At 38.3% G+C, this 144,179-nt stretch overlaps 5 protein-coding genes and 3 pseudogenes across 5 annotated transcripts; 3 read left to right on the top strand and 5 right to left on the bottom strand.

The window, feature by feature from the left end:
* Nucleotides 1-12,236: 12,236 nt before the first annotated feature.
* Nucleotides 12,237-13,184, bottom strand: LOC140514022 (olfactory receptor 10G2-like). Its single transcript, XM_072623964.1, has one exon. It carries the CDS (start codon nt 13,182-13,184, stop codon nt 12,237-12,239), a length of 948 nt encoding a protein of 315 aa, XP_072480065.1.
* Nucleotides 13,185-28,575: 15,391 nt separating this feature from the next.
* On the bottom strand, nt 28,576-29,532 carry LOC140513515 (olfactory receptor 10G2). Its single transcript, XM_072623260.1, has one exon. It carries the CDS (start codon nt 29,530-29,532, stop codon nt 28,576-28,578), a length of 957 nt encoding a protein of 318 aa, XP_072479361.1.
* A 21,113-nt stretch (nt 29,533-50,645) lies between these two features.
* LOC140513930 (large ribosomal subunit protein uL3 pseudogene) lies at nt 50,646-51,850 on the bottom strand (annotated as a pseudogene).
* Nucleotides 51,851-70,728: 18,878 nt separating this feature from the next.
* Nucleotides 70,729-71,670, top strand: OR4E2 (olfactory receptor family 4 subfamily E member 2). The gene has a single exon (XM_072624542.1). It carries the CDS (start codon nt 70,729-70,731, stop codon nt 71,668-71,670), a length of 942 nt encoding a protein of 313 aa, XP_072480643.1.
* Nucleotides 71,671-83,278: 11,608 nt separating this feature from the next.
* OR4E1 (olfactory receptor family 4 subfamily E member 1) lies at nt 83,279-84,223 on the bottom strand. Its single transcript, XM_072623945.1, has one exon. The coding sequence runs from the start codon at nt 84,221-84,223 to the stop codon at nt 83,279-83,281; it is 945 nt and encodes a 314-aa protein (XP_072480046.1).
* Nucleotides 84,224-95,909: 11,686 nt separating this feature from the next.
* Nucleotides 95,910-96,947, top strand: LOC140514134 (glyceraldehyde-3-phosphate dehydrogenase-like; annotated as a pseudogene).
* Nucleotides 96,948-120,054: 23,107 nt separating this feature from the next.
* On the bottom strand, nt 120,055-120,999 carry LOC140514129 (olfactory receptor 4E1-like). The gene has a single exon (XM_072624204.1). The coding sequence runs from the start codon at nt 120,997-120,999 to the stop codon at nt 120,055-120,057; it is 945 nt and encodes a 314-aa protein (XP_072480305.1).
* An 11,756-nt stretch (nt 121,000-132,755) lies between these two features.
* Nucleotides 132,756-133,767, top strand: LOC140514021 (glyceraldehyde-3-phosphate dehydrogenase-like; annotated as a pseudogene).
* Nucleotides 133,768-144,179: the final 10,412 nt, after the last annotated feature.

Here is a 144,179-nt window from a genome sequence, read left to right as displayed (position 1 = left end):
TTCAGCTTGAGGGAAGGACATTAAGAAGGGCTGTGCATAGAATGTGGCACTTGAATTGAATTTTGAATGCACATTGAATTTGGAGTGAGAGGATGTGGATTGAACCCTATTTGCTAGCACTGTAACAAAATACCCTCCATCTCTCTGGGCCTTGATTTCCTCATTTTAAAAATAAAGTGTTTGGACTATCTGATCTCTAAAGTTCTATATATTGCTTAGGATTTGTACCAATCACGTGGGATTCCACTCTGTTTAAGTGTCTCTTTATTTCCCTTATTTAATTTCATCCTCCCCAATTAGTTATAAAGATTGATACATGAACTTTTATGCACCTAAAGAGCTAGTTTTTGTGATAAAGGCAGTTTATAAGCAGGATTAAGGGGACCTCACCAGGGTATTGTTGAGGATTCCTAGAGGGAATCAGGCAAAGCGGTGGGGATGCTAAATGTGAATGGTGACAAGTTTAACTGGTGAACTCTGTTTTCTAGCTTCATCTCCATTGCTGGCTCAACAGCCTGGTCAGGGATCCTATTTTTCTGTATGATGAAGGCTTTATAGAAATGGCAGCCTTAAAAAATCTGTTGGGAATCCTTCTTCATGGCAAATGTTTATAATATCAGCTAGATAAGTCTCAGCTCCTTGCCTCCCTGAATGGAAAGAACAAATCATTTGTTTATTGTTCTTCACTTGTTTTCACCTCTTTGTGACCTCATTTGGGATTTTCTTGGTAAAGATACTGGAGTGGTTTACCATTTCCTTCTCATTTTGTAGGTGAGGAAACTGAGGCATACAGGGTTAAGTGACTTATTCAGAGTCACACAGCTGGTGAGTATCTGAGACTAGATTTGAACTCATGAAGATGAGTCTTCCTGACTTCAGTCCCAGCACTCTATCCACTGTGCCACCTAGCTGCCCAGTAATTTGTTTACCACCCTGAAACACTTAAAAATAAAACACATACTAATATCTAGGTCTTTCCCTAGGAAGTTAGGAGCCCTAGACAACTCTTATAGGAATGGAAGAAATAAGGAAAAGGCACATTACACTGAATGATCTGTGTCTTCCTCATTTTTGTATAGGTGGAATCACAAACATTAAAACTGGCTTAGAGAATATTTGTAGACAAGATTAGGAGGTATGGGTCAAACTAATGTGCAACATCTTAATTTAAGAGATGGGGAAACTGAGGTCGAGAGAAGGGAAGTATTTGTCCAAGGTCAGGAAGGTGGTTTGTGAAACAACCAAGAGCTGACTCACAGTTTAGTAATCTTTCCACTAAGACTAGGGATTCAGGTTAAAATATCTATCTGGAGCCTTGAAGGAAGAAAAGAAATTATAAAAGGGCAATATATAGCCTGAGGAGCGTGTGTATGTGTGTAAGGGAGTTAAGAATCTTGACTCTGCCTTGGTGATGGGGGTGGCTGGTGAGCTGATCAGATTGTGGTAAGCCTCAGGTCCTTACTAGCACTGTTTGGCTTTTAGCTCTGAGAACTGATCATGGCTCATTTAGACTGTTTGAGTGCCCTGCCTCTCTGATGCATCTGCCCCCTTTAGTCACTGCCTGGTGCTAATAGCATGGAGCCCCTCAAAGCACAGTGCCCTAGGTAATTGCCTCATTTTGTATTACCTATGAATGGTGCAGCTTACACCATAGTGAATAAAATTCACAAAAGAAAAGCACCAGTATTGATGATTAGCGTTTAATATAAAATATGTGGTATTTAAAGTTTTCAAAGAAACTTATAAGTATCATCTCATTTTATCTTTACAACCACTCTGGCAGGTGGATGCTATTAATAGTCTTATTTTATAGATGAAGAAACTGAGCCTGATGGGTTAATTGACTTATCTAGGGTCACACAGCATCTGAGGCTGGCTTTATGTGGAAAATGTAATACTAGACAACACTTCAAGTCATTGGTTTTCAAAGGGTGACCTCTGGGGGTCTTCGAGATCCTTTCAGGAGAACCATGAGGTTAAAGCTATTTCCATAACACCATGAAAGCATTTTGATTTTTAATATGGTAAATATTGATAGATATAACCAAATTCTTTGAAATACTAAATAATTTTTTAAGCATATGAAGGAATGTTGGGACTAAAACATTTGAGAATCACTGTTTTAAGCTATCATTAAACCATTAGAACCTTTGTTGCTCATTGGTAAGCTGATCTGATTCCAAAAAATAGCCCAGTGGAACAGAGGCAGTGTAGGACCCAGAAGCAATGGATTTGAAATGAGAAGACAAGTGTTCGTGTACCTGTTTGGCATTTACTAGTCATCTGACCAGAGGCAATTCCATCAACAGAAACTAGCTTTTTTCCAGCTAACTATGGAGCATAAATGTTGGAAGGGTAGTCTATCACCACTGGAAACCATAGGCTTGGGCAATTCACTTAATCACTCTAGGTCTGTAAATGGATATAATAACACTTACGTGTTGTGGGATAGAATAGGTATAGTACCTGTAAAATATAAAGTGCTGTTTATATGTTAGCAATGATGAAGAGGAGGATTAGAAAAAACTTTCATTAAGTTTCTCACATTAGGTATTAAAATAGCTCCCAATTGGAAGAAAGGATCAGGAAGTAGTTACCTAGGACAAAATGTTGAATGATCATTTATTCAATTTTCACATATATGAAACATTTATCATGTTAGAATATAAGCTCTTTGTGTGTAAGAGTTATTTTTCTTTCTTGGTATTTGAATCCTTAGTGCCTAGAACAGTGTCCGGTAGGTAGTAGGTGTTTAATAAATGTTGATTGATGCTTGTCAATTGACATACGTAGGATACTTTGCTAGGGGTTTGGAAGGCAAGAAAATAAGTCCTTGTCCTGAATTTGAATGACCACAGAATTTCTACTTGCTGGGTTTCTAATCGGTGGTTCATGATAGATCCTTGCTGGATACCGAGCCTGAAGACACTGTCACCAAGAAAAGATGGAACCAATGAAGAACATGGGGAAATATGACTTGTCTAAGTCTAAGCAGATTTTGGTAGCTTACAGGAATGAGCTATGCAGAATGGTTGAAAGACACTTTGCTATGGGACTGAGAGAGTGTTATACAGAAATGCGGAAAACATAGGGATATTGAGATATTGAGCTATGGAAATGTAGACAGTTATGAGGATGTGGACAACATCTGCCTTTCTCCTGGAAACTTACTGTGTGGTTATCAGTGGCTGTAGTTGAATTCAAGGTTTTCCTTTCTTCTCAGTCCCTCTGATTCATAAAGCACCAAGTCTCCATTCAAAGTTCAGTTCTGGTCAATGGGACAGGATGATGGCAGATACTTCAAGATTCTAAAGATGCTAATACCATGCATTTACAGAAGGATCCTTTATATGTTGTGTTCCTGGAGGGATTTAAAAATTGTTTTTGGATCCCATGGGTCCAGTGAAGACCCAATTAATTAGTTCTAGGGGAATCACAGTGCAGGAAGTAAGAGATCAGATCTGTGAAGTTGGGGCCATTATTTACCAGTTCATTTAACATCTGTGCTCCACAGTAAACTGGGGAACAGCTATGGCTTCTGCTGATGGGATTGCTGAAGGTCTTTCCCTTGTTCTGTCATTTGCTCCGTTATCTAGAAGGCCAATTAGGAAGCTTCAGACCACCAGCTTGGGGATTTGGGTGATTGTCCCACTTGATTGGTTAGAAAGTTGGAAGAAACTAAGGGAGTTTTCTAGAAAGTAGGCTGTGGGGAATATTCCCAGGGTGCTAGGTGTCAGGGTTTTAACAAAGCTTATTTATCTTTCATTTTGGTTGTTCTTTTTCTTAAACATGATTGATTTGAAAAAGGAAGAGGGGAAAAAAATCTAATTTACCTGTTGTTACTCAGTAGGTATTTTTCACAACAAAATTTTCCCAGGAGATTGAAATGACTTAATAATGTAAAGTCATGGAGACTGATTTTTCTCCTTTGGTTAGGGAGTATTTGAAGCTGACCTGAAGCTTGAAGGGATCCCTAAGGGTGTGATTCAGGCAGTGGTGGGGTGGTCTAAGTATGGTCCAAGTCTGTCTCTGACTGCTGTGATGGTTTTAGAGGTTACCCAAAACCACTATGATGAAGAGGTAAGTAGAGTAGGCCACCTTGTGAACACAATGTGGTTGCCAAGTGCCCCTCCCCTGCTTCTGTTTTACATAGGCACATAGCTAACTGGACTAGAAATAGGAGAGTCTTCCTCTGCTCCTTTCTGAAGGTGACATGTACCCTTAGACTAAGTTCACTGAGAGCAGGGACAATTTTTATCATTCTTGTGTTCCCAGCACTTAGCATAGTGCCAGGCACATAGTAGGCACTTAACGAATATTTGCTGACTTGACTTGATGTTATGCTAACCCTTGAAGAGAAGAAGAAGAAATCTGAACTTCACTTACAGCTGACTATAACTACGGTAATTATATTTTCTGAGGTCCAAATCCGGATATACGGTCAAAGGATATTTCTTTCACATAGCCTTATTAAAGGTGTATTTTTCTTGAACTTGAGATGGTCCTAGAGTATTTGGGAACATCAATTAATCAACAAGAAACTTTTTTCAAAAAATATTTATTTTTAGTTTTCAGCATTTACTTTTATAAGATTTTTTGATAAAATTTCCCCCCCCTTCCCTTCTCCCCAAGGCAGCATGCAATCTAATATAGGCTATACATGTGTAATCATATTAAGCATATTTCCACATTAGTCATGTTGTGAAAGAAGAATCAAAACAAAAGGGAAAAACCACGAGACTGAGAAAACAAAAAAAGAGAGAAAATAGTCTGCTTCAATAACATTCAGACTCCATAGTTTTTTCTCTGAATATGGATAGCATTTCCCATCATGAATTTTTTGGAATTGTCTTAGATCACTGTATTTCTGAGAAGAGCAAAGTATCAAAATCTATTGCACAATGTTGCTTTTACTGTGTACAATGTTCTCCTGCTTCTGCTCAATTCACTCAGTATCAGTTAAGTATCATGTAAGTTTCTCCAGGTTTTCCTGAAATCTGCCTGCTCATTATTTTTTACAGAACAATAGTTTTCCATTACATACAGCTCAACAAGAATTTGTTAAGTACTTGCTATGTGCTTGTGTTGGGCCCTGGTAAAACAATAACAAAAACAAAGGAGCCCCTGCCTTTAAGAAGTTTATGCTCTACAATGGGAGAGGTTTTTGTGGTACCTATTTTTTCGGCACTGATTTTTTCTGTGCAGTACCATTGAATGGGTTAGGAAAGGAAAGTGAGAAGGGAGCAAAGAAAGGGAGGTGCCAGATCTGTGCCTGGCACACAGAGTGTATGTCTAGTCATATAGAATTTTATGATACCAGTGAATATACTATAATCTTGATATTCTGTACATCACTTAGGTGGTCCTTATGTCAGAGGCTCTTATGTGACATAAAGGGCCAGGATAACCTTTTTAAGGGGGAGTGTTTCTCATATTTCTTACTAATTGCCCTCAACTTAAAAATGTGGAAATTTCACCATATAATACCTTTTATTCTTTTCACCAACTTCACAGTTCATGGAACTCAAAGAAAAAAAACAACCCAGTTCAGAGAAAACAAAGAGTGCTGTTAATAGAGCTCATGAAAAACATCAATTCTGTCAGTGAATAATCCTTCCATAAGACTTATATAGATACAGAGAAGTCAGGATTCCCAATAGATATTGCTTCTCCTGGTTCATTAGTATGTGGAATTTGCTTCAGTTCTCAACCCTCAGGAGGGGGTCTCTATTATTTTTCCACCTGCATCTCTCTACAACCTTCAGCAGATGGTGTCAACCATTATTTCTCCATCCAAATAGATGTCCTGTTGGTACCTATTTTCCTCCTGTTGTGAGGTTCCACATTCAGTACTCTGCAGTTCTGCAAGGCCACCCAGTACACAGCATCACTGACCTTTCTTTTCTCTGTTTGTAGGGGAAAAGCCTTCCTGCTCTATTGCTCTCCAACCATACACTGCAGATTTCATTGTCATAATATACAGAGATATTCTCTCTATATGGTTCAAATGCAGCTTTTGAACAGGTTATTTCTGCTCTGAAACTTCTCCCTTATCCTATGGTTCTGGTAAAATTTTGATCTTCAAAAGATTTGATTAGGAACCAGGAACGCAAAACCTACTTCTTTCTTCTTCAAAGAATTCCGTATCGTAGATCCCAGGTTGCATCAGGATGTGAATGTCCTGTTCTCTCCTTTTTTCTGGATGTAATGTTCCCCACTTAAATGAATCCCTCTATGTATCTAGAAGTTTGGTAAGATGACTTAATTCCCCCCCCTCAAATCTTTCAAGTCCTGAGCATTCTTCTAGGGCCATGTGACAAGGTTGTCACATCAAATGGGATTCCTTCCCTGACCTCTCTGGTAGATTGGTATAACTAAATCCTTACTGAACTGAGACGTTGAATGGAGGAAAGTTTAAAGTCCCCAGTATATTTGATTCAGTACTTCAAGTCTTCATTATTTCTTTGCTATGGGTAAAACCCTTCATTGACACAGATGGCAATAATAGCGAAACTTATATAGCACTTTAAGGTTTACAAAATACTTTATTGTATCATTATATGCAATAATAACAATAAGCTGGTTATTAAATTAATGAGTTAATATTAATGAAATATAATATTATATGTTAACTCCTTTAATCCTTACTAAAATCTTTTGATAGAAGTACTATGTGAAAGATAGATGGTATAGCAGACAGAGGGTGGGGTTGGAAAGTGGGAAGACCTGTGTTTAAACCCTGGATTTGACAAATATTGGCAATATTGTTATGGACTTGTCATTTAACCTCTCAGTGACCAGGCAACTTTCTAAGGATACAAGTTGCTGAGAAAATACCAACCTGCATTGATAGAAGGAGTTTCTTCATCTTGGAGTTCCTTATATGAATGAAATTTTAGGTCAATGTATTTTATAGGTATTACAAGTATTATTCCTACTCTACAGATGAGGAAACAGATCCAGGTTAAAAGATATAACTATGGTCAAACAGTTAGAAAATGGCAGAATTAGTATTTGCACACATGTCCTTAATGAATTCCAAGTCTAGCACTTTTTTCATTGTAATATCCTGTTTCCTAACACAATCCATGGATGTCTTTAGTAAATGGTATGTATTAATTGCTTTAGCCAAAAGAGAAAAAAAAACCCAAACTCATCATCACTTGGTGACTAGCCTTCTAGTGGTGAGTTCAACCTACCTTGACTGGTTTTCAGACAATAGACATAGAGCCCATTAATGGATCATATTTAAAGTCTTTTCAACTTGTTAGGAATTGCTAGAGCTTGTGCTTCACTGCTGTGACCTTTAAGAATCCTGAGGCATCTTTGAGGCATCAAAATAGGACTAGTGGAGGTTCTATATAACTTCTTTGCTTATTTAAAGGAAGAAAAATGAGATGATATCCCACCAGGAGAATCAGGGTGGGGTTTCCATTTCTTTTAGGTGTTGGTAAAAACTGGTGGCAGGAACAATGAGTAAAAGAAACCCTTGATTAATAAATAACAATAAAAGCTCAAATTTCTGTAGTTCTTCATGGTTCACAAGTGCTTTACTTACAACAGTCCTATGAGGTAGGGGATAAAAGTATTATTATGTCCATTTGAAATATGAAAAAACTGAGACTCAGAGAACGGAAGTAACTGTCCAAGGTCAAAACTGGTAAATTTTGAAGTTAGGATAGGAATCTAAGGATAATTTTTTCTCCTTTCACATTTAAGTGTATGACTTTAATCTTTTATTGAAATGGCAATTATATGACTGTCAAATAATAGAGGTGGGGAGCATCCTTATTTTACCCCTGTTTGTAATGGGAAAACTTTCTAGTATTTCTTCGTTGCAAATATAGTAGTTGTTTTAGAATGTTCCACTATCTTGCACTCACATTTTAAGTGTGATTAGCTTTCTCTGCTGGTCGCAGAGGGGATAGGGCACTATGTCTATTCCCTCTCTCTAAGGTAATCCTCTGCTCTGGACCCATGCATAAATACAAACTGAGTTCACTTCTGAGGAAGCATGGTCTCCAATGAGAAGATCATTCTGAGCCTAGGCTACATTTTCTTAAATGTTTAAGTTAGTTAAATCCCCAACCTGGTGCCTTGGGAACCAATTATCTCAAGCTTAGGCTTGAGATTCCTGTTTAGGTCTTCCAAAATTAGCAGAGTAGAAAAATACTCAATGTATAATTTGCATTAGGTTTGGCAAAGGTATTTATTTATTTCCTCCATACAAAAGAAATGCTGATGAACACAAAAGACCCATAGCACGGATTCATGGACAATTTAAGATGGGATTCAGTAACAACTTATAATTATAGTATTATTATACTCTTATGGGAGGTTAATACTTAAACCTCATTAGAATATAAAACAGTTTGTATTCTTGCTTCTTCAATATTCAAACAATTCCATGTTGGTTCATGTTTGATGAAGAAACTTCTATATCAATGAGTCAGTTCCACCCTATGGACCTCTGGAACTCACAAAGTTGCCTCCAAGACAGATGTATCCATCTGGAGAATAATATCTCATTTTCTACTCAAAATAGGAAAAATAGAAGCAGAAAAAGCAGCCAGGGGTCTAGGTACAAGCTTTCCTAGCTGACTCCATGATCTATGTTGGAGAAGTGGTGAAGTAAGGGCGATAGTATAGCCTAATCACCACTCCTCCTCATTTCTCTTTCTTCCTCCCAATCTCCTGTTGGGTATTCTAGAGAAAGCATGCTCTACTTGCCACAAGGGAGAGTTGAAGCAATAGACTGATTTGCAACCTGTCTTGTTTTTAAAGGTCCATGGAGTCAGTGGCTTCTCTCACTTAGTGGTTAATGAAAGAATCTTCATTATTTCAAAGGCTCACATTTTTCAGCACTGAGACACCATCACATGGCTGGAACAGTTAGGGAATTTATCACCTCCATCTCACTTAAGGGCTGAGACAGCACAGGATATCAGTAAGGGCAAACTCAGCACAAGCTCCATGGAGTGGCCTCTGTTACACAAATATTGTTATAATCATCATCATCATTACGTTTAATGATTTATTTTGAACCTATTGATTACTTGTTTCTCTTTTCCTCTAGCCTGAACCCTCACTAATTATTATTGCCATACTGGGTTACATTTATTCAATTATCCTGTCTTTCAAAGGACTGTCATTTTTTGTCTTTGATCCTTTCCCCTAGCACCTAGCACAGTGACTGACATACAGTAGGTCTTTAGTAAATGTTTATTGATTGATTCAACAATTATTAAGCACCTACTATGTGCAGAGTGATGTGCTGTGAGTTGGGGAAGATATAAAGATTAAAATTATATATATTTCTGTCTTCATAGGATATACAGTCCATGAGGGTGATATACCCCACATAAAAATAGCTATCACCTGCTCCCTCTCTCCCTAACACATCAAACATGCACAAGAGTAATGAAATGAAGTGTTATGAGGTCAGAGGTGAAAAAATCATGGAAATCAAGGAAAGCTCCATGGAAGGGGTGGAATTTGAATTGGGCTTTTAAGTGTGAGTGGTATTCCAACATAGGGAAGGAGAGTGTGAGCAAAGACAGAGGTAGGAAAATGCAGCATGTCAGTAAACATTTATTAAGCACCTACTATATGCAAGGCACTATGATAAGCCCTGGAGATAAAAAAAAGAGGCAAAAGAAAATTCCTCTCTTCAAAGAGCTTACAACCTAATGGGGAGATAATGAGCAAACAAATGTGTGCAAGTATGCTATATACAGAATATATAGGAAATAATTAAAAGAAGGAAAACACTAGAATTAAGAGGGACTGGAAGAGGTTTCCTATAGGAGATGCAGAACAATGAAGGGGACCCTGAATAGTCCAGTGTAACTTCAGCAAAGAGTTGATTTTGAGTATATTTTTGTGTTAATATTTATCTGCTTTGCAGTTGTCAGATGATCTTATCATTTGAGACTTGAATCTTGTCAGACTTTTGGCCCTAATGACATATTAAAACTTTACACGTATTGAACACACATGCAAGATTTTACAGGTAGATCAATCTCAGTTATAAAAGAAGTATTCTATCCTATTGTCTCTGAACTACTGAACACTTCCAGAAATTCCAACATTTTGGCAAAGAGAAATTGAATAACTGTAGCATTATAATAGATTGTATTACATAATCAAGCATTATAATGAAAATATGAAGGATTCATAAAGCCACAAATAATAGCACCTCTCTCCCAGGGTTGTTGTGAGAATCAAATGAGATAACATCTATAAAGTGATTTACAAACATTAAAGCATTCTATTAAGGGCTAGTTGCTATTATCATCTTAGCCTTTTTTCCCCAAAATTCTACTTGTGTTTTTTTCTTTTAAATAATATTTTATTTTTTCCAATTACACGTAAAGACAATTTTTAACATTCATTTTTTACCTGTAATTCCCAACTGGGGTAGAGAGTTTTAGGGAAGACCTTAGGAAGGAAATGACTCTTGAATTAAGCCTTCCCTTGAGAGAGTGATAGGATTTCATGAGGTAGAAATAAGGGAGGTTGTGCTAGGGATGGAGAATATATGCTTGGCAGAGAGAAACCATATGATGTCTCAGTTAAAAAAAGCTAACAATTCCAAAAGACAAATGATGGAAAATGCTATCCGTATCCAGAGAAAGAACTGATGGAGTCTGAATGTAAATCAAAGCACACTATTTTCACTTTATTTTTTCATGTTTTTTTCTCTGGGTCTATTTCTTCTTTCACAACATGACTAATATGGAAATATACTTTACATGCAAAATTGCTTAATTTCTTAGGGAAAAGAAAGGGGGAAATTTGGAACTCAAAATTTTATAAAAAAATGAATGTTAAAAATTGTCTTTATGTGTAATTGGAAAAAATAAAATATTTTAAAGGAAAAATGACAAGTAAGATTTGAAAAAAAGGCTAACATGATGCTAGCTAGCATTTATATAACACTTTAATATTTGCAAAGCACTTTATAGATATTATCTCCTTTGATCCTTACAACAACCCTGAGAGATAGGTGTTATTATCACCCTTACACAGATAAGGAAAGTGAGGCAAAATGAAGTTCCCTCAGGAGGATGGAACTCCTTTAGGAGTTCCTGAATTCAAGTCTAGCACGCTATCCAGGGTGCTACCTGACCCTCTAAGATGATGTTAAGCTGCCTTAATAGAAATACGGTGTCCAGAACTGGTGTTTGTGTACTGAGTTTCCTGGTATTTCAATAGGGATATTTAACAGTTGCAGTACAACTAGAGAAGTGCAAACAGGATGAGGAAGTGACTAGAAACTATCCCATGCAAGTATCAGTGATGCATGCAAGGAATTCGTTATGTGCTGAGTAAAGAACAGAGGACTTTGGAGTGGGTAGGGGTAAGTATGGTACTTGTTTTCAGGAATTTAAAAGAGTATCACAGGAATGAAGGATTCACAACGTTCTGCTTGATCCCCTCAGGCAGAATTTAGGTGAATATTTGCAAACTGTAGAGAAACAGATTTAAACTCAATAATAGGAAAAATGTCTTGACAATTAGAGCTCTTCCACAACTGAATGAGTTTCTTGGTGACGCAATGACAGATCTATTACTTACAATACTCAAACTTAGGCTGGATGACCACTTGTCACAGATACTTCAGATTAGGGTTGGACTCTATCAGTGGGCCAGCAGGCATTTATAAAGTGCATACTATATGCTAGTTAGGGGCAGCTAGGTGGTGCAGTGGATAGAGCACCAGAACAGGAATCAAGAGGACCCGAGTTCAAATCTCACTTCAGACACTTAATACTCACTAACTGTGTGACCTTGGGCAAGTCACTTAACTCCAATGGCCTCATCCTGGGTCATCTCCAGTCATCCTGATGAATATCTGGTCACTGGATCCAGATGATTCAGAAGGAGAAGTGAAGCTGGTGACCTGTACAGCCCTCCCTCACTCAAAACAAAGTCAAGTACAAGTCATCATTATTTCTCTGATGGCATGGTCTTCTTCGACAACGAAGGACAAACACTATATGCTAGTTATTTGGGATATAAAGAAAAAGAAACACATAGTCCATGCCATCAAAGAGTTTATGTTTTAATTGAAGAGATAACATGCCACTAGCTATGTAGATACAAGACAATTCCAATGTAAATGGGAACTCTAAAGATTTAGATTCTAGGAGAAAACAAATAACCTACGCTTCAAAAATTTCTCATAAATAGAAAAGCTAGAGAGTTGTATGAATAGAGGATAGTTGCCCATCCTATTTAGTGGCACCTCCACCTCCTGCTAACTTTCTCAGGGCTGACTTCACTTCTTTGTTTCTCAGTGTGTAAATTAGGGGGTTCAACAATGGGGTGACCACTGTGTAAAACACAGCCACTGCTCCATCCAGGGGACTTTTGGAGCCAGGTCGGAGATAAATGAATATGCAGGGGACATAATATACAGTAACCACAGTTAAGTGTGAGCCACAGGTGGAGAAGGCCTTGCGCCTCCCATCTGCAGTACGGATCTGTACGATGGCATAGACAATGTTGGCATAGGAGAGCAGGATCAGCAGGAAGCAACTGGCAGCCACCACTCCTATGTCGACAAAGGTCACCAGCTCATTGATAGTGGTGTCAGCACAGGCCAACCTCAATACTGCAGGGATATCACAGAAAAAGTAATCTACCTGATTGGGGCCACAGTAAGGTAACCGGAAAGTCAAGGTTGCTTGAATAGAACCATGGATAGAGCCAGCCACCCATGCTCCAGCCACAAGCATTGTGCATAAACGTCCATTCATTAGCACAGGGTAGTGCAGAGGTCGGCATATTGCCAGGTATCTGTCATATGCCATCAAGGTGTAGAGGAAGCACTGAGTGCTTCCCAAGAAGTGAAAAGAATAGAGCTGGGCCACACACCCTCCAAATGGGATAGCCTTGCTGGCAGGAGTGAAGCTCAGGATGATCCGTGGAACAATGACTGAGGAGAGCCACATGTCTAGGAAGGAGAGGACACCCAGAAGTATGTACATGGGGCGAACATGGAGCTGTGGATCAGCCCAGACTGTGAGTAAGATGAGCATGTTCCCCAGTTGTGTCAAGAAGTAAATGAGTAAGAACACTAGAAAGAGGAAGATCCTCATATTGGGTGGGTGAGATAATCCCAAGAGAATGAAGTCGATCACTTTGGTCTCCACTGAGTCATTTTTGGCCTTTTCCATGTTCTGTATTACCCTGAGGAAGAATAATATGATAGGCAGAACAGCACAGAGAAATGGGGAGATAATCTTGGAGAATGGGAAATGATGATGAGGGAGAAGCTGTTTCAGGAGCCATGGGATAGACCCGTGTTCTCTTCTAAATCAGTGTGACAAAATGAGAGAATATTTGATTTGAAAAGTACCAGAGACTACTTAGTTCAGCCTTTTTCTTGTGCAATTGAGGGAACAGATTAAGGGAGTTTAAATTAAATGCCTTTAACCTCCTCCTTATTCTCATAGATTTAGGATTGGAAGGGACTACAGAGACCATTCCACTAGTTCAATCTCCTCATTCAAAAGATGAGGAAACTGAAGTCTAAAGAGGTTTCTGTGACTTGCCCAAGGATACATAAACATGAAGTGACTGAGCCAGGATGAGAACCTAATTTTTCTGATCCCTAGTTTATAGATTTCTACTTCCTAGTTCTGATTCCTGATTTATTGTTTTTTTCCCTCACTATATCACACTGAACCTTTGTGTTAGTCATCATGCAAGAGCAATTTTACAAGGCATTCCATCCAGAGGATGGTGAGTTCCAGTAAGTAGGAGTAAGTAGGACTAAATATCCTTAGCAATGGAAGCTACGTAACAGGAGAGGAGGGATGGAAATCCTGGAATAAGAATATGCCTGAATGGTAGAGTGAGAAACAGTGAGTCAGAGGTGAAAGGGAAACTAATGGGGGTGGTTGGGTTGATATCTAATAGAGGGAGAATGCTAGGGATGGAAGCTCAATTCCAGGTGGACAGTCTCGGGCAGGTAAAGGTGGGAACTTCTAAATCTTAGAGTTCTCACGAGACCCCCCAGGAAATGACTGGGAATCGAGGTGAACCGAGCTATCTCGTGTATTTCCGCCTCTTCCCGTGAGAAACGTGATGGGAGAGAGCTCTCCCTGCCCTCGAGATTGTCCTGGATCTGGGCACACTATTGTTATCTAACAGCACGGTATTCAGATGCAAACTATGCCGCTGAAGAGCTTAAGTAGGATCAGGGAAGCCTGAAAGCTCTCTTGGGCAGAGGGGCGGGAGCGGACAGGACAACAAGGCTCCGCTTTTCCTCTCTCCTCTCTCTCCTCCCCCTCTCTCCCCACTTATACTTCTACTTCCAATCTCTTATTGTAAGATCTTTGCCTCCTTGGGAGATCTTTCTCTTTCCCTCCTAAGGAAGAATTCCCCTGCACTTGTAACTAGACCCTGAAGTAAAGCTCAACCCTTGTTCGACTCTGGAACGTCCTTTCTCTCATACGAGCATCTGGTTTGGCCAACCGAAGACCTCGGGATAGAGGTAAGGGAAGACTCTGGTAGCTCTCAGGCCTCTAGGCCTGGCAGGAGGATACTTCCATGCTGACCCAGTTATAATCTCATAACTGCCATCTAGCTTTTCTATCTTGTGAATGTGAAGTCAGAGCTGAGCAAAGGACAGTATGTGGATAAATTCAACAGAGGGCTAGCCTTGTCCTTAATTACAACTTGGAAAGTCAAGTTTTACAAAAAAAATTGAAGAGATGTTTCCAGTTATTTCGTTGCAAGAATTTAGCTTCATTTACTATATCTTGAACTAAAAAATCATTGGCTTGGGCCTGAGGATCTTAATGCCCAGGATTTTGCTTATAATGATTTTTGCTATAAAACTTTAACCTTTCATATATTTTATGTAAAAATAATTCACTTTTCCGAGACTAGGCTTTTTAAACATTTGAACATGGAGATTCCCAGGTTCAATTCTGGATGAATCAAATTTTTATTGTATCAACTTAAGTTTTCATCTACTTAACCCATTTCATAGTTAAGTCTTGTAAAGTCAAGAATGTTATGACAAAATCCTACTAAACTGATGTCTGTTTTATCCATGTAGATCTTTGCTTATCTTTCTAGTTTATAGCAGGGCACATCTGCATTTGCTTTGTCAGAAGTCATGCTGGGAGAAGATAGTTTTTTTTTTTTTCACTACTCTGGCCTGTAAGTACTTCTCTAGGCTGGAGGCATTGGGGCATAGGTGGGGCTATAGTAGTGAACAGAGAGCAAGTACTTTGGCAGAAGCAGTTAGAAGGTGTGAGTTGGAGTTTAGGGTAGTATGTGTGTGAGGAACTGGGTGTCTTTGTAGAAGGACTATTAAGTCTACAGCATGAAAGGCCAAAAGGATCTCAGATAGTAGAGTACTCATGGAATAAGGATCATAATTGCAGGAGATGTAGTCGACTTCAAGAGAAAGAATTTAAAGAGAATGATTAGATACAGTTCAAAAGAAACAAAGAAAAATTTACTCCTATTCTTATTTTGGCTGTTGAACTTCCAGGCCTTTTGAGGTGAGAAAGGAAAACTCAAAGAATGTTTATAAGTTTAAAATAATTTTAAACAGGGCTACCTAGGATAATTATAGGGATAGAGGACAGGGACTTAGACCTGTGATTTCACTGGTTCAAGGAACTCCCAGGTGAAGAAAATTCTTCTACCAGTGCAGGTTGATAGGTTATTTGCAAGTTTTTTCTATTAGTTTTAGAGAGTTCTGTAGAGCACTAAGAGGTCAAGAGATTGCCCAGAGTCCTATAGGTGGTCTGTATAAAGAGTAAGACTTGAAGTCTTTCTGTTTTCAAGGCCAGCTCTCTATTATATTATGCTATGTAATTATATGTGAATTTATACAGAATTTTCCCTAGCTTGAAATTATATTAGGGTTTGCTCAGATCATCTTATTAATGGGTTAGAATTAAACTGGGAGGAAATGAAAAATCCAGAAATATTACTAAAGACTACCAGCATTTAAAATAAAACCAGTAGTATTTGTTCCAGGTGCAATTGTAAGTGACTTTATAGGGATAAGAATTTACAAAATGAAAGTGATGCTGAAAGGGCAAGGAAAGTCAGGACAAAGATTGCTTGATATGGTTGAGCAGAACTATGTAATACACTGTTTCCATAGGCACAAGAGACCAGTCCAAATTTAGCTCATCCCTGCATTAGGTGGTCCATATTTGCCTACTTTTGTTTTGGAGGGGAATATGCTCTCACCTGCAATTCTGAAATGAATGGGGGAACTCAGGTCTGCTTTAGTTTTTAGGCCATCAGAAAGTAGTTCTGAATTCTTGGTAAGAATGCCAGGTTTGGGTCAGATGAACTAGATTATTATAGAACACTGGGTTAGGACTGATGGTATAATCTTATCAGAGAGTGGTTCAGGGTCTGGGAGAGTGGTTCAAGGTGAATCATCGTTGACTTCCATCTGTTTTCAGTGTCAGTCTTCAGTTTCATAAGAAGGTACAGAAAGGGAGACAGAGTGGTCAGTGTGGATAGGACATATTATTATATTTATTCTAACAAAAATGGGGTTCTGTGCCTCCCATACAAGTGATATGGATCGGGAGTAACTTATGGAATGACATTTGATAAAGGTAGTGCTTCCAATCTATCAATGAAGTCATAGAATTACGGAAGGAGTTCTGAACTTTTAAAGAGATATGACTTAATCTAAGCTCTACCACTTACCAGCTCTATGATGTTTTATGTCATTTTAAATTCTGGAGCCTCAGTTTCTTTATCCGTAGGAGAGGGACAATACAGCATTGATGTGAGGGTCAATTGCCCTACAGATTTCAGGATTTTGTTGAATACAATACTCATCACTAAAGAAAGGATCTCAGTGGCCCTTAGCATTTTTGTGTTTATTGTATTTTTAGTCTACTTTCTTCATTAAATAAAAATGGCATCCTAATAATCTACCTATTGCTTGATACTTCAGCCCTCCCCCACTTCCTCCACCCAAAGTCACAGTAAATACTTTTCTTTATTAAACTTTTTAAAAATTATTTTCATCAGCACAAAGGAAAAATATAAATCTTGATTTTTTTTTTGAGTTAAAAGCAAGAGTGACAAATTCGGCAGAGACAGATAGACTGACGAAATGGACAATTGGAAGCAACATTAAAAAACCCTTAATGTATGTAGTTTAACTCCAGTCTCTTTTTAAGAATGTAATTGATTCTGGGAATACTTTTTCATCCCCTCAGACTCACACAGAAATTGCAGCAGAATTCTCAGAGAGGCTGACCTGATTTCCAGACAAATGAGCCAACAATGGACAGAGCTGTTCTTCAAGGAATCGTTCTGGACAGTGGTGGCAAAATCCAGGTCTAGGCTTTTTAAAGGTAATGAGTTGATGGACTGAGTTGTTGAAAATGTCCTAAGATGATTATAAATCTATTAAAACATATCCCTATGACATGGTTTTTGAGCCAGTTGGAGGAAATTACCTCCAGCTCTTGGATGGTTTAACTGAGCTTCACTAGCTCATGTCAAGCTCTCTAAATAGAGATCCTTCTATACTTATTGACTCATGGTTTACAAAGCTTTCCCTTGATGTTGGAAACTGGTTTCCTTTGATCTTATTTTTCTAATACTGTCAAGGGACTTGCTGTAGATGTCTAGGGAGATTCTTAGTTGATCTTGAAATCTTTATCTCTTGAGATTTATATTCCCTCAATTCTCATTACTTTGTTTGGGAAGAGAGGAGGGCACCTTTCTAGGACTCTGAGAAAGTGAGCTACAGGGAATAATTCAGGAGGAGCAATGACTTACTTGGGGTGACTTCTAATTTCTATGAGTTCTATACTTAGAATACTTGGAGGAAGGCAAAAGAAGTGAAAATTACATTCCCTTCAATTGTCTGCGGTATCTATCTCACAACAAAAATTTGATCTTCTTGCCAAAAAAGAGGCATAGAAGCCAAGGATAGCAACTCTTTAGAAAATACTCATTTGCAAAATGCCCCAGAGTATTATGGGAGATGATTATTGGGATAGGGAGTACACTTGTGATTTCATCAGTAAAGGAAACTACCATATGAGCAAATTCCATCTACTAGTACAGGTCAAGACCTTTTCTACCTAGTTTTGGAGAGGTACCTAGAGCATGGATAAGTTAAGTAATTTGAGCAGAGTCACATAGTCCATATGAGTCAAAAGCAGGATTTGAACTTGATCCTGGATCTAAGGCCAGCTTTCAACCGTATCATACTGTTTCTCTTATCACCATCATAAAACAGTAAAAAGAAGCAGAAGCAAAAGTAAATCTATGGAAAGTTTGACAGGATACCCAGCTTAGCAACATCATATCCCAAAAGTATTCAGAGAAGAAATTGACAGGAAGACAGCAAATAGAAGGAAAATGGAACAGATCATTTATGTAGTCGGCATTTATTACCAATGAAACCATTTATATTTGTTCATTCATACCTTAATCTCCATATATATATACTGCAAAGTAGACATGTGTCATAAGAAGATAAAACTGGTACAAGGAGCTGGGCCAGAATATGCACACAGAAAATAAAGCATTGCTGGAGGCAGCAGAATCTAGAAAACACGGAGGGAACATCTTTCATAGAGGGGATATTATTAAAAAAAAAAAGAAAAAATTACAGATGGCATAATTATTAGCAATGAACACTTGAAAAGACATCAATAACTATCTTCTTTTAAATTCAGATACCTTTCACTCCCTTATAAAATCTTTATGATAATGTTTAGTAAATGTATCAAGATACCCTTCATAAAAATATGAAAAAGGAACAGACTTTCACAAATTGTTCTGTGAAGCATATCATATCTTTACTGTCATACAACTGACCGAAAAATGCAGAGATTTCAGGACTCTGCAGTATTATTATGTGTTGGATATAAAAAAAGTATTAGGCTTGGTAGAGTAAATGCAGCCTTCAAGGCTCTCCACTGAACGAGTATTTCTCATATATATGTATATATATATATATATATATATACATATGTTAAAGACATACATAATTTCTTGATTTAGCTTTCCAGGGTGCTGCTGATCATTAGCCTGAACCTCTTTAGCAATAAGAACAAGGTCCCAAGCTACCAATCCTACTTCTCACCCAAGTGAGAGTGTACTCAATGCCAGGAGGTGCTCAGAGGTAACACTAAACTCTGGTTCTCAGAGAGTGGCTACATCTGTCTCCTGGTCTTGTTGTGCAAGTTAATGCTTATTATCTTAAGTTAGGACAAGAATTCTTAGGATTCTGGGGTCCAATGATTCCCAAAGTGTCTGTGAAGGGGTGTGATGGAATCAGTTCAATTAATTGTTAAATAAATTCTCAGTGTGAACATTTACATGTTGGAAATCAGCAAATGCCACATATCAAGATTTGATTTATTGTTTCACTGATTAAACAATCAATCAATGAATTAAGGCAGGGATGGAGAAAATGCGAATAACGCAGATTAAACTTAAAAGGGTGGGACATGCTTTTAAAAAAATTTTCAGGGAGCTGGTTATTAAACACTTACCAACATACCATTGGTTTTGTAGACAGACAGCTTTCAGGTTGATGAACTTGGATGGGAAAAAATTGCATTGATATTTTTATCAACCATTGATTTAATTTATAATCCAATGAATTTTGTTTTATGCACTTAAAATATTATTTTGAGCAGTGGTTTATAGGCATCAGACTGCCAGATAGGTCCATGACATAAAAAAGTTGAGAACTCTTGGGTCTAGAGGTAAATTCTTGGCTTAAATTTTCTCCCACTGGGAAATCTCTGCCTTGGCTTCTACTTATATTTCAGGGTGTCCAAATCAAGTGAGTTGGGTGAAATGGAGTCAATCATACAAGCATGGGTTGACTCTATGTAGTTTCTTTACTCATGATCAAAGAAGTAAAAGGAAAGGAATAAAAATAAATATATATTAAAATAAACATATGAACTATGTGCTCCTGTTTCCTCTTAGAGTTAGGCATCCCTTATGAGTCTTTAGGTATACCCCATAATAATAATAGCACAATAAATAGTTAGCATTTATATAGCATCTTATGGTTTGCAAAATACTTTATAAATATATCTCATCCTTACAACAATCTTGGGGAGGTTAGGGGCTATTATTCTTTCAATTTTACAAAAGAGGGAACTGAGACAGGGATTAAATGACTTGCTTGTGGTCACACAGATGTTTGATTTGAATTTGGATTTGAACTCAGGTCTTCCTGACTCCAGGCCCACTGCTTTATTTCCTGCACACTACCCAGCAACCTCTAGTTAGTTCTTAATGACTGACTCCAAAACTAGGAGTCCTTAGGTACAGTTTAAGGTTTCTAGTTTTAACCTCTCCTTCTGTTAGGAAAGACAGAGAAGAAGATGAAGAGGGTCCAGAAGAGGGTGGCAAAATTGGTAGAATCAGTTGGGTAATTTTAGCCTAGAGAGTTGTCAAGTTGTGAAACATAAAAGACAATCCTTGCCTTCAAGGAGCTTACATCATAAAGAGGGAAGACAACGCATAACAGAAAGTTGAAAAGTATCAGAAGGTGGGAGATGTTCATTTTGGGGCATGGTGAAGAAGTCTAGAAAGACAAGAGCAGTGTGGGGAGAGAAATGAAGGAATGATGTGATTGACTCGGATGCTTTCTTAAAATTCAGGTTCCAAGAGGAACTTACCAATTGGAGAAGAGGGACCTGGGGGTGAACAGATCTTTCAAGGAGAGAAGGTGGCTGAAGAGTGGTAAAGAAGCCTGGAGAGCCAGTAGCAGAATTGGTAGAGAAGATTTAAACCTGAGGAACATGTTTATATGTTAAGGAAGTATTTGAAAGTTTGTCTGATAGAGGAGAGGTTAAACTTTCTCTTTTTGATCCCAGAGGAAAGAACTTGGAGTAGGAGGTGGAAGTTAAAGAAAGATTTGAGCTGTTTCAGAAGTGTTTCATCAGTTCACAAATGTTAAGGAGTTATTTCAGAGTTGTTCTCACTGGACATCCTTAAGTAAAGCCTGAATGATAATTTATTTGATATGCTATAGATAATATTAAAGAGCTGAACTAGATGGACCCTGATATCTCTTCTAAACCTTACATTATGATTCTGTTATTTATACATATATTATATATGTATATTTGTGTGTGTCTGTGTATGTAGGTTTAGTGACCCTCTCTGAAATATCTTGCCTTCTTACATACAGAACTCACATTCGTACTTTAAGGTTGAGTCTCTTAGACTGTAGCAACTATCCCCAGGTCCAAGGAACTCTGTAGATTCACACTCCTAATACTATATCTCTTGGGTTCCCACCAGAGTGCTCACATTTAGTAGTCAGTCAGTAGACACAATTAATTCAAAGCAAAGACATTTACTAAGATGGCATGGTAAGAACAGTAACATTTCCCTCATCAGCTTCAAACTCACTTTCCCACAACTACGTAATTATCACTAAGAAGAAAAGACACAAAATTAGAGTAAATTAGTTATCAGACATACTTGGAGGGAATACAGGTAGGGACTGAGGTAAATCAGTTCTGGAACTATCCTTTCTCTTCTTGCAGCATGCCATTGTTGTTTTCTCCTGGGCAAACAGTCTTCCCTGGGAAATTTCTTCAGATGGACTCCATGAGTCTGCTCCTCTACATAGCTCAACTCTAAACTGCTGGGAGAATTCTCTTGAATTCATTGTTGACTCTTCTCTGCTGTCAAAACTCTCACTCTTTGGAGTCCCATTGACTGAATGTCTCTCCCTAGTGGATGTAATATTTCCTACTGGTGAGTAGCTCCACTCTAAGAATCCATGGTTAATTGGGGTGGGGGTGGAGTGAGGAGAGAGAAATCTTCCCTTATTTTTCTCTGGTAGAAGTACACAAGGAAAGGCAAATAGATCTCTGAAGAACTAGGTTTTTCCTACTTGGGTCTCTTTTAGATTGTCAGTGGTCATACTCCACTTCCATACTTCCAAATCACAGACTCTTAGATGGAGTAATTACCTCCCTGATGACCTCCTCTTAAGGTTCCCATCGTTTTTCCTCTCAGCAACCATTCCTTCTAACAAGTGAGAATCAGTTCCAGTATAGAATTTCTTCTTATTTTTCCTCTACCCTTTTGAAGAATGAAATTATCACTCTAGTAGGTATGAGGTAGCATAGCACATGGATAGGGAGAGTTGACCTTGGAATCAAGACCTGGCTTTATATATTTCTTCCACCAAATATTATGTGTGACACTGGGTAAGTCACTTAACTTCTCAGTGCCTCAGACAATTCTGTAAGTCTTTAAGGTGTGCAGGAAGTGCTTTTCTGCATTAGTAGAAGAGTTCTTTGCTAAGAGTTTTCTGTATTGATGAAAGCACAGATCTTGTAAAAACAATGTAAGTATGTGAACTGATTGAATTTCTTATAATGATTTTTCAAGCAAGGTGATAACTTATCTTCAAGTTTACATTCTAAAATAGGAAGACTGTGCACATAGTGAAACAATGGCCAAGGAGGAATGTTTTGGTCAAGGAAGTCACATGGATGATGCAATGGAGTCATAGAATCATTGATCAACAAAGAAAAATCCTCTTCAGGAATGGTTGTGTTTATTTGGTTATTATTTTCGGAGCGAGAGGTGGAAAGAAGATTGTGGGTTGGTGAGCAATGGGAGAAGACCAGCCTGGGTCTGGTTAAGAATGGTGAAGTCTCACTAATTAGAAGCTCAGATCCAGGGTATGATCTTGAATGAGAGGTTAGAGGTGGGACCTACAGAGTAAGAGTATGACACAAAGCAATGATAATTTAAAAAAAGATGGCACTAATTCAAAATTCTAACAGCAATTAAAAATCTTATCAGTCTTTCCCAAAGCTGCATAAACTTTGAGTTTTATAATTTTAAATCATTTTCATCAGTTTGTGGATGTTAAGGAGATATTTCAGAGCTGTTTTTTTTACTTTTCTCTTTTTAAACCTACCTATTTGTACATATCATTTTACCACACATATTGGGCGATGTATCTAACTCGTCAATCATTTCCTTAAAGATTTTATAATTAAACTTTTATCAAATGTGTTTATTGTGAGGTTTTTTTCTCAGTTTCGTTTCATTATGAATGTTACTACTTTATTATTTTGGACAAAAGCTCTTATTTTGTGTTCCGTTATTTTTATTTCTTTGCAAAATGAGTTTCAAGCCATGTTATATATTCATGACTGGGTTGGTGGAGAGAATATTGAGTATGACTTGATCTAAAAGGGGTGGAGATGATGTGAGAGCTTTGGAGGAGAGGAGACATTCTTTTTTTAGAAAAGACATTCATAATTTCAGACTCTTTTTAGGACTAACTCCAAACATGAGAAGAGAGACAGCATGTAGGGGAAGTCAGATCCTCAACATACTCTTGGTTTTTGGCTTGCCTATCTAGAGAATTTAGGGAATTTCTCCTTGGGTGAAATAGGGGCCTCTCTTTTAGTTCAACTGAGATCTTATCCAATCTCATCTAAAGAGCTCGTTCACTCATATATTTTCTGGCACATTATAATCTGTAGAACTTCTTTGATTTCTGTTTTTTAGTTGACTCTCTAAGTAAACCTTCATTTCATCTGAAAAGAATGATACTTTTTCCTTCATTGCCTGTGCTTAGACCTTTGATCTCTTTTTCTTGTCTTATTGCTATAACTAGCATTTATACTGCAGTATTGAATAATAATAGGATATCGATATCTTTGCTTTACTCCTGATCTTATTGGAAAGGTTTCTAGCTTATTCCCATTACAGATAAAGTTTGCTCTTAGTTTCAGACAGGTATTACAGTATTTATCATTTTATGGAAAGCTCTTTTTATTCCTATACTTTCTAGTCTTTTTAATAGGAATGAGTATTACATTTTTCCCAGCATCTAATGAAATAATCATAAGATTTTTGTTGTTAATATAGACAGTTATGCTTACAGTTTTCCTCATATTGAACCAGCCCTGCATTCCTAGTATAAATCCATCCTGGTCATAGTGTATGATCTTTGTGATATATTACTTTAATCTTCTTGCTAGTATTTTATTTAAAATTTCTACATAAATATTCATTAAGAAACTTGGACTGTAGTTTTCTTTTTCTGTTTTAACTTTCCCTGGTTTAGGTATTATGACCATATTTGTGTCATAGAAAGAATTTGGTAGAATTTCTTCTTTACCTATTTTTTTCAAACAGTTTATTAGAAGAAACTATTCTTTAAATGGTAGAATTTACTTCCAAATCCATCTGGTCCTGGGATTTTTTCCCTTAGTGAATTCATTTGTGATTCATTCAATTTCTTTTCCTAAGATGAAGCTATTTAAATATTCTATTTCCTGTTCTATAATCTGAGCAAAATGCATTTTTGAAAATATTCATACATTTCATTAAGATTGCCAGTTTTATTGATGCATAGTTAGGCAAAATAGTTCCTAATAATTACTTTTATTTCATCTTCATTGGATGTGAGTTCACCTTCTTCATTTTTGATACTGAGTGTGCATATAAAGGACTTGAATGAATGAAGAACCCTCTCTTTCCTGGTGATGAGAAAGGAAAGAACTGCAGGAAGACTCAAGGTGGAGAGAAAGGCAGTAGGTGCTCCTTCTCACTGCCTTATCTTTCTACCTGGGATGGCATGTTTTCTCTCCTTGTTGTGCCTGTTCTTTCCTGATCTTAGGTGAATATGGCAGAAAGAGACAGAATGGGTGAGATTACAACCTCATGAGCATCAAAAGTTCAGAAGAGCCACCCAGGGTCAGCAACTGGACTCCACAGCAAAATCTGCTGGTAGCTGTGGCAGTTGAACCTGATAAGAACCAGCTCGAAAAGCTAATTGATCAACTTGTATCCATCAGTGAATGAACCTGGCAGCCAAGACACTGTGTACTGCAATCAAGGGAGTGACTCATCCACTGCTCTGCCAAATGCAGAGATGAACTTGAGGGGTAGAGGCGAATGTTTTATACCAGGTTTGCAAATCACTGTACTTTGGTCAGTTGATCTTCCCTCAAATCCTATGAATTAGGTGCTATTATTATCCCAGTTTTAAAGATGAGAAAACTGAGGCTGAGAGGCTAAGTAACTGGCCTAGAATCATATGGATAAGAAGTATCTGAGGTAATGTTTGAATTCTAGTCTTCTGAACTTTAAGTTGGGCACTATATATACTACTCAACCTAGATTCCTCCAGTGGTAGAGGGAGATGGTACCCTGGTTTGGGTAGATGATTTGATACTTTTGATCTTACTGTACTTGTTATACTTTCTCAGTAAACATCTCTTTGTAAGAGTTAGTTGACCAATTTATATTGGGAATATATATTATCATGTCAATCTATATTATCTATATCTATGTATCTCATTACTAGTTAGATGATTTTGAGATGTTAATTGGTTGATAGATGTCAGTGCAGTAATCATTGGGTAGATAATATTGGGGAGATTAATTGGTGATGATATTGGAAGAATATATCAGATGGGAGATTCTGAGCTCTAGTATGAAAGACAGTCCTACCTCTAAACCCCTCAGGGTTATCCCTGTTAACCCTAGAACTCTGAGGTGAGTTATGGCCTTGCTCTGGGGACCTGGCCCACTAATGTTGGTTGGAATAGTGAGCCCATAACATATACGTGCTACACACATAATTAAAGATGAGAAAAATAGTACAAGATAGGGAAGGTATGAGTAGATAGACTTGGTGTCAGGAACAGCTGAGTTTTAATTTTACCTCAGACTCTTTCTAACTGTGTGACCTTTGGCAGTCACTTAACTTCTCTCAGCTTCAATTTTCTCATCTGTAAAATGGGTATGATAGTAGTACCTGTCTCATAGGATTGTTGTAAGGATCAAATGAAATAACATATGTACCGTGATTTGCAAACTTTAGAGCACTATATGTGTCCACTGTTTACAGCAATAATGTTATTATTATAGTTATGTAACAACAGCAACATCAATAATTGTTGAATAGGGAAGTGATGTGGTCAGACCCATACTTTAGGAAGATCAGGTTGATTCCTAAGTGTAGAGTGTGTGTGTGTGTGTGTGGGGGGGGGGGGGGGATTGGGGTGGGGAAGCCTTCAGGCAGGGAAACCAACCAATCAGTCACTGTAATAGTCCAGGTATGATGTGATGGGAGTCTGTAATAAGGTGGTAGCAGCGTCAGGGAAGAGAAGGGGCATATATGAGATGTGTTTCAAAGTCAGAACTAATAGACTTGGCAGTAGATAGTATATGGAAGATGAGAGACTGTGATGCAATTTATGACTTGTTATCAGTAGTGCACAGTGGCAAGAGTAGAGCCATGTAAATACTGTGGTGATTTGGAGAAAGGGTGTTAGGGTGGATTCTTAAGACTGTAAACTTAAAAAAGAAAGACCATAAACTCATCAGCTGGATTTTTATTGCTGGCAAAATTCTAGCAGATAAATAATCACTATGGGCCAGCAATGAGTTTATTTAGAATAGGATGTGTCAGACTAACTTCATTTACTTTTTTGACAAGATTATTGGGGAAATTCCATCAAAGTAACACGCTTGAATTTCAGCAAAACATTTGGCAGTTTCACATAAAATCTTTTTTTGGACAGTATGGAGAAGTTTGGGCTGAATGATAGTATGTTTACGTAGATTTAGAGCTTATTGAATAACTGAAACCGAAGAGTATAATTATATATAAAGATTGGGAAGCGCTTCAGTGGATGTCCCATATGTCTTTGTCTTAGCCGTATTCTATTTAATATTTTACACAATTATTTATTTGACAATATAGACAGTACCATGGTCAAGACACTGAAAACTTCTTTGGTCCTTACCTGACCCAAATTGACTCCAGACACCTGCCTCTCATTGTATTGCAAATCTCATCAAAGATAGGTCAGTTTGACAATGCTACACTGGTACTGAATGTGGAATGAATCTAGTCTAAATACCTATGCTTCCTGGTATTAGACAAAGGCAGAGCCTCTGAAAGTCGCCTCTAATAGGTATCCTTAGCTGTGTTCTTCTGTTTACAAGTCTCTTGCTAAAATCAGACCCAATCCAATAATTCAACACATTTATTAAATGGATGCTATGTGAAAAAGATGTCAAGTTACACACTGGGAACATAAAGACAGAACTAAAAGTGATTGTTGCCCCTAGAGCTTACATTTTTCCTCCAATGTCATACTGCTATCATATGATCTAGAGGCAGCTAGGTGGTGCAGTGGATAGAGCACCAGTGCAGAAGTCAGGAGGATCTGAGTTCGAATCTCACCTCAGATGCTCAACACTCAATATCTGTGTGACCTTGGACAAGTCACTTAATCCCAATTTGCCTCATCCTGGGTTATCTCCAGTCATCCTGTTGAATATCTGGTCACTGGATTCAGACGGCTCTGGAGGAGAAGTGAGGCTGGTGACCTGTACAATCCTCCCTCACTCAGAACTAAGTCTAGTGCAAGTCACACCATCATTTCTCTGATGGCATGGTCTTCTTTGGCAATGAAGGACGAACACACACTATCATATAATCTAGATTTTTCAGAACCCTTTGGAAAATCTCTTCCCCAAATAGAACTGGGACAGGTTCAGGAATTCATGATTTAAATACATTATCTTGGAGAGAAACTGATCTGTAGCTTATATTTTTAAATCACTGATTTTTCTCTGCTATCACTGCAATAGGAACCATGTAGTTACACTTTTTCATGCTATGTTTCAATACCCAGCCTATAATCTCCAGCACTCCACTTACCCCAGCAAACACTGACTAACTTTTCAATATTACTGAGTCTATCAACCAGAATCCTCATTCCCTGCTCCTTGGGTACTACTACAAGGATGTTATGTCAACTGCCTTATTAGACCAACACCACTCCAGAGGCTACTTCCTAATCTTCTTAAGTTAGACCCAGAGAATTACACATTATCTGCCTCTCTGTATTATCTGTAGTATGGGTGAATTTCTTTTCTTTTCTTTTCTTTTAACCCCATAGGATATCAAGTTCCTGCTAGTCGAGATAAAATCAGAGAAAACAAGTATAAATGCCAAGATAAAGTGTTAAATCCAGATATGTGGTGAACAGTAGATGTCACACAGAAAGAAGAACCATAGTAGAGACATACCCACTGGTTTTTTATTTTTTGGAAGAAATAACAAAGGAGAGCAGAAAAGAATGTTTGTGATCTTGGGTATCTATGTACTACTAGAGTAAGAGCAACAGAGTAAATTTGAAACTTTAATACAGAATAAAAACATAGTCTCATTAATTAGGCACACCTGAGACCTGATGGGGTGGAATGCATGACTGGAATGAGATAACAGAAAATGTTTCTTGTCTAAAAGAAACATTAGCTATAAGCAAGCAGGAGTAATGCTTTATGTTAAGAAAGTAGTTTGGACGGTAATGTTACAGTGTCTTTATCTCCCATATAGAGGAAATTGGTGGCAATTATGAGGATATTTTTGTTACTTTTAAGACCAAACTTTTTAAAGCTCTTTCAGTTAGTTCAATCAAATGTCAATAACTAGTGAAGGAGCGGAGAGCTTGTACAAATGAATAGCTAAAGGAAGTTGAAGTCGCAGTAGCTGGTGATCAAAGGGGAAAAAGGGAATTATTTCTTTTCATTGGTAGCTCCTCTGCCTCCTGTTAACCTTTTTAGGGCTGCTTTTACTTCCTTGTTTCTAAGAGTATAGATCAGAGGATTCAACAATGGGGTGACCACTGTGTAAAACACAGCCACTGCTCCATCCAGGGGGCTCTTGGACCCAGCTCGGAGGTAGATGAAAATGCAGGGGACATAATATACAGTAACCACAGTCAGGTGTGAGCCACAGGTGGAGAAGGCCTTGCGCCTCCCATCTGCAGTACGGATCTGTACGATGGCATAGACAATGTTCGCATAGGAGAGCAGGATCAGCAGGAAGCAGCTGGCAGCCACCACTCCTATGTCGACAAAGGTCACCAGCTCATTGATAGTGGTGTCAGCACAGGCCAACCTCAGTACTGCAGGGATGTCACAAATAAAGTAATCTACCTGATTGGGGCCACAGTAAGGTAACCGGAAAGTCAAGGTAGCTTGAATAGAACCATGGATAGAGCCAGCCACCCATGCTCCAGCCACAAGCATTGTGCATAAACGTCTATTCATTAGCACAGGGTAGTGCAGAGGTCGGCATATTGCCAGGTATCTGTCATATGCCATCAAGGTGTAGAGGAAGCACTGAGTGCTTCCTAGAAAGTGAAAAAAGTAGAGTTGAGCCACACACCCTCCAAATGGGATAGCTTTACTGGCAGGAGTGAAACTCAGGATGATCAGTGGAACAATGACTGAGGAGAGCCACATGTCTAGGAAGGAGAGGACACCCAAAAGTATGTACATGGGGCGTGCATTCAGCTGTGGGTCAGCCCATACCATGAGCAGGATGAATATGTTTCCAAGCTGTGTCAAAGTGTAGATAACAAAGAAGACCAGGAAGAGGAAGATCCTCAGTTTTGGTGGGTGAAATAACCCCAAAAGAATGAATTCTGTCACTGTGGTCTCCAGTGAACTGTTTTTGGCTTTTTCCATGTCCTCACTATTTTTTCCTGAGGAGGAATGGTGTGATATAGTTAAAGGAGACATTGCACAGTAAAGAGGTTCAGATGAATGAGGAGGTAATGTTGTACAATGGAAAGAACACAATAGATTTGGAGTCAGATGACCTGGGTCTAAATTCTAGCTTTGCCACTACTCCTTGCATGAACTTGGGGAATTCACTTAACCTCTGTGGACCTCAGTTTCCTCATTTGTAAAATGACATGGTTGAAATAGATGATATCTACTGTCTCTTCCAGTTTTGAGTCCGTGATTCTATGAAATGTTTAGGGATAATTATGGAGGAGCATCAGGCTTCCGCAGACTCTTCCTTCTTCCCTTATCCACCTTTGTGTCTCCTGAAACTCAAAACTGCTTCCTTTAGTACCTTTGACAGAAAACAGCCTTCTCCTCTCAACTATCAGTAGAGCCCAAACTGCTTAACCTATGTGTCTTCTATTTTGGAAGGAACTCAGAAATAAAATGAGAAGAAGGAAGTCTTTCTTCAGCATGGCATCTTACAAAGCAATTGCAAATATACCTCGATTTGAGTAGTCACCATTTATACATCTTGTTTCAGGAGGTGAGAGGTGGAGGAAACTATTCTTTCCTAAGTGGATGTCATAGGATACTAAGAGTATATAGGTTCCAGAGATCTTCTCATTCAGCCCCTATTTACTGATGGAGAAGATGAAGCCCATAGAATTACAGTCACTTGCCCAGAGTTTCTTAGCTAGGAAGTGGTAGAGTACAACTGAACCCCAGTTCTTTTGATTCTTAGTTTAGCCCTTCCTCACTCAAATCAAAGTCAACTGTAAGTCATGTCATCATCTTGAAATCATGGTACTCTTTGAGAATGAAGGACAAACACAACAAGTTCACTACTCTTTCCATTTTATTAAATTGTGGAGAGGTGGATTGTTCCAACAGTCATGAATGGATTAAACCTCACTGTTTCCCACTGCTCTACATATTATGCCTCATTATAACAAAACCCAGAGACCATCCAAGTTCTCTGCTGGTCTTAGACTTTAGTTCCATCAATGATTGTCTAAATACTTTATTTAGGCTCAAAAATCATGCTCAGGCAATATAATTTTTTAAAAATCATTTTTGCATCTCCAGATCATAGCACAATGCTTTGTACTCAATAGGACTTAATTCATGGTTTCTGTTGAATTAAATGATCTAAGGGTATTTAGATAAGTTAATGGTATTTAGGCAATTTCTGTTTTTTTGGGAAGATTAGTGGTTTCAAATCCTAGATAAGTCAAAATTATGACACTGTGAAGCAGAATTTCACTCAAGCTAATTCTCTCCAAGGGAAACCTTCTATAAGGTCACCAGTCCCAAAGTAAAGCAAAACAAGGACAAAGCAAACACATCCATCTAAAGACTGTCTTTTCTAACTGGGTTTACACAGAGTGGCTTCACTTGAATTGGTGTACACTTGCAATTGCTTTGTCAGATGTCATGCTGAGGGAAGACTTCCTCTTCTTATTTCTGGGTACTTTTTAAAGTGGAAAGCACATTGGGAAAGCTGTGTGACCTATACTAGTGCATGGCAGGAGAAGCCTTTTTTTCTGGTAGAGGTAGTAGAGGGAGTAGTTTTGAGTTTCAGGAGATTCACAGGTGGGCAGGGAGAGGAGGAAGAGTGAGAGGAAGGCTAAATGTAGTTCCATGTAGTGGAAGATCGATGGAAGAGAGACAGGGACTGCCAGAGGTGTAGGTTGCATTATGAGGAGAGTTTAGAAAGGATAATCAGAGATAGTTCAAAAGAAACCAAGAAATTATCTCTCTTTTTCTCTATTGAGTTTACAGACTTTTTCAGATAAAGGCAGGCACAAAATACACTCATAAACATAAAACGATTCTAATCAGGACTACCCAGTCCCTGATTTATACTGAATTCCCCCTTGCTTGAAATGAATTATATTGGGTTTTGCTCAGACTATCATGTGAATGGATTAGAATCAAGCATATAAAGCCTATATATAGGAAAACCAAAGGGGAATACATAAATGTTACTAAATAAACAGTTAATTAAAACCAGTATGATACAGACTGGATGTCTTTGTGAATAATTCCTTCGAGTGAATTATTAAGACACAAGAGCTGCACTGAGAGGGCAAGGAAAGGGAGAAGAGAGGATTTCTTGAAAATATATAGCATAGAACCACGTGACTGGCTGCTTTCCATACCTTCTTACCAATCATAAAAGGCCAATCCTGGGTTAGCCCCACTCTGGGTCTGGATGGTCCACGTATAACTATAGTGGCTCTGAGGTGAGCTACACTGTATTCTCTGTGGTCTGTACCATCAGGAAATACAACTGAATTCTTAGAGGCTGAGGTTGGGGTTGGACATCCCGTGTTACTGCAAAATACTGTGGCTTTGTCTGGAAGAGTGGTAGAAAAGGAAAAGCTATTTTTTTCTTCCGTTCAACTCTGTGTCAGGCTTTCAGGTGCATAAGAAAATGGAGAAGGAAAGATGAGTAAAGGTTAGTATGTGGATGGGACACATTCCAATTCCAATTGTTCCAATGGCCTGTAGGAAAAAAATGACCTTTCTCCTGCTATTGCAGATGGTAAGAAACTAGGTCCAAGAAGGATAATTAGTAATGAAATCTTGGAGGCACTAAGGTATAGCCGAAAGTTGGAATTATAGCTGGAAGATAGGAGCATTTGCTTCACTACTTCCATGCTATGTGACCTTTTACAAGTCACTAAAACTCTCTGAGCCTTAGTTAAAGGCTTCTTCAGTTAAATGGAGGTAATAATATACTGCCTACTTTACCAGGTTTTCATGGGGATCAATTAAAATAATGTATGAAAAGTGCCTTGTAATTATTATATGCCATACAAATGTAAGATATTATAATGTTCTTTTCTGAATAAATGAAAGGTTAGAGGTTTGACCTTACTTCACATCAGTATAATTTTCTAGAACATTTTATTCATTAAATAAATATTACATACTAGCTTGGACTAGGTTTTTGTTTTTATTTTATTTCATTCACTGAACATACTGTCTTCCTGAGTTTTTGATTCATAACTCTCGCTAGTGAAATTAAACAAAAAGGTAAACTGAAGCATGTTTTTTTGGGTAAGATATCAACTTATTAATAGGGGTATGCTACCTGCCAATAAAAGGATCAATGACTGCCTCAGTTTCTAGCAAAATGACAACTCCCTTTGTATAGGTTGTGGGGAGTACAGAACAAAGAACAGAACAGGTTAAGTAACATTATGGGGTTGAGGGCAGCATGATTAGTTACATAGCTGAGGTATGGGAATAATTTGATTGGTTGGAAGTTGGAAATGAAGGACTAGGAACAGTCCTCTCCTTCCCTCCTGTGACTACGAAAAGTTCAAGTCTGCCTGCAAGACCAAAGATAATGGCCTAGACTTCTTTGGACAGTAAACCAGACATCCTTGAAGGATAGTTTGGTGGTGAAAAGATACAATACAAGGCTCACTTACATCCACCCACATTTCTCAAGGACAGCAGAATTCTTTGCAACAAGAAAAGAACAGTGATTAGTGAGAGAACTGAATTTCTAAACTTAATCCATCACGGGCCAGCCATTTTTGAATTAAGTTCATGACTTAAGCAGTTACGGGCCAAAATCACAACTATAAATAGGATCAGTCAGAAAATGGTACAGTATTCATTTTAATCTTCTAATCTCATAAGAAAAACATACACAACCAATAACACACCAAGGGAATGAATAACCAACATGTATGTATGGCTTTAAGTTTTAAAAAATATTTAACATACTTCACCTCACTCGATTCTTTTAACAGTCTAATAAGGAAGATCCCTTAGGCATTATAATGCCAATTTTATAGATGAAGAAATTGATGTCTCAGAGTGGTTAAATGATTTGACTGTGGTCATACAGCTAATAAATGTTAGCAACAGATGTATGCAGAGATCCCTCTGAATTTCTAAGTCCAGGGATCTTTTTAATTATGTGTGTTACTTTTTCTGATTTCCATCACTTTTGATCTTTACCCCCAAACTTTTGAATTTAGAATCTTTTTATTTTTTACCTGTAGTAAGGAAAAAAAATGTTGAGAGAGAGAGAGGGAGGGAGAGAAGGAGAGAGAGGAGGAGGGAAAGAGAGAGTGAGAAGGAGAGAGAGAGAGAGAGAGAGAGAGAGAGAGAGAGAGAGAGAGAGAGAGAGAGAGAGAGAGAGAGAGAGAGAGAGAATCCATGGGATACAAAACCAGAAAATCTTAACATACCTTAATGTCTACAACTTAATTTTGTGACCCTGTTTGGTAAAGTTAGCTAATTTCAGGATCATTTTCTCATTCCCTCAGACTCACATAAGAACCCCAAGAGAAGCTGACCTGTTTTCCAGTCAAATGGACCAGTGGATAGAAAGAGAGCAGTTCTTCAGAGAATCATTCTAGCCTGTTAAGGCAAAATCTCCTGTCTGAACTTGTGAAAGGAATTAATTGATAGGCTGAGGTCCTTTAAGAATTCTAAAAGGCTTAGGGACCTTTAAGACCACACCCATGTGATAAAACACCTTGAATCAACTGGAGGTGAGGGAATGTATCATTTTGCATGGGAAGGGGAAGCTTATACTTCCTCATCTCCAGCTCTTTGAATAGGGTGACTTCTATACTTTTTAAACTTGATTTACATTTATTGAAGGTAACATTATGATTATATTCAACTTTCATTTTTCTAAAACTGCCAAGGGATCTGATGAAAATTACTCAACTCAAGGGAGTCTCGGTTTACTCTGAAGTCTTTGCCTCATGAGATTTATACTCCCTAACTCCTCATTACTCTGTTTGGGTAGAGAGAAAGAAAACTTTCTAATGGATCTCCAAGAGAGTGGTCTGTGGGGAATAACCAAAGTTGGCTAGTGACTTACTTGGGGGGAACTCATTTCTTTGTTTTCTATCCTTTGGACATACAAAAATATGCAAGAGAGAGTAAAAGCTGAATTCCCTTTACTGTTTCTGAGGTATAGTGGTATATAGGAGGTAGTGTGGTATACTGGCTAGAGGAGCAGGAATTGGATCCAGAAAGTTTGAGGTTCAAGCTCTATTTTTGATACATATTAGCTGTATGACCATAGTACTGCAGGTGACTTTAAGACTAAACTACATAGTTGCAAGTCTGCATTTGTGGAGGGATTTTTCATACTGAGAGTTCTTCATAACTAACTGTTAAATCACAGTTCCCTCAACAAGTTGAAAATAATGTCTCTCTCTTCTCATCTGTCACATCATTTTTGTTTATATTTTTCCTTTGTGTTGAATAAAACTCAAATGTATCTTGATCTTATCCATTTGAAAGTCCCCACCACTGATGCTGATTGCATCCCATCCATGACTGCCTTGACTGGGTGACTCTTGTCCATGCCCTTCCACATGCCCAACAGGCTGGAAACTTTCCTTGCTTTCTCTTGACATTATAAACATACCAGTGGAATACTTTAGCTGTTTGCCTGTCATTTCTCACATGTGACTAGCCCATCTTGTTTTTCAATCAGTGTTGTTCAGTTGTTTTTCAATCATGTCTGACTCTTCAGGACCTTGTTTTGGGTTTTCTTGGCAAAGATACTGGAATGATTTGCCATTTCTTTCTCCAACTCATTTTACATATGAGGAAACAGAAGCAAACAGGGTTAAGTGACTTGCCCAGGGTCACATAGCTAGTAAGTGTCTGAGGCTGAATTTGAACTCAGGAAGATGAATCTTCTTGACTCCACTGTGCTACCCAGCTGCCTGCTTGATTTTCAATCATACATTTCCCTGATGACACTTTGAAATGAGGATTCTCAAATGGATTTGTAATCTTCTACATTCCAAAGTTCCCTCCAGTGATTGCATCCTAAAGTGGAAGGAGGAGGGAGGTGGCAATTGAATTTGTAATCAGGGCTGATTGAAACATTCAACAAATATTCAATTTCATAATTATATATTAAAACAGTTAATATGTTCAAGGCACTATGCTTTCAAAGACGGAATTAACGTAATCTCTACCTTCAAGAAGTCTTTAATTGATTAAGCAAGATACCTACACAAGTCACTACAATATCATTTAGATTATTGAATGCAGCCCTCTCTTTCTATTGGACAAATGAGATATTGATTGACTAAGGTGTTCTCTGGGCTTTTTTGATCTTGTTGTGGCAATTATTTTACAGTGGTTAAATATCTGCACACAATTAATAAAATCAGAGTAGATATCTTTTCTGTTGTCCATTTCCCATTTTTAGCTATTAATTTTTTATTTAAACAGTTCTGTATCCTACAAAGTCTTATCATGGCATAGAGGTAATCCTGCATAAGACTTTGTCTGAAAAGCAGAAGCTCCCGGCAAGTCCTAACATGCTAGAAAGGCTCCAGTATGAATCTCCCCACTGGTTGTTTTCCTAGAACTAGCTAAGTAAGCTCAATGAATTTTGTGTCTGATTTCAACTTTTGATATCTTTCCTCTTAATGTATTAGATGTATTACAATCAAGGGTGAGGAACTCTGTCAGAAATAGTTATTTTGTACACGCTCTTAGTGTAAGAAACAGTATGATCATATTGTGTATTGGCAACAACACAAGTCTAGAAGACAGAAGACCTAAGCTCTAGACTACCTCTGTTTCTGGCTAGTTGGGTGACCTTAAGATGACTAAATTAATGCCTTTGGACACCAGTTCCTTAGTTCATTTAATGTTGAAGCTTCCAGATCCTGTGTTATCCTGATTGTATTTCCACAGTACTCAAATTTTTTCTTTCTAGCTGCTTGCGGTATTTTCTCCTTGATCTGGGAACTCTGAAATTTGACCACAATATTCCTAGGAGTTTCTCTGTTTGGGTCTCTTTCAGGAGGTGATCAGTGAATGCTTTCAATAGTTATTTTGCCCTCTGATTTTAGAACATCAGGGCAGTTTTCCTTGATAATTTAATGGAAGATAGTGTCTAGACTCTTTTTTTGATCATGACTTTCAGGTAGCCCAATAATTTTTAAATTATTTCTCCTGGATCTATTTTCCAGGTCAGCTGTTTTTCCAATGAATTGTTTCACATCATCTTTTATTTTTTTTAAATTTTTGGTTGTGTTTACTAATTTCTTGGTTTAACTCATAGTCATTCTTTTCCCTGGACTCAATTCTCTCTTTCAATGAATTATTTTGTTCAGTGAACTTTTGAACCTTCTCCTCCATTTGGCTAATTCTGCTTTTTAAAACCTCCTTCTCCTCGTTGGCTTTTTGGATCTCTTTTTCCAGTTGAGTTGGACTCTTTATAAAGCTGCTATTTTCCTCAGCATTTTTTTGGTTCTCCTTTAGTAAGCTGCTAACTTGATTTTTAAGGTCTTCTATTGCCTGAGCCATGTTTAAGTCCCCTATGAAGGGAGGGCCTTTGACTTCCTCTGACAGTATGCCTTGTTCTTCCTCATCCAAAGGGATGGGGGAGACACCTGTTCCCCAAGAAAGTAACCTTCTATGATCTTTTTTTTCCCCCTCCCTTTTCTGGGCATTTTCCCAGCCAGTTACTTGACTTCTGAGTTTCCTCTCCACACCCACCTGCCTCCAGTTCCACCCAGCTAGCGCTTGGGGTCTGAGATTCAAATGCTGCTTCCCAGCCTCAGGGCTTTCGTCGAGGGTGGGGCTGCTATTCAGTGTGAGATTAAGTTCAGGTGCTCAGATGGGGGCAGGGCTGCCACACAGGGCTCAGTTCCCTCAGGGGCTTTACGCAGAGACCTTCAACAATGGATCCAGGCTCCTGACTGCTTTGGGAGCCCTTGTCTCCGAGGGGGCCTGAGTCATGGGGACACCCCACTCCCCTCTCGGCTGGCCAAAAAGACCCTCTCACTGGCCTTTGGGGCCTGTGGGTGGAGGGACCTGTGCTGCCACTGGAGATTCTGTCCCTGAAGCCTGCTTGGATCTGCTCCCCTCAGTGCTGTGCAGCCAAGGCAGGGCTGGGCTCTGCTCTGGGTGTGGGTGTGCGATAGACCTTTGGTGTCGGTTTTTCAGATCTCTCTGGAACAGAAATCTCCTCTACTCCGTTGTTCTGTGGCTTCTGCTGCTCCAGAATTTGTTGGGAGTTCTTCTTTACAGGTATTTTATGGGCTGTGGGTTAGGAGCTAACATGTGTGTGTCTTTCTACTCCGCCATCTTGGCTCCTCCCCCTGGACACCACTTTCTGAAATGGAATTCCTCTCCAGCACTAGGAGCTCTTTTTCTGTCATCCTTTGACACTGGACAAAGAATATGAGTAGGTATACTTCTTGCTCCTCACTCTTTCTTGCAGATTGTCTCTTTGCTACCACCACTTAGTGATTTTTCTTCCTTTGAATGTCATTCTATCCATCTTTATCACTCAGTCCGACTCTTTCTTGAAGTTATCTATTGACAGGTAAGACACCCTCCTTCCTTCTTACCCAAGAAGTTAAGTAGATGACTTCCTTTCCAACCCAACTCTTATAATTGGGAATATAAATGTCAATAAACACCAAATATCTTGACTTCTTAAGTCATCAAACTCTAAAACTTCCAAGATCACCATATTTATTTCACTTCAGTCATACACAGGCTTGGTCATAACCTGGCTCTAACCATAATCCATAATGACTGTTCCCATTATTCAGAACTCTGAAATTCAGAAACTCTTTCTAAATATAATCACTTATCTTTATATCTCTCCTTATGTTAGGAGGAGATAGGCTCCTCCTAAGCCTATACATTTTCCTCACTTTGTCATTGAATTTCTCTATCCATTCCCACTTTTCCTAGTCCTTCACCATTCTTCTATATTCCCTTCTCTACCTTCATCATCTTAGACCTTTGGATTAACAGTTCAGCCATACACTGTCAGTTACCCTTGAATCTCTTGCCTACTCTGTTATTTCTTTTTTTTGAAGGTGGACATTTTATTTTTTAAAAATCATTTTATTTGTTTTCAGCTTTCTACAATCACTTCCATATATCTTAGATATTTTTCCCCTCCTTCCTCCTCCTTTCCCTCCCCCTCACTCCCTCCCTGAGACCTCATGCAATCTTGTATAGGTTCTATACATATATTTTTATTAAATACATTTTCACTGTAGTCATGTTGCGTAGAGAATTAAAAAGAGTGAGAGAAGCCATAAAACAAAGCAAAACAAAACATAACACAAGAGAAAATGGTCTGCTTCATTCTGCAATCCAGTTCCATAGTTATTTCTCTAGATGTGAAGACATTTTGCCTCAGGAGTCCATTGGGAATTTTTTAGGTCCTTGCATTGCAATGAAGTTCCAAGTCTACCAGAAAAATTCCTCACACTATGGTTGTTGCTGTGTACAAAGTTCTCCTGGTTCTGCTCCTTTCACTCAGCATCAGTTCATATAAGTCTTTCCAGGCCTCTCTGAAGTCTTCCTGTTCATTATTTCCTATAGTGCAAAAGTATTCCATTACTTTCATATACCACAACTTGTTCAGCCATTCCCCTATAGATAAGCATCCCCTTGATTTCCAGTTCTTGGCCACCACAAAGAGAGCTGCTATAAACATTTTTGTACATGTGGTACCTTTTCCCGTTTTTATGATCTCTTAGGGATACAATCCTAAAAGTGATATTGCTAGGTCAGATATGCATATTTTTGTAGCTCCACTAGTTTATTTCCATCATCCATCTCCTCTGTTCCAATTCATCTAAAAACTTCTAGAGAAAGTCATGCAAACATGCTAATTAGACTCATGACAAGTTTATATTATCTAATCACAACTGGACCCTCAGTAATACTGATTGATATTCAATAAGTGTCAATCATTTTATGCTTTCTGTCATACTTTCTGTCATACTTTGTACAATGACTATTTAAAATTTCTTCCTCAACTTTTATACTTGTTCTCCCTTGAATCTCAGTAGAAGAACTTGCTTCCCATCGTTGTGAATCCTTTCTTTGACCCCTTCATACATCAGCCCTATCCCTACCCCCTTTCCTCTTTTGCTCCTGTCTCTGAGGAACAAATATCTCTGTCATCCATTCCCCTCCTTACACTCCCACAACCTCTGCCCTGGTTCATGTTTTCATCACATATTCTTGAACCATGACAATAACTTTTTAGTTGGTCTTTCTGCCCCTCTTCTTTTATCTACAGTCTACTTGTCTTTGAGCTGCCAACTGATTTCCCTAAAACATAGCTCTGATGATATCACCCTGCCCCAACTCAGAAGTTGTCAATAGCTATAAAATAAAAAATCTCTGGCTTGGCATTAAATCCCTCCACAATTGGTCTCTTATCTTTTACCTTGTATTTCATATTATTTTACTTTATGCACCTTTGTTTTAGTCAGATTGGCCAGTTGCTAGCTAGTCGCCATGTGTAAAATTCCATCTTCTGCTTCTATGCTTTATTTAAGGGATCCTTAAATTTTGGAAGGCACTCGCTGTTCTCCTCTGCCTTGTAGAATCCTTAGATTCCTTCAAAGCACAGTTTATGTGCTCATTCCTTTATGACGCCTTTCCCGATCCTTCACTACAATTAAACATTCACTCACTTAAGAAATTACTTTGTATGTATCTTGTATTTTCTTGTTTCTGTATATGTTGCACCTCCCCAACAGAATACGAGCACTTTGAGGGTAGAAAGGATTTCATTTTTGTCTGCATTTTCTTCAGTGATGACATAATGACTTGAACATAGTAGGCATGTAATAGTTTGTTGAATTGAATGAAATAGAATCTGTATAAAAAGAATTGGATTTAATGATCTCACAGAGATAGATGAGAATTCTATGAAAGTCACAAATCAGATGACTTCTTAACATTGTTTTTGTCCTTAATGGTAGCCTTCAGTAGTGGAAGAAACCCTGCTTTCCTTAGTGTAAGTAGAAAACTTTAGGTTAAGAAAATTTGAAGTCATTTCCTAGCTCTGCCAGGTACTATGTGATGATGGCTAAATTATTCAGCATCTCTGAGCTTTATTCTTCTTATCTGTGGATTGTGATACACTACACATAAGAGTGTTTGGAGAAAGTGCTTTGTAAGCTTTATGGAATTATATATATATATACATATATACACATATACATATACATGTATGTAATCGCATATGTACATATGTACACATACCTTTGATTTTAGGAAATGACCAAAAAATGAAAACATAATGGAATATGATTTTAGGTATGTAATTTAACTTCTTAAGGCCTCACTTATTTCATTTATAAAATAATCCCTAAAGTGTGTTTTAGACTTATCTTCCTCTGTGAAATGATTTTAAACAGTTGGAAATTCTTTAAAGATGCAGTACTAGATATGACCCCAAGGTGTCAGTATCACATAGGTTAAAGTCATACTCACCAGTGTGGGATTAAAGTCTTTGAACTGCTAATATGGAATGTGTGCTGTGTTGTAACTAAAATGCTATTCGTGTCAGTTCTGTACCCTGTAAAATAAACAGCAGAGATAAGAGAGAATTCTCTTTAGGTTCTTCTGAGGAAATAGTGTAAAATATTTCTTTTGAAGTATATTTCTATATCTAATCATCCCATAATGGAACCCAGTTGGCTTTAGGAGTAGGCTTTGAGGATAAAATAGAAATAGATAAGAAAAATTCCTGGTCACTTTCTTTGAACTCTCTTGCACAAATGAATACAGTGATCTAGCCTTACAGACACTTCCACCTCTAATTCATTGTTTCTGAAAAAAAAGAAAAGAAATCTAATGAGGGAAAATTAAAAAAATTCTTTCTATTTTATATGCTATCTCCCCTCCCATTTGTCTTTCCGTCTCACTGAATTCACTTCCATGATGTTCAATATATTATAGTGATATATTTGTAATAAGGAGACCTAGCTGCAACACTTACAAGTTGCATGACCCTTTGTAAGTTACTGCCCCTCTTTGAATCCCACTTTCTTTATCTGTAAAATGAGGAAAAATAATACTTGCATAGCCTAGTCCACAGTGTTATGAAGGAAGTACTCTGTAAACTTGAAAGTATTACATAAGCCCAAATAATTTTTATTGGTTTGATATTCACTGATGTCCCTTGGATAAAAACTTTGGATTAATCTATAGGAAAATCTTTGAGTTAAGACTTTCACATGAAGCAGGGGTTCTTAACCTGGGATCCACAGATCCTCCTATTTCCCAGTAGTTTGTGGATCAATTTCAGAGGGTTGTAGTTGGTGAACTTGGATGGGAAAAATTACATCTTTAGTTTTGTTAACTGAAATTTAGCATTTCCCCCAATTATTTAAAAATGTTATTCTGCCAACCGAGTCTTTGACACATAAAAAGGTAAAGGACTCTAGGAGATACTCAACCAATTGTAGAGACCCATCGTTTGAGGTTAGGCATAGAGCTCCTCCCCTTTTCATTTCTTATAGGTTTTATATATTCATTAATCTTTACTCCACTTACATGGAGGGAGATTTGCTGACCCCAGTAGCCCAGAATCCTACAATGATGTATCAGGTTCAAGGAGTCCTAGGACAGATCTGGGTTTTCTTCATTCTTTCTGGTGAGTCTGACCCTCATAGTGAACCCAAATGGGAAAGCTGTTTTCTTCCATCAGCGTAGATTCAGAACTGGAAATGTGTAAGGGACAGATTCTTCTCCAGATACATACGACCAGTATGTCTCATGCAGTGAATACCACAGCTCCTTATGCAAACTGTTTGGAAACCCAAAGACTGAAAAATGTAGTTGCAGAATTTTAGAGAAATGATGATGAAGATCCACAGGTACTATCAGGAAAAGGAAATCTGATACTTGAGTTGGAAGGGACCTTTAAGGTTATCTTATCAAACCCTCTTATCTTATGGTTGAAGAATCTGAGATACAGAGAGGCAAAAAGCTTTGCCTATTGTCATCTACCTAGTTAATAATATAGCCAAGGCTAAAAGGGAGGTCTCTTAATGGTGCCAACATTCATAGGGTCATATCATGGATCCAGAGTTGGGAGGCACCTTGAACGGTATTCACTTCACCCACCAGCTATCCTCCTTTTGCCCTCTTCTGTTGAATTTTCCTTTTTGCATGACTATTACTTCTGCTCCCCTGGAATTAAGTTGATCAGTTAGATCTGAGAATTTCCTAGAAGCTTGGCTTCTAGATGTGTTTTTCCTAGTATAATTATGTGATTTTTTTCTAGGTGTTACTGGCAAGAATATTGAGCAGCCAGCTCTGTTGATTGTCACAGAAGGAGAGTCTATTAAAATCAATTGCACATACCAAACAGATGGGTTTAATGGGCTGTACTGGTACCGACAATGTGAAGGTGGAGCCCCCACGTATATTCACTACAAAGTTCTAGAAGGTTTGGAAGATCACGGAGGCTTTGTTTCATTCCTTAGTCAGACTAATACATACAATTACTTCCTTCTAAATCATTCTCAAATGGAGAACTCTGCCTCTTATCTGTGTGCTGTGATAGACACTGTGACTCTTATAGCTCCTGTCACTGTTCTATAAGTCATGCTTCAATATGGTGGTGCTTCAATGGACCAATGATCTCACTGGTGTGGTTATTCCCTCTACCAATGGAATTGCAATCTGCCCTTCTCTTCACATTCTAAAAGACTCTTCTCTGTGTTTTCCCATCAATCTTGCACAGAGCATCTAGCCAATGTACTGAATTAAGCCTTCTTCTATGTCTTTTTTTTTTCCTTACATTTCTTGGAACCCAATGTGGCACTCAGGCCAACCACATATTATACTCGACTCCTGTTTTCCCTTGTTTTGACACAGCAGACTCTTCTTGACAAACACTTAAACAGGTCACTTTACAAAGTATAATATCTGAAAAAATTTGATAACTTACTGTTAAATCATTAACTCAAAGGAGGGACTAATCCTTTAGCTTTGACATCATGATATTAATATGGACCCTTGTAATTGACCAGAGTTTTGAGGTCACTCTATGTTGACTTTATTTACCCTGCCATTGTCAATTATTGTCACTACATTTTATTCTGCTTTCTTCATTCTGTATCATTTCTTAGGAGTTTTTTCAGATTTCTTTGAATGCTCCATATTCATACTTTCCTTGGATTCACTAATATTCCATTACATGCACATACCATGATTTGTCCAGACACTCATTACCCAGTTATTAGGCAGGCATTTTGTTTTAAACTTTTCATCAGAAATTATGCAACTATGAATGTATTTGCACAAATGGATCTTTTCTTTTTTTTAAAAAAGGTGTCAGTTTTTTCCCTGTGTTACAATTCCATTAGGAAAATCTCTGGGTGAGTCAATATGAATGAATAGTTTAGTAACTTTTGTAATTCCAAATAATTTTCCATAGCACCGGCAGTGAATTAGCATGCGTAGATTTCCATAGCCTTTCAAACAATGAATTTTCTCATCTTTTACCGTCTTTGCTACTAGATGACTACGAGATGTTACATAAAAATTGTTTTAATTTTCATTTCTTGATTTTAAATATTTTTTCAGGTTGGATTGATAGTTTATATACATACATATGTATTTTAGAAAATTGTTTATTCATATTTATTAGCTACTTGTCTATTAGGGGATGGCTTACAGATTTCTATTACTTACCTGTCAATGTTTGTATATCAGTAGAATGGCCTTTTGAAAATAAAACTGATTCAATTCTTGGAACAGAAGGTACTGAGGACTGTTCTGTTGTTTTCTTTGAAATGTGTCAAATCAAAGGAAGGGGAACTTTTGAAATATGGTTTTTCTCTGTATGTATATGTATGCGTTTTGTTATGGTTTTAAAGTTAATTGAAGCAAAGGGATAAATGGGATAGTTCTTGCTGGATTTGTAGTCAGAGACCCTGGTTCAAATAGAAATAAGTTCTGCTACTGTGTGACTTCGGGCAAGTCACATAGCGTCTCTGGGCCTCAGTTTCCTCCTTTGTAAAATGAGGAGGTTGAACTAGATGACTTAAAAAGTTCCCTTCAGAGCTAAATCTATAATCCTACAATTCTATCTTGCCAAAACATAATTTGTTTTAAATTTCTAAAGTGAAGCTAAAATCTGAGAATGTGTTTACTATTGTTTATCTCCACCTTATAAGTTAAGTAATTTACAATTTAAACCATCAAGTGAAAAGTGATTTGGCATATAACTTACTAAGCTTCTGGTAGGTGGCTTAGTGAATCAAAAAAGTTATATAGCATATGCTTCAATCAATCCATCAGCAAGCAATTATTAAGCATGTGCCAGGCATTGGACTAGGTACTAGGGATAAAAAGAAAAGAGTATAAGTTCCGTGTGTGTGTGTGTGTGTGTGTGTGTGTGTGTACATACATACACACAATATAGATATGAGATATTTTAAAGGAAAGGTGCTACTGGCAGGTAGCCAGCTAGGTGGATAGAGGATAGAGCACTGTCCCTGGAGTTAGGAAGACCGGAGTTCAAAAGTGTACTTAGACACTACTAGCAGGTTGACCCTGGCCAAGTCACTTAACTTCTTTCTGCCTCAGTTTCCTCAACTACAAAGTTGAAATCAAAAACTGAGCCCAGGTTCAGGTACTCTGTGGGTCTTCATCTGCTCAAAACCATAGTGAGTGAACCCTCACTAATGTATCTAATTGCACTACTTAGCCAGGTAACATAATTGATTTAAAGCAAATAAATTTGATGAAATGGCATAATAAGGAGTGTACTAAATGAACATTTCCTTCATAAACCTGGGATGCTTTTCTAATCAACATGCACACTATTATCAGGGGGTGTGAACATGTTCAGGAAGCACCTATGGCGTGGGAGTAGGGGAATAATCTATGGCTGATATTTACTGATGAGTTGTGTTGATAACGTTGCACTTTCCCACTGAGCCAGCTCCCCCCTGGTCTTACATGGTATCTAGTCTCTGCCTAGCGGTGATCTTCTCCCTGTCTTTGTTGCTAGGCAGTGATCTTCTATTCTTGTCCTTGTTGCTAGGCAGCTCTTTCCTGGTCTTGCTAGGACTTGCTCTGTTGGGCACAAGGTCCCTGAGCTTCTTTTTTGTTAGAAGCATTTGGCCTTAGCTGTAGTCGTCAGTTGAAGTACTAACTTTTTCCATAAGTAGAGGAGCATGCTCTGCCATGTTTCTCTTAGTTTACACGCCAGAGGCTCAAGCTGTAACTCTTTAAGTGAGGCAGATAGGACTTTCACAAGAGAGTCATTCAGACTTGGAAGAAAATCCCGCAGCTGACCCTTAGGAAAACCTGAGTTCATAATCCTAGTAGTGTGACCCTGGGAAAGTTATTTAATCTCTGTCTCAGTTTCTTCAACTGTAAAATGGGGATAATAAAGCTCCTATTTCCCAGGATTGTTGTAAGGATCCAATGAGATAATATTTGTAAAGCATTTAGCACAGTGCCTGGCACATAGTAGGTACTTAATAAATGCTTGTTTCATTTTTTCTTGGAGAATTTTGCCTCCAGGAGCTAAGCACTTAGAACAGCCATCAAACTAAGTAGAGTCTTTATGTATTTAATATATTTTTGAACCCACTTTTCTGCTCCCTGGGAGCATTTCTGACCCAAGCTGTTAGAAGTTCCTCTTAAATTCTCTCAGTTTCCTGATTTTTCAACTTGCACCCTCTTAAAATCATTTTTATGAACTGTCTTTCAACAAATTGCCCAGGGTTGCCTGGGTTTGAGGAGCCTTGGTTTTCCTTAAGTTCTTAAGATTCTATGATTCCCCACACAAAGGAAAGAGAAGGGCCAGAAGAAGAACAACAAACCACGTGGAGTTACAGATGGACATAGCTCTCCACTCAACCCTTTTGTTCCAAATTTTTGACTTTGTTATGCTTGTGTAAACAGCAACGTGTCTCCCAGGCTTTACACTGTCTTGCATTCACTTCAATAGATACACAGAGCAAACAGAGTGATAGATTTCCCATTTACCCACAAACCTACTTTCTCTCCAGAGGGGATGTTCTTCTACATTATATCAATCCTGTATTTTAAAATTATAGTAATATACATCATAGGTTTAGAGCTGGAAGGCATTTCTAAAACTGTCTAATTCAATCCCCTCATACGTGTATATATATATATATATATATATATATATGAGAAACAGAGAGCTAGGGAGTTTGTGACATTTTCAACTCAACACACACTTTTAAAAAGGAGATTTACAGTGATTTCTTGATATCCTTCTTTTTTTCCGCTGCCTGATTCTGGCATTTCTAATGCTGATGAGACATTTCTAATGCTAAGATTATTTCATTTTGTGAGGACAGAATAATTTTCATGGTTCCCAGTGTTTCTTCTACCCCAGATTATTATTTCAGGTTCTAGAGAATAGGAAATATGCTGAGAACTTTTGTACTTTTGTATTAAGTTGCAAGTGGCCTGTTTTCTAAACTCAAAGTTAATTAAAATATATATTAATTTTTTCAGATAGTTGATATTTGAAGTGCATGAGGTGTTTTTGGTTTTGGAAATTCACATTGGAAAATAAAATGACTTTTTGCTTGAATTGGACAGCTAGGTGACTCAGTGGATAGAGTGCTGGGCCAGGAGCCTAATTATATTCATATTTCAAGTTCTCTTCTTCTTTATGACAAGTCCTTGGTAACCCTTCTTGTGGCTCCTTGGTATATGAATGCTTTCTTTTTGGATGCTTGTAGTATTTTTTCTTAAACCAGATTTTGTCTATGATGTTTCTGGGAGCTTTTGTTTTGGAGTTTCTTTTAGGTGGGTCCTGCACTTGGATCAAGTTATGCAACTGAATGGTGGAGTAGGGCTGATCTGCCCTGGTGAATAACGGGCCAGAGTAGTCACTTCCTTTAAATAAGTATATGTAAAATTTATTTGTTTTTCAGTTTTCAACATTCCCTTCTACAAGAATTTGAATTCCAGATTTTCTCCCCATCTCTCCCCACTCCCTACCCCAGGACAGCATGCACTCCATCCACCCCTTCTCCCACTCTGTCCTTCCTTCTATCAACCCCCTACTTCCAACCCCTTCCCCTCTATTTTCCTGTAGGGCAAAATAGATTTCTATACCCCATTGTCTGTACATCTTATTTTTCAGTTGCAAGGAAAAGCAATTTTTAGCATTCATTTTTTAAGCTTAGAGTTCATATTCTCTCCCTTCTTCCCTCCCCATCCACCATCGTTGAGAAAGCAAGCAATTTGATGTAGGTCATACATGCGTAGCCATGTAGAACACTTCCATAGCAGTCATGTTGAGAAAGACCAACCACATTGTCCTCTGTCCTGTCCTGCCCTCCATTTATTCCATTCTCTCTCTTGATCTGTCCCCTTAGTGTCTGCTTCTGATTATCCCTTTCCCCAATTTGCTGTCTCTTCTGTTATCTACCTTCCATCCCCTTCCCCCATGCCTTCCTGGAGGGAAAAATAGATTTCTGTACCCAGTTGAGTGTGTGTTATTCCCTCCTTAAACCAAATGCCATGAGAGAAGACTCATTTATTCCCTTTCATCTCCCCCCCAACTTCTCCTCCATTGTAAAAGCTCTTTCTTGCCTTTTTTATGTGAGATGATTTTCTACATTCTATCTTTACCTTTCTCTTTCTCCTAGTACATTCCACTCAACAGTAAATTTTATTTTTAGGTGTTCTCCATTCATATTCAGCTCATCTTGTGCCTTTTTTCTATGTATGTATGTGTATACATATATACACACATACATACACATATATAATGTGCACATACATACACATACACACCTATGTATATATATTCCCTCTAACTACCCTAATACTGAAAAAAGTCTCATGAGTTACAAATATCATCTTTCCATGTAGAAATGTAAACAGTTCAACTTTAATGAGTTTCTTAAGGCTTTTCTTTCCTGTTTACATTTTCATGTTTCTCTTGATTCTTGTATTTGAAAGTCGAATTTAGCTCTATTATTTTCAACAAGAATGCTTGAGAGTTCTCTATTTCATTGAAATTCCATTTTTCCCCCTGAAGTATTATACTCAGTTTTGCTGGGTAGGTGATTTTTGGTTTATATCCTGCATCCTTTGACCTCTGAAATATCATATTCCAAGTCCTTCAAATCCTTAGTGTAGAAGCTGCTAAATCCTATCTTATCCTGATTGTATTTCCACAATATTTGAATTGCTTCTGACTGCTTGTAATATTTTCTCCTTGACCTGGGAACTCTGGAATTTGGCTACAATTTTCCTTTTGGAGTTCTTTTCAGGAGATGGTTGGTGAATTCTTTCCATTTCTATTTTACTCTCTGGTTCTAGAATGTCAGGGCAGTTTTCCTTTATAATTTCTTAGAAGATGATGTCTAGTCTCTTTTTTTAAATCATAGTGTTCAGGTAGACCAATAATTTTAAAGTTATCCCTCCTGGATCTATTTTCCAGGTCAGTTGTTTATCCAATGAGATATTTCACATTGTCTTCTATTTTTTCATTCTTTTGATTTTGTTTTATAATCCCTTGATTTCTCATAAAGTCATTAGCTTCTATCCACTCCATTCTAATTTTTAAAGAACTGTTTTCTTCAGTGAGCTTTTGGACCTCCTTTTTCATTTGGTCAATTCTGCTTTTTAAGGCATTCTTATCCTTGTTGATATTTTGGACATCTTTTGTCATTCGGGTTAGTCTATTTTTAAAGATGTTATTTCCTTTAGCATTTTTTGAGTCTCCTTTAGCAAGCTATTGACTCGTTTTTCATGATTTTCTTGCATTGCTCTCATTTTTCTTCCCAATTTTTCCTCCACTTTCTTATTTGATTTTCAAAATTCTTTTTGAGCTCTTCTATGGCCTGAGACCATTTCATATTTTTTTTTGGAGTCTTTGGATGGAGGGACCTTGACCTTGCTGTCTTTCTCCCGTTGTATGCTTTGGTCTTCCTTTGGTTGCATGCTATGATTTTACTCATCCAAAAGGAAAATACCTTTTCACCAAGAAAATAACCTTCTGTAGTCTTATTTCCCACCCTCCCCTTTTTTTGGCATTTTCCCAGAGAGTTACTTGACTTTTGAGCCCTTTATCAAATGGAGGGTTCACTACCCTAGGCTTCAGAGGTTTTATGCAACTGTTCTCTGAGATATCTCTAAGGATCTGTAAGTTCTCAGTTCCTCCAAAGTGGCATAATCAAGGGAGATGTGTTTACTCCTCTCCTGGCCTGTGCTCTTGTCTGTGAGCAACCACAAGCACTCTTTTCTTCCCTGGAACTGCAAATAGGACTCCCTTTCCACAGCCGCCACTAGTTCTGCCATGCCAGAACTCCTCCTCACCCCAGGACTGCCACTCAGGACTGAGACCCTGATCAGTTGCTCTATTTCCCCACCATCTGTCTGTAGACTAAGAGCTCCAGAAGCAGTAGCTACTGTGGCAGTGGCTGCCATCTGGCTGGGGCCAGATCATGTTCCCTTTTCACCCAGGTGAGAGAGCTTTCTTACTGACCTTTGAAACTGTCTTTGGTGTTTGTGGGTTGAGAAATCTGAACACCTCAGTAGCTGCCCATGATTCAGTGTCCTTAAGCCTGCTCTAGTCATGTCTGTGCTGGCAAGGCCTGTGCTGGGCTGTGCTTCTCTCTGAGCCTGGTGGAATAGACCTTTAACTGCTGACTTTCGAGGTTGTCTTGGACTGGAAATCTGCTTCACTCTGTCATTTTGTGGTTTCTGCTGTTCTACAATTTTAGAGTAGTTTTTTACAGATATTTTAAGGGCTTTGTGGGGAGAGCTCGAGCAGGTCTATGCTCCTACTCTGCATCTTGGTTCTACTCTGCATTGCTTTCCTTAAGTTGCTCTAATACATGCTTTTGCTTAGAGGCTTCCTCTTGTCATAGGGCTTTGGGACTTCTACCTGCTGTAGGTTCTGCTTGAGGCCTTTCTCCCTGTTGCTTGGCTGGGGAGGTGAGAAAGGCTTTGGCACCAGCTCAGGTTGAGTTTTATTCAGAACATTTTTTCCCACAACTTGTTTAGGGCCATTGGTGTCATGCTGGATCTTTCCTTGAATGCCATAAGGCTGTGTTCTCTGCCAGACTAGGGATGAGTTTAGGAGCTGTTAGCACTGGACTATTACAATATCTTGCTAATTAGTTTCCCAAGTTTTTCCCCTCTCCAATCAACTCAATACACAACTGCCAAGGTGATTTTCCTAATGGGGAGGTAGTAACATTTTTTTTTTAATTGTGAAAAATTTATCGAGAATCCACCAGCTCCAAACTGGTCTGGAAACATCAAGCAGCTTCTTCTTTTGTGACTCAGTCCTTTTTGAGTGATCCCATGAAAGCTTTCTTCTCCTCCACAGTCTGAAACCAAACGTGGCCAAATTTGGATGTGGTGTCGATAAACTTCAGGTCAATCTTCTCCAGGGAGTGACGTTTGGTCTGTACCAGCAGAGACTTCTGCAGGGTGAGGACATGCTTCTTGGTCCCAACGACACAGTCTTTCAGCATGATAAAGTCATTGGTCACTTCACCGTAGTGGACAAAGGCTCCCAGAGGATTGATGATCTTTTCGGATAGATTATAATCTGTGGATGCATTGTTTTTGATCAGTTTGCCGTCCTTGATCTGGTAGCCCTGGCCAATGTTGTAGATCTTTTTGTTGATCTCAGTGCGATGGTGGTAGCCCTTCTGACCAGCTTGAGCCACAGAGAAGGCTAGCTGGGCGGAATGCCAAGCTCCAATACATGCCAACTTATACAGTCCTTGGTAGGTTTTTCAGGGCAGTTTCTTGGTGTGCCAGCAGCTAGTGACATCTTTGTAACCCTTGCCCTTCCTTACCCCAATGACATCAGTCATCTCGTCTTGCCCAAACACGGTGGACACAGGCACCTGCTGCTCCAGCTTCTCACGGGCCCAGTCCAGTTTCTCAGTCATGCTACTGCCATTCACCTGGATCTCCATCAGGTGAGACTTCTTCTGCCTCAGAGGGAGCAGGCACATCTGGGTGTGGGCAATGACGCGGATCACCTGGCAGTACTTCTTCATGCTGCTCAAGTCTTTCTCCAGCTGCTTTTTGCCATCCTCATCTTGCCACTTTCTGTAGTACTTGGTGAAAGCCTTCTTCTTATGCCAATTATTATGGAATCACCTCTTACGCTCATCACTGATGTGCTCGGCAAAGATGGTTTTAAAGCTCCATAGGCCTCGTGGGGTTTGCACATAGCCATGATGCCCACAATGACCATGGAGGTCATCTCCATGATTGTCACAGCCTCGACCATTTCCTTCTTGTTGACCTTTGAGCTGGACCTGTCCACCTCTCCAACAATATGGGTCATGCCTGCCTTGTAACCCAGAAAGGCAGTCAGATGGATGGGCTTGGAGGGGTCATCTTTGGGGAAGCTCTTCACCTTCCCCCAGTGCCTGCCGCTTCTCTTTCAAGGCAGGAAGCCCAGACACCTCTGCCTGGGAGCAGAGAACTTCCAGTGGGACATGCTGCTGCCAATGTACCTGTGGCTGCCACTAAGGGAAGTTTGGAGAGACCAGGTAGTAACATTTTATCTCTCTTCTCAATAAACTTCTCTGTGGCTTTCTACCACTTCTAGGATAAAATTTAAGCTCTTCTGTTTGGCATCTAAATCCCTTCACAACCTGGCCCTAGCTTATCTTTTCAGTTTTATTCTATATCACTCCTCATTTCTCTGGCCTTCTTTTTGTTCCTTACATCTGATACTCCACTTCCCATGTCTGCGTCTAGAATGTATTTCCTCCTCACTTGCTTGTGTTAAGATCTTGTTTCCTTTAATATTTATTTCAAGTATCATCTTTGTGAATTTTTCCCTTATCCCCTCAGTTCCCAGTTACCTTTTATTTCTTTATTTTTTTTTCACATAGTTATTTATGTACCCACACGCTCCCCTGAAAGGCAAGGACTTATTGCTTTCCTCCCATTCTCAGTGCCTATCATAATGCCTGGCACATAGATGGTGCTTAAGAAATACTGATTCATTAAAAGTCTCACCAGAGATGAAGAATTTCATGGAATATATCCTATGTAGAATTTAAGTGGAAGAATGAAAGTCTAATTAGTAAAGATTTGGAGATTTTTATATATTTTGAAGACATAAACTGATAAAAAATGAGATGAATAGAACTAGAAAAATGTAAACAATAACAAATTTGTAAAGACTTGTAACAACTTAGAAAACTTTAAGAACTATGATGAATTCAGTGACTATCCATGATTCCAGTGGACCGCTGGTGAAACACTAATTGCCTCCTGGCAAAAAGGTAATACCTTAGGGGGCAAAATAAGACGTACATTTTTATTTTGATGTATAGCCAGTGAGGAAATTTATTTTGCTTGACTATGCATTTGTGTTATAAGGAATTTGTTTTTCTTTTCTTCCCCACCTCCACCTCCCAGTGGGATAGGAGGGAGAGAAAATAGATTTCTGATTTAAAAAACAACAACAGCTCTATAGAAATGAAGGTTGCTGCAAGTGTGGAATGCTGCATACACTTTCAAATGAAATCACTGCATTATCATTTTTACTCAATTGTTTTGCTTTTCAACAAGAGACCTGTCATGGAGTGTGTGTGTGGGGGTTATCTGTAAATGTTTATAGTGAAAAACCAAAACATACCATTAAAACTTTTAAAAAAGAATGATATCCTGTAGCTAAGTCCACCAGATACTCCAGTTTGTGATGATTTTTCATTAATTGTGTTAAACTTTTTGACAATATAGAGTTTTCTAAAATGATACCATAAATCTCTCAGAAATTTTAAGACCAATAATTCAAACAAGAAAAATCAAGTGAATGAAGATTATTTTCCATGGTATGATATGCACCTTGCTGGACATCACAGTTAGCTGATTCATCATACATATACCTTGGATGTATGCAATATATAGACAGATAAGAGAACAAGAGCAGGATTGATTATATTTGAGAAGTTCTGTGGTCCTTTTATTGATTGTAAGCTTCTCTTTGAAAGGAAAAATCTATTCTTCTGATTTATTTATTTTTCTATTTTACATTTACAATATAAATCATAAAATATCCTAGTATCTGAAAAATAAAATGGGAGATCATTCAAATAGGGTGGATATAAATAGATTGCAGCATATTACTATTAATTACTCATGCACAATAAGAAATTAATATAGATCATTCAGAATATGTCTGTTTATGAATTGTGATGAACTAGTCATTTTGCAAGAGCAAAGGATAATAGATAGATAGCCTAATGTTACTCTGGTACTCAGTATAGGTTGAAAGACATGTATGAAAGCTTTCAACATGTACATTAGACCTCCTATGGAGGATTTATGGGAGGTCATGGACAAGAATCACCCAAGATAAGAAGGCATGGATGGGCTGTGATTTGTACCCCTGGAAGAAGTGACCACTGAATAAAGGTTTCCTAAATGGGTAACTTTTGTGATGAGTCAGCAACTATACCATGAAAATAAAAAACAAGCTGTGCACTATGCTAAATTTTATAAATCAGTAATTGCCTTTGTTCTGCTCTTTGTTAAGCAAATCGCTGTACTTCTATTAAAAGTAAGTCTGTCGGTCAAATTTATTAGCATGACATTTTTGGGTACAGTTGGCCGACTCTTTGTTTTGAGGAAAGATGAAGAGACACAAGTAATTGATTGACTATTTGGCCACTTTCTATTAAGGGACATGTTCCTTTAGGCCTGTGAGGTCTTTGGTTTGGGTCTGCTGCTGATTCTAATGTTATAATTGTTAACCACTTATATGTAGGTCTTTGAAGAAAGCATTAGTCAGAGTACGGAACTTATAACTCTTCCCCACATATAGAAATGCTTCTTGCTTCCTATTGTGGTCTTAGTATTTTTTAAATAAAATGCTCCTCACTCATAAAATCTGTGTCTTGTGGGACCCAGGGAGTCAGAGGTCATAGAAAATTAACTTTATAATAGTTCTTTGCTTTCATAATCCATGACCCTTTTGCTATAAAGTGATATTTTTATCTACTCAAAGACTAGGCTGGCAGGGGATATTCTTCAGATGGGTGCCGTATCTATGGGCTCATCACTTCTATGAATGATGGCAGACAGAGGCAGAGCCAAGACTGTGAAACAGATAAGCACTCCGCTGAACTCTCCCAAATTCCCTTCCAAATAATCCCAAAATAATGCCTCAAATAGAATTCTGGAGTTTCATCCACCAGCAAAAGGTGAATGAAACAACTTTCCAGTCCAAGATTACTTAGGACACTGGCAGGAAAGGTGTGCTTTGCCTCAGTGGTGGCAGGTCCTGGGAGCACAGTGCAAGCAGGGCAGGCCATGCCTTGGAGGTGGCTGTATTGGGGGTGGTAACATAGGTTACCATAGAAACATAGGTTAAAAATTAATTGGAAACTGAACAATTGAATTCTAAAGGATGAGTGGGTCAAATATTAGAAACAATAAAAAATATTATCAAAGGCAAAGACAAATGAGATGCCAAAACATCAAAATTTATGGTATATATACAAATCAATACTTAGGGGAAAATTGACATCTCTAAATTCTTATATCAATGAAACAGAGAAAAAAATATCAATTCAAGCAACTAAAAACTAGAATTATTTGCCCAATTATATGCCAATAAATCTGACAATCCAATTTAAATAAATGAATGTTTGTCAAAATTTAAACTGCCCAGATTAACAGAAGAGGAAGTAGAATACTTAAGTAATCCTCTTAGAAAAATAAATTTAATAAACCATAAATGAGGCAAAGAAGGAGGTAGAGAGTATTATGGGATGTAAAATGGATAGTTTTGATTACATCAAATAAAAAAGGTTTTGCCCAAACAAAACCAGTGCAGTCAAGATTAGAAGGGAAATGGGAAACTGGGAAAAAATTTTTGTAGCAAGATTTTCTGATTACAACCCTCATTTTTCAAATATATAAAGAACTGAGTCAAATTTATAACAATATGAGTCATTCTCCAATTGATAGTCAAAGAATTTGAAATAGGAAATTTTGTTAAAAAGAAATCAAAGAGAGTAGTAGTAATATGAAAAATGATCAAATCACTATTGATTAGAGAAATGCAAATAAAACAACTTTGAGGTACACCTCACACCTATTAGATTGACTAATGTGATAGAAAAGGAAAATGACAAATGTTGAAAGTGTTGTGGAAAAATATGGATACTAATGCACTGTTAGTGCAGTTGTAAACTGACTCAGCCATTATGTAGAGCAATTTGGAAGTATTTCCAACTATGACTTTGACCCAGCAATACCACTACTAGGTCTGTATCCCAAAGAGATGAAAAAAAGGAAAAAGACCCATATGTACAAAAATATTTATAGCAGCTCTTTTTGTGGTAGCAAAGACCTGAAAATCAAGGGGTTGCCCATCAATTAGGGAATGGATGAACAAGTTGTGGTATATGATTGTGATGAAATACTATTGTGCTATAAGAAATGATGAGCAGGATAGTTTCGGAAAATCCTAGGAAAGCTTACATAAATTGATGTAAGGCAAAATGAGCAAAACCAGGAGACAGTTGTACACAGTGACAGCAATATTGTACTATGATCAATTGTGAATGATTTAGCTATTCTCAGCAATACAATGATCCAAGACAATTCCAAAGAGCTGATGGAATTTGAATGAAGATTGAAGCATACTTCTTTTCTCTTCTTTTTCTCTTCTTTCCTTCCTTCCTTCCTTCCTTCCTTCCTTCCTTCCTTCCTTCCTTCCTTCCTTCCTTCCTTCCTTTCTTTCCCTCTCTCTTTTTCTTCTTCCTTCCTTCCTTCTTTCCTTCCTTCCTTCCTTCCTTCCTTCCTTCCTTCCTTCCTTCCTTCCTTCCTTCCTTCCTTCCTTCCTTCCTTCTTTCCTTCCTTCTTTCTTCCTTCCTCAGAGAAACAGAGGGAAACTCAAAAAAAATATTATTATTATTCCTTGGCTCTAACTTGTGACATTGACTATGGCCTTTATTATTTTTTTCAACAGAACTGAAAGCTTGAAATTGATAATCATTTAATACAAATTTTGGACTTTAATAAGGGCCTAAGCCTGAACTAATCAATTGGATGGCTTTGCATTGCTCTAAAAATGCCCTTTTCTGTGTCAGCAATTTCAAAGACCTGTTTATGACAGGATACCTGCAACCAGAGTGGTGGAATTTTTTCTTATCTTGTATCATAGAGACATATGCTATATAGAGGAAATGTAAATATCCTGGAATCATAAATTCCAACTGACACTATTTTATTAATTGTTTTGTCTCACTGTATTTACAACTTATTCAACAAAGAAAATTCCTTTCTCATGATATAGTTAAACATATATACAGACTATAAATCTGAGGGACACAGACATTCTGGGATTGTGCTAAAACAGATTTAAGCCTGGTCATTCTTGTATCAGACAGTCAGAAGTTTTTCTGGCTCCATGATCTTGTAACCGCTAGCTTTAAGGGAATAAACAATATACGTTTAGCCTGTTTGCCCGTTTTTTAACCAAACTTCCAGACTGACAGTCATATGGAGCAATTTTCACAGTGCTGGATTTAATGCTTCATATATTGGAGTTATCTTGTATCTATGAGAGAGGTCAGAAGACAAGTCTATTAGTGAATGAATAAATCTATTAGCTCAAACTTCTTCATGAGGTCACAAACTTGCTGAAGTATGTACACTTTATATGTGACAACTGGTTTCTAATAAATGCTTTTCTTTCACAACTATTTTTGAGGGCTTCACTGTCAGAGTCTGTGCGTCATGCCAAACCTGGGTGGGAGGTAGAGGAAAGAGGAAGAAGACAGAGAGGCAGTGAGAGACAGAGAGACAGACCTAGAAGAAGAGGAGAAGGAGGAGGAAAAAGAGGAGGAGGAATTGATTTGGTTTTCACTGTCCCTTGAAATTTTAATTATCCCGTCAGCTAGATGGCACATTGATTAGAGCACTAGAATTAAGATTCAGGAAGACTTGAATTGGAATCCGATCTCAGATACACTAGTTGTGTGACCATAGACAAGTTATTTAACTGCACCTTAGTTTATCTTACCTATAAAATGAAGATAATAATAATATCTTCCTCACAGAGTTGTTGTAGGGATCAAAAGAGAGAATATGTATAAAACACTTCATAAGCCCTAAAGCACTGTATACGTTATTAGCTATACTAATAGCTATCAGTTATTATTCCTGTCAGAGACTTTCAGCAATAGGTACTTCACTCATAAATACTGGTTCTAATTAATAATCTTAAATGTCCTGCATTGGATTTTTTAAAAAAAATTTATTTCATTGCTCTGTGTACCTTTTAAAAGTAACACTTGATTTGTGGTCTAATTTGCACTGAGGATTATATGGATAGTGGAACAATAAAAATAGGCATGACATTTGAGGCCTAAATGGTAGCAATGACTTCTTACTTGCCTAATCCAATGATTGATAAATTTTGTCTTCTACAACAAGCCTTTTCCAATCCCTGTTAATGCCTTCCCTTGGTTGGTTATTTCCAATTTATCCTGTATATAGCTTGTTAATACACACACGAGCATTTGTTATCATGTAGCCATTAGATTGTGAATACTTGGAACTGCCTTTTACTTTTCTTCCTTTGCCACATAGTAGGTGCTTAATAAATGTCTATTTATTAATTAAATTTCTCTTATTCTAATGCTACAGACCAGTCCCAGCAACTCTGAGAGATTATACATCATGCATTTTCACACAGTTCACAATGCATATCAAAGGTGGGATTTAAACTCAGATCTCTTCTGAATCTAAATCTACGATGCACTGCCGCATTCCACCATGACCATCTAGAGTATAAGGAGGACTTTCTCAGCTCTTACCCTATAGCTGGGCTATCCTATAGGCTAAGCAGTTTGTGCACATTAGGGAGGTGAAAGTCTCATTGTTTCAGTGCCCAAGCGAGTCTTGGGTTGCCAATTTGGCACCTTCTGGAAGTGTTATTCATATCAATTCTTTGAATAGAATTGAATGAGACCTCACTCATGAATATACTTGGAGACTGGTGTGAGAGGTGCTGTCAGATGAGGCAGTGCTGTGAAAACACGTGGGGATGCCTTGCCAGTCATGGCACCCAGGATTCTTGGACCTTTTCCATGCAACTTCTTGATTGCAATTTGCCCTCCTGTGGTTGAGCTGTTGAGGAAGTGACTGCTATAGATTGTGAGTTGGAATAATGTTTGAAAGGGAAAACTTTAATAACCACCTCAGGGAATCAAAGATAGCTAGTTCAATTATAATGGTGTCAAAGGCTGTACATTATGCAGATAAAAATCCCTAAGTTTTTAAACTTACCTGTAGGAAAACTGGTGTCACAGAAGTTATGCGCGTTGCACCTCAGGCTTCTGGAACAATTGGAAAAAAAGGAAGAATTTGCATGATCAGAGGGACTGTGGAGCTAGAAGGTAAGTATCTGATGTTAGAATGGCAATTATTTAAATCAGAGAAGATAAATGTTTCTTGCCCCTCAAACCAAATACTCAATTAAGGAATAATGATTTTTTTTCAGATAACCGGGGCTTAGTAGAGCTGCTACATTGATTGGTTTAGTGACACTGGGCTCTTTTCCTCCATTATTTTGCCTCCTCTGACTTTAAAATCAGATAATTATTGTCGTTCACTTCGGTGGGTGGTGAGGGGGAAGCAGGTAATCAGTTTTCTTGGTTCTTCTGAAAGAAGCTTGCAAAATGTTGTTCTTCCCAGGATCTCAAACTTGGCTACATCTTTGCCTTTGGTATTGGTGCATGTAAAATAGGCAGATGAATAGGGTTATTTTTTGTTATCCAAAGAAGGAAATTCAAGCTAAGCAAATTGCCTCCAGTCCTGAAAGTTTAAAGGGGTTTTATGCTTTAGATGGGAAGGGATAAATTCTGTTGCCAAATTTGTGTGAGAGTTGAAAGTATTTGGGAGAGGAGTTAGAAGAATTTGATCTCTAGTTATAGACCTGTTAGACTTGTGCTGCCCAGATAGTATTTGCAGCTCAGGATGCCTGCCAAATATTTGCAGTAGAAAGTACTTCTCTGGTTTGTGACGTAAATTCTCGTCTCTCCCATGTCCTCTCTGACTTCAGGCAAGTTATTTAACCTTTCTGAAAGGAGACTCTTCTTATAAAGAAGAAGAATCTGGGAGTTTCAGGGAACTCCCAGATGAGGAGACCTCCTTTGCTAATGTCTGTTTCCCCTTTCTCTGTAACTTACATTCTTAGAGAATCACCTGGAGCAGAGAGAGCTTGAGTGAGTAGCCCCGAGTCACACGGTCATTGTGTATTAGAGGTAGGGCTTGAACCAGGTCTTCCTGGTCCCAAGGCCAGCTCTCTGGCCATTATACCACACTGTCTTTCAATTATTCAGAGCAATAATAATTTCAAATTACAATTTGCTGGGCTCCTACTCCTCTCAAAGTTTATGTATTTCTGCTCACTAGAAATCCGTCTTCTTGTTATTGATACTATATAATGCAGCTCCCACACTGTATACAGTAATTCTCTTTTAAGGGAATAATGCAAGGAACACCTTAAATACCTTTAAGTGTCGTAGAAGAAGAAGATGATAACAATGCCCACTATGTGCCCAGCACTACGCTAAGTTCTTTACAAATTTTATTTCATCTAATCCTCACAACAAACCTATTATTATCCCCATTTTATAGAAGAGGAAACTGAGGCAAACACAGGTAAGCAACTTGCTCAGGGTCACACAGAAAGTTATTGTATTAACTCCTCTTTCTAACTCCAGGCTCAAGCAAGTCATCTACTGCCTTATCTAGCTGCCCAGGACAATAATAATGATAACTAATATCCATATAGTGCTTACTAAATTCCAGACACTAGTAAGTGCCTCACAATTACTATCACATTGGATCCTCAAAATAACTCCGGGAGGTAGGTGCCACTATAATTCCCATTCTATAGATGAGGAAACTGAGGCAAACAGAAGTTGATTGATTCACCCACAACCACATTGCTAATAAGTGTCTTAGACCATATTTTAACTCAGGTCTTTCTGGCTCTAGACCCAGTGGTTTATCCAATGCATCAGCAAGCTGCCCTAGAGGATAACGTATATTTAGAAAAGAGAGTGAAGTAGTTTTAGGTTTTGAACATTTGAATGGCAATCTAGGCAAAGAGCTCTAACAGACTTTATACACTTTTGAATTCAAGTTTTCTCCCTTTTGTTTCCCTTTGCATTGCTAGGAGAAACTTGGAGAATGTGAGTAGAAAGTCATTGTAGCATTTGACTACAAATATCCCTAGATTCATTAATCACATGTAAATTCCTTGAATTCTTTCTGTGTTTTATAAACAGGTCAATATGTGTACATGTGTGTACGTTGGTGTAGTGTAGGGGTTAGGTCTGGGTTCAAGTGCTGCCTTTGTCACTTGCTTAGCTGGGATAATTTATAGGAATTTTTTTCTCTGAATGCATGCAGTAATTGGATTTACTATCCCTTGAAGAAGTCTATCCTTGTCATATTTTAAATTTCAGCACATACAAAGGCCAGGTCTGAGATATTCTATATAACTGATCTGTATGACTCCCCCCTTTGTCTACTGGATCACTCCTCTAAATTGGGCTATGCCATTCAAGACATGGGAGGAATAGGCAATGAGTGCTCCCTCTGTGCCAAGGGAAGGATATGTGATTTAATAATAGCTAACACTTACATAATGCTTTCAAGTTTGCAAAGCACTTTACATGTGTTATTGTGTTTGTGGATGTGAGGTAGCCATCGTGTTGGGATTGTGAGACAGTTCATTTGTTTATTTTGCCCCATGATATAATCCTCTTTTGTCCCCCTCATTGAATACAGTATCCCATAAAGAGCTGTTGCTTTGGAGCCAAAAGACCTGAGTTTTAATTCTGACTCAGATACTTAATAGTTGTGAGATCCTGGAGAAATCCCTTAAGTAAGTGCTCTGAGTCTCAGATTTCTTTTATGGAAAATGGGAAAAATAATTCTTGAATTACTTATCTCATAGAGTTGCTGTGAGATGTACTTTGGAAGCCATAAAATATTTTATGAATATTTCTCATTATTGCTATTAATTTTTTAGACCACATTTGACAATCCAGGCTGCTACATAAGTCACAGCCCCTGTGATGACTCCAATTATTTTATTTAAGCCCATTTTCTTGCAGAAAGAAATTGAGGAATCACAATGAATTTATGTGGATTCTTGCCTTAGCTCCTTGCTGTGCAAACACTTTGATTCATCTGAACAATCATATTAACACAGAGAGAAAATCCTGTGGAAGGTTGTTGAAGCTCATGGTTTAACTCACAGTGTTTAGCTTGTCTAATTTCATTGCTCTGATGGAGCCTTAGGTTACTCCTGTCCAAGGAAGATTCCTCTGGTTCTGGACAGCGCCGAGCTCCGTTAGAAAGATAGGATAGAGGACAAGAAAGGAAGGAGAGTAGCAGACTTTCCTCCCAGAACTGCTAGGAAAATCAAATTAAGGAACTTTCTAAGTCATAAATCTCTAGAGAAATGTGGGCTAGGAATACAGATAGGGATTGGACTTGGAATTTCATTGGCATAGTATATTAAGTGAGTATTCCGTAAATACAGTTGACTGAATACCTTCTGGGACTAGGTGGGGTTTCTGAGCTGGGCAGTTTTGAGATGGGGATAAGGATATTTACAGTGGTCTAATGATGATATTTCCCTCCTGAGCATAAAGCTACAAGTCTCTGACATCCTAGCCAGTCCTTGGCTTACATTTGTAAGACCCATTTCTCTCCCATCCCCCTGTATTCTTATGGGTACCCTGAGTCATTAATTCTGTTTCCCTTCTCTTCCAAAATTACTGTCCAAATTTCATTTTATTCCATAAATTCTTCCCCAAAATAATTTTGCATAGGTTGATCCAATATATTTTAAGCATAATGCTGTTCTGCTCTTGGAATCATGTATTTTTAAGAAGTAGAGGAGACTTCAGAAGCCATCCACCCCAACTTCCTGTCTGATGAATGAATTCTCTTTAATAACAAAAAAAATGCAGGAACAGTTCACATTTATATAGCCCTTTAAGGTTTACAAAGCCTCACAACCTCCAAGTATTAGATAGTATACATAATGTTATTTCCATTTTACAGCTGAGGAAACTGAGGTTTTGGGAGGTTTTTATGTCGCTAGTAGGTATTGGACTCAGGACTAGATCCCAAACTTCTGACTCTGCATCCAGGATGCACAAGTGATCATCTGACTCGTGCTTAAAATCCTCCAATGAAAGAGAACTCATAGAGGATTAATTGTTAAAAAAAACTTTCTTATATTGAACTGAAATTGGCCTTCCATTAACCTTTATTTTAAATATAACCTTTTAAATTTACCTTTAACCTTTTTAAAATACAATCTTCTTCTAAACTTTGTGTATTTAAACATCTATTTTTTTTGCTGATGATTATTTTGAGAATAAAAAGCGATTTTACATGAAACCACAAATGAGATTATTTATAGTCTGTTAAACGATGTCTATGTTAACTTAATAGGGTAGTAAAAGCATTCTGTGCTGATTGCCTACTTTTGTACCTTTCTCCATCTTTCTTCTCCAAAAGTCTATTGGACTTACTCTTCTGCCAAGAAAGATTCTATCTTAAGTCTTTTAAGAAAGAAGCACAGTAATGATGGCTGCTCTGTGACTCCAACGTATGGGGGGGCACAAGGTTGGATGGAATATTAGGAGGCAATTGAGATGAAATCAGGGGCATACTAGGACAGGGTCCAACTGGCTTGCAATGGCAATTACTACAAATCATTTCTTGATTTATTGCTTTGTCGATTGTCTAGACTTGAGAAAGTCCTCATAAGGCACATTCAATTTAAAAGTCTATACATACGTTTTTGGTGGCAGCCTACTCATTAGTGAGCGATAAACATTACTTGAATTTAGCAAGAGTGGAGGAGAAGGTTCAGGGAATGAACTAGATTAGAGACCTGGTGACTGGAGGCTAATAATAATAGAAGTAATTAACAGAACAATAACTGACAGTAATAGTGATAGTAGTAACTGACATATGCACATGACTTTAAGTTTTGCAAAGTACTTTACATTCATTATCTCAATTGTGCCTCATTATTATGAAATAATAATTTGGAAAAAATCTTGGCAGATCCTCCATAGCTTCACTGATAGTAGGAATAAGAGTTGAGAGAATTGTAGCTGACAAAGAAAAAGGTCTCCCATCCTCTTTGGCTTTCCCTAGAGTTGTGTGGATGAGGACACAGCAAGGAAAGGATGATGTATCACACAAACTATCCTGGTCTCTGGTCACTCTGATTACTTTCACAACCTCTTTCTTGTTTGTTATAATAAATGTTGGTCCATTCGTATACAGGTTGGTCCATCTTCAAATTGGCAGATAGAACCTGCTCATCTGCAGGGGAAAGCTTGCATAAAACATATAAGTAAAATATGCTTTGATGAATTGGAAAATAGTAAGAAAGCAACAATAATGAATCCATGTAGTGGGCTTTAGGGGAAGGAAGTGGTACACCACTTTGCCAGGGAAACCCCATGGACAGTATTGACTTGCTATGGTCCGTGGGGTTGCACAGAGTTAGATACGCCTGATCAACTGAATGACAATAAAGTGTACTTTAAGGTTGCAAGAACCTTCTTCACAATACTCTTATGAGGTTTGAGTATTCTTATATTACAGAGGAGGAAAATGAAGCTCACCAAGGTTAAGTGCAATTGCTCATGGTGAAACAGCTAGTTAAGTGTTGGAACCATGATTTTAACTTGGGTTTCCTAACTGTCAGTCAAGTCCTTAAGAGTTCTAAAACAAATTAATAAGAGCATCATATTGTCTTTATAGTTCATTGAGCACTGTTTCATTCATTTTATTAGGAAAATAATGCTTTGTTAACCCATTTAGCACATTATTAAATTTACTAAATTACTTTGCAATGAGTGTTTCTCACCAGTTCCATTACTTTGCAAATGAGAACTGTTTTTCTCTTAACTTGGGGTGGCCCATATGTGTATTGATCAAGAGGAGTTTACAGTTGTGAGTGGATCTTCGATCTGGAGCCAATAGGGAGTTCAGGGACCACCTAGTCCAATTCCCTTATTTCACAAGTAAGGAAACTGAGGCCCAGAGAGGTTAAGGGATATTGCCAAGATTACATGGGTAATAAGCACCAGGAGAAGGATGTGAATCCAAATCCTCTTACCCCAGAGCCATTTTTTCCCTGTACCATGCCAACTCCAAATGGACTGGTTTCGGTAAGTGAATTGTAACATATGGATGGTCAATAGTTTTGCTTTGTTACTACCAACATGCACTTATTGATATGTCTCCATGGGAATCAGCGACTAAGATGAGGACAAAATCTACGACATTTCCCACAAAACCTTGACCGTAACCCTTAACCTTCTCTGTAACTTCCTCCAAGTCATCCACTACTTCAAGTATGATAGGAAAAGGAAAGAAGGAAAGAAGAAAATGAGAGAAAACTACATGGGAGGAAGCTGACTTTGGAAGGCAGGAGGAGGGTAGCAAAATGGTTTACAATCTACCCAGAAGTTAAGGGCACAATTTAAAATCTGGGGAGCAGATCTAAAACATTTAAACAAAGGATCTCCCTCTCCCTCTCTCAAACATGACTGCACACTTGTTGATAAGTTTCTATTATATACACTTTCCTCAGTTTTGTTCATGGGTTTGTGCTCTCCAGTGTGATGTGACAGAAACAGTACTAGGAGCTGTTTTGAAATTTTGACACTCAATAGCTATGTAACCCATCCTTTAACCTCCCTGAGCCTCTGTTTCTTAATCTATAGAATGGGGATATTATACTACTGAGAGGCAGCCACATAGTGGATAGAGAATTGGTCTTGGAATCAGGCATACTATGGCTCAAGGCCCTGCCTCTGACACATACTGGCTTTGGGACCGTGGACAAATTCCTTGACCTCTTAGTGCCCCAGGCCACCTTCTAAAGGCTGTAAGTTGAAGAACATTGACTGATCTTTGTTGGTGGAGGGAGTTAATGAAATCATGTCGTTTCCCCCAAAGCAACTAGTATTATTTAACCTACTACACTGTTTTGAGACAAGTGCTTTGTAGTCTCAAAGTGCTCTATCAATCTCAGTTAGAATAAATGATTTTCCAGGGCTAGTGCTTCCTATTATTTTGTTAAAACTTCTCATAATGCTTAGTAGAGAGCTCTACACAGAGTGGTCACTAAGGAAATATTATTAGACTAACATAATCTCTATCCTTCCATAACTTCTTTACAGACTTTGGTTTCATTCTCCCCAAGAGTCACTTTCTTTCTTTTTGACTGGTGCCTGTTCATCCTTTGAACTTTCTTTCTTGGGGCAGCTAGGTGGCACAGAGGATGGAGCACTGGGTCTGGAATGAGGAAGATTCATCTTTCTGAGTTCAAATCTGGCCTCAGGTTTTTATTAACTATGTGACCCTGGGCAAGTCAAATAATCCTGTTTGCCTCAGTTTCCTCATCTGTAAAGTGAACTGGAGAAAGAAATGACAAATTCCTCCAGGATCTTTGCCAAGAAAATCCCAAAAGGGTTCACAATGAGTTGGACACAACTGAAAAAACATTTAAACAACTACTCTTTTTTTTGCTATCCAATTAACTTTATTGTTTTATAGATAAATTGGGGCAATGAAATTGTGTAACTATACCCCAACAGACAAATGGTCCATTTTCTCAATGTGGTTATTTTCTTGTTGTTTTTCTGATTTTTAACATTTTTACTTAAAGTTTTGAGTTACAAATTCTATCCCATCATCCTTCCCTCCCCTCCCTCTCCCTGAGATGGTAAGAAATCAGATATAGGTTATACATGTACAATTATATAAAACATTTCCACAGTAGTAATTTTGAACAAGAAGACTACAATAAAATAAAAAATGAAAGAAAGAAAATGAAAAACAGCATGCTTCAGTTTTTATTCAATCAATATGAGTTCTTTCCCTGGAAGCAGAAAGTATGCTTTATCACTAGTCCTTTGGGATTGTCTTGGATCGTTACATTGCTGAGAACAGCTTAGTCTTCATTGTACAATATTGCTGTTACTATGTACAATGTTCTCCTGGTTCTGTTCACATCACTATAAATCAATTCATGTAAGTCTTTCCAGCTTTTTATGAAATTATCCTGCTGGTCATTTCTTATAGCACAATGCTATTCCATTACAAGCATCTATTACAGCTTGTTTAGTCATTCCTCAATTGATGGGCATCCCTTTGATTTCTGATTCTTAGACACCAAAAAAAGCTGCTATAAACATTTTTGTACAAATAGGTCTTTTTCCCTTTTTTTGGGGGTGTCTTTGGGATATAGACCTAGCACAATTTCATAGTCCTTTGGGCATAGTTCCAAATTGCTCTCCAGAATGGCTTGATCAGTTCACAACTCCACCAACAGTGCATTAGAGTTCCAGTTTTTCCACATCCCCTCCAACATTTTCCTTTTTTGTCATATTAGTTTCTTTGTTAGGTATAAGGTAGTACCTCAGAGTTGTTTTAATTTTTTATTTCTCTGATCAGTAGTTATTTAGAGCATTTTTTCATATGGCTATGTGTAGTTTTGATTTCTTTGAAAACTGCCTATTCATATTCTTTGACCATTTGTCAATTGGGGAATGACTTGCATTTTTATAAATTTGACTCAGTTTTGTACATATTTGAGAAATGAAGCCTTTATCAGAGATACTTGTTACAAAACTCCCCCTCTCCACCCCCAGTTTTCTGCTTTCCTTATAATTTTGGTCGCATTGGCTTTGTTTGTTGCAAAACTTTTTAAAATTCATGTAATCATAATTATCTATTTTACATTTAATAATGATCTCTATCTCTTCTTTGGTCCTAAATTCTTCTCTTATCCACATATCTGACAGAAGCTATTCCATACTCTATTAATTTGCTTATGGTATCACACTTTATGTGTAAAGCATGTACCCATTTTGACCTTATCTTGGTAGATGGTGAAGATGTTGGTCTATACGTAGTTTCTGCCATACTGTTTTCCAATTTCCCCAGCAGATTTTGTCAAATTATGAGTTTTTGTTCCAAAACTTTGGTTTGTCATATGCTAGATTATATTAGCCATTTATTATAATGTAATTTGTACCTAATCTGTTCTATTGATCCACTACTCTATTTCTTAGCCAGTACCAGATTTTTTTTTTTTATAATCATCACTTTATAATACAGTTTGAGGTCTGGTATGGCTAGACCACTTTCTTTTGCACTTTTTCATTGATTCCCATGATATCCTTGAGCTTTTGTTCTCCAGATGAATTTTATTAGTTTTTCTAGCTCTAAGAAATATTTTTAGATAGTTTGGTTGGTATGGCACTGAATAAATAGATTAACTTAGGTAGAATTGTTTTTTAAATTGTATTGGCTCAGCCTACCCATGAGCAATTAATATTTTCCCAGTTGTCTGCATATGGCTTTATTTGTATGAAAAGGGTTTCATAGTTGTTTTCATATAGTTCCTGGATTTGTCTTGGCAAGCAAACTCCCAAGTCTTTTATATTTTCTGATTATTCTAACCGGAATTTCTCTATCTCTTGCTGCTGGACTTTGTTGGTAATATACATACACACTGGTGATTTATGTGAGCTTATCTTGTATCTGGCAACTAAATTTTTAATAATTTCAAGTAGTTTTTTGTTGATTCTCTTGGATTTTCTAAGTATAACATCATGTCATCTGCAAAGAGTGATAGTTTTACTTCCTCATTGCCTATTCTAACTCCTTTAATTTCCTTTCCTCCTCTTATTGCTATGGCTAAGATTTCTACTACAATATTAAATAAGAGAGCTGATAATGGACATCCTTTTATGACTTGTTTAATTTCTTTGTCTAAGATTGTTTTATTTAAGTATTTTATATCTTCCTCTGTTCATCTGGTAATGTATATTTTTGTAGATATTTACTCATTTCATTTAGATTGTCTAATTTATTGGCATATAATTGGGTAAAATACCTCCTAACAATTATCTTAATTTCCTCTTCATCAGTGGTGGTCACCCTTTTCATTTTTGATATTAGTAATTTGGTTTTTTCTTTCCTTTTTTTAAAAATCAAATTCACCAATTGTTTATCTATTTCATTGTCTCCCCCCATAAAACCAGCTTCTAGTTTTATTTGTTAGTTCAATGGGTTTCTTACTTCCAATTTTATTAATCTCTCTTTTGATTTTTCAAGATTCCTAATTTGGTATTTAATTGGGGGGTTTTAATTTGTTCTTTTTCAAGTTTTTTTTAGTTACAGGACTGGTTCATTGATCTGCTTTTTTTCTATTATGTTGATGTAAGTAATTAGAGATACAATTTTTCCCCTAAGTGCCACTTTGGCTGTATCCCATAAATTTTGTTATATTGTCTCATTGTTGTCATTTTCTTTATCAAAATCGTTGACTGTTTCTATGATTTATTTTTTACCCACTTATTTTTTAGGATTAGATTATTTTCCAATTAATTTTTAGTCTTGCTTTTCATTATCTATTATCAAACGCAATTTTTATTGCATTATGATCAGAAGAGGATGAATTTACTATTTTTGCTTTTCTGCATTTGGTTGTGAGGTTTTTATGTTCTAATACACAATCAATTTTTTGTAGGTGCCATGTACTGCTGAGAAAAAGGTAGATTCATTTCTATTCACATTCAGTCTTACTATTTCAGAATTTTATTCACCTCTTTAACTTCTTTCCTGCTTATTTTTAGTTAGATTTATCAAGTTCTGAGAAGGGAAAGTTGGGGTCCCCCACTAGTATAGTTTTATTATCTGTTTCTGCCTGTAACTCATTCAACTTCTCCTTCAGAAACTTAGATGCTATACCATTTGCTGCATATATGTTTAGTATTGATATGACTTCATTATCTTTGGTATCTTTTAGCAAAATATAGTTACCTTCTTTATCTCTTTTAATTAGGTCTACTTTTGCTTTTGCTTTGTATGAGATCATGATTGCTACCCTGCTTTCTTTTCTTTAGTGGAAGCATACTAGATTCTGCTCCAGTCCCTTATCTTTACCCTGTGTATATTTCTCTGTTTCAGATATATTTCTTGTAAACAACATATTCTGTTTTTTAATCCATTCTTCTATCTCCTTCCATTTTATGGTGAGTTCATCCTTTTCACATTTAGAGTTATGATAACTGACTGTGTATTTCCCTCCATGCTATTTTTGGCTTGTTTTTCCTTGCCTGTTACTCCACCCTTTCTCTCCTCACAAGTGTTTTACTTTTGATCATCATCTTCCCCAACAGGCCCTTCCTTTTATGAGTCCCCTCTCCCTCTTATGTTATAATAGCTATTTCATGTCTCTTTTATGTGGGATAATTTACTCCATTCAATCTCCCCCCTCCTTCTTCCAGTGTAATTTTCCTTCTCACCTATTTATTTTGATTTTTGGGTTATAATCCCATCAAAGTCATCTTATTTCTATACCCTCTGTCTACATATACTCCTTCTAATTGATCTTATAATTAATTACACAGTTGTTAAGAGTTACAAATATTATCTCATCATATAGAAATATAAACAATTTAACCTTATTAAATTTCTCATATTTTCTCTTTCTTCTTTTTTATCTTTTTTTGTATCCCTTCAGTCTTGTATTTGGAGGTCACTTTTTAAATTCAGTTCTGCTCTTTTAACTAGAAATGCTTGAAAGTTCTCTATTTCATTAAATATCCATTCCCCCTCCAAAAAGATTATATTCAATGTTGCTGGACAGGTGATTCTTGGTTATAATCCTAACTCCTTTACCTTCTGGTATATCAAATTTGAAGCCCTCCAGTTTTTTAATGTGGAAGCTGCCAAATTCTGTGTAATCCTGACTGTAACTCCATGATATCTGAGTTGTTTTTGACTTTTTGCAATTTTTGCAATTCTTGCAATTCTTGTAATACTTTCTCCTTAATCTGTGAGCTCTCAAATTTGGTTATGATGTTCCTGAGAGGTTTTTTTTCAATGAGAAATTTCACATTTTCTTCTTTTTTTTAAAACTGTTTTGATTTTGTTTTATTGTATCTTGATGAATCATAAAGTCATTAGTTTCTACTTGTTCAATTTTAATTTTTAAGGAATCATTTTCTTTGGTTTCTAGTCATACTTCTGACATATAGTGGTTATGAGAGCCTGGGCAAGTCATTTGACCTCTTGTTGCCTCAAGCAACTCTCTAAGACTATAATGTGCAGAACTTTTGATGATATGTATTGATGGAAGGAATCTTCTAATTGCTTTTTTATCAATAGTAATGAAATTCTATATCTAGGTTTTTAAAAGTTAGTCACATAAATGTGGGCTATTTTCATAATCAACTCTTCTTGTCTTCCAGGGACTCTTGAAAGTCTTACTGAATGGAGGGTTTCAACCAAACCAGAGTGACCAAATTTGTCTTCTTGGGACTCACTGATAATTGGATGTTAGAGATGTTATTTTTGGTGGCATTCTCAACTACCTATCTGCTGACCTTATTTGGGAACATCCTCATAGTAGTCACTATCATGTTCACCCCACGTCTCCACACTCCCATGTATTTCTTCCTCAGCAACTTGTCCTTTATTGATATCTGCCACTCATCTGTTACAGTCCCCAAGATGTTGGAGGGCTTACTATTGGAGAGAAAGACCATCTCTTTTGATGCATGCATTGCACAGCTCTTCTTTCTACACCTCTTTGCCTGTGCGGAGATCTTTCTGCTGACTATCATGGCTTATGACCGTTATGTGGCCATCTGTACCCCTTTACACTACTCCACAGTGATGAACATGCAGGTGTGCGTGCAGCTTGTCTTTGCCCTTTGGCTGGGAGGCACTATCCATTCTCTTGTGCAAACCTTTCTGACTACCCAACTGCCCTACTGTGGCCCCAACGTCATTGATAGCTACTTCTGTGATGTGCCATCTGTCATAAAACTGGCATGTACAGATACCTACCTCACAGGGGCACTTGTTGTGTCCAACAGTGGAACCATCTCCCTTGTTTGCTTTCTAGCTTTAGTGACTTCCTACACAGTTATCCTGGTGTCTCTCCGGAAGCAGTCAGCTGAAGGACGCCGGAAGGCACTCTCCACCTGCACAGCTCACTTCATTGTGGTGGTCCTCTTCTTTGGACCCTGTATCTTCCTCTACACAAGACCAGATGGTAGCTTCTCTACTGACAAGGTGGTGGCTGTGTTCTACACGGTTGTCACCCCTTTGCTGAATCCCCTCGTCTATACTTTAAGAAATGAGGAGGTGAAGAGTTCCATGAAGCAACTCAGACAATGTCAAGTCTTTTTCACAAAAGCATTTACATGAAAGGAATGAAGAGATAGAGAGAAGTGAAAAAGACCATCTTCTTAATGAAATAACAAAATTCAAGGAAAAGGAAGTTTGGAGTTAGGGGTGGAGGGAAGCTCCATGCATAAATAAGAAGGGAACTTTTTGTTAATTACTAAAAGGGGTGGGTGGCAAGAAGGAGACTTTAGAAAAACTAAGTATAGTGTGATAGAAAAGGTATTAGATTACAAGTGAAAGGACCTGGGTTCAAATCTCTTATTCTGTTACTAACTACCTGTGTGAACTTGGGTTGGTCATTTAATTTTTCTGGACCCTCAGTTTCCTCAACTGTAAAGCATGAAGGTTGGATTAAATGACCTCTAAGGTTCCTTCTGGGGCATCTAGGTGGTACAATGGACAAAGTGCTGGGCCTGGAATTATGAAGATCTGGCCTCAGATACTTACTACCGGTGTGACTCTGGGTAAGTCAATTAACACTCTTTGCTTCAATTTCTCATCTGTCAAATGAGCAGGAGAAGAAAATGGCAAACCACTCCAGAATTTCTGCCAAGAAAATCCTAAATGGGGTCATAGAGAGTAGGACAGAACTGAAAAATGACTTACCAACAAAAAAGGTTTTTTTCCCTAGCTTTAAAGCTTTTGAGTCTGGCCATTGGAAAGTGTAATTGTAGGAACCAGTAAAATTTGGAGATGGGACTTAAATTCACTACCAACTTCCCAAAACAGGCAAAGATGTTAAGCAGTCATTATTTTGAATTCATAGGATCATATATATTAATCTGGAGGGGACTTCAGAGAACATCTAGTCCAGTCCTCTCATTTTATAGATGAGAAACTGAGGCCCAGGATAGTTAAGTGGGGACACACAAGTCGTAAGAATAAGATCAGATCCCTAGATTCCAAATCCAACACACTTTCCACTGTCCAGCGTTTAATCATTAGCAAGTTGAATGTTTGTTGAATGAATGAATGGACCTAGCACCATGTGAAACACTGGAGACACAAAGTAAAAGCAAATATATTTTCTTTTCTCAAGGAGTTTGCATTCCAATATGGGAGATACCATGTACATATATAGGTATACATTATTGTTGTTCAATTGTTTTCACTTGTGTCTGACTCTTTGTGACCCTATTTGGCTTTCTTGGCAAATATACTGGAGTGGTTTGCGTTTCCTTTTCCAGCTCATTTTGCAGATGAAGAAAATGAGGCAAATATGGTTAAGTGATTTAGCTAGTAAGTGTCTGAGGTCAGATTTGAACTCACAAAGATGAGTCTTCCTAACTCCAGGCCCAGCATTCTATACACTGTACCACTTAGCTGTCCATAGGGATGTGTGTTTGTGCATGTATGTATATGTAATATATACACACATGTAATATACATGTATGATACATGCAAAGTAACCTTACACAATACACATATGTACACCCATGTGTAATATACATGTATGATACATGCAAAGTAGATACACAGTGACCTTACACACATATGTACATACACATGTGTAATATACATGTATGATACATGCAAAGTAGATACAAAGTGACCTTAGAAGGGAAGGGACCGAAATCTGGAGGAAACAGCACTTGAAGTTTTGAAGGAAGCCAAAGGATTCTAAGAGACGTAGTGTAAGAGAGCATTCCAGCATGCAGAGACATGGATGTAAGAAGAATGTTGTGTATGAGGAAAAGCCAGTATGTCGGTATTGCTGGACAATAGAGCTCACGCAGGGGACTGATGTATAAGAAAACTGTATAGATAGGAAGGTATCAAGTTGTGAAGAACTTTAAATGCCAAATATAATTATTATTTGATATGAATGTAATAGGGAACTAGTTGATTTTATTGAGTAGGGATAGGGGCTAACATGTTCAGATCTGTACTTTAGGAAGATCACTCTGGTCCCTGGGTGGAGGACAGAGGACAAAATTTAATGCGTGAAGACTAATTAAAATGATGTGGTTAAATGGTCCAGGCAAGAGGTGATGATGAAGGCCTGCCTGAACTTCCGTGGTGGTTGCACAATTGTAGAGGAGGGGAATATAAAGTATGTTGTGAGGAAATAAATGATAAAGTTTCTCAACTCATTAGATATGTGGGGAGTATGAAAATGAGGAGTTGAGAAGATGGCACTGAGGTTGTGAATCCAGATGATTAGAAGGATAAATCTTCTAAGTAAGAGGAAAGTTTGGAAAAGGTGTTTTTATTGGGAGAGGGCACAGATAATGAGTTTTGTTTGGATTTTGTTGAATTTGAGATGCCTATGGGACATGCAGTTTGAAATGTTCAGTAGGTGATTTGTGACATGTGGCTGTAACTTAGAAGAGAAATTAGGACTGGATATATACATTTATACATCATCTTCATTGAACTGAGTATTAAACCCATGAGAAATAATCGGATTACCAAGTGAGCGATTATAGAGCAAGGAAAGAGGATCCAGGACAAAACCAGTTAGTGAGTATGATGTGGATGAAGATCCAGCAAAGGAAATTTGGATGAAGCAGTCAGAAGCAGGAGAAGAACTAAGATATAAATGGTGTCATTGAAACCAATAGAGGATTAAGAGGATTAATTCACCATAGGTCTAGAAGGATGAAGTTCAAGAAGGAGAAATTAGATTTAGCTCTTATGACGTCACTGGTAATGTTAGAGAAGAAGCTTCAGTTGAGTTGACGAAGCTGGAATATATATTGCTGAGGGTTTTTAGAAGAGAGTGAGAGGAGGGAAAGTGGTTACCAAATCCAGATAGCTTTTTCAGTTTATCTGAAAAGGGAAGAAAGGACAAGGGGCAATAGCTGACAGAAATAGTAAGATCTAGTGAGGGGTTTTTCTTTTGTTCTTGTTTTTTGGATGAGAAAATCTGGAGGTGTTTGTTTGTAGGTGGGAGAGAAGGAACCATAGGATGGGGAGAGCCAATAAAGAGGCATCATCACACCTTTAATCTTAACATCTCTCACAATTGTTTTACTTTCATGTTAAAGAACTCCTAATAATAGCATCGAGTTGTAAGACATAGGGGAGATAGGATGATAAAGTATAGTAAGTAGATGAGGGAAATAGATAAGAGTTCTTGCACATGGAAGGAGATCACTTGTGGATGATGACAAGAAGAGGGGTATAACTATCCTCAGGTATAGCTGATTTGGAGTAGGGAGTAGTACATGGGAGCTGAGCAGATTGAGGAACTGGGAGGTGAGGTTGTTTGAGGAAACTTCAACATTTATATTGAAGTTCTAGAGTATGAGAGCAATAGGTAGGGTAGAAAGAGAGACTGCCAAGGCACCAAACTTATTGAGAAAGGAGGGAGAATGTCCTAGGGTCAGTATACAAATGTCACTAGGCTCTGGATTGGATGACAAATTTGCATAGGATGAACCTCAGAGGAGTAAAATTTCTGTGTGATGGTGGTAGTAGGAGAATCTGGTAGTGGCAGTAGGGAACAAAGAGTATTTTGACTTCTCCACAGACTAGTGAGTAGGGAAATATGAGGGCAAGTAAGATCAATCCTGGAAATGTTATTCCTATGGAGTCAGTTCTCAAGATGTGCCAGTATAGGAAAGAAAACAGACATTTTAATTAAATCCTCTATATCTCATTTGTATTATATGTTTATATATAACACTAACTCGCTATTTGATGGAAAGACAGGTTAACGCTAATCTGTTGGGCATTGTCTCTACAGAACGGAGCATCTAATGCAAGAGCTTCATTCCTAATTATGTTCAATGAAATTTGAATACATTTTTGCTTGCTCAACTTCTTTTATTCTGAACTTACCAAGCACAAAATAAAAGGACATTTACATATAAACAGTTTAACGGAAGAGTAAACAAAATTGTGGATTCCTATTTTGTATAAGGTGCTTTTGTTTCAAATATAAAACAAATTCACCATGAAATTTTCAGAGTTTTTCCAACTGATTTTTCTGGTGTACTTTTGTTCTCTTCTAAGCATTTTTCTTACAAAATTATCTATTTTTCTTTCCCCCCATCCTATTATTATCTGTCCCTTCCTCTCCCCCTTTTCTCCTCCGTCCCATTCTCTGTCTCCTCTCTCCCTCAATCCCTTCCTCCTTTCTCTCCTTCCCTTTCATCTCTCTCTGTCATTTTCTGAATATCTCTCTGTCTCTGTCTCTCCCCTCTTAGGAAAAAAAAGCAAAACAAACTCCTCAAAACATATATTGCATATATCTTTAGAAGAATGCTACTGATGCATGTCTCCCAAGGTCCCTATGTATTATTGGCATAAAGAGGGCCATGGCCCCTTTCATTTGATGGACACATGAGCAAGTAATTTAGGTTGATTTCCTAGAATTGCAGGCTCATATTTCTTCAAATGCCCTACTTATTTTAGAGGTGCAAAAGGGTTTAGATATCATCTAGGATAATCTCATACCCTATCTTACTCAGCTTTTTATCCCATCCAGTACCCAGCAGAGGGCCTTGCACATAGTAGGAGTCCATTACATAGTTGTTAAATGAAAAAAATTAATAAAAGTACCTCAGAAGGAATCATTTATCCAGAGCAACCCTGACATGCATAGACTCTCCTCTGCTATGGCTATCCAAATCCCACCTGTCTTTTAAAGTAGTTTTCTGCTGTCCCATTTTCTTAATAAAGCCATTCCTGACTTTAGGAGTCATGAGATTATTTTTCTGGAAGCAACCTTTGAGATCATCTAACGATGCAACCGATAGAGTACCAGGACCTGTCATCTCAGACACTACCAGTGGTGTGACCTTGGGCAAGCTGACAAACTTCTCTCTATCTCAGTTCTCTTATCTGCAAAATGGGGATAATATTAGCACCTACCCTGAGAGATTGTTATGAGGATAAAATGAGATCATATGTGTGAAGTGCTTTGTAAGCCTAAATCCTATATAAATGCTAGCTATTATTATTATTCAACACCCTCATTTTACAGGCAAGGAAACTGAGGCATAGAGCAGTTAAATATGTTTGTCGAGTAGACCCAAGGATAGAAATGAAGTGGAAGCATGAATATTTCATGACCTTATGATAGCCTGATTTTTATGGATCTTAAGAAATAGTTACAGAATCTTCATGGGGATTCTACCCTTCTAAGGGTCTTAGAGGGTTTTCAATTAATAGCAATTTGACTTGCAGGAATTAGTATAATAGAAATAGAGCCCTGATTCTAGACTGTCTTGGGAAGTAGTAAAAATTTACACGGAGGCTAGTTGACTACTTGTTGGGAATATTGTTGAAGGGATCAGTTATGGGTTCTGGATATAGTGGTGAGTATAGCTGCCTTCCAAGCAGTTGACCTGGGTTTGATTCCTGGCCAATGCAGTAATGAGATTTTGGTGAGGTGGTGCAGTGTACAGAATGCTGGATCTGGAGTCCAGAAATCTTAAGTTCAAATCCAGCCTCAGATACTTCCTAGCTTTGTGATCATGGGTAAGTCACTTAATCTCTGTTTTATTCATCCTGGGCCATCTCCAGTCATCCTGATGAATATCTGGTCACTAGAACTAGATGGGTCAGAAGGAGAAAGTGAGGCTGCTGACCTATACTATCCTTCCTCACTCAAATCAAAGTCAACTGCAAGTCATGTCATCATTTCCCTGATGTCATGGTCCTCTTTGAAAATGAAGGACAAACACAACAACAACCTATGAGTTAGACTAGATACCATTAAGGCGACTTCCAGCTTTTAGATTCTAGGAATTAAGAGAACTAGACTTGAGTCTCAGCTCTGTTATTAGCTGGATGACCTTGAGAAGTTACTGTGACTCTCTGGCCTCAGTTTCCTTATTGGCAAAACAAGAGTTGGATTGCTGCTCTTGAGTCCTTTCAGTCACATCCAGCTCTTTGTGATCCCATTTGGGATTTTCATGGCAAAGAAGTTACCGGAGTGGTTTGTCATTTCCTTCTCCTTCAGAGGATCTGAAGCAAATAGGGTTAAGTGACTTGCCAAGGATCACATAGCTAATAAGGGTCTGAAGCCAGATTTGAACTTAAGACTCTAGGCACAGTGCTCTATCCACTGTGACACCTAGCTGCCCTGTTGGACTAGTGATCTCTGTGTCTTTTCCAGCTCTAACTGAAGAGAGGTCAAGAGGAAGGAGGAGAACCAACAGAGAACAAAATTATATCAATAATTGATCAACATTTGTTAAGCACCAATTACATGCCAGGCATTGTACTAAGTGCTGGGAGACAAGCATAGGCAATAGATTCTGCTTTCAAAGGAGCTTATAAGAGAATGGAGGAGACGATATGCAAACAAATATGCCCAAAGCAATCTACATACAGTATAAATAGGAAATAACTAAAGAAAGGCACTGGAATAAAGAGGGGTTAGGGAAGGCTTCCAGTGAAATATGGGAATTTATTTGGAACTTAAAAAAGTCAGGAAGGTCAGCAGTTAGAGTAAAGGAGGGAGAGCATCCCAGGCATGGGGGACAGTCAGAAAAAAATGATCCTAGAGCCAAGAAATGGATGGTATGTTTTATTTTTGGAACAGTCAAGAAGCCAGTGTCATTAGACTGGAGAGTATGTGGTAAGGAGTAAGGTAAGAGGGAAATAGTTTATGAATGACTACTCAGAGTCTACTCCATGATGCAGAGTTCTGAAATTCCTCTATCTGACCTAAATCCCTTGTTCTGGTGTCTTTCTCTTCAACTCCTCTTTCATAAGTCTATGCTTTATTGCGCTTCTCCTGGCTGCTTTCCCAAGTCATTACTTTTGCTCTGGCTTCCCCTTTCTCCCAATGAAATCTTGATGCTGTAATTAGCCAGTTTATCTACACAACACTGTCTATCACTGAATCTTTTCCCTACCTGTCCTATCACAATTCATCCTTTTCTGTAAAACCCTTAGATTACCTTCATCATCAGTCTTCTCTGCTTCTCAAAACTGCCAAGGGAAGTCATAAAATGTGTTGACTGGATTCACTATGAATTTGTCTTATCTGAGCTTAACTGGACATTTATTGCTGGGTTCCTATCCTTTTACTCTTCCGATTGACTGCCCTTTCCACAGCGAGTCTTCCAAACTTCTTTTCTCCTTCTCTCTCCCTCTTTGTGGAAGATCTTGCTTCATACTTTGCCAAGAAAAATTGAGCCCACCACGAGTTACCTCTTTTCTCCTTTCCTATACCTCAGATCCTCCCAAAATTGTTCCCCACTCTTTTTTTTGGTTCCAGTCTCAGAGAAAGAGGCGGTCTTTTTTGCCAAGATTGACCCCTGTATTTATCCTCTCCTGTCTCCTCTGGGTACTTGGCCCTTCTCTCATCCTCATCTCTTTAATTTTCAATCTGTCTTTACCCATTGTTTCTGTCCCAACTCCTTACAAACATGCTTAGATTTTTCCTATTTAAAAAAAAAAAACAACCCAAAAGACCTTCACTTGACCCTGTTGTCTTCTCTAGCTAATGTCCTATATCTCTCCTCTGTTTTTCTGACAAACTTCTCTCCACTCCCACTAAGCAAATTAAAAAAAAGCCAAAAAATGACTCCCTCACTGGATATATCCATAGAGAGTAAAACAAATTTCCAAATTAGTTGTAACTGAAAATGTATGTTTCTTTCTGTATTATAAGTTTATCAGCTCCCTATCAGGAGGTGAGTTGTGTGTAGCATCGGCATTCTTTTGGAATAGTGGTTTATTGTTGTGTTGATCAGAATTCTAAAGCCTTTCAAAGTTGTTTTTTCTATGTTATCATTGTGTAAATCGTTCTCCTGGATCTGCTCACTGTGCTCTGTATCAGTTAATAGAAGTCTTCCCAGTTTCCTTTTAAAGGGTCCATTTCATCATTTCTCATGGCATGATAATATCCCCTTTTTTTCATACATCACAATGTGTTTATCCATTCCCCAAAAGGAGCATACTCCTTTTTACTGTTGTTCTACACTCTTTGTGACCCCATTTTGGAGTTTTCTTGGCAAAGATACTGGAATGGTTTGCCATTTCCTTCACCAGGTCATTTTATATAGGAGGAAACTGAAGCAAACAGGGGTAAGTGATTTGCCCAAGGTCACACAGCTAGTAAGTGTCTGAGCTCATATTTGTACTCAGGTTTTCCTGATTCCAGGTCTGGCAGCACTCTATCCACTGTGCCACATAGTTATCCCTTGCCACCTGGATACTCCTTTAGCATTCAATTTTTGACTATAGTGAAAAGAGTTATTATACTTATTTTTGAACCTATAGATCTCTTTTCTTCTTTCTTTGAATTGTTTTTGGGGGGTTATAGGTCTAGAAATGGTATAGCTGACTCAAAAGGTATGTATAGTTTGGTAACCTTCTGGCATAGTTCTAGATCACTTTCTAGGATAGTTGGACCTATTTACAATTTCACCCTCAGTACACTTGTTTTCCCACAGTCCCTCCAACAGTTTTAATTTTCCTCTTTCATCATCTTTGCCAGACTGATGAGTGTTTGATGGAACCTCAAAGTTGCTTTAATTTCCATTTCTCTAATTATTGGTGATTCAGAGTGATTTTCCATGTGATAGTTGATAACTTAGATTTCTTCCTTTGAAAACTGCCTGTTCATATCCTTTGGCCATTTATCAATAGGCAAATGGCTCTTACTATTATAAATCTGAATATTATATATCTTGGAAATCAGATCTTAATCAGAGAAACTTATTGCAAAGACTTTTCTTCAGTTATCTATTGCCTTTACATTAGATTTATTTGTGTAAAAACTTTCAAATTTCCTATAATCAAAATTGATCTTGTTGAATTATTGAATTCCTAGACAGACTACTTGTCCTCCCCCACCAAACTTACTTAGTCTTTTTCTGGGAATCTTTCCAGCTACTGGCCTTAGGCCCAATATTAAGCTCTGTCTGAATCCCAATGTCAAATACAAGTCCCCTCTGGGAGTGGGAATGGGGAGGGGATTTTTTCAGCCCCTGTTCTCAGGCATAATTTTTCTTGTGGAGGTCTTTGGGCTGTTTGATTAAGGCCCCTGAGCCCTTCTGTCTGGACTGCATCTGTCCCCCTTAAACCTTATAGAACATGGGCTGAATGAGGTCGAACTTAGTCCTAAGTTCTCTTTGTAGAAAGCACTAGCTTATCTGAATAAGAGCTACATTTCTCCTGAGGCCTCAGTCTTGATCGTAGTGAATCTGAGGCTTAATTTGTATGAAATGTCCTGGCAGTGCTTAGGATGTCATCAGAGAAAAGAGATAGGGTACAGAGAAAGTACAAGAGTCATGTGGTAAGTATGGCTGCCAGTCTTGAGTAATGGCACTGACTAAGAAAGGAGTCCCAGATGGGCTAGAGGAGCAGGCTGCTGGCCAAGCTAGGAGTTGGATATGAGTCAGCAGAGTTGTTAGACTTTCAGGGTCTGTTAATGTCATGCAGGGGCTGCAGAGAACTGCCAGCAGGGAGGTGGAGTAAAGGCCCAAGAGTTTTAACAATGAGTGGCTAAGAGCAGTTGTTTTCAGTCATGTCTGACTCTTCATGACCCCATTTGGGGTTTTCTTGACAAAGATACTGGAGTGCTTTGCCATTTCCTTTTCCAACTCATTTTACAGATGAGGATACTGAGGCAAACAGGGTTCAGTGACTTTTCTAGGGTCACTCAGCAAGTAAATGTCTGAGATCAGATTTGAACTAGGGAAAATGAAGCTTCCTGATACCAGGCCCAGCACTCTGTTCTCTGTACCATCAGTGGGAGCAGATAATCAATTAGATCTTTAGACATAAACTATGTAGCCAATTTTTCTACAGTAGTACTTTAGGCTGCAGAGATTTTGTACTGCTTTTCCCATTTTACAGATGAGAACCTAAAGGCAAGGAAAGCTTCCTTTCTAGACTATACTAGAGAAGGGGGATTGGAGAGGTAAGTATTAGATGGATGGATGCTAGTAACGTTTCTATTGTTTTATTTCCATTTCTGTTGTAATTAGATGTTTTTACTGATTCTATAGAAATAGTTTCCTAGGTTACTGTCGGATTGGTGATAACAGAATATCTAGACCCTAGTTGACTTTACAAGTTCCAGTCCCTTTAATACTTGAAGGATTGGAAAATTTAATCATTGTGAACATTTTTCCCACTGACACAAATTAGAACCTCTACGGTATGGTAGATAGAGTAGATAACCTTTAAAAAGTTTTGTGACTCAAGAATTTATTACTCCATGCATGGCCAGTGATCCCATCAACTTACTTAACTTGGTCCTTCAGTGATAGGAATATGGTCCATCACCTGGCCTGTATTAAGATCCTTTACAAATTTGTAATAGCTGGCAGAAGTTTTCCTCCAATACTAAAGACAGGATTTTTGAGAACCCAGTATTACCTCTATGAAGGATTTTAGGACTTCCCACTACAATCCTACTTAAATCTTGAATTCTGGATCTCAAACTGTCTCCCCTGGATTCAGAGGGAAGAAAGTAGTGGTGATACATGCTAACTCCTGCCTTTAGGAGTGCATTTAAATATTATATGTGTTCATTAACATAATTCTTCCAGAAACATTTGTAAATTAATTTCATGCTGTTAACATCTTGCCATATTCATAATATGTACACATGTTTAAAAATAGCATTTATTTACTTCCCTGGTCAAATATTTTCTCATTTAATTAATAGAATTAATTTTTCCTTTAGACTTTCCCTCTTTTCTCATCTTTCAAGATGAAATCAACTCTGAAACTCATATCCCCTCAGTGCCAAAGAAGACCACACCATTAGAGAAATGATGACATGACTTGCACTTGACTTTGCTTTGAATGAGGGAGGGCTGCGCAGGTCACCAGCCTCACTTCTCCTCCAGAGCCATCTGATTCCAGTGACCTCGTATTGCTCAGGATGAGTGGAGATAGCCCAGGATGCACTGGGAGACCTTGGCCTAAAGGGCCAGGTACCCACGTAGGGTGAGGCAACACCCATTCATTGAATAGGTCTGTGTAAGAAGTAACCAGGGCATGGCCCCTTTAATGAGGTCAAGAAAAAGAAAGACATCAGGCTGGGTGGGAAATAGCAACAGTAACTACTGATAATCACTCTAAAGCTAAGAGGGTCCAGAGAAGGCATTAGGCAGGGGCCCACTGGAGTCTCAGTTTTAGAGTGCAGTAGGTTTCGGGTTTTGGGAGAGGACAAGACAGGGGAAAGGGAAGGGAAAGAAAGGGAAGGGAGGAGAGGGGAGGAGAGGGGAGGAAAGGGGCCAGTAAAACCCCAAATTTACCTTCCTTTGGAGAGGAGAAGGAAGGGGAAGGGAAAGGCAGATAGGAGAGGAGGAGGTGAATTACCCAGCTAGCATTCAGCCAGCTGCATCTACTCACAGGATTGTGTTCATCCTTTGTTCCTGAAGAAGACCATGACATCGGATAAATGATGACATGACTTGCACTTGACTCATACTATTATTTCAACCCTAATACTGCCCATCATTTCAATCTCTTTTGCCTGATTCCCCAAACAGAGAGTGAATTCTTCTGCCTCCAAACTGGGTACCCTGTACTTTTAAGCACCTATTACATTCTAACATGATTTTTTTGTGTCTGTATCAGTTATTTGAAGGCAGAGAAAGCATTTCATTCCTTGTTTTATTCTCCTCAGTGACTAGCACATATAACTTCTCAGTAAATGTTGAATAATTGGTTGAGAAGCCAACAGCATAATTACGAATAATTTTCACTTTTCTTCTTTCCCTTCCTTCCTGCCTGTGAGCTTATTCAAGGCATTTTTCATATCCTCATTTCTCAGGGTATAGATGATAGGATTTAGAAGGGGAGTGACAGCTGTAAAAAACACAGATACCACTTTGTCCCCGGGAAGGCTGATGGAAGGGCGGGAATAGATGAAGATGCAGTGTCCCAAGAAAAGTGTGACCACCGTGAGGTGGGCTGCACAGGTTGACAGGGCCTTGCGCCTGCCTGCTGAAATCCTCTTCCTCAGAGACGTCAGGATGACAGCATAGGAGGCCACCAGTATCACGAAACAGACCACAGAGATCACCCCACTATTGGAGACAACGAGAATCTCAATGATGTGGGTTTCTATGCAGGCCAGTTTGATCACCTGGGGTACATCACAGAAGAAGTTGTCAACCTCATCAGGACCACAGTAGGGCAGCTTTATGGTGAGGGAGGTCAAGGCCACTGAGTGGATAGTTCCTCCAGTCCAGAGGGCTACTGCCAGCAGCACACACACCTTCCAGTTCATCACTGTCATGTAGTGCAGTGGGTTGCAGATGGCCACGTAGCGATCGTAAGCCATGACTGTGAGGAGAAAGATTTCTGTGCAGGCAAAGAGGTGCAAGAAGAACATCTGAGCCACACAAGCATTGAAGGAGATGAGCTTCTCCTCAGACCAGGTGTCCACTAGCATCTTGGGGACTGTAACAGTAGAGTGGCAGACATCAATGAAGGACAAGTTGCTAAGGAAGAAATACATGGGGGTGTGGAGTCGCCTATCATAGATGATAGTGATGACAATGAGGATGTTACCCATCAAGGTCAGGGTATAGAAAATGAGAAACATTGCAAATACAGCCATCTGTACCTTTGGGTTGGTAGAGAGACCTCGCAACCGGAAATAAGTCAGTGAAGTCTGGTTGGGCAGGATAGCTTCTTCCATTCTATTTTTTGGGTCAGTCTGTCAGAGTTAAGAACATATCATCACCTATTGTCTGTATTATTGATCTGAGCAATTAATCATATACTAACTATATACTTACAACACAAGGAGGTGCTTAGTGAATGCTTGATGATATTATTTTGTATTGTTGCTTTATTTCAACTGTATAGGTTTTTTCCTGCTTAATGAGGTTGTCAGCCCTTTGAGGACAGAACAGAAAAAACTTTATGTTTCATCTGCATCTCTCTGCCCACAACTTCTATTCTTTGTCTTCCTTCAATTCATCCTTCACAGTGTTGATAAAATTATCTTCTTAACGCATTCTTCTTCTCTGCTCAAAAATCTCCAGTGGCTTCCTATGGCTTAGTAGATAAGACAAATCTTTTATTTAGCAGGCACTTAAGTCCCTCTATAATCTGGCTCTTTTATTTCTACCTTATTTCATACAACCAAGTTGAACTATTTAACTGTTCCCTCAAATCCGCTGTCTCCTACCTTTGTACACTTAGGCAGGATGTTCTTTGAAATGGAAATTAAGACGTATACGTATATACATATATATACACACACATATATATATATTTATATATAATATACACATACATATCTTTAAGATTTAGATCAGGTGCCATCTCTTCTATCTTCTGGGACTTTCCTCTGATGTAATCTCTTCCCCTGCCGTCCCCTTCCAGACTTCCCCTGTTAGCCTTTGTCCTCTCAGTACAAATCTATACCCCTCTCCTCCAATATTTCTAGAATACTGTGTCTGGATTACTCCTTTTGTCCCCATCACATCCTACTTTGTGTCATACTTGTTCACATATTGTATGATTCTTAATAGACTTTAAGTTCCTTGAGGCCAGGAACTGTGCTATTTTTCTGCTGTATGCCTAGTGGATTACTTTGCATTGTACACATTTCATTTCTTCAAGAATTTGTGAATTTCTTGCTTTGGATATTTTCTTTACGGACATAAACCTTAGAAGAGTCACTTAACCTTTTTTGAGTCTCAGTTTCCTCAGTTGTAAAATGAAGGATTTAGACTAGATGGCCTTTGAAGTCCCTTAAATTCTAAATTGATAATTCCATAATCTTATGAGTTCGCATGCTATCTACAAATTAGTTGAGAGTTGCTTTGGCTGCACATTTATTATTTCATGGCTAACATGGTGCTGAATCTTTCTGACTTTAGCTAGACTGATCCTTGAAGAATGGATGTATGATCCATCACCAGGCTCATACTTGAATCCTTCTTTAAGTTGGTAGGACCTCCCAGAGATAGAAGTCTGCTGTCAGGCTTTCAAGAAGCCAAGGTCACATCGATTCTATGATGAGATGGACTTTAGGAAAGGGTAGACTTGTAAGACATATTTATTTGAATTGAATTGGGATAACACCTGCCCAGTGCTAGTTTCATTGAGCATAGGATTAATCTTGAGAAATTAGTAAAGATAGAAATCAAAAGAAACTCAATAGGGAAAATGCAGAACATTAAAGCTGGTAGGAACCTTAGAGAAAATTTAGTCTAAACCTCTCCTTTTACAGATAGGAAAACTGAGGCTCAAAAAGCGTCTGAGAGTGATTTGTCTGAGAATTAGTGCAAGAACTGTGACTAGAATGCAGTTACCAAGAAAAACATATAAATGGAAAAGAGACTGGAGAATCACGTTCACTGTCTCAGGAATAGGCATCCATGGGACAGGCCAGAAGCAAATTTGTGATGTAGAGGGTCTGTATTTGAGATCTTCCCATCTCTTCCTTCTTCCAGATCTCCACATCTGTTCTTCCTCTTCCCTTTTTGCTTTTCTCTCCTGTCTTGGGGATTGAATCTCAATGGAAAGCAAGAATATCCATATACTTACGGACTTAATCATCAGTAAAGGCAGAGCAGGAAGATGTGGGTAGTGGAATAGTTGAGTGATGTTTTCATTTCAATAGGGATCTTCTGGTAACCAGATTCTATAATTCAAAGGAGTGAATCTCTTCCTTGCCTGTCACACTGGACTGTGTGGCAGTTCAAGTAGGGATTTTGGGGAGAAGGATGTAATTTCTAGAGCCCTACGGGGAGCCACTCACTTGGCCAATAGGTATGATTGTTCCTGGTCATGTAATAAGCCAAAGAAGAATTCTCTAATATGGTAATGATTTGAATAATCCTCATGTATCTTTTTTTGTTTATCTAGGAAATCCCCCAAATGACCAAGCAATAAAAATCTCATATTTGTATCCCTAGCCTCTACCCCAGTACCTGGCATATAGTAGACACTTAAAAATCTGCATTAAATTGAATTCACACACTGTACATCACATTAAAATCCATAAATACATGTTTAGAATATGAATATGTATTAGCTAGCTTCAATCAAGTGATTATTGAATATCGACTATATTAAAGATATTGTGCAAGGGCTGTGAATAAAAGAAAAAAATTGAACTAGTCCTTGTACCCAAGGAACTATACTCTTTGGAGAGGAGACATGTACATGGATAAGTACAAAGAATTGTGTGATGAGAGTAAAGGAGAAATCCAGACAAAGCAATCTAGGAGTATTTAAGGAAGGAGTGAATGCTTTCAGCTTGCTGGGAAGGTGGGATTTACACACCACACTCCCATCTCAAAGGTTTATGCCCTGGCTCCTTTCTGATGCCCAAAGACTGTTTTTTCCCGTGTTCTCTTGAGCACAGATAAAACCTTTACCAAGAAACTAAGAAAGAGATTGTGATGACAATTGAATAATTAAAGTGCCTTGCTAATACATTGCTTCTTTTTAAGTAGTCTATGATCCAGTCAAACTATACCTCAGGAATGACCCAAGCTTTTCATGAATGACATGCCATATCCCATCTCCAGATCTTTGTACTTGCTGTCCCTTATGCCTAAAGTGCACTTCACCTTCACTTCTTTGAATCCCTTGTGTCCTTGAAAATGCCCCGCTCTGTGAACTAGGTCACATAGCTAGTGAGTGTCAACTATCTGAGGAGAAATTTGAACTTAAGTCCTCCTGACTCCTGCAGTGGTCCTCTATCCACTGCACCACCCAGCTGCTCCTCTTTATTTTGTATATGCTTTGTAAATACTTATCCGCACTACACATTTTATTTATAGCATATATCTACTAATATATCTAATTGATGTCTCACTAACTAGAATGCAAGTTTCTTGAGGATAGGAACTATTTAATTTTTTATTTTGTATCCCCAATGCCTAGCACACAGTAGGTGCTTATTAATTCATTAAAAGCCTGGGAGAATCTAGAGGGTGGTGATGGAGAAAAGGTTTTTTCATAGAGATAATCTAGTCCAACTCTCTTTTACAGGAAAGGAAACTGAGATCCAGAGAGGTGACATGATTTCTCCAAGGTCACACCACTAGTTAGTTAGTGCCGGGATGATTTGAAGTGAGTTCTCATGATTCCCACTCTAATGTCCTTTCTCTGCTTTGATGTATATGAGGACCAAATTGTGTCTTTCCAAGTCAGAAGGGGAGAATGTATCTCAATGACATTATTTGTTTTGATAGGTCAGTTTCTTCTTCATAATATGATTGCAGCATCTGACTTGGTCTTCTGGGACTGGAAATAGCTAATGCCTAGTTATTTTTTCCTTCCTTTCATCATTTTACCATTCTCTTAACTAATTGAAATGCAGAATTTGACAGTTAGAAGGAACCTTGAGGACTGCCTAATCCAGTACCCTCTTTTTATATATGTGAAAGCAACTGAGAGCTACATAATTTAAATCACTTGCTTAAGGTTACACCACTAGTGAAATATTTGGGAACCAATTCAGTGATCATTACATTCTGCAATGAAAAATAGAAGACCTGTACCAGGGATAGATGAAATTGTAAAGAAGTTAAAGTTTGTTTTTGGCAGTTTACTTTTCGTTTGTGGTTACTATATCACCCTTCAGTGCCCAATCAGTTGCAATGGAGTTTTCTTTTTTGACTCAACTTTATTATGTTGAGAGCGTAACCTTTGTGACATCCCATCTAGGGTAATTTACTCCTGTTCATGTACCACAGTGTTCTATGATCCATTTATACATTTTCTTTGCCACTAAAACTTCCTTGTTCTATATTCCCTGCCCTCAGGATTAGGATTCTTAAATAAACTAATAAATGAATCTGGGCAATTAAATGAGTAGGTAAGTGACAAAAGACCTTTCCTCTACCTCTCTCAGCTCTCACACTCCTTTTAAGTAACACATGGATATTTATATAGTGTCCTTTTAGAGATGATCCTGTTAATGTCTAAATTAATGGAGTGACTCTGTTGGTGGGTATTTCAGGCAAGATAGGATGGAAATATAGATTCATGTGATATGATCACCAAAGGAGCTGATTCTATTTTGTCTGGAGAAAACAAGACTGAAGGCCTTTTGCAAGATGTGCGTCTGTGTGTGTGTGTGTGTGTGTGAGTGATGATAGTCTTCAAGAATTTGAAGAATTCTCATATAGAAGAGGAATTATTCTTCTTTGGTGTGGCTTCAAATGACAGAATAAGAGCCAATGGGCAGAAGTTACAGGGAGATATTTAGCTTCAATAAAGACTATTCTAAGAATCAGAATTGTTTAAAAAAAATAGAATGAACTGTTTTGAAAAGTAGTGAGGTCACTCACTACTCTGAACAGTGATCCTGTGCTTTTTGACAGGAAGGTCCAGCTGCATTGCAGAGATGGAGGATGGGGATCATGGTCTTTAGAGGGGATGGAGCCTGTTTGCTGCTGGAGTCTACATTCTCTTGTATTTATGGATTTGGGGGATAGAGAAGAGATGCTGTTGAACTTTGTCCCTTGGTTTGCCAGGGAAAATGGATAAAGGAGAGCAAATTGCCAAAATAGTAGAGTGCCCCAACACTAGGGGCGCTTAAGCAGAGGCTGGAGGGGGCTGTGCTTTTAAAAGGGGTTGGACTGTGATTGCTGAGAACCTTATCGAGAAATTTGGGGGTAGAAGCCACATTTAAATTATGCTCAGATTGTACCCTCTTACTCTGACTCTGTGCAGGTCTGACCTTGGTATTTGAGAATTTAGAGTCATAGGAGCTGGGCTCAGATCTTTGCCCTGGCACTTACTAATTATGGGATCTTGGGTAAGTTGCTTAGCTTTTCTATGCCTCATCTGTAAAATGAAAAGTGTTGGGCTGTTAGATATTTCTGAGGTTCCATCCAGTTCTAAAACTACGATACTAAAGCAGTATTGGATTTTATAGCTCACAAACTGTCCTTGGAGAGCCCATTTAAAACCTTTTTCGCAAACAAAGAAACAGTCATTTGTACCTATTTTCTTTAAAATCTTTTAAACTCCAATGGTGTGGATGCAAAGCTGAAATCCTAAAAAGCTGACCTGATAACCTGAAGGGTAGATTCTAGGGCTTATTTTTATCCAGTCTTATCTTGCCAAGGCTCAGGCAGTCTGGATCAAGTGACAAGTCAGGCAGGAATTCAGCTTACTGATTTTATATAATAACATCATAAAATAGTGGAGTAGGAAGGTACCTTTGATATCATCTGGTCCAATTTCCCCATTTTATAGGTGGGGAAACTGAGGCATAGAAATCGGTTCTAATTTACCCCCTCCCTCTGTGAACTAGTGGCACAGCAAGAATTCTTGTGTCCCCGAATTCCTAGTTCAACAGGACTATATTTTTATCTTTTCCATCACTTTCCTTTCCCTTTTCCTCTCCCACCCCTACCCCTACCCCAATGCTTGGGGAAATGGTTACTCATCCAACTGCAATAGAATTTTGGTGTTGGTCTGTACTGAGAATATATTGAAGAGATGTCAGAAATAAGGAGAAAAGGCTGGTTAAGAGCAAAGGAGAGAATAAAGCCAACTGTGTGGTGTAACTTACCTTCTATTGTTTCTGATGCTCCAAATGATCTCACTTTTGGGTGGTTAGTTTGCTGGTCAGTCTTGTAGCCTTAACATAAGGAAGATCATCTTGTAATGGGTGGTTATAAGTATCTTGAATAAGTGACTCTTCCTCACTGTACCTTAGCTTCCCTATCTATAAAATGATAGCAGGAGTAGAAAATCTCTAAGGTTCCTTCTTGCTCTAACACTTCATGGTTCTGTGATTCTAATCTATTTCATTTCCTTTCTCCTTAAAAGAGATTCCTTGTACCTTTTTTACAGGTGGATTTTTTTAATCAGTGATACGTTACAGTAGGAAACATTTGCCAATATCCTTTAATGAAAGTTGCTATTAAAATTTTACATGAGTTATTTAGAATTTCTGCAAAATTTCTCTATTTCCAAATAGATTCCAACAGTACTTCTAAGGTGTATTTTATACCTTTTCATACGGAAATGATGAGATGTAACTAAAATAGTGAGTTATTAGGTATTTATCTAAATATCACATTTGGCTTTGGAATCCAGAGCATTATCTTCATGTTCTAAGGAACAGATAGAAGCCAGAACACGTTTCCTTTAGAGTAATCTAGAAATTGATTGCATACTGCTAGTTTCAGAATGAATGCCCCTTTCCCCCCACCCACTTTGAATAGGAAAGGGGGATTTTGGAGAGGGAAGAAGAAAGACCAGAAAGAGAAGGGGAGAGGGTCTATACTCTCCTGGAATGCTTCTGAACTCCTCTGCTGGCTATGACTCTCTCACAGCTCTTCTACTCCATTTATGGCTTTTTTTAGCCTTGGCAAATCCTTGGAGAAGAAATTATTCAGTAACCACTGGTTACTGGTTAAATAAAGTGGATGCAACAGGGACTTAGGTTGCACTGTTGGTTGTTAGGGAAATTATTATGAAAATGTTTAAGAGTTAAAAACAGTTATGTTGTCTCCCCTATCTGAATGTGAGTTCCTCAAGGGCAAAGATTGTGATTTTGCCTTTCTTTGTATCTCCAGTGTGGCATATTATAATCACTTAATAAATGTTTGTTGATAAACTTAGACCATCTACAGGAGTAGATAAAGCTGAAGGTTATAGTAATTACCCATGAAAAAAAAGAAGCTGCTTTTGTCCAAACCATTTCGTTATTTTAGACAACAATGCATACTGGGTGCCTGTATTTTTCAGAAAATATCTTTAAGTCTCCAGAGTCCTTTTCTGATTTATTTGTTTCCCTCAATGGCTAAACCACTAGAAGAGGAATCAGATGGTAAGAAAGGTTAACTTCAAATTTAAAAGCTAAAGAACAGATTTTTTTATATTGGGACAGTATATTCTAACGGCCAGGATCATGAAAATGAGAAGGCCTGGCTGAGGACCAATTCAATTTAGTTCAACAGACATTTGTTAAGAACCTACTTTGTGCAGAATTGGGCAGCATGGGTGACACAGAGGATAGACTGCTGGATCTAGAGTCAGGAAGACTCATATTTTTGAGTTCAAATTTGGCCTTAGACGCTTACTAGCTGTCTAACCCTGGTCAAGTCACTTAACTCTGTTTACCTAAATTTCCTCATCTGTCAAATGATCTGGAGAAGGAGATGGCAAACCACTCCAGTATCTTACCAAGAAAATCCCAAATGGGGTCACAAAGAGTTGGACCCAATTGAAATGACTGCACAACACAAAAATGTACATATACTATGTTAGACATTCATGGTGATAAAGTTTATTTACCATGTAGTCTCTCTCTTCTTGGGGAGATTATTAGTATGGGGCAGAAGGGAGTAAGCATTTATATAGCCTCTTCTATATGCTCAGTACTGTTGCTAAGTGCTATTATAAACGTTCTTTCATGTGCTCTTCATATTAACTCTGAGAGGTAGGTGCTATTATCTCTGCTTTACAACTGAGGCAAACAGAGGTTAAGTGATTTGCCCAGGATCACACGACTGGTAAGTTTTCATGGTCTAATGAAAGAATAAGACATAAACACAGGTAACTATAGTGTACCATAATACATGGTAGTCTTAGAGTGTCATTGCTGTAACTTAGAGACTTAGAGCTTCTGGAGCTCGTCCATTAGGACTTGGTAAGTATGGGAAATATATATATATTAATTCAACCATTGTCTGGTCACTTGCCATCTAACTTTTATCCGGTTTTTTTTCTCTTACGTATTGAACTGTGAGAATTTTCTTTTGAGGAGGTGTTAAATTTTTTTTTCTTCTGTTTTGTCAATAATCTCTTTAGGATAAAATCCTAGTCCTGGTACTACGAGGTTCAAGAATATGAGCATAAAAAATTACATAATATAATTTCTCTGCTGTTTTTCATAAAATAAGGGGAAAATAAATTTGAGGAAGTTAGATGACTCAGTCAGTAGAGCGCTGGGTGTGGAGTAAGGAAGACGAGTTCAGATTCAACCTCAGACACTAACTATAAGACTGTGGGCAAATCATTCAACTTTTGTTTGCCTTGATCTACTGCAGAAGGAAATGGCAAATCACTCTCATCTTTTTGCCAAGAAAACTTGATTGATAGTATTGGCATGCTGGAGTCTGTGGGGCCACAAATATTCTGACATGACTGAACTATTGAACCACAGCAGACTGGAAAAGACGTAATTTTAGAAGAAGTTATTAAACAGATAGTTCATGAGCTCATACAAAAGAAAGGGCTGAGCAGTAGGAGCTAGCAAAGGTTTAGTGAGAACCCATCATGTCAAACTCACTTCATTTCCTTTTATATTTTTGAATGAATGAGATATCACTTCTTTTTTTCCCAATAAATTGTTTTTATTTCTTTCAGTATTCTACAATCACTTCCATATATTTTAGATTTTTTTCCCCTTCTCCCTACCTTCCCCCCTACCTCACCACTCCCTCCTTGAGACGGCATACAGTTTTATACAGGTTCTACACATACATTCCTATTAAATACATTTTCATCTTGGTCATGTTGCACAGAAGAATTATAATGATTGAGAGAAATTATAAAACAAGCCAAAACATAATACAAAAGAAAATGACCTGCTTCATTATGTGATTGAATTCCATAGTTCTTTGTATGGATTTGGAAGGCATTTTGCCTTAAGAGATCATTGGGAATTTTTTAATTCCTTGCATTGCAATGAAGTATTGTCTATCAGAAAAATTCCTCGCACACTGTGGTTGTTGCTGTATATGAAGTTCTCCTGGTTCTGCTCCTGTCACTCAGCATCAGATCATATAAGTCTTTCCAGGCCTCTCTGAAGTCTTCCTGTTCATCATTTTTCTTATAGCACAATAGTATTCCATTACATTCATATACCACAGTTTATTCAGCCATTTCCCAATCGATGGGCATCCCCTTGATTTCCAGATTTTGGCCACCACAAAGAGGCTTGTTATAAATATTTTTGTACATGTGAGACCCTTTCCAGTTTTTATGATCGCTTGGGGATACAGTCCTAGAAGTGATATTGCTGAGTCAAAGGGTATGCACATGAAATATCATTTCTTATGTGCTTGCTATGTGCCAAGCACCATGCCAAGTGCTGGGTCCACAGATTTAAAAGTAAAAATAGTCTTTGCCATTCAAGGAGCCAAGGAGTGCACATTCTAATGGAGGAAACAACAGATGTAGTGACTAGGGATGGGCACTACTGTCTGAAAGGCCATAGCTATGGTGAATGGGACCACAGGGTAGTAGGTTAATAAACCCTCCCCGGGAAGATGGGCAACATGATTTAGTCATAGTTAGTGGTTCTAGAACTGTAGGTGGGAGGGGAAGAGAAAAAGGAGAAAGGCAATTGATAAAGAGATTTTAGAGAAAGTATATGAAAAGAAGGAAGTGAAGTGAAACATGGTTGGGGCTTAATTATCTAATAATACTCATGTGGACAAAATTGAAAAATATGGATTAGAAAATAATATAATTGTATGAATTCACAGTTGAAAGTTTTGATGAATAGATCAACATCAACATGGATGGAAGTAGCTCCTAGGCTGCACTAAGATTCTGTCTCTGGTTCTATCTTCTTCAGCATTTTTTCTGCATTGACTTGGATGAAGATGTTGCTGCCAAAATTAACCACTTTTTCAGATTCCCCTGGTCTGGGAAAAGGTAATAACATGTAAAATCAGACTTTAAAATTATTTCAATAAACTGATGAAAAGTTGATATCAACATGATGAAATTTAATGGAATTCAAAAATTGTAAACTCTTTCACTAAGATTACCCTCCCCCCCACCAACTATGTAAATACAGGATTGGGGAAGACCTGACTTGATAGCAATTCATGTCTAGAAAATCTCAGAGATCATAAGCTCAATACCTCATGCCACAGTGTGATGTAGCTACTATAAAAAATGGATGTAACTCTAGGTTGCATTATTATCCTCATTATAAACAACATTAATAGTGACAACGTGATCATTATATTATCATAATTACTAATTGTGAAGATAATGTTTCATTGCCTTGAAGATCTGTGATTTCTATGGTAGAGGTGCTTTCTCTGTTGAGGAAGATCACAACTTTTCTGTGACTTCTTAGTTAGATAGTCTTTGAGAGTTTCTGTGGCTGAAAAATTCAGTACTCTGAGGCCAATGTGGTGATATGACTCTTTGACTTAGGTAGCCTGGTCCTTCAATGACATATTTATTTCATTATTAAGCCTAGACCCGAAGATGTTCCAGCTTGGAAGAACTTGGTAGAGTTCAGAGTCAATTCCATTCAATAACAAAAACCAAGAACAACCAGAATTAGCAACAATCCCAGACATTAGAGAGGCTTCAGAATGAGGAAACTTTTAACAGAAATGGAATATCCCTATCAAAGAAGGAAGAGTCTAGTCAAAAGCATTTATTAAGCACTTTATTTTGGGCTCTGTGTTAGGTGCTGGGAATACAAAGAAAGGAAAAAGACAGTCCTGCTCCCAGTTCCCCATAGTCTAATGGGAGAGGCAACATGAAAACAATTATATGTAAACATGATTTATTCAGAATAAATTAGAGAAATTCTTGTTGCACTCATTGGCTTAATATTATGGGTTGAGATTTTTGGTGAGGTTTCTATGTTTAATACAGTCCATATTTGTAGCAAGACAGGGTAAGTAAGGGAATAAGCATTTATGTGGTATCTACTATGTGTCAGGCACTGTGCTAAGAGATCTTTACAATTATCATCTCATTTGATCCTCACAGCAACCTTGAGACATAGATGCTATCATTATTCCCATTTATAGTTGAGTCACTTGAGGCAAACAGAGGGAGAATGACTTGTCCAGAGTCACACAACTAGCAAGTGCCTGAGGCGGAAGTTGAACTCCTCCTGACTCTAAGCCCAGAGTTCTATCCACTGTATCACTAACTGCTTCTGTGAGTGAGTAAGTAACTAAAAAAGGAAGAAAGAAGGAAAGAAAGGAAGAAAGAAAGGAGAGAAAGAGAAAGGCAGAGTGAAGGCACTAAGGTGAAGGAGGACAAGGAAAGGCTTCTTGAGGAAGATGAAATTTTGGCTGGGTCTTAAAGGAAGCAAATATCAGGAAGGAGAGAATTCCAATCATGAGAGAAAGCTAGTGGAAATGGCCAGAGTGGGGAGATGAAGTGTCTTGTATAGGGAATAGCTAGAGGACAGTGCCATAATGTCCAGTCCAACTTTGGAATATGGTGCTCAGTTCTAGCTGCTACATTTTAAAAGGGACACTGACAGGGCTTTTCTCCCAAGCTTTGTGACAGGATCTACTGCTTCAGTCATGTCACGGAAACAAGATGTGAAGGTTTGAGTCAACGGATTTGGCCGTATTGGGCACCTGGTGACCAGGGCTGCATTCACCTCAGGTGCCGTAGACATCATGGCTGTCAATGACCCCTTTATTGACCTCAGCTACATGGTTTATATGTTTCAATATGACTCCACCCATGGCAAATTCAAGGTCCAAGGTTGAGAATGAGAAGCTGGTGATGAAAGGAAAAACCATTACCATCTTCCAGGAGTGGGATCCCACCAAAATCAAATGGAAAGATACTGGATCTGAGTATGTTGTAGAGTCCACTAGAATCTTTACCACCATGGAAAAGGCTAGGGCTTACTTGAAAGGTAAAGCCAAGAGGGTCATTATCTTTGCCCCTTCTGCTGATGCCCCAATGTTTGTGATGAGAGTGAACCAAGAGAAATACGATAATTCCCTTAAGATTGCCAGTAATGCTTCCTGCTATTGTGACGGCATAGCTTACCAAGAGGAACAAGTCTTATGCCTGACCAGCAGGCTGCTCATCCTCCTGTGGAGCTCGCGAGTAAAAGAATGAGGCAGGAGAGCGGGTCATGAAGCAACTCCTATTTATTCAAGTAAGCACTGTGATTATATAGTCTCTGCCAGCCATCCCAATGAACCATGGTAACACACACAAACAAACCTGAAACTATAGTAATGAACACAAGCTGGAACTATAGTAACAGACACAAACCAGGGGTGGGGCTGTTCCTTCCAGCGCCATCTTGTTCACCCTTCCCTGCACCAGACTCAGTTTACCTGATGTCCGTCAGTGTGGCGTCCCAGATGGCGTGGTGGTCAGCGCCCCTTACAGCTTCCTGCCCTACCAATTGTTTGACCCCCTTGGCCAAGGTCATTCATGACAACTTTGGCATTGTGGAAGAATTCATGACTACAGTCCATGCCATTACTGCTACCCAGAAGACAGCAGATGGCCCCTCTAGTAAGCTGTGGCATGATGGACATGGTGCTGCCCAAAACATCATCCCTGCTTCCACTGGTGCTGCTAAGGCTGTAGGCATGGTCATACCTGATCTTAATGGGAAGCTTACAGGTATGGCCTTCTATACTTCTATTTCCAATGTATCTGTTGTAGATCTGATCTGCTGCCTGGAATAACCAGCCAAATATGATGATATCAAGAAAGCATGAATGAAGTAGGCATCAGAGGGACCCTTGAAGGGCATCTTGGGCTACACAGAGGATCAGGTTGTATCCTGTGGCTTTAATAGTAATACTCTGTCTTCCACCTTTGATGCTGGCACTGGTATTGTACTCAATGCTCATTTTGTCAAGCTCATTTCTTGGTATGATGATGAGTATGGTTATAGCAACCATGTAGTAGACCTCATTGTCTACATGGCCTCCAGGGAGTAAAGTGGAAAACCAAAAAAGGAGTTCCACCACCTTCTTTCAATAGAAGAAGGAAGGATGGATTAAGGGGAGGCAGTGGTCAGAAGCAAAACATGTCTGAGAATGGACAGGATGAAAGCAGAGAGAGTGAAGGATAAACGGGGAAACTGGAATGAGGGAAATACATAGCAATCATAACTGAGAGAAAAACTTACAGCAAGTTTCTTTGATAATGACTTCACTTCTCAAATATATAGAGAATTGAGTTAAATTTATAAGAATATAAGGGATTCCCCAATTGCTGAATATGAAAGATATGAATAGGCAGTACTCAGAAAGATAGCCGAAGAAGCTGAAGGATATGAATAGGCAGCGGCTGAACAAGTTGTGGTGTATTATTGTAAAGGAATGCTATTATGCAATAAGAAATGACAAGCAAGATGTTTTCAGAAAAACCTGGATTTACATGAACTGATGCAAAGTGAAGTGAGCAGAACCACGAGAATGTTGTACACAGTAACAGCAATATTGTACGAAGACTTAGATGTTGTCAGCAATACGATGATCCAAGACAATTCCAAAGGACTCATGATGAAGCATATTATCCACCGCCGAAGGAAGAACTAATATTGTCTGGATACAGACCAAAGCATACTATTTTTCACTTTTTCCTTTCTTTCATTCTTCTTTTTTGTTCCAGCCTTCCTGTACAAAATAACCAACATGGAGATGTTTTACATGATTGCACATGTATAACCTATGTCAGATTGCTTACCATCTCAGGGAGGGAGGAAGGAAGGGAGAAAAGGCTAGAAATTAAAATTCCAAACTTTAATAAACATTTAAAAATTGTTTTAACATGTAATTGGGGGAAAATAAAATATTATGAAAAAGCAGCCACAACCACAAACGAGTCCCCACCTCCAAGAACCTCACATTCTACTAAGGGATGTATATTTCTCTTCAACTTGATTGTCAGTTTCTCGAGGAAGCCTTGCACAGAATAGATGCTAAATAAATGTATGTTAGGTCAGTTAATGGACTTAGAGAACAAAATGCTAGATGTGTAGTCAGAAAGATCTAAATCCAAATCCTGCTTCAGACACAGCTAGTGTGTGATCCCGGACCAGTTACTTGAGCTCCCTAATTTTCAGTTCCTCAATCTATAAAGTGAGAATTAAAAATAGCACTGACTTCACAGAGTTGTTGGGAAGACCAAACAAAATAATAAATGTAAGTGCTTTGTAAGCATTAAATGCTATGTAAATGCTAAAATTTTATTAAAGGACAGTGAGTGTCTTAAATGCTTTTGTCCTTGCAGTGTCAGCACCACAAACACCTGCATATAGCAAAAACACAATAAATTTCTATTAAGTTTTACTGATCTATCCCCTCAAGCTACTGTCATTTCTTAGATCTTCCTCTTTCAGCTGATAAAAATTCATAAAAAAACTCTCTTGTTTTCCTCCACATATTTAACAAGTCTCACTCACAAGCTTGGCATTCGTGTTTACGACTTTCTTCTTATGAAATCACTCATGCTCCTTACACTGTTGGTACAAGACCAGGCTGGTTTTTTTATTCATCCTCAATCACCTGTCTTTAGAGGTCTTCTCCACTCCCTCTTGAGCCAACATTTCCTGTAGGATTATATACTATAATTTTGTAATCTGCTGACACTTAGCAATATCTCCAAGATGAGGTAAATGCCAGCCACTTATTTTTCCAGAGGACTTTAAAATCCCCTGAAATACAAAAGAAAAAAAACATGAATTCTGATGATGTATTAGATGCTAATTTTAGAGCCCCATTCAACACTCCACTCTCAAATCACTTGTTTCTTTGTCCTATCACCCCCTCACACTTAGTCAAAACAGTAACTCTGGATTACTCCCACTGTCCACTTCCTCTGGTCTAACTCTTGACACTACATGCAGCTCACTACTTTGTGGACTGAATACTTTACAATTTCTGCTATTTAATCTCAGCTGGGACTTTCCAGCATCAAGGCAATCCTTTTACTCCTCCCTAGAAGTTTTCCTGGGCAATGTGTAGAGCAGCAGGCCTGGAGTCAGGAAGACATCTTCTTAAATTCACATCTGACCTCAGACACTTACGAGTTGTGCAGTCTTAAGCAATTCACCTAATCTTGTTTGCCTCAGTTTCCTCATCTGTAAAATGAACTGGATAGGGAAATGACAAACTGCTCTAGCATCTATCAGGAAAATCCTAAATGGGGTCATGAAGAATTGAACATGATTGAAAAAATGAATGGGAAAAGAACAATTATTTCCTATCCTATTCCCCATAAAAACTGTGTGAAGCTTTCCTTTCCTCCACAAACTTCCTACATCTCTTTGCCCCTTTCCGCTCTTGGCTGAGCACCTCACCTGTTAATTTACTGAGACAATTGAAGCCATTTGCCATAAACTCTTTCTTCTCCTCTTACATCATCTCAAAACTCCTTGACATTACCTCTCACTCTCCCTTCCTTTCCACAAGTCTCTTATGAGTTGACCCTTTTCTTTGCTGAAATCATTCCCTCTCATGTACCCATGATCCCATGTCCTCCTGTTTTACTCAACAAACGGTTTCCACCATAATCCTCACCTCTCCAATCCTCCACATTTCCCTAACTACTGGTTCTTTCTCTGTCTATAAACATGCCCAAACTCCCTCTATCCTTAGACCCCATAAACCCTCAAATCCTCATTTTATATCTTTTCTCCCTTTTTTTCAGCCAACAAAAACACCTAGACACCTAGAGAAAGATACCTACTCTCCTGCTTCCACTGCCTCTCCTCTCATTTCTCAGCCCTTTGTAGCCTGGCTTCCAACTTCATCAACCAATTGAAACTACTCTCTGCAAAGGTTCCAGGATCTCTTAAGTGCTCAATCTAATGGTTTTTGCTCAGTCCTCATCTTTCTTGACCTCTCTACTTCATTTGACACTCTTGGACACTCTCCCCTCCTAGATACACCTTTCTGTAGGTTTTCATGACATGACCTGCTTATAGTTCTCCTTCCAGTTGGACTGCTTTTCCTCAGTTTCCTTTGCTGGATCATCATTCACATGATGGATGTACCCTGAGACTGTGTCTGGTGCTGCCTTTCTTTTCTCTGTGTATTCTCACTCATATCTTTTTTTTATTTTTATTTTTATTTTTTTATTTTTTTAATTTTTTTCCAAGTTGTGTTATATTTATTTTTTTTTAACTTTTAACATTTATTTTCACAAAATTTTGGGTTACAAATTTTCTCCCCTTTTATCCCCTGCCCCCCCCAAACCCAAGCATTCTAATTGCCCCTGTGACCAATCTGCTCTCTCTTCTATCCTCCCTCTCTGCCCTTGTCTCAGTCTTCTCTTTTGTCCTGTAGGGCCAGATAGCTTTCTTTACCCCTTAACCTGTATTTCTTATTTCCCAGTGGTAAGAACATTACAGATGATCCTAACACTTTGAGTTCCTACTTCTTTAGCTCCCTCCCTCTCCACCCCTTCCCTTTGGAAGACAAGCAATTCAATATAGGCCAAATCTGTGTAGTTTTACAAATGATTTCCATACTAGTTGTGTTATATGGGACTAACTATATTTCCCTCCATCCTATCCTGTCCCCCATTACTTCTGTTCTCATATGATCCTTTCCCTCCCCATGAGTGTCAACCTCGGATTGCATTCTCCTCCCCATGCCCTCCCCTCCATCCTCCCCCCCACCCTGCTTGTGCCCTTGTCCCCCACTCTCCTGTATTGTGAGATAGGTTTTCCTATCAAAATGAGTGTGCATTTTATTCTTTCCTTTAGTGGAATGTGATGAGAGTAGACCTCATGTTTTTCTCTCACCTCCCCTCTTTATCCCTCCACTAATAAGTCTTTTGCTTGCCTCTTTTATGAGAGATAATTTGCCCCATTCCATTTCTCCCTTTCTCCTCCCAATATTTCTCTCTCACTGCTTGATTTCATTTTTTTTAAAGATATGATCCCATCCTCTTCAATTCACTCTGTGCACTCTGTCTCTATGTATGTGTGTGTGTGTGCATGTGTGTGTGTGTGTGTACTTCCACCCAGTACCCAGATACTGAAATGTTTCAAGAGTTACAAATATTGTCTTTCCATGTAGGAATGTAAACAGTTCAACTTTAGTAAGTCCCTTATGACTTCTCTTTGCTGTTCACCTTTTCATGGTTCTCTTCATTCTTGTGTTTGAAAGTCAAATTTTCTTTTCAGCTCTGGTCTTTTCATCAAGAAAACCTGAAAATCCTCCATTTCACTGAAAGACCATTTTTTCTCCTGAAGTATTATACTCAGTTTTGCTGGGTAGGTGATTCTTGGTTTTAGTCCTAATTCCTTTGACTTCTGGAATATCCTATTCCATTCCCTTCGATCCCTTAATGTAGAGGGTGCTAGATCTTGTGTTATCCTGATTGTGTTTCCACAATACTTGAATTGTTTCTTTCTAGCTGCTTGCAATATTTTCTCTTTCACCTGGGAATTCTGGAATTTGGCCACAATGTTCCTAGGAGTTTCTCTTTTTGGATCTCTTTCATGCGGTGTTCTGTGGATTCCTTGAATATTTATTTTGCCCTCTGGTTCTAGAATCTCAGGGCAGTTTTCCTTGATAATTTCATGGAAGATGATGTCTAGGCTCTTCTTTTGATCATGGTTTTCAGGTAGTCCCAGAATTTTTACATTGTCTCTCCTGAATCTATTTTCCAGGTCAGTTGTTTTTCCAATAAGATATTTCACATTATCCTCCATTTTTCCAATCTTCTTGCTATGTTCTGTGATATCTGTCTTTCTCACAAAGTCCTTAGCGTCCATCTGTGCCATTCTAGTTTTGAAAGACTATTTTCTTCAGTGAGCTTTTGAATCTCCTTTTCCATTTGGTTAATTCTGCTTTTGAAAGCATTCTTCTCCTCATTGGCTTTTTGAACCTCTTTTACCAATTGAGTTAGGCTAGTTTTCAAGGTGTTAATTTCTTCAACATTTTTTTGGTTCTCCTTTAGCAGGGAGCTGATCTGCTTTTCATGCTTCTCTTTCATCCCTCTCATTTCTCTTCCCAGTTTTTCCTCCACCTCTCTAACTTGATTTTCAAAATTCTTTTTGAGCTCTTCCATGGCCTGAGCCCATTGGGTGGGCTGGGACACAGAATCCTTGATTTCTATGTCTTTGCCTGATGGTAAGCATTGTTCTTCCTCATCAGAAAGGAAGGGAGGAAATGTCTGTTCTCCAAGAAAGTAGCCTTCAATAGTTTTATTTCTTTTCCCTTTTCTGGGCATTCTCCCCAGCCAGTGACTTGACCTCTGGATATTCTCCCCACACCCACCTCACCTCCTGGTCCTCCCAGCCAGTGTTTGGGGACTGAGATTCAAATGCTGCTTCCCGCCTTAGGGCTTTTGGCGGGGGCAGGGCTGCTATTCAGTGTGAGAATTAAGTTCAGGTGGTCAGGGGCAGGGCCACCTCTCAGGCTCAGTTCCCTCAGGGGGTTTATGTACAGACCTTCCACAATGGATCCAGGCTCCCACCCGCTTGGGGAGCCCTTGTCTGCAGCCGCCTCTCAGCTTCTCTCTCCCGGGGGGGCCCAAGCCATGGGGGCACCCCACTCCCCTCTCGACCTGCCAAAGAGACTCTCTCACTGACCCCCTGTCACCTGTGGGTGGAGGGGCTTGTGCCGCCGCTGGAGATCCTGTCTCTGAAGCCTGCTCGGATCTGTACCTCTCAGAGCCGCCGCCGCCACAGGTCCGGGCTGGGCTCCGCGTCTGCAGTGCAACGGACCTTTTGCGAGAGGTTTGCAGGTCCCTCTGTGGGTGGAGGGACCCGCGTGGCCGCTGGAGATCCCGTCCCCGTAGCCCACTCGGATCTTTTCCTCACGGTGTCACAGCCGCTGCAGGGCTGCCCCCTGCTCCCAGTCCCGGCGCCCAGTCCGCAGCGCGAAGGACCCCCCGTGAGAGGTTTGCAGGTCTCTCCAGAACAGAAATCTCCCTCACTCCAATATTCTGTGGTCTCTGGGTGCAGAATTCACCGTGAGTTGGTCCCCTCTAGCCGTTCTGTGGGTTGTGGGTTCGGAGATATGTGTATGTGCGTCTTTCTACTCCGCCATCTTGGCTCCGCCCTCACTCATATCTTTTTAAGAGCAGAGAATGATAGAGATTATTTCTTTGTGTTTGTACTCTTAATGCCCAGAACAGTCCCTTTCATATAGGAATTGCTTAATAAATACTTGGTGTTTTATTGATAAGTTGGTTAACTCATCAACTTTCATGGATTTGATTAATATCTATATAAAGCTTATTTCCCATATCTTTAGAGGCAGCAAAGTTTTCCCAAGTTCCAGGCCCATGTCACTACCTATTGGGCATTTCAATTAAATGCTCCACTGGGCATGTAGGTGGAACAGTGGATAGAGCATTAGGCCTGGAGTTAGGAAGACCTGAATTCAAATCTGGTCTCACTTACTACATGACACTTACTATGTGACACTATGCATCACAACTATTTTTGCCTCAGTTTCCTCATGTATGAAATGAGCTGGGGAAGAAAATGGCAAACCTCCTCTAGTATCTTTGCCAAGGAAACCCAAATGAGGTTACAAAGAATCAGACATAAAATTTTTTTTTTAAAGATAATCAGGCATGACTGAAATAACTAAACAACAAAATAGCTCAAATCTGACATGTCCAAAACAGAATTTATTATCTTTTACCCAAAACTCTACTCTCTCCAAAACTTTCCTCTTCTTGTGGAGAGCAATGCCATTTTTCCAAGATTATATAACCTAAGAGTCATAATTTCAAAATTATCTTTGACTACTAACTCTTCTTCACCACACACATCTAATTACAAATCCTTCGAATCTGTTCTTTTCTCTGTACTCACACAATCATGACCTCATCACCTCTCACTTAGATCAGTGGTATAAAACTCCAATAGAAACTGGTCCCTGCAGGTTTCATATTGATTTAGAAAGCTATAAATGAATATTTACATTTTTTTGAATTTTTATTTATTTTGTCAGACACTTTCCAATTACATTTCCATCTTGTACTAGACATGGGAATGATCTATTGGAAGTACCCAGCTGCTGGGAGTTTGATACCTCTAACCTACATTCTTGCAATGATCTTCTTTTGTGTAAATTTTTATTTATTTTAATTTTAATTTATGTAATAAAACAATCATTTCTATAACAGAGTACCCAACTGGTCTTCCTGCTATGTCCTCTTTCCATTCCTTTCTGTCCTCTACAACTACCAAAGTAACTTTCCTTATGGGCTGATTTGACCATGTCATTCCCCTGCTCAAGAAACTCCAATTGCTCTCTATCACTTCTAGGATGAAGTATAATCTCTGCTGGACTCTTAAAGCCCCCTTCAACCTGGTTCCAATTTAATTTTTCAAGCCTGTTATATATTTCTCCCTTTTCTGCATTCCATTTTCCAGCCAAACTGGTCTTCTGTTTCTCACACAGTACTCCTCCTATCTCTGTTTCTTTGCTCTTGTCTCCCAAACCTGCCAAAGTTCCTTCTCACCTCTACCTCATCAAATCTCTTGCTTTCTTCAAGATCCATCTCAAGTACCATCTTCCACAGGAAGCTTTTTCTAATCCTAGCAAGGAACAGTGCCATTCCTCTCTTAATTACCAACTGTTTACTTTGTACAGTAGCTAGGTAGTACAGTGGATAAAGTTCTGGGTCTGGAACCAGAAAGATCTGAGTTTAAATTCAACCTCAGATATTCTGTGGAATTCTTCATAGAAATTCTATTGGGTTCTGCTCCCATAGTGCATGGGAATTGCCCCAAGCTTCAGGTTGTTTTCGGGCTGTTGTTTTCAGAGCCAGTTGTTGGGGTGTATAAGTTTTCAATTCTTCCAAGGTGACATCATCTAAGGAGAGGTGTGGTCACTGGTCTCCTGGCCTGTGTTCTGATCTATGAGTAATCACAAACATTCTTTTCCGCTCTGAAACCATGACCAGAGCTCTTGTTCTGTCTGTAGCCAGAGACTCTAGTGTGCTAGTGCTTGTTCTCACCCTGGAACTATGCACCTGAACTGCATATAGGCATTGCAACATAGTCCTACAAGCAGTGCCTGCAATGGGTACCCTGTAATATATTTTTGACTAGTTGTCTGACATCTTTATTACCTGTGGGCTGAGAGTTCTAGAAGACACTGCTGCTGATTCAGTCATCCTCAAGGCCTGCAGTTGGCTTGCCAGGGTGGCCTGCTCTGGACTTCACTCCACTTTCACCTCAGTGAGACACACCTGTCATGTTGATCTTCTAAGTTGTCTTGGGTTGGAAAATTGTTTCATTCCGTCCTTTTCTTCCTTCTGCCACTCCAAAATTCACTTTAAGGCATTATTTTAAAGTTGTTTGAAAGGGAATTTGGGAGAGATAAGGCAAGTCCCTTCCTCGATTCTGCCTTCTTGGACACTTCCTGTCTTTAAGAAGCTTACATTCTGCAAGATGATAAAGAATTAAAAGGCAGACCTGTTCAAGCCTGATTTTGTATCAAGTGGAATGATTTTCAATGTGAATGAGGCAGAAAAAATATAGTTAATGTGAAACTGAAATCAGAGATAAGTTGAGGAGATAGTAAGTAGTAAAGTAGCAAGTTACCAGCCCTCGAAATCATCCGAGAGACTGAAAAAATTGACAGATTGTTAAGCCACTGTCAGTAATCTTTGAAAAATTCTGGGCTCAAAGATATTGTGATTGTATTCCTAGCTTTTAATCTAAATTATGTTTCCCAAACAGCAAATAAGGAAGCCACTTCTACCTGAGGGGCCATTTTATTGCCTCTATACTTAAAATGCGTTAATTATTATAATTGGATTTTATTCTATCTGCTCTTAAATCTCTTCATTGTCTTCTATTGGTGCTGAAAATGTTTACCTTTGGGTTAAAGCATTAACAAAGGTCTTCCTAGATTTGTGTATAAGGAGAGGATGACTTTAGGAGTAATATGAGTTTATTTATACTATCACATAGAATCTCAACATAATGTAGAAATCAGCATATGAATCGGTTTATCTGTATAGTACAAGAGCTGAATAATATTCTTAGCTTCTTGTAGGACTGAAGAGATTTTCTTTTCTTCCTGAAACTTGACCATTCTACAAATAACATGAGTGTAATAAAAATAATCAACATCTTTTTTGTGCTAGTAGAAGATATATTTCTGAGGCCTTCCTTTCTGAGTAACCCATAAAATAAAAATAACCAGGATGATATAGGAATTTCTACTGAGTGAGCTTTACTTTTCCCCTCTATAAAGTAAGAGGGCTTTGCAAGTTCATTTCAGCTCTATAAAATGATATGATCCTAAGTCTTGACAAGTTCTAAAGGCTAACAAATTTTGAACCTTTTCAAATAATTTGAAACAAAGAAGAATTGTTAACATTCCTAAAATATTATTCTGGATGTTGAGAGGGTTGAGAGGGAAGTAGGGGTTTCTAGTAGTACAAGTAACTTCTATCCTCTTTTTTGTCTTTTTCTTCCCATATCCATCTAGTTACCATGGCCTCTAGGGTGGAGACATGATGCATATTTGCTACGTTTCTGATAGCAATAACACAGACCAATTCTGGGATGATTATTTATAGAATAATTGAATATTAGGAAGAATGCTAGAGGTAATCAGATCCAGCCACCTGATTTACAGATGAGGAAACTGAATGAGAGATTGGTGAAGGTCACACAGCATGTTAGTGGAAGAGAAAAGCCTGGTTTCCCAGTCTCAAACCTGCCACTCCTTCTCCATGCTCTCCTCTGAAGTGGTCTTTCACCTTAGTAGGTATTTTCATTCCTATGATCCTTAAGGATAACTTTTAGAGACCTATGAACAAGAAGAAAGAACCTTCTTCCTTCTCATCTTTAACTCCATGAAAAAGAACTCCCAGCCTCTGTGAGAACACTCGAACTGTTGGGCCTGATCTGAAATTTCCTTCTAGCTTGAAGGCATATGGTTGTCAAGTGCTAGCTTCACTTAAAAAAAAAAAGAGGTAGAATGAGTCAGAATGAAATTGCTGAGAAGGCAGTCTCAGCTGGAGAATGAAGAGGAGGTTGATCTCTTTGCTGTTGTGGGCTCTAAGTGAGGACAGATTTGAAATGTTTACTCTCTGTCTTTCTCTAATGTGTCAATTACTTCAGTTAAAAAGACCATAAAGATGCAAATCAGGTAGGGAAGCTTTAATGAAGAGACAATTAAGGCAGTGCCCAAGTCATAGCAAAAAGTAATTTGTTGTAGGCTAATGGAGCCTTCTTCCTCATTAATGGAACTCATAGATGCCATCAGAGGCAGCAAATGTCCTGAAAATTAATTTCTATAACAACATAGATTTTATCCTTCATTGTCAGTATCATCATCAAACATATTTATTAAGGACTCACCTGCTTATGGCACCTGTGACTGGCTGCGTACAGAAGAAATGAAGTAGATACGGCCCTTTCCTCTCTGGAATAGAGGTGTTAAATTCAAATACTAATGGAGGCATTGACTTAGAAAAATGTGTATTAACATTATCTATGTTCTACTGCATATTTATTTATCATGTTAAATATTTCCTAATTACATTTTAATTTTTGCCTGCCTTCTGGAGTGTTGCTACAGCTCCATGTGTTTGACACCTCTACTCTGGGAGACAATATGTAGCTAAATCTCTCAGAACATGAGGATGCTTTCAAAATTGCTGACTTTATATCTTAGGAATTAACATTCTGCTCGAGGTCAGGGCCCAAGTCCCCTGGGGTCCCCCCTGGTCAACAGGTCTCTGAATGCCTGTCAGTCTGGGTTGAGCTATCTGTGAGCTCTGGAGGAAGGAGACTGGAGACAAGATGATAAGCAACTCCAAGCAACTCTCTTTATTCAGCTGAAAGTTAGGGTTTATAAAGGCTGTAACCACCAATCACATACAGGCCGAGCTCATCCCATTACTTCACCATCTCATGACTGTTCCACATCCTTACACCCGCAGTAAATAACGAAGCTTATCTTGTTCCTGAAGCTGGTTCCTGGGTTCCCAGGCCCACTTGTAATTTTCCTGATGGGACATCAGTATCTGCAGGAACATCAGGTTCCAGGGTCATACAGAGCTTCTGCCAGGGTTTGAGTAAGCACATATCCCATGGGAACAGGCTTTGCCTCTGCTATAGCCTTGGTCACAGGACTTGCACCCCCGTGGGCCCCTTACAACATTCCAAGACTGATAACATGATACTGACTGATGTAATGGATATGAAGATAGCTCTTTAGCCAAATAAAATTAGTACACTAGCTTCTACATTTTAACTGGTACCTTCTAGCCCTAATGTCCTATTTGGAAACTATTCTATGTTTATGATCTAGTATGGTAAACATTGGATTGAGAGTTAGAAGACTGGGTTGTAGTCCCAGCTATAAACTAGCTATGTGACCTTTAGTAAGTCACTTAACTTCTTTGGCCTCCAGTTTCCTCATCTGTCAAAGGAATGATTTGGACAAGGTAACTTCTAGAGGACATTCCAACTCTAGGATTTTTGGAGTCTACCAAGATTAGATATACTATACTTCATTGCAGTATACTAAAATGCACATTCAATTTCATCTTTTATCAGATCGTGAGATTATTATTTTGTGTGTAAAGTATTTTTTATTATTTTTAAAAACATTTAAGCACTTATTTTTTTCTCACCCTCTCACTTCCCTCCTCAGAATAAAAGGAAGGAAAGAAATAAAAAGAAATATGGCATTCTTGGATCATATAATAGTCTAGCAAAACAAATTCCCACTTTGTCTAATTCCAAATATGCATTTCTCATTGTAGATCAATCTATTAGGTAGTGAGAGTTCTTTATCATCATTCCTCTGAAATTATATTTGATCACTGAATTCATCAGAGGTCTTAAGTTTTCCAGAATTGTTCCTTTTCCTCAAATTATGTTTTAGTAGAAATTGTTGTCCTGCATCTGCTTCGCTCTGCATCTGTTCATTTAAGTCTTCCCAGATTTTTCTGAAACAATCTCTTTCCATATTTATCACAACACAATTGTATCCTATTATATTGATATATCATAATTTGTTCAATCACTATTCAACTGAGGAGCACTTCTTTAGTTTCCAGTTTTTTGTCATGAAGTCCTGCCTCTCTTGTGTTCCTTGTGTCAAATAACAACACTGGTAGAATTTCAGTACTGAAAAGAATGGCCTTTGGCCTTGGGAAGGATGGGATTAGTTTATAAAGATAACAAAAATTTCCAAAAGCAATTCACCTTGTTATACTCCTGTTCAGCCCCAGGCCCTTGTCTATCTATGTCTTCCTTAGATGTACATACTGTTGTACAGACTCTATAGAGGGACGATGAAAATGCTTGTTACAACCTGAACATTTTTTATCTTTTGGTCTTTCCTGGTGAATGGAGGAACCAAATCCCTTTCAGTGATAATAGATTCCTTCCATGAGTCTCTGTTATGTTCTAGGGTTAAATGTAATCAACACAATGCCATCTGCAAAGAGAATGAACCCTTGATTCTATCAGGGAATCCCTCTTCAATCTGGACTCTGCGCTGGATCCACAGTAGTGAATACCATTGACAAGAACTTATCTTCCTGTTTTGTGCCTTGAATGGTGTTTATTAATGGAGAATCTTTTCATTCTTTGCTTTCATTTCTCCCAAGGGATATTGAATAATTTTGATAGATAGTCATCCCCTTTTAGAGCTGTTTTTGAATCTCAGGCCTTAAACACCATATTTCAATTGCCCTCTCCCCCAAATACCCCTGAAACACAAGGCTTTCTTGCCCTGGAATCTCTCCATCCCTCAAGCCACTTTTTCCCATTGTTAAGCTCTTCTCAACTTTGTGATTGTACCCAGGCTGTCCATGCTCCATTCCTCTTTGGCACCACTTCTGATTCTTAGGACTTCACCACCAAGTGCCCACATGAGTACCTTCCTCCCAATTCACTTTTCTCCTCTCTTTTGGTATTATCTCCCCCATAAGTATGCAAGCTTCTTGGGGGCATAGATGGGCTCCCTCCCCATCTATTTGTGTCCTCATAGTTTAGTATATGGTGAGTGCTTAAAAAAACTCTTCTTGCCTTGCCAATTTTAAAACGGCCCATATAATAGTATTTTTTTTTAACTGAATGGAATGCTTTTTTATTTTTCTTGATAATTAACAAACAATAAGAATAGGACCTTGTATTCTCCAAATATTTCAATTTTGAATGGTGAGAATTCAGTCTTTTTTTAAAAAATTATTTTTATTTTGAGCCTAAATATACAATTTCATATACATAGTAGAGTATAAAAAGAGAATTTTATATGAAAGAGGGAGGCTCTATTTCATGCCTTCAGAATTGTTTGGCTTGTCATTGCTTCCCTTGGACCTTTCTTCTGTACTCTTCTGTGCATTAAAAATGCTTAAATCTTACTCTTTTTTATACTATTTCTACCTGACCCCTTCCCTTTACTTCCCTCAAAACAAAACAAAACAAGAGAAAGAAAAAAAGTGCTCCAAACCAAATAGGATCATCTGAGTGACAAATCCAAATAAGTATAATAAGATAAACTGAATACACGCAGTGGTTGCATCTAAAAATGTTTGTTTCTTTCTGTACCATCCCCTCTCTGTCAGGAGGTGGGCAATATTTCATCATAGGTCATCTGGAGGCATGATCATTTCATTGTTCAGAGTCCTTGACAATCGCTTTTCTTTGCAATGATGTCCTTGTATAAATAGTTTTCCTGGTTATGTTCAATTCACTCTGCCTCAGTTTATACTATCCAGGATTCTCTGCAGTCCTCTATTTGCAATGTTCTAGTGGTAAATGTCTAACAAATGGCTCTTCAAGAGAACACATATGTGACACCCTTGTAAGTATAATCTTCATTATTAATGTTTTTCTCCATCATTTTCTTAAGTCCAGGCAATCAAAAAAATCATTAAAGTAAGCCCTGATTTGTAGTGTTTGCTGATGTCAAAGTTGTAAATGCTGACCCTGAAAATTTAACAATTGACTCTTTCAAGCTGGTAAGAGCTGGTTCCAGCATATCCCTGTCCATTTCCCTACTTGTTTCTCTATTCAATTAGATGTATTTCTATACCAAACTCCCTCCCTCCCTCTCTCTCTCTCTCTCTTTCTCTCTCTCTCTCTCTCTCTCTCTCTCTCTCTCTCTCTCTCCCTCTCTCCCTTTCTCTTCTCTGTCTCTCTCTTTGTATGTGCATGTATGTGTTCAATCCTTCTTTGTGCATTTTAGATAAGAGATCCATATGGTGCTTCCTTTCCATACCTTTTTGCCATGTTTGAATGTCTTTTTCTTATATTCCTAATTATGAACAATTAAAAGTTCCACCCCCATCTTCCTCCTTGCTTTCAGTACTGTATTCCTTTTATTTTACTTTCTCCTTTCCCCTCTAAAAATCCTCAGACCACAACCAATCCACCTTGATATTCCCTGTTTTTCTTAACTTCTTCAACACTCCTAAAAGACATTAAAATTTTGAAGAGACATATTTTTTCTCCCTTTATTAGAATATTAACACTACAGCATTATACGCATCAACTTTTTGATGTTGCTTTAATAAATTCACTTTTCTATGTTTCTCTTGAAGTTTTTATTTGCATTTCAAAGTTATGGTAAGCTCTGGTCTTTTCATCAGAAAATCTCAAAATTCTTCTCTTCCATTCGATATACACTGCTTTTTCCCTTCCCCTTACCCCCACCCTTCCCTTGTAAGACCATACTCAACAGTAGGTAGGGTAAGTTATTCTTTGTTATAACCTTACCTTTTTTGCCTTTGTAGTGTTGTGTTTTGTGTTCTGATATTGAGGTCTAGGAGTTCTAGGAACCCTGACATTCAAGGGCAAATGATGTGAGTACTGCTTCAAATGAATTTGACCCAAGCCTTTTTTTGGTCAGAGACAAGGTCTATTAAAACACTGGTTGCTGGGGTGGGTGATATTTTAAGAATTTGCCGTTTGGTAGATGAGATGGACTCTTTCATAGGGAAAATATCTGTGGCAGGATTTGGATGGAAGTGGACTGTAGACTGGGGAAAATGGGAGGTAACAGAGGAGTATGGATGGAATTAAAGGTGGGAAGTGATTGGGGCCATCCAGACAATGAAGGGCTGGACTGGGTTAGAGATAACACAGAACTGGAGGCTTGGGTCGACAAGGAAAGGCCAGTTGAAAGGATTACTGGGATGAGTGGATGCCTCAGGTGAACACAGGGACTTGGCCATGTGGGAAAATTCAAGGAAAGTTTGAGGGTGGGGGTGGTGTTTCTAGGGCCCATACCCTATCACTATCACTTTTCAATAGAAATTGCTGAGTTCTGTGTTATCCTGCTGCGGTTCTTTGGTACTCAAATATCATCTTTTGAGATGTTCACAGCATTTATTTATTTATTTTTCTTTTCGTCTGTTTGCTTATTTATTCATCACACGGGAGCTCTGGATTTGATATCCTAGTCCCAGGACTTTTCCTTTTGAGGTTTCTTTTAAGAGGTTATCAGTGGATTCTTTCTTTCTTTTTTCCTTCCTCCCTCCCTTCCTTCCTTCCTTTCTCTCTTTCTCTCTCTCTCTCTCTCTCTTTATTTTTCCCTCTGTTTCTAATATACCTGGGCATATATGATTTATTGAATTACAGTGTCAAGACTTTTTAAAATAAATCAGGGTTTTTGGGAATCCAGCAATTCTTATTTTGTCTTGACCTGTTTCATAGACTGTGAGAAAGGAGCCCAAGTAACAATCCCCCAACTGTGAGAAACATACTCAGCTTAAACAAAGAACAATATTTGTGAAATCAGGAAACTTTTATTAATCTTTACATTCATTCCCCTTGGATAAACAGGTAGCTCCCAAGTAACGCTATGATTTGTTCAGATCCATACAAGCCTTTTATATTATTCTGAATTATGGACTTCCCGCCACATCATCCATTGACCACGTGACTTCATGTTCTCCTCTCTGATAGGCTTTCCCTCAAGCAATTGGTCAAGCCTGCAGTTTCTGATCTTTAATCTGACCACACTAGGTCACAACTCTGATTAACTATCACCTGTCAAACTGGGAAGTTTTTATCCTGTGGAAAACAGAACTCTTTCCTTGTTTCCCACAAAGGCCAATTGTTTTTGTTGTTAAATATGTTATATTTCTTCTATTTTTTTCAACCTTTTAATTTTGTTCTAATATTTTTTACTTTCCCTTGGAGTTATTGATTTCTCTGTGGTCTGTTTGTATCTAGGCATTACATTTCTTGAGCAGCTAGGTAGTACAGCTAGATGGGCAGCTAGATTGAATGGGACATGCCTGGAGTCTGGAAGACCTATCTTCTTGAGTTCATATCTGGCCTCAGACACTTAGTAGCTGTGTGACCTTGGGCAAGTCACTTAACCTTGTTTGTCTCAATTACCTCATTTGTAAAATGACCTAGAAAAGGAAATGGCATACCATTTTTTAGTCTTCAGTCCTCTTGTGGAACAAAGGATGGACAACAGCCTATGTCAATAAGACATCTTCTTCTGTCTGTTAAAATATAATCTATTTTGTCCTTTTTGGTGATATATGGTACTTGCCATGACCCCTGGCTACAAGTTTTCTTTTTCAAAAAAATGTTTATGATATAGGTGTATGAAGATTCTATATAATCCATATTTTTGACTTTTTATTCCTTTTTCCAAAACCATGCTTCTTAGATATTTCTTCCCAATCTTAAAATTTCCTGCCATTGAGTTGAACTCGAAGTATCAGAGTGTATGTTGATTTGATGTGAAAGATCTTTTAAAATTCTTTGTAGAATTCTTATCCTACTTCATCCTTAGCAACTGATTTTGGTACATAAGTTGCAATTTTCATCATGATCTTTTTGAAAATATTTATTGGTAACTGTAATACATGATGACTAATTATCCCATGAAATCATGTATCTTATTGCCTCTGGGTAAGTGATTAAACTTGTCCCATTGATGAGGTAGAGTGTTTGAGGCAGATGGGGGAGGCAGGATGCCTGTAGGATGTGAGGTATGAGATTAAAATAAAGGCTGTGACCAGACATAGACTATGCAATGAAGCCTCCCACTGTGACCTTTTCTGTGTGCTTTCATGATGCACCCCCCAACTATGTGATATTCCAGAGCAGCCCTTTCCTCTTTCTTATGCTCCTTGTTTATTTGTGTGACAAAGACATGTCTGGATTACCTGATATTCCAGGCATTCCAGAGTTATGCTTGCCTCCTTTCCATTCAGTTGCTCTCCTTCCCTCTATCCCATCAAACTGTATTTCGACCAGATACCTAATTGCTCTCCTTCCATGGGGAGTATGAGTCCTGGGGGTCTGTCTCTCCCATATGAAAGCAAGGCATGCTGGAAGTGTCACCCCAATAAATGTCTTTCTTTAACTTGGAGAATTTCTGAATGAATTCTTTCAAGACATTGTGACCCACCTGTCTATACTTCCTCACCATCAATGAATACCCATGAGTCATCCTTAAGTTTAGCTGCAACTTCCTTATCTTTCCTGCTTTCATTTATGGCAAGAATATAAACATTGATATGATTGAAGTTCTCTAGTAATATATAGATATAGATAGATAGATACATACTTATTGGTGATTGGAAAAAGGAATCACATCGGGGTACCAACAGTCCAATTAAAGTTTATTTATTGTCAGTCTAAAACCTACCTAATTCTTAGCACCCTCTATTTCCTATCCTGTTACTCTGTCTTCACTATAGAAGAAGAAATGGTACACATAGGAGTGAGGATTCATTTTTATTTTTCTTTGGTCCATGAACTGCCAAGCCCCCAAAAAACCCCCAAACAAAATCCAACCCACAAGGTGGCCAGGTCTCCATGATGCTGGTGGTGTGTTTATTGCTAGGCTCAGACTTGGAAAAGACCCAGTCTTGCTGGGGTCATATGCAAAGCCTTTTCCACATGAGAGAAGCTGCATATGGTCCACATGTGAGAACCTGTCTATGGTCCACTGACATAGTGTTCAAGAAGCCAGGGACACCTCCATGACATAATGAGTCATTAGGTTGGGACTTCTTGGAAAATATTGATATCCTGTCTAAAAAATGATGCCCAGGACTGGACACATTAATCCAGATGTAAGCTGACAAGGGCAGAACAGATTAGGACTATCATCTTCAAATTTCTGGATACTGTGCCATTTAATTTCATACTTGTGATCATATTAGATTTTCATTGCCACTGAAAGTTTTCAGATGAACTATCTTTCCCTACTCTGACTCTTTGATCCTCTAATTGCAAAGTAGATTTTTCCACACAAATATAAAACTTTATATTCCTTCCTATTAAATTTTTCTTGTTTAATTCAACCCAACACCTTAGCATGTTGAGGTCTTTTTGAATGTGAACTCTGTCATTCAATGTGTTTGTCAGTTTTCTGTCATTTGTGAATTGGACTATATTATACTATCTATGCTTTTATCTAAGTTTATTTTCAGTGATCCTCTCATTACTGCATAGTTATTTTGCTTACATTCTCTATAAATGTATTCTATTTTCTGTAAACATTTTCTGTAAATATGTTCCATCCTTTTCCACTCTCCCTTTAAATGCAAGCTTCTTGAAGGCAAGGATGATGTTATAGTTCTTAGTTCTTCTCCTATATGATAAGTCCTTTAAAAATACTTGTTAATTGATTCTTTGAAGCTGTGGAGACAGGAATCTAGCCTCAATCTTAAAATGTGGCATTATTTCCACTGTAACTTCTGGAATGATCAAATGGACACAAATTGTATACAACAGAGAAGAAGGGAGTAAAGATTTCACAGACAATATCAATCTTGCTTACCTTTTTTCTTTTTTTTAGGGAATCCAGAGAGGGAAGGGAAGAACAGCAAGAGCAAAGCACCAAAGCAAGAATGAGAATAGTTTGTGCAAGAGACAGTTACAGGGTTGGCTTGGAAGAAACATGATAGGTAATTTTTGTAGGATAAGATTGAATCCCTAAGGGAGACCAGATAAGTACTGATAAATAGAGAACAATGAAAGGCAAAGAGAAGAGCTGGAACTTGAGGAAAGGAATGGGAAAATAGTGGGGCAGTAACATGCAGAATAACTTGGAGACATTTTAGATAAGGAGACTTTCAGTAACTAAATATGGAGTAAATAATGCAATAACTAAAGCATGAAGTAGCTCAAGGCAGCATAGTGTAGTGGATAGAGTGCTAAACCTGGGTTCAGATTCCACCATTGATATTTACTAACTATGGTCACTTAATGTTTCTCTGATTCAGTTTCCTCATTTGAAAAATTGGGCATTGGACTCAGTGACCTTTGATGTTTCTTTGAGATTTAAATTTATAAATTTCTGTACCCCTTTACCTGTATTTCTTATTTCCCAGTTGTACACAAAACCAATTCTCAACATTTGTTCCTAAAACTTCAAGTTCCAACTTCACTTCCTTCCTCCCTCCCCACCCTTCTCCACTGAGAAGGCAAGCAATTCAATGTAGGCTATATATGTGTAACTTTGCAAAACACTTCCATAAGTCATGTTGTATAAGACTAACTATATTTCCCTCCATCCTATCCTGCCCCCCATTTATTCTATTCTCTCTTTTGACCTTGTTTTTCCCCAAAAGTGTTTGCTTCTACTTACTCCCTCCTCTCATTTGCCCTCCCTTCTGTCACCCCTCCACTTCTCCCCTTCTCCCCTACTTTCCTGTAGTGTAAGACAGATTTTCATACCAAACTGAGTGTGCATGTTATTCCCTCCTTAAGCTAAATGTAATGAGAGTAAGCTTCACTTTTTCCCCCTCATCTCCCCCATTTTCCCTTCCGTTGAAAAAACTTTTTCTTGCCTCTTTTATGAGAGGTAATTTGCCTCATTCCATTTCTCCCTTTCTCCTCCCAATATATTCCCCTCTCACCCCTTAATTTTATATTTTTAGATTTCATCCCTTCCTATTCAACTCACCCTGTGCCCTCTGTCTATATATATATATCTATATGTGTGTGTGTGTGTGTGTGTGTGTGTGTGTGTGTGTATAATCCTTCTAACTACCCAAATACTGAGAAGAGTTTCAAGAGTTACAATTATGATCTTTCCATGTAGGAATGTAAACAGTTCAACTTTAATAAGTCCCTTAGGATTTCTCTTTCCTGTTTACCTTTTCATGCTTCCTTGACTCATGTTTGAAAATCAAATTTTCTATTCAGCACTGGTCTTTTCATCAAGAATGCTTGAAAGTCCTCTATTTCACTGAATGATAATTTTTTCCCCTGAAGTATTATACTCAGCTTTGCTGGTTAGCTGATTCCTTGGTTTTAATTCTAATTCCTTTGACTGCTGGAATATCATATTCAAAGCCCTTCAATCCTTTAATGTAGAAGCTGTTAGATCTTGTGTTATCCTGATTGTATTTCCACAGTACTCGAATTGTTTCTTTCTGATTGCTTGCAATATTTCCTCCTTGACCTGAGAACTCTGGAATTTGGCTACAATATTCCTAGGGGTTTTTCTTTTCAGATCTCTTTCGGGAGGTGATCAGTGGATTCTTTCAATATTTATTTTAGAACCTATATAAAATTGTATGCTGTCTTGGGGAGGGAGGGGGAAGGAGAAGGTAGGGAGGGGAAAAAAACTCTAAGTTACATGGTAGTGATTGTAGAACACTGAAAATAAATATAATTAATTAAAAAATGGAAAAAAATTATAATAGTAACTAACATTTATAAAGCACTTACTATGTGCCAAGCATTGAACTAAGTGCTTTATACGTATTATCTTACTTGATCTTTACAACAATCCTGAGAGTTTGGTGCTATTATTATTATCCTCATTTTAGAGATGAGGAAACTGAGGCAAACAGAGGGTAACTGACTTGCCTAGGGTCACACAGCTAGTAAGCATCTGAGGTTGAATTTGAACTCAGATTCTTTCTGCTTCCAAGCTTGGCACTCTATCCACTGCATCACCTAGCTGCCCAAATTTAATTGCCAACACATATGCTCAGGCACATTCAACATGAGGATAATTGTTTGAGACAGGTGGAAGATTAAGAATCATATAGTTTCTATTAAGTGGATATTTTTCAACATGGAGCAAAGAATTTTAAAAAAGAAAAAAGAAAGGGAGAAGATTTTCATTGTCCATAATGTTATAGAATTAACTGCTTTTTTAAACGGGATCTATAATTTCATTGGTATGGGGAACTCCTGATGAATAAAACTTCCTCTACCAAGGCAGATCACAGCCTGCTCTGAAATTTATAGTTTCAGCACCTTGGCTAGCATACTACAACCAGTATGTGACTCAAGTGCAGGACTGGAATCCAGATCTTTCCAACTCCTAGACCAAAGAAATAGCTTTTATTTAAATAATGCTTTACTCTATTTACTATGTCTCATTTGCCATGCCATTTTATTCTTACATACCACAGCTTTGATTTGTAGGGTTATTCTCCTATTTTACAAGTGAAGTATTCAAGGCCATGAGAAATTAAGCAACTTCCTAAGGTTATACAATTTGAGAGATGGACCTGGAATGAGAGTCTAGGTCTTCAGACCCACATCACATTGTTCTCTCCATTAAACACTTCTATTTCTCTTCTGTTCTCTCTCAGAGTGAGAGCCTCCCTTGCTGTGATTGGCAAGTATGAATTGGTCTAAACTATGAGTAGTTTTTCTCTGCCCCTTTTGTTCAAATGAAGAATGTTCCAATGATACTATTCAGTCCCATCATTCTCCCAGGCATGAAGTACCAAGGATTCTACTCCTTCAGTATGTTCTGCTTTTAACCTCTTCTATGCATTTCAATAGTTACTAGTTACCATTCTCATTACTTCCTGCTGTGGCAATTTCAATAACTTTCTAATTAGTCTTATTACCATAATTTTCCTCCTTTACTACACTGCCCATCCCCCTATCCCACTTTTCCTACATTCAGGCCTTTGCTAATTGTGTGTTTGTCCTTCGTTGCCAAAGACCACGCCATCAGAGAAATGATGACATGACTTGCACTTGACTTTGTTTTGAGTGAGAGAGGGCTATGCAGGTCACCAGCCTCACTTGTCCTCAGAGCCATCTGCATCCAGTGACCAGATATTTATCAGGCTGACTGGAGATGACCCAGGATGCACTGGGGGACCTTGGGCCCTTTAGGCCAAGGTCTTTGTAGGCACTCGCTTGGGGTGAGGCAACACCCATTCATTGAATAAGACTATTTAAGAAGTAGCCAGGGCATGGCCCCTTTAATGAAGTTAAGAAAAAGAAAGACATCAGTCTGGGTGGGAAACAGCCATAGTTGCTATTGATAACCACTCTAAAGCTAGGAGCATCCAGAGGAGCCCTAGGCAGGGGCCTATTGGAGTCCCAGTTTCAGAGTGCAGTAGTTTTAGGGTTTTGGGAGAGGACAGGACAGGGGAAAGGGAAGGGAAGGGAAGGGGTCACTAAAACCCCAAATTTACCTTCCTTTGGAGAGGAGAAGGAAGGGGAGGAGGGAGGCAGACAGGAGAGGAGGAGGTGAGTTACCCAGCTAGCATTGAGCCAGATGCATCTGCTCATAGGGTTGTGTTTGTCCTTTGTTCCCAAAGAAGACCACGCCATCAGAGAAATGATGACATGACTTGCACTTGACTCATACTATTATTCCAACCCTATAACTGTCTCCTGAAATACTTCCCATCATTTCAATCTCTTTTGCCTGATTCCCCAAACAGAGAGTGAATTCTTCTGCCTCCAAACTGTGTACCCTGTACTTTTAAGCACCTATTACATTCTAACATGTCTGTATCAGTTATTTGAAGGCAGAGAATGCATTTCATTCTTCGTTTTATTCTCCTCATTGACTAGCACATATAACTGCTCAGTAAATGTTGAATAATTGGTTGAGAAGCCAACAGCATAATTGAGAATAATTGTCACTTTTCTTCTTTCCCTACCTTCCTCCCTGTGAGCTTATTCAAGGCATTTTTCATATCCTCATTTCTCAGGGTATAGATGATAGGATTTAGAAGGGGAGCAACAGCTGTAAAAAATGCAGATACCACTTTGTCCCCAGGAAGGCTGATGGCAGGGCGGGAATAGATGAAGATGCAGTGTCCCAAGAAAAGTGCAACCACTGTGATGTGGGCTGCACAGGTTGACAGGGCCTTGCGCCTGCCTGCTGAAATCCTCTTCCTCAGAGACGTCAGGATGACAGCATAGGAGGCCACCAGTATCACGAAACAGACCACAGAGATCACCCCACTATTAGAGACAATGAGGATCTCAGTGATATGGGTATCTGTGCAGGCCAGTTTGATCACCTGGGGTACATCACAGAAGAAGTTGTCAACCTCATCAGGACCACAGTAGGGCTGCTTTATGGTGAGGGAGGTGAAAGCCACTGAGTGGATGGTCCCTCCAGTCCAGAAGGCTACTGCCAGCAGTACACACACCTTCCAGTTCATCACTGTCATGTAGTGCAGTGGGTTGCAGATGGCCACGTAGCGATCGTAAGCCATGACTGTGAGGAGAAAGATTTCTGTGCAGGCAAAGAGGTGCAAGAAGAACATCTGAGCCACACAAGCATCGAAGGAGATGAGCTTCTCCTCAGACCAGGTGTCCACTAGCATCTTGGGGATTGTGACAGTAGAGTGGCAGACATCAATGAAGGACAAGTTGCTAAGGAAGAAATACATGGGGGTGTGGAGTCGCCTATCATAGATGATAGTGATGACAATGAGGATGTTACCCATCAAGATCAGGGTATAGAAAATGAGAAACATTGCAAATACAGCCATCTGTACCTTCGGGTTGGTAGAGAGACCTCGCAACCGGAAATAAGTCAGTGAAGTCTGGTTGGGCAGGATAGCTTCTTCCATTCTATTTTTTGGGTCAATCTGTCAGAGTTAAGAACATATCATCACCTATTGTCTGTATTATTGATCTGAGCAATTAATCATATACTAACTATATACCTAGAACACAAGGAGGTGCTTAGTGAATGCTTGATGATATTATTTTGTATTGTTGCTTTATTTCAACTGTATAGGTTTCTTCCTGCTGAATGAGGTTGTCAAGTCCTTTGAGGAAGGAACAGAAAAAGCTTTATGTTTCATCTGCATCTCTCTGCCCACAACTTCTACTCTTTCTCTTCCTTCAATTCATCCTTCACAGTGTTGATCATATAATCTTCTTAAGGCACAGGTTTGATCATGCCATTTCTCTACTCAAAAATCTCCAGTGGCTTCCTACGGCTTAGTAGATAAGACAAACCTTTCATTTAGCAGGGCATTTTAGTCCCTTCATAATCTGGCTCTTTTATTTCTACTTTATTTCATAAAACCAAGTTGAACTATTTAGCTATTCCCTCAAATCAACATGCTGTCTCCTACCTTTGTACACTTAGGCAGGATGTTCTTTGAAATGGAAATTAAGACGTATACGTATGTATGCATATTATACACACATACATACACACACACACATATATACATATATATACTCTCATACACACATATATCTGTAAGGTTTAGGTCAAATGCCATTCTTCCAATTTCTGGGACTTTTTCTGATGTGATCCCTTCCCCCAACGTCCCCTTCCAGACCTCCTCTATTACCCCTTGTCCTCTCAGCCGAAATCAATACCTCCCTTCCCCAACATTCTAGAGTACCGAGTCTGGATTACTCCTTTTGCCCCAACATGTCCTACTTTGTGTTATACCTATTTGCATATAGTATGATCCTCAATAGACTTTAAGTTCCTTGAGTCCAGGAACTGTGTTATTTTTCTACTGTATGCCTAGTGGATTACTTTGCATTGTACACATTTCATTTCTTCAAGAATTTGTGAATTTCTTGGTTTGGATATTTTCTTTACTGACAGAAACCTTAGAAGAGTCACTTAACTTTTTGCGTCTCAGTTACCTCAATTGTAAAATGAAGGATTGGAACTAGATGACCTTTGAGGTCCCTTAAATTCTAAATCTATAATCCCATCTTATGAGTTCACATGTTATCTACAAATGAGTTGAGAGATGCTTTGGCTTAACACTTATTATCTCATGGCTAACATGGTGCTGAATCTTTCTGACTTTAGCTAGACTGATCCTTGAAGAATGGATGCATGATCCATCACCAGGCTCATACTTGAATCCTTCTTTAAGTTGGTAGGACCTCCCAGAGATAGAAGTCTGCTGTAAAGCCTTTAAGAAGCCAAGGTCACATCCATTCTATGATGAGATGGACTTTAGGAAAGGGTAGACTTGTAAGACATATTTATTTGAATTGAATTGGGATGACACCTGGCCAATGCTAGCTTCATTGAGCATAGGATTAATCTTGAGAAGTTGGTAAAGATAGAAATCAAAAGAAACTCAATAGGGAGAGTACAGAACATTAAAACTGGTAGGAACCTTAGAGATAATTTAATCTAAACCTCTCCTTTTACAGATAGGAAAACTGAGGCTCAAAAAGCCTCTGAGAGTGATTTGTCTGAGAATTAGTGCAAGAACTATGACTAGAATGCAGTTACCAAGAAAAACATATAAATAGAAAAGAGACTGGAGAATCACGTTCACTGTCTCAGGAATAGGCATCCACAGGACAGGTCAGAAGCAAATTTGTGATGTAGAGGGTCTGTATTTGACATCTTCCCATCTCTTCCTTCTTCCAGATCTCCACATCTGTTCTTCCTCTTCCCTTTTTGCTTTTCTCTCCTGTCTTGGGGATTGAATCTCAATGGAAGCAAGAATATCCATATACTTACAATCATCAATAAAGGCAGAGTAGGAAGATGTGGGTCGTGGAATAGTTGAGTGATGCTTTCATTTCAATAGGGATCATCTGGTAACCAGATTCCATAATTCAAAGGAGTGAATCTCTTCCTTGCTTGTTACATTGGACTGTGTGGCAGTACAAGTAGGAATGTTGGGCAGCAGGATGCAATTTCTAGAGCCCCACGGGCAGCCACGCACTTGACCAATAGGTATGATTGCTCCTGGTCATACAACAAGTGAAAGAATAATTCCCTAATATGGTAATAATTTGAATAATCCTCATGTATCTCTTTTTTGTTTGTCTAGGAAATTCCCCAAATGACCAAACAACAAAAAATTTCATTTTTGTATCCCTAGCCTCTAGCCCAGTACCAGGTATTAGTAGGCACTTATAAATCTGCATTAAATAGAATTGACACACCGTACATCACATTAAAATCCATAAATACATGTTTAGAATATGAATATATATTAGCTAGCTTCAATCAAGTGATTGAAGCATCTAGTATATTAAAGATATTGTTCAAGGGCTGTGGATAAAAGGAAAAAATTGAACTAGTCCCTGTACCCAAGGAACTGTATTCTTTGGAGAGGCAACATGTACATAGATAAGTATAAAGAATTGTTTGATGAGAGTAAAGGAGAAATCCAGACAAAGTAATCTAGGAGTATTTAAGGAAGGAGTGAATGCTTTCAGCTTGCTGGGAAGGTGGGATTTACACACCACACTCCCATCTCAAAGGTTTATGCCCTGGCTCCTTTCTGATGCCTAAAGACTGTTTTTTCCTGTGTTCTCTTGAGCACAGATAAAGCCTTTACCAATAAACTAAGAAAGAGGTTGTGATGACAATTGAATAATTCTCTTAAAGTGCCTTGCTAATACATTGCTTCTTTTTAAGTAGTCTATGATCCAGTCAAACTATACCTCAGGAATGACCCAAGCTTTTCATGAATGATATGCCATCTCTCATCTCCAGGTCTTTGTACTGGCTATCCCTTATGCCTAAAATGCACTCTTCACCTTCACTTGTTAGAATCCCTTGTTTCCTTGAAAACTCTGCACAAGTGACACTTTCTACTTGAAGCGTTTCCCTATTCTACTAGTGCCCTCTCCCTCCATTTAACCTTGTCTTTATTTTGCATATGCTTTGTAAATACTTATCCATGTTGCACATTTTGTTTATAGCATGTATCTTCTGATTTATCTAATTGATGTCTCACTAACTAGAATGCAAGTTTCTTGGGGATAGGAACTGTTTAATTTTTTATTTAGTATCCCTAGTGCCTAGCACACAGTAGGTGCTTATTAATTCATCAAAAGCCTGGGAGAATTTAGAGGGTAGTGATGGAGAAAAGGTTTTTTCATAGAGATTATCTAGTCCAACCACTCTTTTACAGGAATGGAAACTAAGGTCCAGAGAGGTGACATGATTTCTCCAAGGTCATACCACTAGTTAATTAGCACCAGGATGATTTGAACTGAGTTCTCATGATTCCTACTCTAATGTCCTTTCTCTGCTTTGGTGTAGATGAGGACTAAATTGTCTCTTTCCAAGTCAGAAGGGGAGAATGTATCTCAATGACATTATTTGTTTTGATAGGTCAGTTTCTTCTTCATAATATGATTGCAGCATCTGACTTGTTGGTCTTCTGGGACTGGAAATAGCTAATGCCAAGTTATTTTTTCCTTCCTTTCAAACATTTTACCATTCTCTTAACTAATTGAAATGCAGAACTTGACAGTTAGAAGGAACCTTGAGGACTGCCTAATCCAGTACCCTCTTTTTATATATATGAGAGGAACTGAGATCTACATAATTTAAATCACTTGCTCAAGGTTACACGACTTGTGAAATATTTGGGAACCAATTCAGTGATCATTACATTCTGCAATGAAAAATAGAAGATCTGTACCAGGGATAGATGAAATTGTAAGGGTGTTAAAGTTTGTTTTTGGCAGTTTCCTTCTCCCCTGGGTTTGCTATATCACCCTTCAGTGCCCAGTCAATTACAATGGAGTTTTCTTTTTTGACTCACCTCTATTATGTTGAGAGCGTACCATTTGTGACATCCCATCTAGGGTAATTTACTCCCGTTCGTGTACTATGTGTTCTACGATCCATTTATACATTTTCTTTGCCACTAAAACTTCCTTGTTCTATATTCCCTGCCCTCAGGATTAGGATCCTGAAATAATCTAATAAATGGATCTGTGCAATTAAATGAGTAGGTAAGTGACAAAAGACCTTTCCTCTACCCCTCTCAGTTCTCATACTCCTTTTAAGTAACACATGGATATTTATATAGTGTCCTTCTAGAGATGATCCTGTTAATGTCTAAATTAATGGAGTGACTCTGTTGGTGGGAATTTCAGGCAAGATGGGATGGAAATATAGATTCATGTGATATGATTACCAAAGGAGCTGATTCTATTTTGTCTGGAGAAAACAAGACTGAAGGCCTTTTGCAAGGTGTGTGTGTGTGTGTATGTGTGTGTGTGTGTGTGTGTGTGTATGTGTGTGATGATAGTCTTCAAGAATTTGAAGAATTCTCATATAGAAGAGAAATTATTCTTCTTCAGTGTGACTTCAAGTGACAGAATAAGAACCAATGGGTAGAAGTTACAGGGAGACATTTAGCTTCAATAAGGACTATTCTAAGAATCAGAATTGCTTAAAAAAATGGAATGAGCTGCTTTGAAATGTGATGAGGTCACTCACTACTCTGAGCAGTGATCCTGTGCTTTTTTTGTCTGATTGACACATAGAAATCTGACAGGATTTGCACTGACTGCATTGCAGAGATGGAGGACAATATTCACAGGGATCATGGTCTTTAGAGGGGATGGAGCTTGTTTGCTGCTGGAGTCTACATTCTCTTGTATTTATGGATTTGGGGGATAGAGAAGAGATGCTGTTGAACTTGGTCCCTTGGTTTGCCAGGGAAAGGGGATAGAGGAGAATGAATTGCCAAAAAAAAGTAAAGTCCTGCAACACCAGGGGCTTTTAAGCAGAGGCTGGAGGGGGCTGTGCTTTTAACAGGGGTTGGACTGTGATTGCTAAGAACCCTTCTAAGACTGAGAAATTTGGGGGTAGAAGCCACATTTTAATTATACTCAAATTGTACCCTCTTACTCTGACTGAGCAGGGCTGACCTCAGTAGTTTGAGAATTTAGAGTCATAGGAGCTGGGCTCAGATCTTTGCCCTGGCACTTACTAATTATGGGATCTTGGGTAAGTTGCTTAGCTTTTCTATGCCTCATCTGTAAAATGAAAAGGGTTGGACTACTAGATATTTCTGAGGTTCCATCCAGTTCTAAAACTACAATACTAAAACAGTATTGGATTTTATAGTTCACAAAGTGTCTTTGGAGAGCTCATTTAAAACCTTTTTTGCAAACAAAGAAACAATCATTTCTACCTACTTTCTTTAAAATCTTTTAAACTCCAAAGGTTTGGATACAAAGCTGACATCCTAAAAAGCTGACCTGATAACCAGAAGGGTAGATTCTCGGGCTATTTTTATCCAGTCTTGCCTTGCCAGGGCTCAGGCAGGCTGGATCAAATGACAAGTCAGGCAGGAATTCAGCTTACTGCTTTTATATGATAAAATAATAAAATAGTGGAGTAGGAAGTTAGCTTTGATATCATCTGGTCCAATTTCCCATTTTATAGGTGAGGAAACTGAGGCACAGAAAAAGTTCTAATTTACCCAAGTAACCCTGTGAGCTAGTGGCACAGCTGAAATTCTTGGGTCCCCGAATTCCTAGTTCAACAGGACTATATTTTTAGCAGTCTTTTCCATCACTTTCCTTTCCCTTTTCCTCTCCCACCCCTACCCCTATCCCAATGCTTGGGTAAATGGTTACTCATCCAACTACAATAGAAATTTGGTGTTGGTCTATACTGAGAAACTATTGAAGAGTTGTTAGAAATTAGGAGAAATGGCTGGTTAAGAGCAAAGGAGAGAATAAAGCCAACTGTGAAGCCAAGGTGGAACTTACCTTCTATTGCCTTCTGATGCTCCAAATGATCTCACTTTTGGGTGATTAGTTGGCTGGCCAGTCCTGTAGCCTTAGCAAAAGGAAGATCATCTTGTAATGAGTGGCTATAAGTATCTTGAATAAGTGACTCTTCCTCACTGTACCTTAGTTTCCCTATCTGTAAAATGAGAGAGCAGAAGTAGAAAATCTGTAAGGTTCCTTCGTGCTCTAACACTTCATGCTTCTGTGATTCTAATCTGTTTCATTTCATTTCTCCTTAAAAGAGATTCCTTGTGCCTTTTTTTACAGATGGATTTTTGAATCACTGATATGTTACAGTAGGAAACATTTGCCAATATCCTCTAATGAAAGTTGCTATTAAAATTTTATGAGTTATTTAGAATTTCTGCAAAATTCCTGTATTTCCAAGTAGATCCGAACAATACTTCTAAGATGTATTTTATACCTTTTCATACAGCAATGATGAGAAGTAGCTAAAATAGTGAATTATTAGATATTTATCCAAATATCACAATTGGGTTTGGAACACAGAGCATTATCTTAATGTTCTAAGGAGCAGATAGAAGCCAGAACACATTTCCTTTAGAGTAACCCAGAAACTGATGCATACTGCTAGTTTCAAAATGAATGCCCCCTTCCCCCCACCCACTTTGAATAGGAAAGGGGGATTTTGGAAAGGAAAGAAGAAAGACTAGAAAGACAGGGAGAGAGGGTCTATACTCTCCTGGAATGCTTCTGAAATTCTTTGCCAGCTATGATTCTCTCACAGCTCTTATACTCCATTTGTGGCTTTTTTTTTGCCTTGGGAAATCCTTGGAGATGACATCAGCTAGCACTGGTTACTTACTGGTCAAATAAAGTGGATGCAACAGGGACTTAGGTTGCACTGTTGGTTTTTAGGGAAATTATTATGAAAATGTTTAAGAGTTAAAAACAGTTATGTTGTCTTCCCCATCTGAATGTGAGTTCCTCAAGGGCAAAGGTTGTGTTTTTGCCTTTCTTTGTATCTCCAGTGTGGCATATTATAATCACTTAATAAATGTTTGTTGATAAACTTAGATCATCTATAGGAGTAGATAAAGCTGAAATTTAGAGTAATTATCTAGATAATGAAAAAAAAGAAGCTGTTTTTGCAGCATTTAGTTATTTTAGACAAAAATGCATACTGGGTGCCCGTATTTTTCAGAAAATATCTTTAAGTCTACAGAGTCCTTTTCTAATTTATTTATTTCCCTCAATGGCTAAACCACTAGAAGAGGAATCAGATGGTAAGAAAGGTTAACTCCAAATTCAAAAGCTAAAGAACAGATTTTTTATATTGGGACAGTGTATTCTAATGGCCAGGGTCATGAAAATGAGAAGGCCTGGCTTAGGACCAATTCAATTTAGTTCAACAAACATTTGTGAAGAACCTACTTTGTGCAGAATTGGGCAGCATGGGTGACACAGAGGATAGACTGCTGGATCTGGAGCCAGGAAGACTCATATTTCTGAGTTCAAATCTGGTCTTAGACACCTACTAGCTGTGTAACCCTGAGCAAGTCACTTAATTCTGTTTGCCTCAGTTTCCTCATCTGTCAAATGATTTGGAGAAGGAAATGACAAACCACTCTGGGATCTTACCAAGAAAACCCCAAATGGGGTCATGGAGAGTTGAAATGACTGAACAACACAAAAATGTACATATACTATGTTAGACACTCATGGTGATAAAGTTTATTTACCGTGTAGTTTCTCTCTTCTTGGGGAGCTTATTAGTATGGGGCAGAAGGGAATAAGCATTTATATAGCACTTTCTATATATGCTCAGTACTGTTGCTAAGTGCTATTATAAACGTTCTTTCACGTGGTCTTCATATTAACTCTGAGAGGTAGGTGCTATTATCTCTGCTTTACAACTGAGGCAAACAGAGGTTAAGTGATTTGCCCAGGATCACACAACTGGTAAGTTTTCATGGTCTAATGAAAGAATAAGACATAAACACAGGTAACTATAATATACCATAATACATGGTAGTCTTATAGTATCATTGCTGTAACTTAGAGACTTAGAGCTTCTGGAGCTCATCCACTAGGATTTGGTCAGTATGGGAAATTAACACAGTTACATTGCTCCCTACAGAAGTTATTGTTATAGAATGACACAGTAACATTCCACTACATTCATATATATTTACATATACATTTATTCAACCACTGTCTGGTCACCTGGCATCTAACTTGCATCCGGGTTTTTTCTCTTACATATTGTACTGTGAGAATTTTTTTCTGAAGGGGGTGGTAAGTTTTTTTTTCATTCTATTTTGTCAATAATCTCTTTAGGATAAAATCCCAGGCCTGATACTACTAGGTTCAAGAATATGAGCGTAAAAAAATCACATAGTATAATTTCTCCACTGTTTTTCATAAAATAAGGGGAAGATAAATTTGAGGAAGCTAGGTGACTCAGTCAGTAGAGCACTGAGTCTGGAGTAAGGAAGTCTTGAGTTCAAATTCAACCTCAGACGCTAACTTTAGGACTGTGGGCAAATCATTTAACTTTTGTTTGCTTTGATCTATTGGAGAAGGAAATGGCAAATCATTCTAGTCTCTTTGCCAGGAAAATCTCGTTGATAGTATTGGCATGCTGTGGTCTGTGGGGTCGCAAATATTCTGACATGTCTGAACTATTGAGCAACAGCAGACTGGAAAAGCCACAATTTTAGGAGATATTGTTAAACAGATAGTTCATGAGCACATACAAAAGAAAGGGTTGAGTAGTAGGAGCTAGCAAGGGTTTAGTGAGAACCCATCATGTCAAATTTCCTTCATTTCTTTTTTAATTTTTGAATGAATGCAATAGCATTTCTTAAGTGTTTACAATGTGCCAAGCACCATACCAAGTGCTGGGACCACAAATATAAAAGTAAAGATAGTTTTTGCAGTTCAAAGAACCAAGGAGTGCACATTCTAATGGAGGAAACAACAGATGTAGTGACTAGGGACGGGCACTTCTGTCTGAAAGGTCACAGCTATGGTGAATGGGACCACAGATTAATAAACCCTCTCCAGGAAAACTGGCAACATGATTTAGTCATGGTTTATGGTTCTAGAGATGTAGGTGGGAGGGGGAGAGAAAAAGGAGAAAGTCAATTGATGAGGAGATTTTAGAGAAAATAGATGAAAGGAAGTGAAGTGAAACGTGGGGCTTAACTGTCTAATAATATCTGTGTGGACAAAATAGAAAAATATGGGTTAGAAAAGAGTATAATTGTATGAATTCACAGTTGAAAGTTTTGATGACTAGATCAACATCAACGTGGATGGAAGTAGCTCCTAGGTTGCAGTAAGGTTCTGTCTCTGGTCCTATTTTCTTCAGCATTTTTTTCTGCATTGACTTGGATGAAGATGTTGATGCCACAATTAGCCACTTTTCAGATGCCCCTGAGCTGGGAAAAGGTAATAGCATGTCAAATCAGACTTTAACATTTTGGATGAGCTCACAGCTCCACCAACAATGAATTAGTGTTCCAACTCTCCCACATCTTCTCCAACATTTATCATCTTCCTATTCTGTCATGTTTGCCAATCTGATAAGTGTGATGTGGTACCTCAGAGTTGTTTTGATTTGCATTTCTCTAATGAAATTCAAAAATTGCAAACTCTTTCACTAAGATTACCCTCCCCCCCACAACTTTGCAAGTAAAAGATTGGGGAAGAACTGACTTGATAGCAATTCATGTCTAAAATGTTTCAGAGATCATAAGCTCAATATTTCATCCCAAAGTGTGATGTGGCTACTGTAAAAAATGAATGTAACTCTAGATTGCATTATTATCCTCTTTATAAAGAACATTAATAGTGACAATGTGATCATTATATAATCATAATTACTAATTGTGATAATAATGTTTCATTGCCTTGAAGATCTGTGATTTCTATGGCAGAGGTGCTTTCTCTGTTGAGGAAGATCACAACTTTTCTGTGACTTCTCAGTTAGATAGTCTTTGAGAGTTTCTGTGGCTTAAAAATTCAGTACTCTGAGGCCAATGTAGTGACATGACTCTTTGACTTCGATAGCCTGGTCCTTCAATGACGTATTTATTCCATTATTAAACCTAGACCAGAAAATGTTCCAGCTTGGCAGAACTTGGTAGAGTTCAGAGTCAATTCCATTCAATAACAAAAACCAAGAACAGTCAGAATTATCACTAGTCCCCTACATTTAGATAGGCTTCAATATGAGGAAACTTTTAACAGAAATGGAATATCCCTATCAAAGAAGGAAGAGTCTAGTCAATAGCATTTATTAAGCACTTTATTTTGGGCTCTGTGTTAGGTGCTGGGAATACAAAGAAAGGAAAAAGACAGTCCTGCTCTCAGTTCCCCATAGTCTAATGGGAGAGACAACATGAAAACAATTATATGTAAACATGATTTATTCAGAATAAATTAGAGAAATTCTTGTTGCACTCATTGGATTAATATTATGGGTTGAGATTTTTGGTGAGGTTTCTATGTTTAATACAGTCCACATTTGTAGCAAGACAGGGTAAATAAGGAAATAAGCATTTATGTGGTACCTACTATGTGCCAGGCACTGTGCTAAGAACTCTTTACAATTATCATCTCATTTGATCCTCACAGCGACCTTGAGACATAGATGCTATCATTATTCCCATTTATAGTCGAGTCACTTGAGGCAAACAGAGGGTGAATGACTTGTCCAGAGTTACACAGCTAGTAAGTGTCTGAGGCAGAATTTGAACTTAGGTCTTCCTGACTCCAAGCCCAGAGTTCTATCCACTGTATCACTAACTGCCTCTGTGAATGAGTGAGGAAGTAACTAAGAAAGTAAGAAAGAAGGAAAGAAAAAAGAAAAGAAAGGATGAAAGAAAGGAGAGAAAGAGAAAGGCAGAGAGAAGGCACTTTGGTGAAGGAGGACAAAGAAAGGCTTCTTGAAGAAGATGAGATTTTGACTCAAAGGAAGCCTTAAAAGGAAGTCAGGGATAACAGGGGGCAAATGTCAGGAAGGAGAGAACATTTGACTCAGTTCTTATATATTCTAAGAATGAGGCCTTTATCCTCAACATTAGCTGTAAAAATTCTTTCCCAATTTTCTGTATCCCTCTGAATTTTGGTTGCATTGGATTTGGTTGTGCAAAAACTTTTCAGTTCAATGTAATCAAAATTATTCATCTTACACTTCGTAATGCTTTCTATCTCTTCTTTAGTCAAAAATTCTTTCCTTCTCCATAAATCTGAGAAATACATTATTCCTTGCTCCTCCAATTTGTCCATAGTATCAATCTTTATACCTAGATCGTGTACCCATTTGGACTTTATTCTTGTGTATGGTGTCAGACATTTGTCTGTGCCTAGTTTCTGCCACACTGTTATTCAGTTTGCCAACAATTGTTGTCAAACTGAGTTCTTATCCCAGAAGCTGGGGTCCTTGGCTTTATCAAACAGTAGGTTGCTATATTCATTGCCTACTGTGTATTGAGTACCTAGCATATTCCACTTGTCTACTCTTCTGTTTCTTAGCCAGTACCAAGTGGTTTTGATAATTGCTGCTTTATAATACAATTTGAGATTGGTAGTGCTAGACCACCTTCCTTAGCATTACTTTTCGTTAGTCCCTTTGATATTCTGGACCTTTTGTTCTTCCAGATGGATTTTGATGTTGTTTTATCCAGCTGTAGAAAATAATTATCTGATAGTTTAATTGGTATGGCACTAAGTAAGTAAATTAATTTAGGTAGAATTGTCATTTTTATCGTATTGACTTGGCCTACCCAGAGAGCTGCTACATTTTAAAAGGGACATTTACAGGGCTTTTCTCCCAAGCTCTGTGACAGATTCTTCTGCTTCAGTCATGTCCCAGAAACAAGATGTGAAGGTTTGAGTCAATGGATTAGGTCATTTTGGGCACCTGGTGACCAGGGTTGCATTCACCTCAGGTGAAGTAGACATCTTGGCCATCAATGACTCCTTCATTGACTGCAACTATATGGTTTATATGTTTCAGTATGACACCACCCATGACAAATTCAAGGGCACTGTCAAGGCTGAAAATGGGAAACTGGTGATGAATGGAAAAACCATTACCATCTTCCAGGAGTGGGATCCCACCAATATCAAATGGGTAGATGCTGGAGCTGAGTATATTATAGAGTCCACTAGAGTATTTACCACCATGGAAAAGGCTGGGGCTTGCTTGAAATGTGGAGCCAAGAGGGTTATTATCTCTGCCCCTTCTGCTGATGCTCCAGTGTCCATAATGGAAGTGAACCATGAGAAATATAATAATTCCCTTAAGATTGTAATGCTTCCTGCACTACCAATTGTTTGGCCCCCTTGACCAAGATCATTCATGACAACTTTGGCATTGTGGAAGGACTCATAACTACAGTCCATTCCATTATTGCTACCCAGAAGACAGTAGATGGCCCCTCTGGCAAGCTGTGATGTGATGGGCATGGTGCTGCCCAAAACATCATCCCTGCTTTCACTGGTGCTGCTAAGACTACAGGCAAGGTCATACCTGAGCTGAATGGGAAGTTCACAGGCATGGCCTTCTGTACTCCTATTCCCAATGTATCTGTTGTAGATCTGTCCTACTGCTTGGAGAAACCTGCCAAATATGATGTTATCAAGAAAGTGATGAGCAGGCATCAGAGGGACCATTGAAGGGCATCTTGGGCTACACAGAGGATCAGGTTGTATCCTGTGGCCTTAATAGTAATACTCTCTCTTCCACCTTTGATGCTGTCACTGGTATTGTCCTCAATGCCCATTTTGTCAAGCTCATTTCTTGGTATGACAATGAGTATGGTTATAGCAACCATATAGTAGACCTCCTTGTCTACATGGCCTCCAAGGAGTAAAGTGGAAAACCAAAAAAGGAGTTCCACTAGTGGGGAGACTACATTCCTAACTTATGTCCTATAGTGGGGATCTCATGTCCCATTCACAACCTTGTCCCAAAACACCCCTGTAGTAGAGGGGGAGAAGCCTTGAGTCCTGTATTGTGTACCATCAATAAAGTCACCTCATTCAGTGCAAAAAAAATAAAAGAGACCTTGACAAACTGGAAGACATTTCAAGAAAAACAAGAGAGATAAAACATCTGGAAATCATGTTATATGAAGAAGGATTGAGGATACTGTGGATATTCAGTCTCTAAATGAGATGGTCTAGGAGAGATATGATGCTCACTAAATTTATAGTAGACACAAAGCTGTAAAGAATATTTGAAAGGCTGTCATGTGGAAGAGGGATAAGTATTATTTTCTATAGCTTCTGAAGGCAAACATAGGGGCAAATGGATAGAGGTTATATAGAGCTATCTTATGGATTGATATCAAGAACTTTCTAACGTTATAAGATGTCCAGTAATGGAAAGACATGTTTTGTGATCTCTCATTATGAGAGGAGCTTAAACAGAGGGTGATGTTGCAGACATTCTTTCTTCCTTGAGTGGAAACTCTGTGATTCTATAGTTCTAACCTAGAGTACCACAAACTGAACATTAGAAATCTCTTTTCTCGGGAGTATGGTGAAATAGCAATTTAAGGCCATTGCTCAGTTCCAAATCTTCTCTCCTCACTTTATTTCTTTTTCATTTTGTAAAAAAAAAATTATGATACCAATCCCAAATAGAAACTTTTCGCTTCATTTGGGATCTCAAGATCACCATACACAATGTGACCTGGGAGAAGAGGAAGGAGGATTCTGAACCCATCATTTCATGCTTGTACTAGTTAGCCTAGACAAAAAGCTCTCTCTGGAACTCTTCAATGCTTTCCACAGTTTTTCATGTGCCATTATTACTGAAGGCCTCTAGCTCCAGTATCCATTTCTTTTTCCAGCCCTCCCCTCTTCACTGTTGAGGTATGTTGTTTGTTTTTCATTTGAAGAAGACCAATGACTTTATGGGGTGATATCTTGACTTAAACATGAATTGGACTTAAGGGAGGGAAAGTTGCACAAAGTTATCAGCCTCATGCTGTCTTCCAGAGTCATCAATGTCCAGTTGTGGGACAAAAGTCAAGATGACTTTCTATAGTTTGGGATGCAGTGGATGGCCTTGGCATCTTTGATGTTTCACCAAGTTATAGGTAATCCACAGTGCCTGCTTCAGCTGCTTTCCTGGCTGTTAGAACAAATTTTTCTCATCTGCCCATTCCACCAGGGGAAATCTTCCCATGTTTGGGGTAGATACCCCCCCTAATTCACCAATGGGTTTGAGGTCTATTGGTTAACCTCAACCTGGTTTAGATTGTAAGGAAGGGTTTATATATGAAGAAAGAAGAAAGTTAAAAAAATACAGTTAAAAAAGGTACAAGAAAACATAAATCTAAGAATTATTTGATCAGTAAACCAAATGACACTAAACATTCTGGTTCTAAGTTGGTTGGTTTAGGGCTATATCAGTTGGGTCATGACCCTGGTACCTGTCATGGTTTAATCATGGTCTAGAACTCACTGCTCTTTATCTCTTTATGGTCTTCCTTCCACAATCCCTCCTTCCATTTTCCTCTTGCCTCTCTCCTTGATAGATCAGAGGTGCAGACTTCAGCCAATCACTAAATCACATCAATGCCTTCATGGTCTGGCTATTCTATTCACATACCTCTGTGCAGTCATTATCTCTGTTGTAAGTGATGCAGTGGAACCATCTATGATCTTCCAGATGTAGGTATGTGGTCCAGTGGTGAGGATTGCAACCCATCTGCATCTTCTTAGTCTGTAAGGCTCTTGTCTTGTCCTCCCGTGAATCCTCCACAAGGAATTATTCCACACATTAGAAGCTTTCCTCTAGCTTCTTTAACATTCCGTGGGTACTAGTGCAATCCCTAGGTAGCTAGAAGGCACAGGAGATAAAGCATTAGACTTGGTGTCTGCAGGACCTGAGTTCAAATTCTGCCTCAGGAACTTAATTTAGCCATGTAATCCTTGACATGTTATTAAATCTCTATCTGCTTCAGTTCCTCCGTATGCAAAATGGGGATAATAATTGTAGCCATCTCACAGGGTTGTTGTGAGGATCAAAAGAATCAATACATGTAAAATGTTTTATAAATCTTAAAGCACTATATAATATTTACTATTACTATTACTTGGGCTGGTCCAATACATTATTGTTACTTTACACGTACTTCAGATATATTACTACATACAATATCTACCATTAATTTCACCCTAAAATTGATTGAGAAACATAGTTTATTCACAAGTTGACAGTAGATAGAGAGTTCCTTAGAGGACAGTGTTCTTTAGTGAGTTCTTTATGGCCCATTCCTTGTCTCTAACATCACACTTACTTCTTCCATTTCTCCTCAGACATCTAGCATATATGCTCATTTTACTAAAAGAGGTTCAAAATGTTTTGCTTAATATATATGTATATATACATGTATATACATATATCTTAATTTCCATTTCAACAATTATTTTTTTAAATTAACAAGCATGTTTTTTCCCTTTCTCCATACTCCAGTCTCAATGGAGGAAAAAGCCCTTGTAATAAATATGCATTCTATGGGAGCCTTGTCTTTTCTAAGCACTTTCAAGTAAGAGAGGAAGAGTTCCCCCCACCCTTTTATTAATATGGTGCCACAGTATTCTAAATTAGAATTCAATTCTGGTAGAATTTCAATATATGGGTACAACACATGGTCCATGTTACTTGGCTGCTATTCAGAACGGTCATGCCACACACTATATGATCCCAAAGGTCATGCACTCTAACTCATATAGAGACAAACACACCATCACAGGCAAATAGGCACATGTGGAGAAAAGTCCAGCATGTCGTAGCGGAAGAAACATTGAACCAGAGCCAAGAGATCCAGAGCCTGGTCCTGGCTCTCTCTAACTAATTGTAATTCCTAGCGGGTATCTCTCAACTTCTTGGGGGCCTCAGTTTCCTCATCTTTGAAGTGAATGGATTGGACTAGAGTGGCTCTAGGTTTCCACCCATCTATGTGAGCCTTTACTTCTAAGATTTCCTTCCTTCTATTCTACAGTATTTCATATATGTATATACATATATGGCACATGTGACATATATATGTATGTGTATACATGCGTGTATATGTGTGTATTCACATTTTGTTGCCTCCATTACAATGTAAGCTTTTTGAGAGCAGGGACTGTTTTTGTGTTTTTGATTTTATTTTTTTATTCCTAGCACTTACTAATAGTGCCTGGCACATGGGAGACATTTAACAAATGCTTATTGATTGATTGAAAGTGCTTTCCAAACACAATATCCTAATAGATATACTAATTAGTATGTTGCTTAATAAGTACTTGTTTGATTGATTTTTGAATGACTTTAGGAAGACTGGAGGTTAATTCCATACCAACTTGGGAGATTATTCCAGTTTCTGGAATTCCTTTCCTATCTCTATATTCTCCTTACTGGAGGAAAAAAAGTAGTTTCTTTGAGAGTGAACAAGGCAGTGTTCTTAGTGTATGCTGATGAATTAATTCAAGGAACTGATGATAGAATGGATAGTCCTCTTTGTCTTGTCTGTGTTTTCTTTCACAGTATGACATACATGGAAATGTATGACTGCTTGCCTTCTCAAGGAGGTGGGGAGGGAAAAAGAAAGTTTGGAATTCAGAATGTTAAAATTGTTTTGACATATTAAAAGAAATATCAAGTAAAAAAGAAGTGATCTGGAAAGCAAGTGATAATTATGAGCAAGCTAGTACTATTAATTTGCTACAAATCACTCATGAAGTAGGCAGGATGCAAGTAAATGAAAATCCATTTGCAAAGAAATTGTTTAGCTTCAGTATAGTGGGGAAAGCACTGGATGTGGTATCAGAACACTGGAGTTCAAATTCAAGCTCTGATACATACTAGCTATGTACTTTTGGGCAAGTCACTTAATATTGTTAAGGGAATTTTGGATTTCCTTTTTATCATTTGGGATTTGAGACCACTCCTTCTGCAAATTTTGGTTGACTGAAAGTTTGTCTTAATATTCACTTTACCTGACTAAAATCTGCCTCTGTAATGTGCAAATTTATTTAGAGAGTTAAACAATCCTTAGATAAGAAGCCAGAACGTTTTTTAGATAGAGCCTTAAACATTCTTTAGCTAAGAAGTCACAGGAAGAATTTCAATTGTCCCTTATTCCTTGGCAACATGTAAATCCTTCCTCTTAATTGTCTATTTGTGAATTCTCTAAATGTGGTTTAATCTATAACCTGACTTAGTTTGCCTATAGAGAATGTTTAATGAAGTTTTTTTTTCCTCAGGTGATATGTGATATTATGACCAAGTTTGTTCAACTTTTATGACATTGGAGGAAGCATTGGAATTATGGATCTCTCTCTCTTTCTCCAACTTTTATGGCTTAAGAGGAATGTACAAGATTGCAATATGTAAAAGTTATTTCTCTGTCAGTCTGACATAATTTTGACTATAAAAAGTCTAGTTAGAATCCTAACGAAGGTTCAGGTACCTCTGAGGTCTGAATCTATGCTTGAGCATAACAATAAAATATAGGTTTTTACCTTTATAATTTCTGTGTTCTGTGATAAATATATATTTGGCTACTGCTACCTGCCACATGAACCAGAGAGGAGATATTTTTCCCATGACAACCTCTCTGGGCCTCATTTCCTCATCTGGACAATGACTTCTGAGTCTCCTTCCAATAAGTCAGTTGATCGACAAGCATTTATAAAGCACCTACTATGTGCTAGTCATCATGTTAGGTGCTAGAGATACAAAGAAAAAAATAACCTATGCTCTTGAGGAACTTGCATTCTGTTGGATAACACACATACATATAAATATATAGCAAAATGGGGAAAAGAACAAGCATTTATGTAGAGTCTACTATGTGATAGGCACTGTGCTAAATACTTTAAAAAAACCAAATATTCTGTCACTTGATACTCATAACAATCCTGAAGGGTAGATGCTATTATCCCTATTTTACAGTTAAGGAAACTGAGGCAAACTGAGGTTAAGTGACTTACCTAGGGTCACACAGCCAGAGTGTGTCAGAGGTTGAATTTAAACTCAGATCTTTCTGGTTCCAGACCCAGAACTCTATCCACTGTGCTACTTAGCTACTATACAAAATAAACAGTTGATAATTAAAGGAGGAAGGGCACAGGAAAAGCTACCTGTGGAAGATGGTACTTGAGTTGGATCTTGAAGAAAGCGAGAGATTTGATGAGGTAGAGGTGAGAAGGGAGTGTGGCAGGTTTGGGAGACCAGGGCAAAGAAACAGAGATAGGAGGAGTACTGTGTGAGAAACAGAAGACCAGTCTGGCTGGAAAATGGAATGCAAAAAAGGGAGAAATGTATAACAGGCTTGGAAAATTGAATTGGAACCAGGTTGAAAGGGGCTTTAAGAGTCCAGCAGAGATTATATTTCATCCTAGAAGTGATAGAGAGCTATTGGAGTTTCTTGAGCAGGGGAATGACATGGTCAAATCAGCCCATAAGGAAAATGACTTTGGTAGTAGTAGAGGACAGAAAGGAATGGAAAGAGGATGTAGCAGGAAGACCAGTTGGGTACTCTGTTATGAAATTGCTTGTTTTATTGCATGAATTAAAAATAAAATAAATAAAAATTTGAAAAAAGGAGATCATTGCAAGAATGTAAGTTAGAGGTATCAATCTCCCAGCAGCTGGGTACTTCCAATAGATCACTCCCATATCTAGCATAAGATGAAAATGTAATTGGAAAATGTTTGACAAAATAAATAAAAATTCAAAAAAACATAGACAATATTAATTTATAGCTTTCTAAATTAATATGAAACCTGCAGGGACCAGTCTCTATTTGAGTTTTACACCCCTGATCTAGGTGAGAGGTGATGAGGTCATGATTGTGTGAGTACAGAGAAAAGAACAGATTCGAAGGATTTGTAATTAGATGTGTGTGGTGAAGCAGAGTTAGTAGTCAAAGATAATTTTGAAATTATGACTCTTAGGTTATATAATCATGGAAAAATGGCATTGTTCTCCACAAGAATAGGAAAGTTTTGGAGAGAGTCGGGTTTTGGGCAAAAGATAATAAATTCTGTTTTGAACATGTTGGATTTGAGCTATTTCGTTGTTCAGTTGTCTCAGTCCTGTCTGATTCTTTAAAAAAAATTTTTTTTTTTATGTCTGATTCTTTGTGACCCCATTTGGGTTTTCTTGGCAAAGATATTAGAGTGGGTTTGCCATTTTCTCCTCCAGCTCATTTTATACATGAGGAAACTGAGGCAAAAAGGCTTATGATACATAGTGTCACATAGTAAGTATCATGTAGTAAGTGAGACCAGACTTGAATTCAGGTCTTCCTAACTCCAGGCCTAATACTCTATCCGCTGTGCCACCTACATGCCCATTGGAGCATTTAACTGAAATGTTCAGTAGGTAGTGACATGGGTCTGGAACTTGGGAAAACTTTGCTGCCTCTAGAGATATGGGAAATAAGCTTTATATAGATAATAATCAAACCCATGAAAGCTGATGAGTTAACCAACTTATCAATAAAACACCAAGTACTTATTAAGCAACTCCTATAAGAAAGGGACTGTTCTGGGCATTGTGAGTACAAATGCAAAGAAATAATCTCTCTTATTCTCTAATCTTAAAAAGATATGAGTGAGAATGCACAGAGAAATAAAGGCAGCACCAGACACAGTCTCAGGGTACATCCATCATATGAATGATGACCCAGCAAAGGAAACTGAGGAAAAGCAGTCCAACTGGAAGGAGAACCATAAGCAGGTCATGTCATGAAAACCTACAGAAAGGTGTACCTAAGAGGTGAGAGTGTCCAGGAGTGTCAAATGCAGTAGAGAGGTCAAGAAAGATGAGGACTGAGCAAAAACCATTAGATTGAGCAGTTAAGAGATCCTGGCACCTTTGCAGAGAGTAGTTTCAATTGGTTGATGAAGTTGGAAGCCAGGGCACAAAGGGCTGAGAAATGATAGGAGAGGCAGTGGAGGCAGGAGGGTAGGTATCTTTCTCTAGGTGTTTGGCTGAAAAAAAAGGGAGAAAAGATATAAAATGAGGATTTGAGGGGTTGATGGGGTGTAAGGATGGAAGGGTTTTGGGCATGTTTATAGACAGAAAAAGAACCAGTAGTTAGGGAAATGTTGAGGATTAGAGAGGTGAGGTTTATAGTGGAGATAGTTTGTTGAGAAAAACAGGAGGACATGGGATCATGGGTACATGCAGAGGGAATGATTTCAGCAAAGAAAAGGGTCAACTCATAATAGACTTTTGGAAAGGAAGGGAGAGTGAGAGATAATGTCAAGGAGTTCGGAGATAATGTAAGAGGAGAAGAAAGAGTTTATGGCAAATGGCTTCAATTGTCTCAGTAAATTAACAGGTGAGGTGCTCAGCCAAGAGAGGAAAGGTGCAAAGAGATATAGGAAGTTTGTGGAGGAAAGGGAAGGTTTACACAGTTTCTGTGGTGAGTAGGATAGGATATAATTGTTTTTTTCCCAGTCATTTTTTCAATCATGTTCAATTCCTCATGACCTCACTTGGGGTTTTCTTGACAGAGATACTGGAGCAGTTTGTGTTTTCCTTCTCCAGTGCATTTTACAGATGAAGAAACTGAGGCAAACGAGATTAGGAGAATTGCTTAAGACTGTACAACAAGTAAGTATCTGAGGTCAGATGTGAATTTAGGAAGATGTCTTCCTGACTCCAGGTCTGATGCTCTATCCATTGCCCAGGAGAACTTCTAGTGAGGAGTAAAAGGAGTGCCTTGATGCTGGAAGGGCCCAGCTGAGATTAAATAGTAGAAATGTGTAAAGTGTTCAGTCCACAAAGAGTGAGCTGCATGCAGTATCAAGAATGAGACCAGAGGAAGTGGACAGCGGGAGTAATCCAGAGTTACTGTTTTGACTAAGTGTGAGGGGATGATAGGACAAAGAAACAAGGGATTTGAGAGAGGAGTGTTGACTGGGGCTCTAAATTTAGCATCAAATACATGATCAGAATTCATGTTTTTTTCTTTTGTATTTCAGGAGACTTTAAAGTCCTCTGGAAAAATAAGTGGCTGGGACTTACCTCATCTCGAAGATATTGCTAAGTGTCAGGAGATAACAAAATTATAGTATATAATCCTACAGGAAATGTTGGCTCAAGAGGGAGTGGAGAATACCTCTAAAGACAGGTGACTGAGGATGAATAAAAAAAAAACCAGCCTGGTCTTGTACTAACAGTGTAAGAAGCATGAGTGATTTCATAAGAAGAAAGTCGTAAACACGAATGCCAAGCTTTTGGTTGAGGCTTGTTAAATATGTGGAGGAAAACAAGAGAGTTTTTTATTAATGTTTATCAGTTGAAAGAAGATCTAAGAAATGACAGTTGTTTGAGGAGATAGGTCAATAAAACTTGATAGAAACTTATTGTGTTTTTGCTCCATGCAAAGTTGGTGTTGACACTGCAAGGACAAAAGCATTTAAGACACTCACTGTCCTTTAATAAAATTTTAGCATTTACATAGCATTTAATGCTTACAAAGCACTTACATTTATTATTTAGTTTGGTCTTCCCAACAACTCTGTGAAGTCAGTGCTATTTTTAATTCTCACTTTATAGATTGGGGAACTGAAAATTAGGGAGCTCAAGTAACTGGTCCAGGATCACACACTAGCTGTGTCTGAAGCAGGATTTGGATTTAGATCTTTCTGACTACACATCTAGCATTTTGTTCTCTAAGTCCATTAACTGACCTAACATACATTTATTTAGCATCTATTCTGTGCAAGGCTTCCTCGAGAAACTGACAATCAAGTTGAAGAGGAATATATATCCCCTAGTAGAATGTAAGGTCCTTAGAGGTGGGGACTGGTTTGTGGTTGTTGCTGTTTTTTAAATGCTATTTTACTTTCCCCCAATTACATGTTAAAACAATTTTTAAATGTTTTTTAAAGTTCTGAATTTTAAATTCTATCCTTTCCTCCCTCCCTCCCTCCCTCCCTCCCTGAGATGGTAAGCAATCTGACATAGGTTATATGTGTGCAATCATGTAAAACATTTCCATATTGGTCATTTTGTACAAGAAGGCTGGAAGAAAAAAGAAGAGTGAAAGAAAGAAAAAAGTGAAAAGTAGTATGCTTCTGTCTGTATCCAGACAATAATTGTTCTTCCTTTGGAGGTGGATAGTATGCTTCATTATGAGTCCTAAGGAATTGTCTTGGATCATTGTATTGCTGACAATAGCTAAGTCATCGTACAATACTGCTGTTACTGTGTATGACATTCTCCTGGTTCTGCTCACTTCACTTTGCATCAGTTCATGTAAATCCAGGTTTTTCTGAAAACATCTTGCTTGTCTTTTCTTATTGCATAATAGCATTCCTTTACAATAATATACCACAACTTGTTCAGCCGCTGCCTATTCATATTCTTCAGCTTCTTCAGCTATCTTTCTGAGTATTGCCTATTCATATCCTTCATATTCAGCAATTGGGGAATCCCTTATATTCTTATAAATTTAACTCAATTCTCTCTATATTTGAGAAATGAAGTCATTATCAAAGAAACTTGCTGTAAGTTTTTCTCTTAGTTATGATTGCTGTGTATTTCCCTCATTCAAATTTCCCTGTTTATCCTTCACTCTCTCTCTGCTTTCACCCTGTCCATTCTCAAACATGTTTTGCTTGTGACCACTGCCTCCCCTTAATCCATCCTTCCTTCTAGGAGTCCCCCTCTCTCAAATCCCCTTCCCTTCCTATTTTGCCATGGGATAAAGTAGTTTCCTACACAGTTAAGTGTGTATGTTATTCCCTCTTTGAGCCAATTCTGATGACAGTAGGGTTTAAGCAGTGCCTGCCACCCCCCATGTTCTTCTCCACTGTATAAACTCTTTCCCACCTCTTTTATGTGTGATAATTTACCTCATTCTATCCCTCCCCTTCTCCCAGTGCATCTCTTTTCCCACTCCTTAATTTAATTTTTTAAAGATATTATCCCATCATAACTAACTTACACCTGTGCCCTTTGTCTGTGTATACGCCTTCTAACTGCACTAATAAGGATAAAAGTCTTTGGAGGTACAAGGATCATCTTCCCACATAGGAATGTAAACAGTTTAACCCTATTTAATCCCTTATGACTTCTCTTTCCTGTTTACCTTCTTAAAAGTCAAATTTTCTATTCAATTCTGGTCTTTTCATCAAGAATATTTGACAGTCTTCTACTTAATTAAGCCTCCATTTTCCCCTGGAAGGATTAGACTCATTTTTGCTGGATTGATGGTTCTTGGTTGTAATCTTAACTCCTTTGTTCTATGGAATATCATATTCT

Source organism: Notamacropus eugenii, chromosome 7, assembly GCF_028372415.1.
Source record: "Notamacropus eugenii isolate mMacEug1 chromosome 7, mMacEug1.pri_v2, whole genome shotgun sequence".
Lineage (NCBI taxonomy): Eukaryota > Metazoa > Chordata > Mammalia > Diprotodontia > Macropodidae > Notamacropus > Notamacropus eugenii.
This window is presented reverse-complemented; position numbering and strand designations above follow the sequence as displayed.

What these genes read in the sequence shown, in the direction of transcription:
- LOC140514022 (XM_072623964.1), bottom strand. Translation starts at nt 13,184, where the DNA reads ATGGAAAAGGCCAAAAATGACTCAGTGGAGACCAAAGTGATCGACTTC.
- OR4E1 (XM_072623945.1), bottom strand. Translation starts at nt 84,223, where the DNA reads ATGGAAGAAGCTATCCTGCCCAACCAGACTTCACTGACTTATTTCCGG.
- LOC140513515 (XM_072623260.1), bottom strand. Translation starts at nt 29,532, where the DNA reads ATGGAAAAAGCCAAAAACAGTTCACTGGAGACCACAGTGACAGAATTC.
- OR4E2 (XM_072624542.1), top strand. Translation starts at nt 70,729, where the DNA reads ATGGAGGGTTTCAACCAAACCAGAGTGACCAAATTTGTCTTCTTGGGA.
- LOC140514129 (XM_072624204.1), bottom strand. Translation starts at nt 120,999, where the DNA reads ATGGAAGAAGCTATCCTGCCCAACCAGACTTCACTGACTTATTTCCGG.